This window comes from Varroa jacobsoni, unplaced genomic scaffold (genome assembly GCF_002532875.2).
Source record: "Varroa jacobsoni isolate VJ856 unplaced genomic scaffold, vjacob_1.0 scaffold_1302, whole genome shotgun sequence".
Lineage (NCBI taxonomy): Eukaryota > Metazoa > Arthropoda > Arachnida > Mesostigmata > Varroidae > Varroa > Varroa jacobsoni.
In genome coordinates this window covers 689,413-810,435 of record NW_019214204.1, presented here as the reverse complement: position 1 = coordinate 810,435, position 121,023 = coordinate 689,413, and the positions used below count along the sequence as shown (strand labels likewise).

Here is a 121,023-nt window from a genome sequence, read left to right as displayed (position 1 = left end):
TATTTATATATATATATATATATATATATATAGATCTTCTCACATCGCCTGGCATTTGCTTATTGGGAACAAGTTATGGGAGTCGGAGACGCTTGTAGCTAAAATTTTTCAATAAACGTTCCTTTTTCGAGACGCTAAAACGTCTTTTTATTAGCTCGGATAAAAAGTTAAATAGCAATAAATAGCGCCTACCTTGAGACATAGTTGCCTTAAAAGGCCAACTAAAACAACTGAACGAGAGGTTAAGCTGATTACTGGCCAAGAAACGTGTCCCACAGGTAAAATAACCGTGTCGAAAGATATCAGTACAGCGTATATGTACATAAAAGCGCAGACTTTAACGGGAGATATTACTGCGCGACGAGCTTGGTTGCCTTAGCGTCCGATCGTATCCGGCTGCTAATAGTAAAAAAAAAACCAGCCGCCAGCAAAAAACTAGCTAGTTAAATAGCCAGTTTAAAACTCTACAGGGCTGTTAAGTATGGACTGTGACCATGTAATGGCTTTCTACTACACAAAATTCACATGAACCAGAACTTTTATTATAGGGATCCTTCCGTTTTTAGTGTATTTATAGAAAACGCTAATTACTGAATTTTCAATTTATCAGTATCAATCCAAGGTACGCCAACTTTTACTAGAATATAAAAAAAGATCTTGCACAATCTAATCTAAGACCTCAGAAAATGGATCGACGTGTAGGCAAAAAAGTAGATAGACATTCTCCAGTGTCTTTGATTCAAATAAATTATCTTGAATCTTATTTATAACCATAAAATATTACTTAAATTATAAAATAAATAGGGTTTTGTAGTAATTTCACTACGTAACGTATTTACGATATAAAGATCACGTTAATTTCGAGAATGTGATTGAAAAATTAGGGACTAACTACTTCGACTCTTGCCAACGACGTTTAGATAATACACCGTTTGTCCATATTTATTTGCGTGCATCAAAAAAATTATTAAATGCAGGCTTCAGTTCCATGCTATAACGTCCTGCATCCCTTTTATATTTTTTGAACAACTAACGCTGCTACAAACCAGCGAGGCCCGAAATTTCCTTTAGTGTTTTAGCCTTTTTAACTCGGAAATTTAAATTAGCACGTCCGATTCGATTTTTAAGCTGGCACGGTCTCGATCCAGCTTGGTCACCGCTACTTATACGATAAAACTGGGCGACCATGGGATTGACTATAACGATTGCGTCATTGCCTATACTGTTTCTGTTCTTGTTTTGTAACGTTGTTAATCCCTTTTCGTTTTTTTAATGCCAGTAGTCGGCCGCTGCTCTACGTACTTCCAGACGGCGCGCTTTGTGCCCCCGCTCCCACCAGTATCCCTGTACCTTTTTTGCTCAACCTATAGATTTATTTCCGCCTCTCCGGGGTGTCAGGGAAAGGGTCGTCTGCCTTCACCGCCATACCTTAACGCGGAAAAAATGGGACACGGGTTAAGATGGGGATTTACGGCTGAGTAGCAGTGTGGCCCTATGGCACGGACGGACCTATTCTCTGAGGGGGCTCAGCTCAGTGGCGCCCTCTAGACCGCATCCGGCCCTTTAGTTAGGTCGGCTCTCCTCTCCCGATTCCTCTGCACTAATCTTGCTCGCTGTTGATGTTCCAAAGCGAAATCGACTATTGGGGCACTGAACGAGCTAAAACTAGAGAGCCAGTCTAGGAAACCACCGAACAGCCACCAGAAATTATCGAGGCTTCAATCTAAGCAGAACTACATTGCTGCAGACTTGGTTCCATCTTGAACTGTTTGAGTTAGAACTGCCAACGCTGCTGGATTGATTGCTACTACAACCATAAGAGAGCGCAGCAGCGGTGATAGACAACAACACTCAAAGGCGAGCGCGCGAAGGAAGCGTACATTTTGAAAGCGACGACGACAATAGCAGATAGAGGGTAGTAGTAGGCTAGGGAACAAGAGCAGAATCGGGAAACTCGGTAGCATTCGGGGGTAGGAGTACAAACACCACTAATAGTAGTGGTATTATCGCTGACATGAACAAAAAGCAGCTGTAACAGCAGAAACCGAATCAGTCTTTTTTCATAATTTTTAGTGCAACTAGGGTCTTTCTTGCAGAAGCCAACCTCAAACAGCAAAAGCTGTTTTTTTTTGATGTTGAGGTACTGGGTAGCGGGCAGGAACCACCAGGGTAAGAGACAACGAAGCCTCTGTCGGTCGAATGGACGCTCAACAGTAACGATCGTGCGTGTCGGCGATGATCAGATAATGGTGTGACACCAACGAAGTGTGACGACGTTTTGCGTCGCTCGCGACTGACGGTTGGCCGGTCGGTCGACCAGTCAGCCGTTCGCTTAGTGGGCCACCTGCTATCGTGAGCGTCAGCGGAGAGAAAAAGGCCAAGGTCCAGGGCAGCAGAACGTAGGTTGGCTGCTGTTGGTGGCGGCCATGGTCATGATGAACATGGCCAGGGGCGTCAGCGGCGGCGGCGGCGACGACGACAACGGTGACGAGTGAGAGACGGACGCCATAGACGCATGAAGAGGCTATGGGCAGCGGCGATCAGTGGTGGGCGGCCGTGGTGATGGTGTGCACATTGGATGGTGTTGTGTTCGAATGGACGAAAAACGCCGAAAAAAACGACGGGCCGAGGCCAGGGAAGACGTGCAGCCGCGTTGGCTGTGGCAGGGATAGCAAAGGCGTGACTTGTCAAAAAACGGACACAACGTCAGCTGCGGCGACCGATAACAAAACCTCGAAGAAAACGACAAAAAGAAATTTGTGTTTTCGTGTGCGCATTGGCCATCTTACTGTTTGTATCGTGCATGGTCGTGCAGTGGGCAGCGACGGTGAAACGCGAACGGAAAGCACGGTCGAGGAGACGAAAACGATAAAGTCTGGTGAGATCGGCGGCCCCGCTGTGATCCCTGTGGTGGCCTTTGTAGTAGCAACAGTGGCAGAAGGAGTCATGTGAAACGTGCACACAGACGAGACCGTGGTTAACTGAGCCCGTCACCCGCCATGGTGCATCCCTGCATACGATGTTTTTTTGGCCCGGCTTCCATCCCGCATTGCTGCGTCACTTGGCCAGGTGAGTAGATGAGATGAAAATTAGAAATAGTTCTTTTTTATACATTGCATATCTGTGAGAAAATTATATTTTCAGTGCGGATCGTTGGTTCATTCGATCGCGTTCCCTCGATCATATCATGCAAACTGTACTTCGATACGAAAAAAGATCTTAGACTATATCTTAAATATCGTTGTATACGTGTTTCCGTGCGTGCGAAACAGTATCCAGCATGTACAAGGCGATAGATAAAAGATTGTACAATATACTATTAAAACGCTATTTCTCTGTTGCACCCGTTCCACTTCGCACAGCTAATTTAATATGATCCAAAATTTCAGTTAATTAACTATTTCGTTCTCTTAGAAAAAGAAAATTATCTGAATAAACAATATTGACCATTATCGTCATACCAATGTTCCGTTATCTATCGAAAAGTTCTCTCAAAACAAACAATTTTTACTGTTAGTAACACTTCAATACTAACTGTAGCTTGTGACTCACTAGACTCAGAGTCTTTTCGGGTACTGTTTCGATTTAGCGCCCCTTAGCATTATTTCTGTAGCATGCTGCAAGCTGCAAGCCAGTTTTAATGGAAGTACAATATTACGCACATCCATGCTGTCTGTACGCGCCACCTTTCTATTCCGGGACGAGGACGTCGACGAAAGAAATTTGAGGTTTCCTTGAGAGAAGGAGCCATCAAGAAAAAGAGGAAATGGTAATACGGTAAAGAGAGAAAGGAGACGGTGTAGAACGAGAACTCAAAAAAAATACATGTCGTTAGCCCTGGACGACCGGTGCGCGATAGGACGATTCAATTTAGAGTGCGATAGGTGTGTACAAGAAAGACAGAACGAGAGCAAGAGAATAGATGTCAAGGGAGAGGGTAACAGTAAGCAGGAAACATGGGAAAGGAAATTCGGAGAGAGTGGGAAAGAGGTAGAAAGGTGAACGGAGAGAAGAAAGACGGAAGACGTCGGATCATGTGGGCCGGGACATGCGAGGTCACGAGGCATGGCGCACAAGGTCAGGGCAAGACTTTAATCGCCAAACTCCATTCGACCTACCCGATCTAATATAGTAGAAATTCATTGCCCATAAAAGCTATTGTTTGAAGTTAATGCTGCTTTTCCTTTTGCCGCGGCCGTCGCACAATTTTTTTTATGCAAACCATGATGACAAGCCAAGCGGTTGGCGACCAGATACCACTTCGCCAATAGACGTTCGTTGTCTAGGCCGATATAAGTCCGCTGTCTTCTAATGTTCTATAACTACAATGAGCGTTGAAGGCCTCAATAACATTGTTGCCATTAGTATGAGAAACAATATTGTCCAGTTACCAAGCTGTGTTTTCGCGTGGATCGCACAACCCTGGCTGCTTCTGTAGTCTACGGTTAGATATTTCATCTGTCGTCACAGACAATTACAGGAGACTCTCCAGACTTAAAGGTCATCGTGAGACTAACTCACTGATAAATTGAAACCATAAACGGTGATTACCGAAGTTGGTTATTGATGAAGGCGGCCAATTGCGATACAAGTCAGACTATGCCAATCTTTGAATTGGATCAAAAAATCATAGAACAGAAGATCTTTTGTTAACATGTTCAGACGGGAGGCCAACCAAACTAAGCAATAGCTGCTTAGTAATTTTTATAGAGGCGTGCAGTTTGACAATGGTCCGATGATCATTTGACCAAAAAAATTGATCGAAAATGGCTAACCCGAATCGCACATAATAATGAAGTACATGTTTTCACGCTGTAAGTGGAGGTCTAGATCTTCCATGCAGTAGTGTGCAGTCAATGGGGCACACATACCCTTCAAGATGCCTATACGCGACATACCTGTCTTCGGATTCTTAAACCGACAGGACGCAACGGCCTCATTTGCATACAACTCACTATACATGCACACACAGACACATTGACTTTGAAAAACATAAATCGCGAACCACAGGCTTCCAAATCCTTTCAACAAAATCTGCAGTTGCTGCAGGTATCGATAAAAGTTGTTACCTGGTTACGTAGAAGCTACCTTACTATCCAATGGTAAGGACTTGCAATTTGATACCAATGATAGTGACAGGGGTCCAGCTGACCTGCCATAACATCCATCGCGTTTACCCCCCACATCCTACCGCTCTTCCTAGAATATATAGAAAAGAATCCTTCTAGCCATCGATCTACCACACAGCGCCCTCCGAAGTCTTTTAGAATAGTCCTCTGCAGTAACTTTTGTGTTAAAAATATCTATTCACGGCACTGCACTGAAGAAAGAAGAAAAAGAAAAGGAAAGAAAAAATTGTTTAAGTGGGCATCATCTTTCCCGCTTAGGGCATCCTCGCCTACCAGTTTGCTTGTCTGTCCGTTTGCCTACGTGATGCTGTATAGCCCGGAATTGCTGAATGCATCTCGCAACATTATCGCAGTTTCAACATTGTTACAACATCAACCCAGCCGTTGCTTCTGCTGTGGGTTTCGGGAGCCTCAGGCCTGAAATAGGTTGCACCATTGTTCTTGCTGTCATCGCTATCAGATATACGAAAGAAAGATTCGAGTACTCCGTATAAGATGACGCTATCCTGGCGTCCTGCTGCCCTTGTCACGTCGCTTGACAGAAACTTTGTCACCAACAACAGGCTTATGATCGATAAGCAGGAAGTCGCAAGAGACTGTCACTATACCTGAGAAGAAGTATCTGTTTATAATAATAGAATAATAGAAAGAACAAAAAAATGCCAATCTAGAAAGGGAAAGAATAAAGTATTGTGTTAGCCTCTACCGACAATATATGAGTTGGCCGTCCCTTCGAATCTCGCCGACATGGGTTCACGTCATCCTTTATTTGAATAAGGAAAATGATTCAGTGTATATGCATAGTTATTCAAGCGACATTTTGGGGTCATCGCCAATCACTCTTGCAGTGACAAATCCCTGGGCGTAGCAAACATAGAGCCAAGCTGAGAAGGCTTCCTTCCCAAGTGCGTCATCGAAGAACTGACATTATATTTTGCAACCGAATGCGTCACGGCCGAATAGCTAATGCTTACCAGCCTGTAACATGTAACTACTTATCTCTCTCGGCGTGGCCTCCTTGGCAGAAGCCGGTCACACCTTACGGATACTAATGAAGGCCTCAGGTCTTCAACAGAGGAGTATAGGAAGCATATTGCATTCGAAGTCAATGTGTGTGTACGTGGATATACCAACAGCGCTACTAAAGAAGAGCGTTATATAGTAAGAAACGTACTGACCCCTCGGCCAGCATTGATGCTATAAAGATTACAACAGATGGTAAGTGATACCTGTTTTGCGCTGCTAACAATTCTTGATGTTGAGAGAAGCTTAGTGATAAGCATTTCCTTCTCGCAGAGGTGAGGGTGATGGAGTAAATGTCCTCTATAGATTTTCTAGCTAAAAATAGAGTATGGATATGTCATACACGATGATTTCATAGACGAACATTTTATCTTGATCGTGGGCTTTTCATTATAGTTGAATATATTTTATTGACAAATCTTCTAAAGCATAGATTAGAATATTTACTTTTATAGAGACGATAGATTCTTATCAAACAAGTTGTTAACACGCTTACATTGGCTCGTTAGTTAAGCCCATTGGTATACTAGGTAATGTCTACAAATTAAATAGTGGTCTCGAGATTTACATACAGCATGTTGAGATCGCAATGCAGCATAATGAAGGACAAACTTACCGTACAACTGTTCCACATTATCCGGATACAAAATGAGGACGTACGGTTATTTTACCTTCAACTTGCAACAAACTTTGGTTTGTTAGGTGTTGTTCTTCGCGCACTTTTTTCATAACTCTCTGGAAGTTCGACGCGATTTTCGTATTATCATAGTTTGATCCGCATAAAATATACTCTGTAATGGGGGGGGTCAATTTGCTAATGTCTTATATACATGGGCAGCAGATACATTGAGGGTACCAAAATCCTTCTTAGGCAAAATGCGCGTTCTTGTTATCAATATATAGCATTATACTTAGATCCAGGCACCATGCGCCCACAAAATGCTCATTTACCACGCGACCTTATTAACTAGAAGTGGACTTCGAAGTTGAAGCAGGTTGATCGAACTCATATATCAGGGCAATGTATTATTTTTCAGTGAAGCAAAGATCTTACGAAAATGGCAAATCGATAGTTGCAAGCATATTGGCCATTGAAATCACAACGCAAGACAAACCGAGCTATTCCGCCGATATAAAATTAGAGCGGTTATTTGAAAAGCCAGCATCGCCTACTCAATTGACTCTAATTTCTCTAATCATTTCTATTGATTGTTTATGGCCTTTGAAACGCCTACCTCGATGTCACCTGCAAGCACATGTTCTGCTGTGACGCAAGCCGAAGAGTCTGAGTTTGAAGCAAAAGCAGGACGCGCCTTTATCTGGAGCTGGGAGTGCATAGAAATATCAAATAGACAGATCTCATGTTATTTTGTCCGCATCTGTCTAGATCCGTGTTAAGTTCTTCACGGCTTCTCTCAAGCACGTATTCACGAACGGAAATCTAATAATTATCGTCCAACCTCATAAAAATCAAGTTTAGCGACAAATAATAAGGATTGGTTAGAGAGACGCTGCGCTTCATTAAAACGATAATTTTAGAAGACAGGCTTATTAGGAATTAAAAAAAGGGGTAACCTCGTATTAAATGGAAAGCTTTAAAATAGCATTACTTGCTTCTAGCCCTATGTTTAGCGTAATACCACATTTTACGAGGGAAAACATAGAAAGGGCAAAGAAAAATCAGAAAGAATACGACGCCATTGTTCGCTCAATTGAACCTCATTGTAATGGCATTTGAGCCGCTTAACAAATGTTCGCAATAGTATTCTCTGTTTTAATCGCCCGGCAGAGTAAAGGGTCTCTAGCAGGCTCTCTTATGGAGCAAACTTACGACGACAGCGCTGTTGCGTCATAAGTCTTGTTAGTTTGGTTAAATAAGGCGACCGCCTGTGCTATCGTTTCTAGTTCGGGAAATTCAAGATTTGCACCGGGCTTTCCGATACACAAAACTATCTGCCGTGTTCTGTAAAGTGGTGTGTTCGACCTCAATACAGATGAATTAGTGATTTGAAATAAATAACAAAATTCTCTGTTGCAAGTTCAGAGAGCTTTCCACAAAGTCTGCGTGTAGCATGTCGACCGCTTTGCACAAACTAGGTATAGCTTTACTAAGCAGAACACCTGTTTCCAACCACAATGACGGAAAATGTGTTGCATTCATTTTTATATTGTGTTGAATTTATCAAAGTCATGCTGCTAATAGACCTGAGTATAACTTTCCCTTCCTTTTTAGTGACATGTCTAACGGTAATGTACCTTTATTGTGTGCCTTGCAAGAAAGTCAAATATGCTTTCATCAACTAGAGCTTATATAAAATTCACTAGATATTTATTTGGTAACTTAATATTTAGTTTATTGCAGTCATGGCACATTAACTAGCAGCACGAAATTTTACAATACGCTATTCTTGGACTTGAAGATGGAAAATTCACGGTTTCCTTATTTTCCAAGAACGTTTCCTGTAGTTTTCTACTGTATCGAAATGCAAGGAGTCGTGAGAAAATGCTTTAAGAAAATTAAAAGTTACAGGTAAACGTTATTTCTAATCTAACTTAGAAAATCTGCTTTATATATATATCTACGAACTTATCATTGAGAAATTCTGAAGTAGGCAAAAATAGAGTCTCCTACTAGTTGAAAATACCCAGGTCAGTATGTCGACCACTGCACAGTGCAACGCTACGAGACCACATTCACCCCTATGCCGAAACTAGCTCAATGTTGCATTTGTTAATATTTTATACTGGTCTTTACTTCGGCGATACGTCATGGAACACCAGTGAGCACACGATAATTCGCCGAAGCTTTACTAAATTTTAATCATGACCTGAATAAGCAGTCCCTTTCGCTCTTACGGGGTTATTTCTGTAGATAATGTATCCTACATGTGCGGTCCGATGTCCGAGTGTCTTTACCACGAATCTTAAAGGGATCAGCACAACAGGCTTGCAAAGTTCGCGTGTTTAGGCTCACGTTGTAAAAACAAAATTAACCACGTCCAACTCGTATTATCGAACCATCGTGCTTCTGTCACGAAAGGCACAGTTTCGTTAGTAGCGTGTACGACGTAATTTATCCGCACGTGGTTATCTTAAGCTGTGGTGCTTGTCTTCCTGCTTTCTGCCTCACCAATTATCGCCGTATTACTTGCAGGGAGGCCTATTCCACATACAATATCCGCCATCAAAGCGCCATCGTGATTGCTATAAACGCACGTGAAAGTTTCCAAACCTTTTGCTGTTTATCCATGACATATCCAGATAGCAGCGTCTGTCCAACAGGCAAACTCGGCCTTTCTTCCAATCTCCCAAAAGAGTTCGCCTAAACTCAAAACTATACTATTTCTCACAGGTTGAGGATGTTTCCGCGGATCGAATCAGAAAGGTGCGCAGAGAGGCTAAGATAGAGTAAACATACGCATAATGCCATAATAATTACAAATATTTTGCACTTATTCATACTTGTGTTTATGTGTATATATGGTTAAAAAAGGACAAGGAGAGAAAGCCTGTCTTAGAAAGTATTTTTTGTAAATGGAATCACATTTCCAACAACGTGTAAGCTCCTCGTGCCAGACAGACTTTGCTGGCAAAAAAAATCGCAGCAGTCGACGCCAGCAGCTAACTAGGTCCACCCCAGCACCACTGCACGGTCCATTTGTAGAGTTTGATAGCTTGCGACGAATGACCACCATTTGTGAGACTTGCTTTCCACCCTAGGGGGTTCTTACCCGATAGATTATTCAGGTATATAGATAGATAGAATAAATATGTCCTATTTGAAGATGACGTCCCAAATATAAAAGCGACAGCAGCTGTGCACAAGCCGCTGGATAATTTTCCTGCGACACGAGTCCGATTCTAATTTCCTGCTGTAAAAGTCTTAAGATCCTCTATAAAGTCTATGATACTCCTGTGCATGTGAACTGCTGTCGCTTTTTAGCAATGAGCCAACTGTTAAAGATTTTACAGACTATAAAATTAGTTATTGAAACATAATAATGTTATTGAAATGTTAATTAGTTGATTTCAATGGGATGCTTGGACGTATTTCAGAGCCGTTCTGGTATTTTGATGTTAAAACTATGAAGTTCGCTCCACCTTCCCTGTGTGAAACGTTTTGTCGAGTTTGAGAACGCACTGCCAAGTCGTATCTAGCCAGAAAGACAACGAAAGCGGAAACGCCCCTATGTATCGACTGCCGTCGCTTTAGAGAGATCTCGTTGACAAGGTCTGGGATAAAAAGATCAGTAAAAGTTTCGATATCGTGTGATAAGGCCCTTTGCATGAGAAACTTATTCCATTATGTTCGCTCAGTGTGTCAATCACAACACTTATTATGTTCCCTTCCTGAGTTAAGATGACAACGATCAATGAATGGCTCTATTTTGATAATTTTTTGTGGCATTGTGCTTTAAATAATGCATATATATAGCTTTGTCAACAAATATGCCATCAGTATATCTATACTATATATGAATACGTATGCTGTGCTTGCCTAGAAGTGATATACTAGCTCTTTATGATGTATAGGTGAGCGTCTTGTTTGGTTGCCCGTACCGAAAGCGCGACCGTAATAGAATGCGCACTCGATCCAAACATATCCAGGGTCCTATCCGATTCAGGGCGACAATAAAACATATAGTTGGAAGCACACTGGCCGGTACAGATATGATTTTTTATTGGCGTGCCTCATAAGCCCTTTTTATCGAAATCGCGCCTTATTGCTATATTTACGTGAAGTAAAACTACTTCCTAGATTAAATAGGACCAAGTTAATTTTATAGCCAGCAATCGTTTTCTGCTTTTTCAGAACCCCAGTAGACACTGGCATAATATAGGCTCATACTAAGCACTGCTCCTTTGATCATACGGTAGGTTTCTAGTTAAAAAGTGCAATATGTCGTACGCTTTCCAGTATACTATACAGCAGTTGTTGCTGTTGTTAAATGTTCTCTTCGAACAATAGTGACAACGACAAAGAAATTTGCAGACCTTTGAGTAATATCTTTCGAGTTGATAGCTGGTGCTATGAGCTTAATACCGATAAGAAATACAAACAGTTCAATATGTCGCTGGTTGTAGTTAGCACCGAATCAAATAGACAGTCAACTATTACTTCAACATGATCACCAGTGCGAACCTGCAACCGAGGCAAGGACCTTGAGTGAATTGCTTCTATTGAGTACAGTCGGATTGTCTCAACTGCATGGCATGTACGAAAGAGTTCTCCAAAAGTCCATCTTCGCGAGAGGAACCGTCAGACGATCTATTTATTCGGTATTTGCGTTGTTCTTTCTGCTACAATTTTCGAAAATTTACCACTTTTATATATGTTTACATACATTGTATATTTATGCACGTCCGTAAGATAAGGTGCGCGGATTTCCGTTTGTTTGCTATCTCGACCAGCGCTGCGGCAATTTCACAACAGCTTCAGAAGATTAGCGGGCAGGCAATTTCTAGTCGATCCGCGCGCGACGCCGCTGCCCCGCCAGCGTGAAGGATCGCGTCCCAGTTATGGGTTGAGGGGCTGTTTCTTGTCCCTGAGCAATATCATCACCCGACTCCTGCGGAGGTGGTACTGCCCCTCCTGACGGCAACGTAGTCCTCCTGCGCGGCGGCTGCCTTCGACCACTACTTGGTGGGGATGCCACGTTCTCGGTGCTTCCATTTACCAGTTCGCGGACGAACTTGAATCGGGAAAGGAACACCTTCCACACTAACAACCAGCCTGAAATTTGTCAAAAACTCGTATATAGGTAACAAAGGACCTATGGTAATAAAATCTAAACTGTCGAGAAGGTCAGAAGCTATCCTTCACGATTACACGAACCGTAGCTGCAAATTTGGCATACCTACTGTTGAGGTAATCAAACAGATTACTAATACTTCTTATTTTGTTAGCCTTCCTCGAACTTGTTAAAATTAGCATAAATAGAGGTATCTTGAACTTTCTTGGGGGGATTGAATGACCAAATAGCTTGAGTAGTGCAAAGTTACAAAATTTGCGATAATAGCATCGACCGAGGTTCTTTATCGAACTGAAAACAAACTAAAAAGCTACATTAACCTGCTACAACAATTTTATCTGCAAGAATTATGCGATATTTTATTCAGTAACATATTATATGCGCGCGCTCTTTAATTGCTTATTTTAAATACAAATAATTTATTAATTATCAAAACAATAAAAGCAGGTGTTCAACCGGGCAAATAATAACATTGCTACCAGAGTCCACTTTACGATCTTCTAGTAAATTTGGGCAGTATTTTGGAAAGCTATATTTTTCTGTTAATTTCTGGCAAAATTGTCACTCTGCCATGTCCGCATTCCTAAAATAGAATCGTTCCTTCCTTGACACAGGCTTATTTTATTCGGATGATTCAGTGTTTTTGCGTTGGCGAAAAAATAAGACCTACGTGAAGATATACACAATTAATAATTGCTGAATTGGTACTTTTTTAATTCAATTACTACGCCTCCGCGGTTGAACAAGTTGCTTTTCTCATTGGTAATATATGTCAGTTCTGATAAACATGAATTTATACACGAAATTTATAAACTTTAAGCCCTAAAAACAGGCGGGTTAAATGCAGGTCTAGCCGTATACCTGTCTACCTGCGTAGCTCTCAAGGATTCATCTTAAATGTGAAAAGTGAACAGCAGGGAAGGATAGTTCGTACCTAAACGCACATATTACAAACATTCACATATAAAAACATCACGAAAACGATCTTATATCGATTTACATATACTGACTTGCATAAAGTTTATTAACCACTACAAATTTACGTTTTATAATAGAGGCAAGTCTTCTTCAAAACAGAGAAATACAAAAGCAAAGCTATTAGGAGCAAGAGAAGAAAGCTAAATTACTACGACGATAAATGAAACTGTTATTTCTGGTTGTGAACAACGTATTGACAGTGGTCTCCGAAGCTAATTGTTGGCAGGTTCATTAGGGTAGCACTCCGGTAACACTTGTTTCGGCGTTAGTAAATGACCTAAGAGGAGCGCAGCAACAGCCAGCGTCAAAATATTCATTGAGCCTAGGAACCTAATTCCCAATTCCGACGTGTTTGCTTGCCTCTGGCCGCCGCCAAGCTGTTCTTGTTGTTTACGCTGAGCCCAGAGTTCCACTCTAGACCATCCCCGAATAAAAGGACCCGCATCGGCTTTTCTCAGAGTAGCTGTAGACCCTCGCGACTTCCTAGCATGGGTTATCTTGCTACATTGAAGTAGAGTAGTTCTTATACGGAGTTCTTCTCAAGCAGCATCATTCACTATACTTTCAGCCCGACAGACACAAAAAAATAACTCACGATTACTTTGCCATATAGTAGAAAGGAGTCTACCTCATCCATTAAAGGCCCCGTAGACAACAATTTAGACACACAAATACGAATCGAACTGGCTGCTGCTGGTAGAATAATGTCGCAGTCTGTCGTCTGTTCTTCGTTGCCGGTTAGCTGTCATTGTCGGATTTATGTCAGCGGTCCGTTCGTGTATTAAAAGCTAGCAAAGCACCAAGCATACATTTTGACTTGGTGCAATATTAAAGTGCAAATGTTTGTTTTGATTAAAGGCAAAAAAAAACAGCTATGCAACTGCTTTTCTCTGCTCTCAGCGAGTACGGCTAGACCCAGGAAGTTGGAGCTCTTTCATTCTGAAGAGACATCTAGTTTCTATTCACATGCGCTATTTAGTGTTCTGTTGAGCGTTACGATAGAAAAACTGAATATAGTATTTTCTATTTGAGATCTCGCTCGGTTCGTTAATTCTTTTCGTTCAGGTTATAAACTATCGCTGTTTCAGTTCATACAGCGGTTCTTTCAGCAATTCGTTGAACGGCCTAATAAAGCATTTCTCGGGCCGCTGCCGTACATCGATACTGAAAGTGGCATTCGGTGCTCCCTTTTCTCATGTTTTCGTTCGTCGTTGCAATATCATGGCCTCCTTTTTTGCACGCAGCTACAGTATTGACCGACCCACTTTCCTATACGTCACACGATGGTTTAGGTCACTATTTAACGGAGAATCGAAGTCAACAGAAATGCCAACGTTAATTCCACCTGTTCTAGGCTCGTTTTTTATGTAAGCCATGTCCACTGACGGCAAGTCTAGGCACCAGCTTTGTTGCAAATCGAATTGCGACATGCAACGCCACTTATGTTTGATGCTGATTCTCCACATCGGTTATATGCGTTGAACAGGTTAAAACGGAGGTGGAACGGCTTATTCTAACGAAAACGAAATGCTTGGCCGAGCAAGAACCCCGGCGACCAGTAGTTACAGTCGCCTCATAGATACATTGGTAGTCCCTCGAATAAAGAATTTGGTTACCCTGGCCTTCAGTCTCAGGACTTTTGACCTTTCACGTAAACCAAGACAAGAAAATTACCGCCATCCTTGGTGCCGTCAAACCTCCTGTGAATGGGGCCATACACTCATTATGGAAGATCGAAGATAAGGTGAGCTGCAAGCATGCAGGACATTAACAGGACTAATCCCCAACTGCTCTTGGCGGTTCCTTAGGGTCCTGTTCATGGATGACATAGGGTGCATTTCAACATGAATGCTAAGGAAAAGCTAAGATCGAAACCGATCTAGGCTGAGCCTATGACTACTGTGATAATCTCAGCTTCTTTTTTTCTGTCCAAACAGGTAGACCTCTGTAGCATCGATCGTACGGCGGTAATTCAACGTAATTCTATTATTCGGAGGAACGAACTATGAATAATTTTGCATTTGAAAGACGAAAGTAGGAACGACATGACTCCTCGACATTGGCAAAGCTTTTGATTGACACCATGTGTAAAGATAACACTGCTCTCAATCTAACATAGGACAGATATATATTCTTTTGACGTACATAGCCAGAATGCTCATAGTTGAATTACTGAATCATTGTCTGGACTGAGGTTGAACATCTGCTATTAATGACTGAGACGTGGAAGTTTGCTTTATACGCACCTCCGTAAACGAGCCTTTTTATAACAATACGAACTAGCAGTTGCTGTTCATCCAATTACTGTTAAAATGTCAATGATAATTAAACTTTCTTCATTTAAGCATAAATGGTGGTTATCGTTAAAAAGAAGATGTTATTTATTTTTTGTAAATTGAATTGTTCTAGTATGATATATGACACGTTGGTTCGACTTTGTCTCGGGGCGAAGAATTACTGCAGAGATTATCACCATAACCCTTGTAAATCTTACTTTATTGCTTAAAAAAACGGAGTAGATAAGAATTATTATTCTTTTCTCCTTACCTTAAGAATGCAGTACTGTCAAATGTACTGCTTTGCATCTGCAATTTGTTTCATCATTAAGTGCAGCCTTTAGGCCTACGTCTTCAGTTCAGTTTTGCGTTGCAAATACGTCTCTTGTCACTTACATGAATTTTGCAGATTTCAGGTTGTTTATTCTGAGAAAGGTGTTCTTGTTTCAATTTAAGTTTCTTTGCAAACTAGTAAATAGTGCACCAGGCGGCACTCAAAAACAGTCTCTTCTCAGAAAGCCTTTCTAGTCATCAGAAGGAACAGTATCACCTCTTTAGATTTCAGGTGATAAGAATGTTCATGTAAAGGGAAATATGTTCCAGCCAAAAACTAGGGCAGAACCATCCAAAATGGCAGAGTAACAGCGTCGCGCGCGTCGACTAGAAGCTTCATACTCGCAAGTATTCGAAACAAAGCTGAACTCTGAGCGGCACTGCTTTGATCACAGGCGAACCTAGATTTGTGCACTTCATTACACAAGTGTACATGTATATGTAGCTGTGCAGTGAAATGATTCTTACCAATTACATGTGTGAATATGTCACGTGTTATCATGTAAATGAACTAACTGACCTTGTCGCCCATACAGATGGTTTTCTAAATTACCTTATATAGACTTCTCATTTGAGACGATGAGTATAATGATGTCAAATTGATATAAGAAGCGAAACATTAAATATACATGTATTAAAAGGTCCTTTTTTGCGAGGAGCACAACTAGTCGATATATTCATTCGGTGCTCACGTTTATTGCTTTATAGTTTATTTTTTGTTCTTCTTTAGCGCAATTTTTAGCCACTAACTTCACTACACCTTTTGGCAGGTCTACCTACTATGTATGTACACCGGTACGACGAGATGTGCGGATCTGAGTTCGTTGGGCATCACGACTAGCGCCGCCGGGAATTCAATACAACTTTAGAAAGTTGCGGATAGGTACTTTTTTGTCTACTCTACCTTGTCCAGACATTGCTTTATCAGCCTAGAAAGTCCTGTCATTACTGCTGCTATTGGTTGCAAAGTTATTTTTCTTCTTGGGCAGTGTCATTACCTGTTGCCTCAAGAGGCGATGCCGCCCCTGCTGACGACAGTGAAGGCTTTTTGCGCCGACGCTACTTTTAACCTCCATTTATTAGCGCCAACACGCTCTCGCTTCTTTCATTTATAAGTTCGCGGGAAAATATGAACCATAAAAGCATCGACAACTAGCCTGAATTACACAAAAGCACATGAATATTGGTCAAGAGATATCGAATACAAAAACCAAATTGGAGTTGAGAAACTTCAAAGTTGTACTTAAACTGTGATTAAAAAATTGCAGTTGCTCAGTAGCGCCTTTGAGCATTACGCATATACATTGCTGTTAAAAGAATAGAAGAACAGGATAATGATATTATTCTACTCAGGTAACATTTTTATAGGATTTGTATATATCTTGAAAAGATGAATGACCAAATAACGATGACGAATTTTTGTTGACAATAACACAACATCCGATTATACTACTCAACACTGTAGTTAAATAGTATAAAATTATCAATAATTGAAACTAATTGGACCAGTAACAATAACGTTCCTGCATAAAACTTTCTTCAAGCTGTCCTGTAATAAAGTTCTATCCTTAGCCATTCCAGTAAAATTCTTAAGGCGAACTCAGAAAATCATATAGTAAGATAACTATGGTTATATTTATTAATATACATCAATGGCCCGAATGCTACTGTAAGTTACATGAAAGGAAGTATCATATCGACCAATTGTCTGTAACTCTACAAATGCATGATTTTTATTTTCTCTTTTTCTTTATACACAAATATACACGACACACACACACACACACACACACATTATATATATATATATATGTCCAAACAAAAATGTCCAAACGCAAGAATGTGCGCGATTCAGCAGTTTGACATTGTTTATTTCCCCTGGTCTCATATAAGAGTTCTCAGTATGAAATCTCACACTAATTTTGAACGTCGCCCTAAAAGGTGCTATCATACGCAAAATGTGGTGGAGAGAGAAAATTGTATAGTTGTGACATATCGCCCTTTGATGCTTTCATAGCAGCAGGGCCTTCCTTCCGAACGACGTATAATCTTTTAATTCATTTCTCATCTAGTAGTAATGTTCCATATCCGGCGTCATCCCGGATGTCAGCCAGCGTTATCGTAAAACAATCTCTGCGACAAAAGATAGACTCGACCATAGCGACATATATTTGAAAGACAACACGTCAAGGAATATATGGTTTGTCTTTTCCTACACGCACATCCATATGGCCCCGACATGCTCTGGAATAAGTTTCGTTTTATTTCACAAACCGAGAACTGTGCTTCTTTCATTGACGCGTTGTCTTGCAGATCAGACAGAACAGGGTGCAGCTTTCCCGCATGGCAGTCGCACATCTTCTACAGACTCAATAGGGCCAGGGTCTGTAGGAGATGCTTAATGTCCGAGTGCCGCGTTCGTGGCAGTAGTTTCACTGTTGTTCATATTGCATCATTACTAGAACTGCGAGCCATCTCCTCGTAGGAAAAAACGAGTCACTTCCACTATTCAATGAGATCTTGTTAAAATCCTGTCTTGTGTCTACTGTTTGCTTAGTGAGTATGTGTAGCAGCATAAAGCAATGAGTTATTACGATAATAGCATGAGATGATTTAATAGAACATAGGACTGGAAAACTGGTTTAGAAAAGATTAATTGGAAATATAAGTCTTGGTATTCCTATTTTTACATCTCAACGGAGAGAGTATGATTTATGCTTCTTTCGACTATTTCGCCACTTTAACATTTAAATTAGCTTAAATACAAGCAGGGTTCACTGCTTAATGCCATATTACCTGATCGCTCTACGGCTTCTCGGGACTGCAAATGCGATACTTACAACGCGAAAAATAGTAGCACAAACTGGCTGCTCGAGCTAAACTAAACCCGTGCCACTACACCACTTCGTGCTTAAACATCGTCGTACATTATAACGTAATATATTACTTTAACCTAATAAAATACTACGTTATATGTAGAGAGAGAGGGAGAGAGGTAGCGAGAGAACAGCACTTAGAATACAAATGACAACAAATTATTGAGTTATCTTTGGAGGGTATGGTCTATTCCGAGTAACTTCTACTTCAGTTAGTGATCAAATGAGATGAGGACTTATACACTCAAGAGAAAATAGAAGAGGCGCTGATTATATAACAAATAACTATGCTGACATCCAATAATGAACCCTCATCGTCGAGAAGGCGATACCGCGGTATGCAGTCCAAGCAGCAAAAGCCATTCTTTCGCACCTGTTCTGAGAATCATTGCATCTATTTTTGATGCCTCGACAGATACATAGGTACGAATGCAATACTGTGTATAATCGAACTCCAACTGAGGCTGAAGGTATGTTGAAATCACCTACATTCATATGAAAACATCACAATGATGATGTTCAAGTGGCGATAGGCTTATGGAAAATGATGCATGGATCATCGATTAAATCCGGCTAAGTGCTGTCATGCTGGCAAAGAATGTTAAGCTGTATAAAAGGTCCCAATTTCTAAAAAATGCATCCTGCTATATGAAGGTAGGATTCTTGATATACACCCAGGGATGTTGGCTACATCAGTCCAATACTAAGCTAAGTTCACCATATTGCAATAAAAATAAGATACAAATTCGGTACTTTGTGACAAAGGAAAGCGGATCCCTTTAAATAAAGCTGATATCGATTACGCTTTTTATCATTAATATGTAGTAGAAAATATAATAAAATTGTATTCAGTCACCTACACTTGCATGTAACAAAAAATATGTAACGATAGAGAGCTTGATACGCTAATATTATTCCGCCCTGGCGCAAAGAAGTGCCCAGTCAAAACGCCTCAGTGTGCCGAGAGCACGTCTCTAGAAAATAAATATAACATCTTGTCATCTCCCAAATACGACATATAATGCACCGGTTCACGTTAAAACTAGAAATTCAATATGCTGAAATTTCATAGGTAAAGGTTTGATGCAAAAGTAACACGTCTGATATGGTCAGATTGTACCAAAGGACGCGTCTCTAAATTGAAATTTCCCACACAGCCTAAAGCGTTGTTGTACTGGCAAATTTGTGCATACACGTATAGCAGATCTGATGAGTAGAAGCTCGCAAAGCATAACCTCTAGGTATACCCACTAAAGAGAACAAATTGCTTAACGTAAAATAACGACACCGAAATCGTCCGAAGACCGACCATTACTGCTACACTATTGTGCTGTTAGGTAACTGAAACTGTCGATGCATGAATTATATCTCAAATAAATGGCGGTCGGAACTGATTTGATATTGAACGACAATCTAGAAAGAAAAACAAAGATGTAGGATATACAAAAAAGACGCTTTCGTTAATCCATCAAAATAGGAATAATAATGAAACTACGAATGGTGTGTGGCATATGTTGACATGTTCTGGAGGGCTCTTGGTCGCTAAAGCGAGTTTGCCAAATTGGTTGATCTGAATCTATATCTGCTTATGTCTTTATGAGCTTACCTGCTTAACGATAACTGGAAAGGATTGTAAATATCTACTATCACATTTCACTACGGCTCATACGTAGTGAAGCACAGTAAATAGAATGCTGAAAGCTTTATGGTGAAAAGGGGAATGATGCGACCTTTACATGAATCGGCGCGTATATCTTTGCGGGAATAGGTTGCATAAACATGCAATGCCCAATTCAAAACGAATGGGATAAAAAACATCAATTACTTAGCTATACAACGCCCTTTTACTACATGTTTGTTAATTACTGGGATTCATTAGATACGTGTTGTTACAATTCGTCATTGAATGAACGATGCTCAAACTGGATTTCGCCAGCTGAAAAACGAACGTAAGCAATCTACGTTAAACTTAAATTATGAATATAGGCTTCATAACCAGAATTGCGGTACATTAAGTTATAATATATATAATTATTTAATAACTTCGTAGGTAAGACAAAAGCATTTAGTCAACTATTGTGTGAAGTCACGTACTTACCAATTGCTATAAGGGTTATGAGCAATAGAATGGAGAACACAGCCGAGGCCGTGTAAATTGCGAACGATGTAAATTGTTCGAGCATGTTGGCTTCTTTCGCAAATGCTTCTTTAGGACTCCAAGTGTACTTCAAGCTACTTATATAAGTCGTCGGCACCTGGTTGAATATGCTTATTTTAACATGTTAGTACGGTACGTAATACTACTAGAAGCTGTTTTTGTTAATGGTATAAAAAAAAATCAGGTTCCATGTACAATAAGCGTTGCGGAAGGAGGAGGTACGCGTTTTTCCTCGTATACTGACCGACAACAATTGCTTCTGACACTGTTAGTTGACCAACAATTCAATCGCACACGATTCTGTTCTAATTTGATTAGGTCATGTGAAGTCCCTGGAACGGCATCCATGAATTTCTAGGTCCTATAGTCCTCGATGCGATAACTCGGTTCCTTCTCAACAATAGCAACACCGCACATTCTACTCAATCACACAAATTCTAATACACGTAACAATAGAGCAGCGTAACTGGGTCTAAACCGATAGCAATTTCTGCATGCGGCGGGTATCATCACACTACGATTGCTGTAGTAAAAGTGAAAAACCAATCATTTTTCTAACGTATTTAATCGTATCTCAAACAGATGTTTAACCGAAACGTCGAAATATAAAACGTAGTTAAAGATTCTCTTTTTATTATCATGACTCTATGAACATTTTTTTAACAAAAGCAAGTTACGCCCTTTTATCAAGCGGTTTCCGGATAAGGCCAATTGAAGCATCAATAATAACAGTTTTACTAATCCGTTTGTATATGCTCAACGGGCTTAAACCGTTCAACTGAGTTACATTACTTGATTAGGTTCAACACTCGCCCAAATAAGAATAACAGAAGCGCAAGCGATCTGACACCCCACAGTTTACACGCCACACACAATCACTCTCGATCCATATCTCGACGAAGCATCGGCGACTTGATATACAGTGTATTAATGCTGTCGCCGCTGTGAATTTTTTGCACATTTACAAACACTATCCAGTATCCCCTGTAAGCCAATTTACTACGAGCTGACTCGATCTAATAATAGATTATGTCAGCTGCGCCGCAATGTTGATATGCTTTAAGTAGTAGTAGTAGCAGTAGTAACGGTAAGTTGAAGCAATGCGAAAGCGATCGCAAGGCTTCATCCCCTAACCTAGTACCGATAACTCGGTTTGTTTTGCTCGATGTTCTCAAACCGCGCTGGCTGGTCGCGCAAGGGGAAAGGGAGCAAATCCTCTATTCTAGACACGCGTATAGGCACAGTGGCGCCGATCTGGGACTGATGAGACCACAAACATCTCCTAAACAACTCCCTGACAAGTGGTTCAGATGAACGGCGCGATAAACTAGGACGAACGAAACAGCTGTCAACGTACGCGCTACGAAAAAACCAGTGACAGAGTATCTTATAGCTGTATATCGGAACCGATATTCGAAAAAACTTTTTGTGTTTAATCGGGATTAATCTTTTTGTATAAGATCAACGGCAACGAAAACCACCGAGCTGTTGGTAAACAGGAGAGCTCTGATAGAAGAGCGCTAAGATGGCTTGACAAAATGTGAAGCCCGAGTAGGTCAAGAAACGACATTATGAGATTGATCCATTTATCATATATATATATAACACCTGCATTTAATAGCCGCTTCTATACTTACCTAAAAGTAATATAAGTTGGCTCGTTTATCTATTTGATTTTCTTTATCCTTTTTTTTATAATATCGATTTATTTTGTTCACTCGCTATTTTTTTTTAAATTATGTTCGTGGATCTTATTAGTACGACGGATTCCGACAAAATATTTAACACTTCGAGAATTTTCGCGCTTTCTAAAAGTATGTCGAATTTTAAATCTTGTTTAGGCTTTCACCTGATATCCTTGGGAGTGTTATAACATAGTTATTGCGCATATAAGCAATAGCTAAAGCTGAGCTATCAGAAACATACGTTTTTCATTTAAAAATTAATCACGGAGTTAATTACCAAATGTATTTGTATTAAAAGATCTACAATGAGTGCACTTCATAGTAATTGTGAGTAAGCGTTAGTCATCTTGTTTCTGTGAGCCTCGCTGTTGTGGATAGGAATAAAATTTAATTTTAAAAATTTGTTTTTCATATTGGTCTCGAGATAAAACATTTAACTACAAATACTATTACAACATTATTTATTGCTAATTTGAATGCACATCTACTGGCATAGTTACGTTTTCTAATTGCTACTGCTTTTGAAACTAGTTTTATCGCTGCAAATAAGAAACCTTAAACCTATTCCACCTGATTTTAAAGACCTTCCTTGAATTTAAAGACAGGAGGTGCTCAGATTTTCTCAATGCTGGTATTTTCGACAGGTTTGGTTTTTTGGCATCATTGCCGCTTGTTTGACCACACAGCGCTCTAATCGGATTTACTAAAGAACCTCTAATATAGCTCTCTTCGTTAGTTTCTGCTATAATTAAGCAAAATACAATGGCGAAATACGTCAAAATGTCCATCTATTTCAAAATATTCTTTGGCAAGCTACCATTATTGACCACGACATGCCCAGTCGAAGTCAGACGTTCACTATGTAATCTCAAAATCTAACTATCCGTATGTAGGAATACGTCTGAAGAGCACTTCGTCTGCTTGTTGGAACGAACGACAAGGTAACGGCAAGGCCATGCGTCACAGAGAACATGTTATTGCCATTTTTTTTCTTTTATCAACTAAGACCTAATATCGAATGGCTTTATAGCCTCCTCAGCAAAAGCGAAGTACACGCCTGTTTTTCAGGAAAAAAAAAGTTATCGTTTCTCTCACCAAGACATGTCTAAGCAAACCGAAACCTCTGTCGTTGCTATCGCCGCTTCGATTTTCTGATACCGCTTTAGCTTTCTTCCCCGTTCACTACGAGGCATTTACTCCATAATACTTTCAATTTGACTGGTCGATTGATGTTGCTGTTGTTGTTGTTGTTGGGTGCACCGGTTGCCTGCCGAAACCTAGGGTCGATCCTGCCAAAGCTAGCTTTGTGCAGATCTTGTAGCAATAATTGATTAGTGTGAGATCTCTTGGTGTCTGCGAACATTTGGCCGTATTTTGTCCTTTGTCTAACATGTCTGGCCATATTTTTACCGAAATTCTGCGCGGTTATTAACGACGATGAGCGGAAGACAGTCTAACTGTTGTGTCAGGATTTTACTGCTGAAATATATTTTACATATGTGCTGTTCGGCGGTATAATAATTGCTCAAATGAGTCTTTTTGCAATATTATTACGGTATAAAGAGCATGAACATGGCCGCAACATAAATGAAAATCGGCTTCGCGAAGTTTTAATTTTGTATTTCGTACTGCAGTCTGCTTCTACTCGAAATTAAAAAAAAAAAAAGTTAGCCCCTATATTGCGATCCCTTCAGAGGATTATTTACGTCAATCCTCACAAAAAAGCCGGCAACGTAATATTAGTTCGGTACACTTAAAGAATACACTAAGTAATTCTAACAAGGCCATTCTTTGGGCAATACGGCAAAATTCGACAAAAAATAGCGGTTAGGAAATGTGCTTCATCTTTTTTTAATATAAGGCCCCTAGGTATGGGGACCTATTCTTTGATCTAAGGGGATCAATCATTTTGCTTGCTCTTAAATAACGTTAGCAGAATAATAGAATATTTCATCGGATTTTGGCCAACGATCAATCCGGCAACTTTGGCATCAGTTACTTCTCTCTTATTTTGTTTATTGTTAGCCTGACTACCTGAAGCAGATGAATATCGTAAGCGTATAGAAACTGTAAGCTTATGCATTGCGCTGTTTACGAGACAAATATCAAAAGAATACTCGTACGCGCAACAGAATATTATGAGACAAGAGAATTGTACGCTCAAGTTATTACGAGCTCACACAATCTGCAGCACAATTTGGTCACAACCACATCTAAGCCCAGGAAGAGCCCAGGGTTGTTTGAATCAACTATGGCCAATACAAACAGCTACCCAGGAAACAGTTGTCGATAGCAAAAAATTCACAATACCTCTTTCTATTTTGTAAATAAATAGCCATTCTTTCTATTCAACTTTTATCATTATCTTGCTTTCGTATCCAAACAATTTTTTGCCCCTGATGTTCTTCTTCGTATTGTCTTCTAATTTCTGCCTTGCGCTGCCTAATTATTACGTGAACGGAGAGATATCACGAAACGTAATATATAAATTCAGTTATATAGAAAAAAATTGTCAACATCCATCTAAATTCTTCGGCAAATACCAAATATTAGATAAGGTGGTTTTAAAACATTTGAACACTTACGCACATTCTAAAATGCGTGAAACAAAAACAAAAACGTATATATACATATACACACATATGAACACAGTAAAGTCACGTAAGTGTGTAATGTATTTCCGCGTAGTAAGTGATAAGGTATATGACAATATACAAAGTTCGCGAGGTTACTTTAGCATGTATCTCATATCACGTCTGATAAGAGTCTTATGTAAACGAATTGCAATAATCTGTTTCACGCAAACATGTAAAATCATTTCGAATAATTTAAAGCAATATGTATCATTTTTCTATAAAAAAAAATGGTCGATAATTCAAAGAAATATAGTTAGCAAAAGAAAGCTTACTATATTTTAATGAAGAGATTCATCTTCAAAATAAGGTGTTGAAGGTAACGACGAAAACTTGATTCTGTTTCACCTTCACTCTTCAAAATCAATGAACGTCATGTGTCGCACATACCTACTTGCATTCGCCCATCGATTCAGGCACTCTAACGGCTTTAGACAGGGGACAGTTTCGCGCAAGCGATCCGCATGCCTCCCTGAAACTTGCCCGAAGCAATAACCACAACCGCTAAGCCTAAAGCTAAACGAAAAACAGGAAAGCGTCCTTCGAAGGCATCTAATAGAGCCACGACTTGCTCAAAAGTTCTCTTTGTTACACAAAACAAACAGGCCATAGTTTCGTAATCACAAAACAGTTTTATATGGCTCTGGTCGATTCGGAGCATATTTGTGAGCGGCGAGTGCCATCGTATGGCTATCATCACAAAGCCGTTCTGGTGAGCATCGAAATACCCAAAATACGCATGATGTCACTAATAGATATCTAAGTCTAATCAGTAAAGATGCTGGGAAACATGGTACATTTCTATATATATGTATATGATATTTCACATTGGCTTTCATCGTCTACTTTGACCTTTAACCTTGACAAAATCGCATCCAGTAAAATTTTTTAAATTATTTGATAGATTTTTATATTAATAATCTTTTATATTCCCTGTAGAAACAATGTTTATGAATGTTTAATGAACAATGAATTCGAGTGTATATCTCAGTAATGTGAGCTCCAAAAAGAGAAAACATATTTGAACAAACATAGTACGATCCCTTGTGACAAAAACACAGAGTCGATTGGGACTGAATGGGCAAAGCAAAGGTCACGAGCCAATGGTAATAAAAACGAGCGTTCAAACAATGGCGTTCAAATGAGTCGAACTAAGTATCCAGTAAATGAATTTATTCAATAATTAATAACTAATTGATTTGTTAATAACTAATTGAATTGTTTTATTTTATTCGATGATGCCAAGCGATTTCAATTGGATTTTTTTCTTCTATTTCAGCATGGAAGAGTTCGACATCGACGCGTCTAATGTACCTGCTTATCTTTACGGTGATCTCTTTTGTGTGCTGTGTCATGCTATCTAACAGGTTCGGATCGTTCTTTTACTTTAGAACGGGTTCTTCACTTATTTTACCTAAGCATAACAAATGTAATATCAGTTGCTTTTTCTTTTCCACAGTACATTAGAAGGAGAGAGCCCTCGAATAGGATCGGGAAATAGTATTCTAACGAGATAGAACAAAAATATACTAGGTGACAAGTATAGGGTGATGACCATAGGTGACACAATAAATCCGAGTTCGTTTACTGCTACCTCAATACGAGCTTTTCGCGCTTCAGCTCAGCTTACCGAAGACAGTTTCCATTATATAAACCCGCGTAGCATTTGTTACTAGCTGTATAGGTTTATCCGAATGATATATAGTCTTCAGTTAAAATGCTATTTGAAAGCGGACCTTAGATAAGACAAGCATATGTGACGTTCAGCCAAACGACAGATGACGAGTCTATAAATCGAGACTGTATGATTTCGCACACGTCCTATAGAATTGGTCTCGAGTACTGCATTGTCCCAAATCCGAGGCGTCGTCTCTATAATATAATCTAATAATTTGATCATTGAAGTGTCACAATTTTAGCGATATGCCTAGAAGACTCGAGCAGTTAGCATTACTACTATAACCTAATGGTATATAATGTGGAGAATAAACACATCTTCCTACGGGGTAGCATAAAGAAGAACAACAATAACTAAAAAAACAAATGTTCTATTTTTGCCTCATTTGTTTGTGCCGTAAATATACACGCACACGCAGCGTGGTGCGGTGGGCGGACCAAAAATTCGATATGTGCCGTCCATTAAGCTGCGGTTCAGATGCGGGTTACCTTCTTGTATATCGCACCTTGCTTTGTGTAGCGCTATTCCACCTCGCCATGGCGGTGCTTACCATTGGTGTCCAGAACTCCCGGGACATCGTATCCGGCGCACAGCAGGGCTTCTGGGCGTTTAAGGTACGTTTATGAGTTTCGTTTTCACTACGTACACAGTCGCGAGATCTTAAAACTAGTTGAGGCAGATATGCCGCTTTGAGGTGGTGTAACCTTTTAAAACAATTTTACTTTTTTTTTTTAACACACGCGCGTTACAGTATATTCTTATACGGATATCATAGCTGTAATAGTGCTTATGATAGCACATAAATCGCCTATTGCAAAACAGTTACGCAAAGACGTTTATGTTTATCGTCTACAAAGGTCATAATAGCATATACGACAATTCAGACACACAGTGTACTAATATTATTATAACTTGAGACAGGTAATAATTCTGGTAGGAATGGTGATGCTGTCTATCCGAGTGAGACTGCCCCCAGGTGTGTTCATCGGCATTGTCAAGTACGCCGGTCTCTGGGGAGGCTTCGGATTCATGGTCTTTGCTTATCTAGTCATGCTTGAGAGCGCCTATAAGTAAGTTACTGCAGCGTTACATCGCTCTGACATAAAAATGTGATAACTGATACACGGGGGCTACCCCCTCAAGATTAAGTTATGACTCTGGTACTAGCGTTAGCCTCGAGAATGTCTCTAAGTTGCTGTATCTATTTCTGTGCTTTTCATTAGACTAAACAAACTGAAAATGAGATTTGCGTATACTTTCCGTTATTGCACTGCGGCAGCTATCCAATTCCATAATGTAGTGATGGAATAATAAGTAAAAAAATAACTGAAAGTTTTTTGAGTCGTGCCAATTTCAAAGTTCACAGCGTTCACTAAGCGCTTTCTAAGTTCACGTAGACTACTGGTCAACATACGAACAGATCAGCTAGCGACACGGCCACCGATTTACCACCTTTGGTACAATAATGTTTATATTTTATAATTTTTGTGTGCTTTCTGTTTTTATTGTTTCCCACGTTCCCACGTTTCCGCCAACTCGCTTCAGATACGAAGACTGCTTGGCGCGCAATGGACAATTGGTTAAGGTGATTGTAATGGGGGTCTTGGCGATGCTGTGCTCAGGCGCTATTATGTGGACACGTTTCGAACGCGATGCGGACGGTACTGATTCGAAAAGTGGATCTGGTGGCGGTAACACGGATCAGGGGTCAAAGTGCGTGGCCAAACACTCGATGATGCGGCTCAATACGGCGCTCTACCTTATCGTATTGGCCATGACGTTGGTCGCCGGCTTTCCCGATGCACATAGTCGGCCATGTCGTAACTTGCTGCCAGGCGCGGTCACACTAAACTTTCTTGCCTTCCTCACACATCTCATCTCGCGCAGCAACGTATGCGGCGAGTTTGGTGACAAGAATACGTGGGACGGGCTTACGCTCATTCTAGGCTTGTATCTATGCTTCAGCACATTGCTCTACCTGCTTGTGAGGTTAGTGCCTAACCACAACTAACAATTATATCATATATATATATTTCGTTTCGTGATGGAGCATTCATTATACAATGTAATCTCCACGGATTGAAATGCAGCAGCATTTCTTGCGAATTACATTTTGTCCAGCCCCTTTTATTTCAAATAACCCTCTTATTACATATGTGTATGATGTTTTTTTTCTATCGGTGCAGACGCAACGACAAACACTCGCCCTGTTCGATGTCGACGGGCGCCCTGGGTCGCTTCTACCGGCGGATCTACCTCCGCGGGAGCGGCGTAACGGCTGGCGTCGGCGCACACCAGGTACACGGGGGCGGAATCATGACAGGAGACGTGGACCGAATTAAGTTCAGAAACTGCGATGACATCTTTGACGAAGTCGATCAGCTGCAGTATTCGTGGTGCGTCTTCCATCTGGTGCTCTGCGGGGCGGCGCTATTCGTCATGCTCACGCTAACTAATCTTTACTACCCCAAGAGGAGCACCAAAGTAAGTCAACTCAAAAACAAAGCCTACACAAGTGGGAAAACAGCGTACTGACTGCTGCGACATGTGTACATACCTATTTACAACCAACGGCATTTATTCTTCCCTAAGCACCCTATCAAATTAAAATGTTTTCGGGACTTTTGGGATTGCCTGTCTCTGACCAAGATCAACTATAGAATATGCAGATAAAACCCTTCTGTGCTTCATGTGTGTTGAGATAATATTTCACTAGTAAATAATTTGGTATAAGGTTAATGAATTCCTAGCAGATTTATGGGCCCTGGAAGGGTTCGACAATTGCTAGGAAATAACCTACATTTTAGTGTTTGTTGTTATTCTGTGTACTTTTTTCAGGCAAGCTGGTACGAGCTAATGGCAATACCCGAGCATTTGACTGACGCGAGATCGTCATCGTCGGCGGCGTCTCCGCTGCCAGCGGACCCGCATGCCACTCCTCTGCTGTGGATGCATGTCATAGCCTCGTGGGTATGCGCAGCGCTTTATCTCTGGTCGCTGCTGGAAACGACCACCTCGACAAAACAGCAATCTAAGGCCGAGCAATACTCATATTCGTACAATGCTAATGATAACAATAACACGAGCGACCATTGCGCGGTATAACGCAGAATGTTCGTTCTGTACATAAACCCGCGAAAGATGTCGAGGTTGAAATCCGGCACCAATATCTCTAAGATCGACATGAGAAAGAAATCAATGCCTAAAAGCCCAACTTGGCTTGCGTAAGATTGTGTTACTCATCCTATGCAGCCGGATCGTTTTGGATGTTGGTAGAATGATTTTATCATATCATAGTGACGAAAACCTTGACGGTGGATTTCAGTTCTATACATCTGCAAAAAAAATCATTCGGAGACAAAGAAGATAACGTTCGTCGCGTCTATTTCCATTGGTATGCCCGGAAACGAGATTGGGCGTTCGTGGGTATTTACAAACAAATAAAAAAAAGCTTCAGTCTATATTATAAAAGCCACGGTTGCTTTCACAAATAGAAATTAAACCACTTTTAGCTTTCGGCGAAACGGATGTTCATATGGAAAAAAAAACTATTATAATGCATATGCAGAGGCAAATGAACACATATCGACCTAGAAAGATTCTTCTAAAGAAGGCAGAATTTGAGAGGTTGCCGCACTTATCGTAGGAGGAGATTTGGACTGAACGAATAACTAAAATGCTATCGGGATATAGACGAATGGGTGTCGAGGAACGACCACAGATTGACCATGTGACTTATAGGCGGGTCTGCTTGTTGACACCCCATTTGCGCCTGGAGGAGACACGTTGCCGGCGGCTCCGTATATACTAGATAAACAAAAGTATATGCGTAATACTTGACATGCAAGAACCGCCAACGACCGATTGTATTTATCTCAATGTATTTCTGCGTATTCATTTCTCTGGAGACACTTGAAAGCATTAGGTGAATTGTAGAGGCACCGAAGTAGCGAAATGGAGTACGCGATTACTGAATGGACTGAAACGAACTTCAATCAAGATACGCAGATCAAATACGTGGCTAAATGAAGGAGCAACCGTCGTTAGTGGGACTGAAAAACCCAAAAACAACTGTTCCTGTGGCAGACAAAAAAAATTCAGACAGATCATGATCGTAGGTATAAATCGTTGTTGAAGAAATACGAACACAATAAAATGAGAAAAAAGTATGAAGTCTATCTGGTTCAAAAGAAAACTATAGTATTCTATATATGTAGATTATATGTGTGTGTTTTCATATAAATCTATTACTACTGGAGAAAAAGAAAACGAAACCGAGAAGAAATCAAGGTACGAAACGAGAGAGAAAGAAGTAAAACAAAAAATGGCGATATTCCTCAGAAAATACGGGCTAGGCATGATTTTGTTTACTGCAACCGACGAAAAAGCCCTCTAGCGGCTTATTGCGCGACCGCCACCATCATCGTCCACCAGTGATAGGCGACTACAATAGATACTAACTTCTATTTATAGAAAAAAAAGACAAATAAACAGAAACAGAAGTAAAAAAATTATGTTAATATATCAAAAGAAAACAAAAATGTTCATAAGTGACGTTATATCACAACAGATTACAATAAGGGACAGTTAAAGATGTATGAATTAAATTAGGATGCGTTGAGCGTTCAGCATTGACATTGACCGAGAACCATGGTCAATCTTTTATTCACGTTCATATATATATATATATATATATATATGCTACAAACACATACGCAACATGATCACACTGTCAACGCAGACGTATTAGTAATACAAAATACACATATTGTTATATCTATTGATTACGTAACTAGCCAAAGTAGAGCAAAAACAATCCGTGAACTGCTAAAATAGAGGCTCACAACAATATACAATATTGCTATTTCTTATACACATGTAATGTAATATGGTGGTTTGAGTGTTTGATATCACTGCTCTACATTATGCATGATATCAATCGTGCAAAAATTATATTATTGAAATGGATTGCAGACTATGTTATCATAATCACTCACCAAGAGCATCAAGGTCCGCTGGACACTCCGCAGGCTTCTCGTCATTCTAACGCCAGCCTTGCTGGTAATGCTAGTGCCGGTCCTTTTAGCGCTTTCGGTCCGACAACCTTTCATTATATATATATATATATATATATATATATATATATATATATATGAGTAAAATATGTACGAATACGAATCAAAAAAAACTGAGGACGATGCGGATGGAAGCGATGATAATAATGCCAATGAGGTGCAGGTGAGGCGGCACTCTTCGCGCCAATCATTGAAGGTTTTCTCGTGTCTTAGTCAAACAAGGTACAACAAGGCCGCGCGCGCCCGGTTTCGGTAAACCAAAGCCAAAAATATAAACTCGGACAACAGGCTCCTTCGTAAAAGAGACAGATAAGAATGTCGAACGTTGATTATATCTGAATCGATGTAGTACTAATGGGTGACGATAAATACGTGGAGCCCAAAAATACTGTGTGGACATTACTTTAAAGCTGAGTGCAGTCGTAAATGATGATACCAAATCAATATTAGCAATGTTCAGATACTGCAATACGTTACGTGTGAAGTCACTGGTTCTAGTTCCAGAAGTGACCACTTACAGATGCATCTCCTAAAACTAGGCAAATAGAGTAAAAGCCATGCGTATATATATAGTTGGTAATAATTATGATAACAGTTGATGACAATATTAATAAATATGAGATAGTAATAATCTATATATATATATATACGTACGCAGACCATAGTGTTGAGAGCAATTAATCCAATACAGCAAACTATTATAAGAAAGCAAGATATAATAACGTATGAATCGGGCCATTCTGGGTTGTTGGAGAACGGGGGTGTCGATAAGAAGGAAATTAAATAGAAGAAAAGCTACGAACGCTGCAGGCAGGCGTGTCATCCCTTACATGGAGGCTGGGTTGTTGTGAGGGACCGTGATTTTCTTCAAAGTTCTCGTCTTTTTGGAAATGTTCGTTTGGATACGATGACGTTGATCAGGGTGGCGACAGTAGAGTGCGACCGCAGCAAGTTAACTGGCCGAACGAACTGTCACTATTATTATATGTTTGCCATCACATGTCGCAACGAATAGTATAGCAACGCCTTAGGTGACATGTCCAACAGTAACAATGATGTTAGTAGAACAACCAAAGCTATAATAATCTTCCTATTAATAATGGTGTACAAGTGACAGAATCAGACAAAGAGACGTCAGTCGATTGAAAGAAAATAACAGAACAATGCTGCTCCAAACGTTTACTATTTAAGATATTTCGTGAATAATACAAAAGAGAAATAATCAAATAAAAACAATAATAATAGATATATGAAGAAAAATGTTACAATCATGTAGCATATCAGTTGATGGAGTTGATAAAGTTTATTCTACATAGTTACAAAAAATCTACGATGTAAATTCACTGTGTTTTTTATTGTAGTCAGTAGGCTCATGAACATATGATATAGCGAATTTCGTGATTTTTTCATTTAAACGAGAAGAGATGTCGATCTGCGTGATGTTTGGACTGCAGAATTTTCCGACAAAACTGACAGTGTTGGATACATATGCGCCTTCTACAATATGAATATAGAAATGCATGTGCCCGTATAATTTTCTCGTCTTTATCGAATGATTTGTGTAACCCGTAAGCGTTCTGTTCTTATTGTATTCTAAAAAGTAGATACTGGACGTAAGGTATACAACAGTACCTAGTTTGTTGGTGTGATCCCGGCAGCTTCGATAGCAGTCTTCTCAAAAAATAAGGCAGACTGTTGATTGCTTCAAATATTAGTACATCAGCTTTGGAATCGGCACAGCCGAAGCAACGATGTCATTGCTTTCCTATAGGTACCGAAGATTAAAGGTAGACTCTTAACAATCTAACTAATCAATTTGTTAGCGAGCATTTTTGTGCAGAGGTAACACAATATGGCTTATGCCATGTTCATCTACGTTGTCGTTTCGTTATATCCTACAGAGAAGTTTCTGATAAAGATAGGCTAAACTGTTGCTGTTGCGTATCTTTAGATCCCATAGACGATGGCATTCTACATAGATATCTAAATGCTTCAATCCTTTTTACTTTAATGATATAATTAATTCTCACACAACACAATTAAACAAAAAATTGTGATAGGTATAAAATGGCGAGAAATCAAATAGGCTGCTTAGCGTACAAATATATACAACAACAAACGTGTAGATTTTGATTCAGACGAAAAATAGATTATCGTACCCTAACGCAGAACTGTGCTTCTTACGATCATTTTCAGAAATATTGCTTATTAGTGAGGTTATGGCCCATCTTGCAACAAAATAAATTCAAAGCTGCGCACTTAAAATCGTGTTTTGGAAAATAATAAGTTATTGTCTGACGCACACAGGTTTCTGATCCGCTCGTACGACAGACGGTGCTGACTATCTACTAAGCGTTTATATCGATCATAATTCTAAATAATAGCAGCACATAAACTTGGCTGGCAATAGAGGATGCATAATTCGAATTTTAGTCTTAGATTGTAAGCTATTTTTAGCACCAGTGTTTTTCTAAATATATAAATACAAGAAAAACAACAATCACTTGTGTTTACTTGAAGCGGCATTAATTAAAAGAAGTAAATGGGAATAATTCAGACAAACCTTGGCAACTCAAAGGCATTCAAAGATCAGAAAAATTTGTTCACAACATGGATTTTTGACTTCTATTTGGAACGACCCTTTCGTCTTGGTCCTTTTCCATGTGAAATATATCCGATAACTCGTAGTCACAGCGGACTGATGCTAAGTGAAAAGGACTAAACATTTAGCTTGAATGAGATTGAAATTTTTAAACGGTAATAGCCTATTAGCGTCCTCGAAGTCTCAAAATTAAATGTGGGATAAACGTTACATACACACGGACATTAAGGTAGCAAATTTTTAGTTCGCGCAGTTGGCGAAAGTTCCCAAACCGAAGGTACCCTAATTTTGTCAAAAATTGGCTGTACTTTTATGCTTACGTTTTTCATGTTTATACCTTACAATGATATTTCATTCAAGTATTTGTGATAAAAGTAATGAACTTTCCTTTTCAATTTACCATGAAAAAGAGAGAGAAAGAGAGGGAAATAGTATCGAAGACTCAGGTAGAGTTTACCGTAATCGTGTAAATCGTATCCTTGCGAAGCAATGGCGTTTTGAGCTTTTTGTGAGCTACGTTCCGACAAAAAGACAAACAAAGATTTGCTTTTACTTTCCTTGCCGCTGAACAAATAGTAAAACATAAAAGCGCCTCAGACCCCCCTACAATAAATGTATATTTCGTAAATTATCACACTATAGTTGTTCCTGTATATACATTTTATTTGCCATTCATTACAGAATCTCAAATCAATGCCCTATATGAAATTTTTGCTGTACGTTTCAGCATTGCCCATAATGATTTCGCTTGACAAATGAAGCTACTCTTACTTCATTTCCCAGTGATCCCTGTAGATAACCATGGCAAATTGATGATATCTATTAATGCAAATGGAAACGCAGGTGTTTTGCAACTTCAGAATTCAGCGATTCCATGCGATTGACATTTATGACGAGGCCCGTTAGCTTGTGGTGCGTATACAAATAAACAAGATGCAGACGTATTGAATGTATAATCGCAGAGACACTTGTATATAGTGTACTGCACGTACGCATACCTGATTGAATAAGAATTGCCGTTAGTTGTATACGGCGATAACTCTCATCTACTGCCACCATTAATTATGTGGACACGTGAAAATAACATAAATTTTCGGGGCAGCGTCTGCTCAGCCTGTCAATTTCTGCTCAGTTTCACCGCAACAGTTAATACTGTGAGCCTACGTTTTAAGGCTGTCTTCTAAAATTTTCAGCATCGGTGCAAACAGATAACGGTTCAGTTGGTGACTGCGATCTCCGCGTTCATAAATATACACCTGTCTTGAAGCAGTTTCTTCGTATGATAGCGGGCAAGTTGTCGAAACGTGTGCTGGTCTACAGCGCACGCTCATTCATTGGTCGTCAACTTCAGCATAATCATATTCAATCAATAAATCATATGATATGTAATGAAAACTGCTTAAAGTATTCGGGATCCTCCGCGTTTCGAGATCCATCTTGAAGTACAACATTTTCGACTTGTTTTACATGACAAATATGAATAATAAATTTCTCACTTTCAAAACGAATGTCGGCTACAAATAATACTCAGCAATTATCCAAATACACACACAAAAAACATGTTTTTTTTATTATTTACACTAGAACTGAAGAACACATTAGTGGCGACACTGGTAAGAGCTCATTGTTGCTAGACACTTAGAGAAAAAAGTTCCCCGAACTTCGGGACTAAGTGTTTGGATGAACTTATCTGACACGATCAATTCAAGCACAGCCGTCAACTGTTCCGGGTGGGCGGACTTTATACATTCTACAATGTTGATTGACTCAGCAATTTTGTTAGTTTCAATAGGCAATGTATCCGCGGCATTCTCAATCCGTCTGACAAGCGACACTTCCTCAGAAACGGTGACCTTTGGCGTCGATGGTTTTAGTGTCATTGTGGCTTTTGATTCAACGATAGGCGGGTCCGAGGCAGGAGCTTTGGATTCGCCCTGACCCGGTATAGTGATGTCCGGCAGAACAATGCTTGACTCATCCAACTTACTGGGATCGTTTGCAAGGTCCGAGCTCATGGATTCGACGACTATTGATTCAGATGTGGGTGCGTCTACTACGGCTGCTGGCGCAACAGAACTTGTAGCTGAAATCGTTGTTGATTCCTCTTCCTTGGCAAGTTTATTGGTATCAGACACATGCATGCTTTGGTCAAGGTCAACCCCCTTGAGCGAATTGTGGCTGGTTTCGGTACTTGAATTTTGATCACTTTGCACCATGACTGGTGGGAATAGTGATTTCGCAGTACTTACCCGTGGATGTTTGTCGTAGGCACAGACTTCATTTGCGCGACTAAAAGACACTTTTTTGACCGAGGCACCTGTCGAAACCCGCTTAAGGATACTTCGGCCAACTGTTGGACTCACCGGTGTTGCAAATCCGCCGTTCGAGCTGGGTTGAGGACTGCCGCTATCCGCAGTCCTTTCTGTGGATGCAAACGCTACCGCTTTCTCTCGCCAGGGCGTTGAGCTTGTGAGAGCGTGACGACCCTCAGAATGAACGGTAGAGGATTGGACAACAGGACCGGCATTCATAGTATGCCGCGCTTGCGCAGCTTCGAGCATCATACGTGATCGCGATGAGGGTGAATTTATCATGAAATTACGCTGTTGTAGCTTTGCCGTGATTGGAGACTCGATCGGCTGACCTGCAACCATAGTTTAATTCAATCAGCATAATGTTACTTCAAAAGTGATAGCCTCAGGGGCAGAGACAAATTTTTAAGAAAACATTAGGCAGTATAGAATCATACGCACTATAAGGCATGACTTCGGCTGCTATAATTTTCCGCCCCACAGTGTTATTTTACCTGTAAGCTTTCTTTTACGAGCGCCCTGGGGTCTGAGCGGAGAGTTGACCGGTATCGTCTCTTCTTTCTCCCGTTCCTGCTGTTCATTTTGCATCATTTCAACCATTTTGCTTAGGGTTGATGGCTGGTTATCAATGACGACTACAGGCTCCGGCATATCATCAGTCTCGCTGTACGAAAACCGCTTTTTCTTCTTTACTAGAGGCTCCTCATTTTCGTTGTTGTTATCAGTAACTACGATTGGGGTTTCTGGCGATGTAGCTGGTATCACCTCTTGCGGTACGATAGCCGGAAGAGCCTGTTCTATCGGAGTTCTGTGGAGCTCTTTGATATCGATCGTGTCTCCGCTCTCAATTGGTTTGACGCCGTCAGCTTCGGTATCTTTGCCTGCTAGACTATGTTTAACTTTGGAAGCTCGCTTTGAGTCATCGTCTTCGATTGGAACCTTCTCCTGTTCCATTTCCTTAGGGGTAATATCTTCAAAGACAGCATCCTCGTCAATGACTGGAGCCACTACCCGAGTTTCCGTGATCAGCAGCTGATTATTACTATTGTTAGTAGGACCGTTTTGCTGCGATGAAATCTTATCGATACTTTGCGATAGATCCTGATACATGCTAGGAATGATTTTCGATTCAGATTGCTTTTCAAGTTGATGTTCGGTGAAAATTGACTTCTTTTTAGCTGTTTTTATCGGAGTAAACTCTTCGTCTTCTTTGGTTGCCTTACGCGAGCTTCGACGTTTAACAGTTGCGCCAGAGGTGGGTGTTGCGGCTTTGACCGGAGTCTTTGACTGAATTGTGACAGGCGACACATCATCAACGACAACATCCTGCGAAAAACTCTGCGATACCTGCTCAGGTTGCGAGAGAGGTACAGACAGAAACTTTGCGTACCTGACAAAGGGGTCCCGGATGTTACTCTTCCAGTGGCCGCTTCCATGTTCAATTGCGGATCGCGCCATCTGGAAGAACTTCTCATTTTCGCTGCTACTGCCAACTTTCTCTGCCCTGTCGACAAAGGCATCGGCAAACATGGCTAATGCGTGCAGCAGAGGCAATTCGACGAGAGTCAATGAAGTTTCCCGCACCGCTGCCTTATTTTTTGTATGCTCAAGAAGTGGTAAAATTTCAGGAACGATCGTAAGCAAAAGATGTCTACATAGAGACACATCGTTGGTGCGCTGGATCAGCGCGCTGCATATATGGACAATATTAATAAAGAACTGGCAGTTTGATTTCAGTTGTTTCTTACTTTGAATAAACTCGTGGCTACGATTAGCGAGCAGGGATACACACTTCACGAGGGAATGGAGGTTTCCCAATGGGATTTTTTTACCGATCGTGACGGTTTCTAAGCATGCTTGCTTCGTGACAGTTTCAAAAGCTTGACTGCAGAACATCAATCTATTGAGGTCAAATTCGGTTTTAGAGAGCTCATCCAAAAGGTGTGCGCATAGTTCTTCAATGTGTTGGTTTACCCCGACATCCTTTACGAGGGCCGCATCGATCGCAAATACTGTAAACAGGTCCGTCCATTTTTTTATTACATCACTTGTCAGACTCAGGTTCGGCCTGTAACTTATGGAAAGAAAATATGAACACAGCCGATAATTATTACAGACAGTTGCCTATGAGTGAATAGCTTTTGAGGCTTTTCGTAAGGCCTCTAGACAGGCTAGCAGAAACTATGAAAACGTTAAAAATATGCACTTAATATAAGAGAACACGCTGAAGAAGCAAATTAGTGCTCATAAAAGGTCATGTATATACTACTCGTGCACGCCATTGAACTAACCTGAATGGGTATTTAAGGGTATTAATTAGTGCGCTAAAATCATGTTCTAGGCTGCCGCCCTGATTCACTTCATGCGTGTGCTTGATGAAGCTGGACAAATGATCGGCTATTTCGAGCCAGGAGTCTGTCTGAAGAACACCCTCCGCTTGAGCTAGACTCTTGGAAGCATGATCGGCAAAATGTAGGAAGTTCATACCCGCGCTCCCGCATTCGAGCAACGCTTTAAGTAATTGACGGTAGGTACGCTTGTTTTTGGTAATCTTCAACGCCGGGGCATCGTGCCTCTCTTTTTCACACATAGTTGGTACGTGCTGGACGAAAAAGGCAGTCAGTGACATGATTGGGCATTCATGCATACTTGATGAACCATCTCGCAAGTTAAACTGTGATGACACCATTACCTTGTGAGGAACGCCATTAGCTAAATCGCTAAATACGCTTAGCATCTGCTCGGTGTCGAACAGTCTAGCTTGAACCAATTTGTAGATCATAGAGAGAAACGCACGCACCAAACCATAGTGTCCATTGTCATAGAGGGAGCTTATTCGAGAAAGCAGTATTTTCGCTAGCAGGTATGGGTAACCTTGAGGCGGAGGAGTAACGCCGTGAACAATATTGTTCAGTACAAGTGTGAACACCTCTGTCAGCAATGTTTGGTGTTTAACAAAACAGGCATCTTTTATAGTATGCTCATTTATGGGTAGATTGTCATTTAGTTTTGACATTTCTGTCATTATCTCAATAGTTCCCTTGTAGAGAATTAAAGCGAGGATGGCATATGCCTCCTGTGGGATTTCTCTTGTGGGACTAGCGAAAGCTGTGGGATTGACCTGCCTTGTTTTAGCCGATGGAATACTGAAGATTTTATTAATAAGCGGGAACACTACGTCGTCAAAATGTGCTTCAATATCATCCTCAAGCGAACGGACAACTTGCCACCATGCGCCAAACTTATGCGGGGTCGTTGCTGCATCTGTGTCCCGATACACACGGTTTAAAGGGTTGAGTAGAAGCTTTATGTATGCCGGCTTCTTTAACATATAACGGGGCAAACTCTCAACAAGGATTCGCCAAGAACTGAACGCGTCGGCATGTACGCTAGGATTAGTCTCCTTAAACGCAAGTGTGGCAATATGCAAAACGCCATTTGTTACTGCAGTCGGCACCTTTTCGAATCCAGTGAAACGAACCATTGCCCTCCACAGAGCTAAGGCATCTAGGAATTTCTTGTTATCAGCCAGCTCTTTCATTTTCGGTACAAGTTTCGTCTTAAACATATCAATTACTGATGCCAAAGTTGCCTCATCTTTGTAAACTGCCGTCCGCACACTTGAAAGTACATTTCCTGCTAGTATCGCAGTAGACTCGTCCTTCAACAAATGCACCATTATGGCTATGCCGACGTACGCTTTTCCAGCGTCACCCTTACAGCGATGTGAATTTCTTTTAAGATACTCAATAATTCGACGGCACGATACAAGCTCCATTGTGCCTGCGGCAAGCTCTCCCATAACACAAAGGATGTCTACATGCATCTGTTCCCATCTGCCGTCAAGCTTTTCGAGCCACTCGAAGGCCTCTACCACCCGCTCTGTGTCCAGTGAAGCAGCCCATTGTTCACGAAACTTTGTCAGGGCTTCTGTTGCTTCCGCCTGCGAACTCGGCTCTTTAAAATCCATCTCCGACTCACTGAAATAAAAATATAAGAAAATAATGGAACATCACGTTGGCTACATGTCACTGCACTGGTACGCGGATAAAAACTTAAGGAAGGTATTTTCATAGCATTTTACCCCCTGTATAGATTCAAAGTACCTTGGGAGCCACGAGAAGGATTTTCTGAGCGCGTTCCCAATGATTGCTGAAATAATACAAAAAAATCATGCAACCGACTTTAAGAAAATTAAGCTTGTTCGTATGCAGAAATACATTACCTCACATAACTAGTATATACAATATCATTACAGTATGAACTAAAACCCTCGCACCCGAAACTCTTCCATACAAAAGTGTCATTTGAACATTTCAATTTTCCTGTCCCCGCAGTTAACAAAATATGACAGAAACAAAGACTTGCCATCAGCATAGCAGATACCACGAGATTCCAAGTCAAATCTACGGGAAAATAGACTACAAAAATTTAACAAAATTGCACAAAACCATGTACGTGAGCAAAACTGCGCTTTATTTCGACGGGTACTTCGCACCATCGTAATTTTTACACATCAATAAGGTAACACAGTAAACGAATTAGATATGCGCATGAACCCAGATACTCAAGTCACTGAAAGAGAGGCCTCAGAAAATCTACGAGCGTATCTTTTTAATTCTTTTTAATGAAATTTGGTTTCACATTTAACTTTTTTTTTGTTCAGGGCAGCTACCGCGTTTGACCCGGTCCCGCGCTGTCATCTAAATCATCTTTGCTAGAAGGCTGATTCATTAACCCGATCCAGCGTAATATTGAAGCACGAAAAGCAATTTACCTTGATATTTTTTGCAGCTCATTGACATTTTGTCGTAAGTTACGCTTTAGATGCCCACTAACACCCCTTTTATCATATATGAAATCGTAATGGCAATTACTACTAACACATAGTTCTTCGAGTTTTGTTTAATGCGAGCTATCAATATATCGGGTTTTATGGCATCAGCAGTTAACAAATAAGCATCGAGCGGAGGTAATTCATCAACAGCTATTTAAATATCCACAAAATTTATTTGAAAAGAACTATACTGCAGTACCGAATTTCCTGAGGTAATAAAACAAACAGGCTCAGTTCATATCATATGTGAAACATCAATAACAGAGGGATAAGACCACACAGAATACGCGTTGAGCTTTGGAAGAAAAGCAATCACATTGCTCAGAAAGCACTGTTTTTTTTCAATTTCTTTGTCACCTCGTCTAGCTGTTATGTTTGAACAGGGCGAAAATATTTATACACGATCTGGTCATGTATTCAAAGTAGGTCCTAACTATGCTACTGGCAATATATTGGCAGTAAAAGATGCTTATTTAAATTTTATTTAAAGGTATTTGGGTTTTTTAGCCAATAGTTTTCGAGGCGCACGACTGGACAAAAGTAATGTCAGTGTGGCTCCATTATAAAGACGTAACAATACCTTCGGCATACGGGGAAAATTGAGTGCCCGTTGAAAATACTCTAATAAGTATACAAGTTCCAATCAATTTCAAAACTTCGTGTAGGTTGCTATGTCCGCCCAAATAATGGCAATTATGTTGTCGCTAAATGAGTCCGTCTGCCTGCCAGATTTTCACTATCTAACTGAATTTCGTCGGTTATGCAATCTTCACCGCGATAGTTGCTTTTCAAGCTTACGCTCAATTTGCATTTCCAGACTGATAGAGTAACAACGTGGCTATATAGAGTACGTATTAGGGATACTTAAAAGTGCATACGTATCATGCATTGAAGAATGGCTAAGCTAATGAATGTTTATTGTGCTTGAAATAAAACAACATATATAGTTTATTTAGAACAACACCAAAAAAGCATTTGTTATTATATGAATGCCTTCTTGATTTAAAAATCGATTTTCTTAAAATCCAAAATCCATCATTTGTCACTTCAGTTTAACTTGAAGGCTACTAACGACGGCAACAACTGCACGCCTTAGAAGTAACTGCACGCCTGAAAGTTATCAAAAACCAACTTACTGATGCACTTGCTAGATAATGTTTATATTACATTATAATTTTATATAGTTTTTATAAATAACACGATCGTAAGTTACGCGTAAACATAAACTGGTACGATGCATACAGATCAATGTGTTCAGTGTTTTTGTCTTAAGAAAAGACCCGAAAGAAGTAAACGATTTTTGTATTTGAAATTGGTCCGAGAAAGTTTCCTTGCCCACATTGCAATGTATCGGCCAATTTTCGGTGTCCATGGTTTTATTAGCACCACTTTTTGCAGGTTGTCCACTTCTGTACAATCGCGCTTTAAATACCATTGCGTAGACAAAGAATAACCACTATAATTAAGTAACATACTGGATAGTATAGCGGTTCTTCCTATTCAGGAAGAAACATGAGACTTTTGACTGAACTTTGTGCAGATGTTATGGATTCTGAGGAACTAAAATTCGAGGAGCCTGTCTCCCCTCTCTCCTTCTCTCTCTGTCTGTCTCTATTGACAAACTGCCGTCCTATGGTGTAATTACGGGACAATGCATTCGAATGCAAAGCACTGCATTTATTGTACTTCTGTCTCATGGTTACTGCGCAAAGAGCATTACCCAACTCGCGCCACACATATACACAGTCACAGCGTACAGTCAGAATTTACCAAAAACACCTGAATGGAGACCTTTATTTCATTTGTGGCAAACTGATTACGATTGTCGCGTATCCGGATAAACTCACAAGATTTATTTATCTAGAAATTTTGCGACTTTAGTTGCAATACTATGACAATTCGATTTGGCGCAATTAGCTGACGCTGACTTAAATTCACCGCTCAAAACTTCCTTTTTTAAACCGGCAGTACGATTCACTGAGAAAGTATCCTTGAGGTTTAAAGGGACGACACGTGATTTAGCAAAAATCGAACTCAGCTGAGAGGCTGTTTGTCTTTGTATTGTTGGCCGTTTGTACTCACATGCCTTGCAGTGACCGAACACAATTTAAATCAGAAGTTATCGGTATGAACGCGAAATTGGGTCGTTTCACGTCGTATTTTCAGTCAGTACGTGCCGTTGGATAGATGGCATAGCGAAATCCTAAGATTTACTGTCGGCGGCGATCGGCCTTCCAGTTGGCGCGCAAATCAGTTGATGCCCTCATGTTTTAAACGACCGCAGCGCCACCTCGGGCGCGAGCAGGTTGCAGATAAGGATGGTGCTTCCAATCGGACAGCGCACCCCCGATGTCACTAGCTTGTCTGTACATTTGTGCACATACTCAATTTCATTTTAAAAAGCTCAAACAAATTATAGACCTTCACGAAAATGAATACTTATGCATGAGTTAGCTACTGTGTGTGGTTTGTGTTGGGTGTTAACTAGATTTCTCGCGTGTTACAACGATTTGTAGCCTTGACAGCTAAACTGCATGCCCAACCTGTGTTGGCCTAAAAGCTGACTTGATCAGCAATATATACAATATATATTTAGCACATACAATTCGCCATATAGTTCTCTGACTATTTTCAACATCGGCTAGTCTAATTTTGAGGTCTATTGGCTTTTGAAAAACGGTCAAGTGCCTGGTCAGCTCGGATGGTACAACCGAAGCTAGCGTCAGACTCTGTAACCATCGCTACTCGATGAGGGAAAGAACGCTTGTTCCCTTGCCCTTTCTGTCGTTGAGCGCTGACCTTCTAATTTGTAATAGAGGGCGCTGTCGTACGTAAACATGGACTCAAACGTACATTAAATAGGCGAATGAGGAGCTAAGCGGATTCTGCACCTAGACAGTGCGGTGTTCCATTGATTCGTATTGTACTGTCATACATAAAAAAGCAATCTATGGTGCGCTTACCATAATATGTTATTCCGTCGTTCTTGGATACCGCAGATCAGCGGTTCATTCTGTCAAAATGTGGGTTTTCTTCTTTCTAGAGATGATTGAGTGCGCGACGTTTCCCAAACGGCAACACTGTCTCTAGAGAGGACTGCAGCGCAGGTCGGATTCTGCGGGCATGTCTTACACGAAGTCGAGCTGTCGTGGTTGGAGTTTATGGTCGAAATTTAGTATCGTGCTACTGATTGTCTGTGCGATTTGGATGTACTTGACGAGAAAACCCGACCACGATTACGATAAACGGTACGTAACAAATGGCCGATTTCAGGTACTAGTAAATACGCAGACTGAATGAAAGCGATCAAAACAAAATTCAATTAAAAATCCTGTATATGTTGATACTGCACACAATAGGCACATAATTTACCAGAGGAATCCTCTGACCGTCTTGTATTATGCCTAATATAAACTAGAGTTTATCGTATCTCTTCTGTAAAAGCATGTATGTTTTTACTGTCACCGGGTGCATCTATTGTTGATATAAGGAGGTGCTTAGCTCACTGTTTATGGGGATTTATGCAAAACTAATTTGTAATGAAATTATAAGATTAGTTTGATTGTGGTATACCTGAAACACACATCTCTGTTAAATATCACTCTTGCCATCCTAACATTAAGTTATCTTTAAAAGCATGATTTTTTTAAATATTCTACATTCAGCTTAGGTTTTCCCTCAGAATATCATGTAATAAGCTTATAAAACATAGGTACAGTCAATTCTAAACAATTTTTAGCAAAACCACTTAAGAACTTACCAGAATGTTTGTATAATGTGCAGTATTTACTATGGATGTATGTATCAATGTGTATAATATGTATTCGCAGTATTGTATTGTAATCCAAGGGCGTTATCTTTTACTCAGCTATAATATTTACTTGGAAGATCTACAGCATTAGGTGTGTTCTCCGGACATCACTCAAAAGTACTTCATAGGAGTTGACTACTACACTACTTGGGTACACAATTTCTTTGGTCACACGCTTAATATTTACAGTTCTATTAACCAGTATTGGACTCATCATGATGGATTTCATTCAAGTCAAATACATTCGAGGAATACTATCGAGGAAAAATGACCTTTAACAAAAATACCCCACCGCAGACACCTTGACTTGTATACTATAAACAAATATCTCATGTCCGTTACGTATAATTTATGAATTTTAAGATGGAAAGTTTCACGAGCATTATTTACATGTTGTTCATATTGAAACTACAGGATTTTTGAGCCGTTATTGGTTCGTGACACGGATCATGAAGAATATGTGACGACTGGCCTCGCAGTTAAAACTGAGCACTGTACTCACTGGAAATGTGTGGATGTATATAGATGCGGAAGACTCGGAGAAAAGGTGACGGTCTATATTTACCCAATCACAAGGTGAGCCGAAATAACTATGAAAAAAAAAACACAGACAAATGTACACATGGACCACTGAATTTTTTAATAGAAAATAAGAGTTGATTAAAACATGTAATACTACGTTTTTGGGATGTACTAGGTTTGTACTTTGGTGCAATTCTTGGTGTGTATATATATATATGGTAACCTGCCGAGGTTCTTGGTATACCATCTCGAAGATCCTACCGCACTCGATGATATGATTTAACACATAGTTAATAGAGGGACTAACACAGTGTACTAATTAATGAGCAGCTAAAAATATTACAACAGCATCGATTTTAAACGTTAAATTGAGTTAGAGGCGTATAGACATGTATTTATCTTAACCCTTTTCAACATGAAGATTGATTGTGTCGAAAGTTTTTTTCGCGGCTCACGAAATATTGATCTTGCTTTTGGGTTTGATCAGGTACGTGGACGAAGATGGAGGGCAGGTGGTACCAGAGACGAGCGTGGAATACATGCGGATGCTAGATTGGCTGCGACGCTCTCCGTATTTCGTAGCAGACCCACAGATGGCTTGTCTATTCGTTCCCAGTGTGGACACCCTTGGCGTGCAGCACGCGTTGGCACCGGAAGTGTTAGCTAATCTAGCATTGTACGTACGGATAGTCTTTTGCAGAATAGAGTTCCTATACACTGTATATATATATATATATTATATAGGCTTACAAAAAATCACAACCTAAATCTTAACGGTTTCAAGACCCGCGTTTTGAGAAAATCGCGGTTATGAAACTGTGCTCACTTCTTCGAAATCTTTCCACGTGTTACGACGCATTATTCCTATTTAATGCCAGTAAGATAGACTTTTAAATGGAGCGTCACTTGACGTATACTGATGACTGGGCAATAAAGTGTACTAATACGAATTTGGGTTTCAATGCAGTATGTTTCGTAAAAGTGGTTTATTAACTCTTGTGAAAAAATTTCTGAATAACGTCCAGATCGTCGATCATAACGATATAATACGCAAACGACGTATTTGCTCTCTAGAAACATACATAACAAACAATAATGAAGTGATTACCAGTAAGAGTTTTTCATATATTTCTGTTTATAATACCGCTGTTATTATATGTTTCAAATTGTAATCATGATCAGGTAGATGCAAACATGTTTTATCAATATGTTGCTTCTTAATATATATAATAATAAAGAAACACATTATGAACTTTCGTTAATTTGTAGTGTTATTTATTGCGTACGCTTTCATTTGTGATGTTCTAGCTGGGACGAAGGAACGAATCATCTCGTATTCAATCAACTACAAGCAACTCAACGGACGGGCTTTGCCATGCATGTGTCGGCAGCACTTTCTGATCGAACTTTTCGGCCGGGTTTTGATGTCGCAATACCAATGATGCCCTACGTTACTGGATACAGGATCACTGATAATAAAGAAAAGCTTAGGTGAGTTCTTCCGAAAATCGGCAAGAAAACAAAATCAACTTCCATGGATGATAAAATCCATAATGGTCTATTTGTTTTTCTAAAATCATTTTGATGCCCAAAGCGCTGCTTAACTAAGCTAGCATATTGCCCGCCGAGCTTTGGCCATTAACACTTACGTTATTACCAACCTAATGGATTGCCAGTCCCTTTAATAATTTGTTAAATTATTTAATTTGAGGTTTGAACGCTAGACTTGTTATGTGGGAGCCATACTGGCGTATCATTCGCAGAAGATTCACAACAGTCGCCACCTGCGCCTCTTACTTCTGAGATATATCTGATTAGTTTGTAACGCACGATTTCAGGGGGCAGTTCCTCACTAACTTCAGACAGAATATAGTCATGTTCCATTATCTTCATTGAGAAACGGCAAGAAAAGTAGCAAATATAGTAAGACCCCGCTCCGAACTGAACGGAAAAGCAATTAAATATATACAATTAAATACTGAAAATACTTTAAGACAGATTTAAAAACTAAATAGTTGGCAGTTCACATGTTCATGCACATTCAATTTATAAGCTCTACAAAGTCGTTCATTTTCCCCAGCATAAACGCCATCGCTTGTTTAAAACGTTCCATTTTTGACAAAGGTCTTTCTGTGTTTTCCTATTCTCTTCGATCAGGTTTAGTCGAGCGTGGCAACTCGTGTTTTCTCGATGGGCAGAGCTTCCGGAGTGGGCGGAAAAGGTTGTCCTGCAGCTAGCCAGATCCTCGGCAGGAGTCATACTCCTCGAACCGTGCACGAAACATCGCGGAAAACGCTGCGTTTATAGCAGCGGTCTGGCTCAACAACAACAACAACAGCAACAACAACAGCAGCAGCAGAAGAAACACAACATCGTGGAGTATCCGAAAGCGCTTGAAAATGCCGACTTCTGTCTCATACTGAGTGGGGTAGGCGTTGAGTCAGCGCTTGTATTTACCGAGGCCGTTAGTGCGGGATGCATTCCCGTTCTTGTGCATAATGAAGAGCGAATGATTTTACCATTTCCAGAACGAATCGACTGGCTTGAAGTAACAGTTCACTTTAATATTAAACGAAAACCTGACATCATTAGCCATTTAGAAAGTTTTAGCGCGGCTGAGATTCGCTTTCGCCGAGAAAAATTAGTCAGTATCTATGGCAAATACATGAGTTCACCAGTGACTATCATCTCGAATGTTATGGATATACTAAATGATCGGATTTTTGCCCAGCGTACTGCCGATACCTATGCGTTAGACCGTATCTCACAGGTATCGTTAAAACGAAGAGGTTTTTCTGCCGTCATTCTCACCTACAATCGGCCGGACTCATTGAGAAAGCTCATATCTCTTCTACAAAGTGTTCCGTCACTTGTAAAAATCATCGTTGTGTGGAACAATCCCAATCTTGATCCGCCGACACCATTGGCAAAATCCGTAAAGCCTGTTACAATCATTCGATCTCGAGAGAACAAGCTCACGAACCGGTTTTACCCATACAAAGAAATTGAAACTGAGGCCGTCCTCTCGTTAGATGACGATATTTTAATGCTGACCCCAGATGAGCTCGAATTCGGTTTTCAAGTATGGTGTGAAAACTCTAATAAGATTGTTGGGTTCCCATCACGTTTACATGTGTGGGACAATCAGACAAAAAGGTGGCGATATGAATCTGAGTGGCTTAATGATATTAGTATGGTATTGACTGGTGCTGCTTTCTACCACGTTGAGTATGGCCGACACTTTTTCAAAATGCCGAAGTATCTCCGAGACTATGTGGATTCCAAATTCAATTGTGAAGATATCCTGATGAATTTCCTTGTAGCGAACCTGACCAGCGGTGCACCTCCAGTGAAGGTGGCACCCCGCAAAAAATTCAAACCCGATACGGCGGCAACTGCCACGAATTCGCTATCAGCGAGCTTAGATCATATGCAGGCACGGTCGGAATGCATTAATGAATTTGTCAAAGCGTTCGATGGTATGCCGCTTGGTATATCGCAGTGTCGGGCGGACCCGGTATTGTTTAAAGACAATCTTCCGCTGAGATTGAAACGGTTTAATCAGGTCGGTATTCTCTAATCCCTATTCGACATTGTAACTATTGTAGGCAGTAGGAAGTTCAAATACGTACCGTATGCTTTTAAGTAATACTATTTAAAAACATAGCCTTATATTTTCTAATCTTGCGAATTAATGGTGGCTCTTGCAACCTGCGCGGCTTATACGGCATTTCGGTCGAGATGACGTAAAAGAAGAAAGGTTTAGTTCTCTTTGAATTATCCATAGAATGTTGATTATATTTTTATAATAATGAATGATAATTAGATCGAAAACTAGGAATGCTGAGGTATCGCTGAAATATTTGTAGCACTTCCTGTTGAAGCACTGTATGAGTTTGTGTTTGACGAAGTTTAGGCACAAAACCTTTGTATGACGTTAAAGTTTCAGCAACAACAACAACAATCAACCAAAGTGAACTTTTTTTAAGTTTTGAGTTTAAAAAAAGCTAGATAACTATAAAGTTAGTCGCATTTTTTCCACTGTAAAGCGCGAACATAGTATTATCACCTACAGTCTTTCATGCGTCTTTATTCAGGGGGTTTCAACTGTCGTTAACTCTCGTCCATACATAATTAGCACTGTGCCATGGCTAATACAAAATACGGCATTTTTAGTCTGAAAGAAGCATAAAGAAGATAATGTCAAAACCTAATTAAATGTACATATTTGCTGTTAATAAATTTCATTGTCAAACGTGAAAAGGCGTTTTCATTTGTATTCGATTTTTTTACCTTTTTTTTTTAAATCAGCTTTACATTTTTTTCAGAACTCCACGTGCATTTTCTCAGTGTGAGTAGTAATTCTAGAATAACTTTATTTAATGCGTCAATAGAAAATTTTTTTAATAATACTGTAATAACGCCTTGGAATAATCCAAGAATTGCTATAGTAATGAAATGTTTTTTTCAATATTCTATGATTCTCAGCGGCTAGTAATAGTGCTGGGGTTTAATAAAAAGACTGTACGCTATGGAGTTATTGAATTATATTAAAGAGGCACCTCCACATCGAAATATAAGGAGAACTTAGGAATAGATGGGTTTATTCTGAGAGATCATTAACGAAATACTTCGTAACTGAAATGACAACGTATTTTTGAAGTACTCGCGAACCGGGTTCTTGTTTTTAGAAAATGATAATTGTGAACCTTTATACAGCTAAACTTGAGGTATCCGGGGATGTAAAACGTGTATCGACAGAGAATTTTTAGCTAGAGAATACGAGATTCTGATGGAGTAAGAGATAAGCATGTCCCTAATCGTAGAAGACATAAAGAAAAACATTGAATTTGCTCAAAAGGAAACATCTCGTTCGGATCTATATATCAGATACTACGACCAGTCTTAGGTTATCATACAGTAAGAAATATAAGAAACAAAGCCAATCATCGTAGTGGCGGACGAATACATAGTGACATATTTATACGGGGTCTTTGACCGTAGCAAGAGCTTATTTAAGGCGAGAAATTTTGAAGTAATGAGGAGACATCAGGTGTGTTTGAAAAGGATGGCCACGGTTTTAACGGTAGAAATATAGAGTTTAAGTGTTCGTGAAAGTTACGCAGTCCTTGTGATAGCTTAATGGGTAACGTATATGCCTGCTAAATTTAGAGATAAGTTGTGGTCTATGTTTGAAACCGAGCACAAGTATGCTTTGTTTCATACAGGGAGCCAGCAGCCTGATAGAATATCTAGCAACTACACCGGATGTAAAACTCAAAACATAGAGAGACAATCAAAATTATGGAGGATAGGTAGGTAGTGTGAGGTCACTACCAATCGAGGTCGGGAGTTTTTCTAAGGTGAGAAAAACTAGACCGCGTCGAAAATCATCGCGTTATCACTGGGAACTCGCAGTTTGGTGTCGTTGATACTCGAAGAACATCCTCAGTGAAGTAGCCAAGATAAAATTAGAGAGAGAGTTGAAGCTGGGTGCGTATCCATCGTTCACAAGTTTTTGCAAGAAATGAGGTGATACCAAGAATTGGTAGCACTTGGATTCGTTCTTTGGGTTTTTGCTTGGGTGCATAGTAGTTACAGTAGATGTTTTAAATCCAGTGAGAAGTGTACAAATAAAAAGGAGAAATGAAAGATAAAAACTGGGATAAATGCTAGAGAATATATGTTAAACTTCACAACATCGAAGAGGTTGCTAAAGTTCTTCCTTTATGAAAAGCTCTATAGCTGGCTAAAATTCTTTATAGGTTTATGGGTAGGTGAATTGGAGGGAATAGATGATGAGTAACTGCTCAGATGGGAAGCCATATCAGAGTCTGTCAAATTTAGGCGTAGGAGAGCTATGGAGGGAAAAGAAACAAAAAAAGCTGTCTATAAAAAAACTCGTTTAATGGTTGGTTCTTTAATACTTTTCCAACAACAGACCTCAATATCGCAGCTTAGCATTGACTCGGGAACCTGCCAAAGTAAAAGGCCGAATGCGACTCATTTGGAGGAGCTATCCAAAAGAAACGACGAGAGAACGATGACCGACTACACAGGATCTAGTCAGACAACCTACTGTCTCTGCATAAGAGCAGAAAATGAGGCAAACGGTCAGTATGCTGTTACCAGGCCCTAACAAGCCGAAATGCTGTTTGAGGCGACCATCAACCGAATGCATTGGCGTTAGAATTGACCACACAATCGACAGGACTGTTACGCATTGACTGGATTGCTTAGTGTTATCGTCAACTCAATAGATATACCCGCGCTCGTTTTTGTGACACGAACATTAACTTACTAGTTTTAGGTGAGAAACGCGCCTAGATGACATATTTTTGCCATTTGGCATGCTTCTCGTTAAGGTCACTTAAACAGTCATTAGAATTTATGCCTTCTCTGACTATTGTCCTATTCTTGTGGCCATTAATTTTCTTACCATTTCTGACGCTGATTCGAGTAGTTCGAAAAGAATATTTAATACAAGCAATAGGGCCAATATATCAGTACTTTTCTCTTTGTTGATCGATCATCAAGATAATAAGTTCACAGATGTGGATTCCGTTGTTAACTTCTTAAGTGATACCCTATATACTATTTACAATGCTACGTCCCTATTGAAAAATTGTATACGTTGTATTTATGCTAAATCGCTGTGGGGCCTTATCAATAAATTCTGTGGCCGTACTGAAAAAAGCTATCCATCACGTACTATAATGGCACCACTTTCAAAGGCTACAACAAGGTAGCTGAATGACTTGTGGCTTTGTTTCTCAAAAGTGGATTCGAATACGACATTTTAGCTAGGCTCATTACTGCTGCATGCTGCAACGTTGCTTCCAGAACGTCCGTTCTAACTTCTTTTAAATTTTTTACCTATTACCGAGGGACTAGCTTTACCACTTGGTATCTCAATGGAAACCGATCTAAATGGCTTACTGTTATTCCATTTAAAATCTTCCAGCAAACATTGCATGTAATTGTCCTCCTGTTAACACGTATACGTAATCTATATCGTTTTTCCAAGATTTTCCAAAGTATTCCTTTGTTTAATGGTAAGGGTAGTTACGATAGTCCAGCAAACTATTAACCCATAGCTATAAGTCACTTGAATGCAAAACTCTTCGACATTATGTTTTTTCCGAATTTGCAATATGATTTTCTTCGGTTTCGCTGCTGTGATCTAGCTCTTTGTCATAGCTTATAGCTACATCACGATAGAGGAAACGTCTCCCTTGTACTCCTAATTGATGTCGAAAAGGCTTGTCATACCATTACCTTTAATGTTTTTTGTGGAGATAATTTCCTCTGCTGTGGTTTGTGATATGTTTAAATCTTATTTGACTTACCGTTTTTTAACTATACGCGTTGTTAGTGCGGCTAAAAACATAGAGTTACGTAAGGTTTAAGTTGGGCCAATTTATATGTATCCTTAATATGAAAACAGAGTTTATGCTCTCTGCTTTGCTAACAACGTCACCCTCATAGTACAAATTCAGAAACCCTCCGCAAACGCAGACATCTGTGTCTTTGAGAATTAAGTAGCTAGCTAATTCTACGTGTAACTATGACACACTCGGCTTCCTATAGACCTTTTTAGGCTAGAATGTGTCCTCTCGAAAACTTTTTAATGCTTCATCAACATAGCTAGCAACTCAATCAATTCGGATCGGACAATTATTCAATTAAATTAATTCAGAAAGTGGATAAAGATTAGGTCAGGCTAATCATTGCCTTAGACTACACATAAAATGCTATGCTATGTAGTCTTCCAGCCAAAAATTTCCCGCTAACCTTAGCTTTATAGATTCCTTCTGGAACCGACATTCTATTGTGACGCTATCGGGGTTCAGGGCGAGACATTTAAATATGGTATCAATGTCCTAACGTGATCCCATTTGGACAATCTTTAAATTATCAAGGTCCACTCGTACGTATAGTTTCTTTAATAAACGCCGAATTTTTATTGTTTCAACGTAACGCACGCTTCGACCTTGTTGTTTTATGTACAAATCAATGTACATACCTAGAGCGAATTGAATTACACTTTTAAAAATTATTATTATTATTATTATAGGACGTTGCTAGCTCAATCAAGTGAGCCCAGCAACTACGTAATGAATTCCCCTAATTGTTAATTAAACATAGATATATGTGGGACCCGTTACTACCCGTTGCATAGATGACCTTCAAGTATTCTGCTCAAAGATACTCATATTTATTGGGCATCGTTTGCAATATCTTGATGTCTACGCTGATTTTGGTTTTACTGTGTGCTAATTAAGTTTCATGAGATTGTCGTTTAATTATTGATTGATGTCAGTTGATACGGCTTTGTTAAAGTTTATTTGAATTAAATTGAAAAAATGAGTATGTTCTGTTCTTTTCCTATGGTTGAGACTTTCACTGGAGGATGAAAACGTGTTTACGCTTAAAGTCAAACCTAGATAACTTGTGTATGTTTAAAGTTACCAAACGAATGCGGTCTCATAATTAATTAGAGGAAATTTATGATTGTCCAACTCTCAGTTATCAAATCTCTTCAAACCTGTCGTGAAGAAAATTTATTTGAGGCTAGTACAAAAAGATAGTAAATGACATTTTGAAACCGTATTATAATAACAAAATGCTTCTTGGCTGCACGATCAAATACTAAGCCAAATTGAGGGGTCCACTACAAGATTTTATTATTATTATTTTATTATATTAATACGTTATTTTTTTAGTTATTTAACATGTGGACTAAGGGGGAGGGGAACTATTTAGTGGTCAGCAAGAGTAGGGTGCGAAATAACATCAGCTTTGTCGGTATCGACGGCCAACAGAAATTCCTTTCAGGACTCGATATTTATAGATTGGTGAACTTTGGCCTAATTAGTAGCGCTAAGGGCCTACGAACAGCCGAAAGATGAGCAGTTGGAACGATACTATGCTACTGGGTAAGTAAACGGCGAAAACAGCAAAAAGATAACAGTCCGGAAGGCTAAAGATGTTTAAAACTTCAAGTTTAGTTATTGTTATCAAGTATGACTGGATAGTCCAAACACGCTGCAACTGCAAAATTGCCGCTAGGAGTTAAAGGATAAAAAAAAAACAAGAGTAAAAAACAGCTCTAAGCGGCTCCGATAACAAGTTTTTCTAACAAAAATTTGGGGTAGCCGGTAGCGTAGGGTACTTGGTTGGAACAAGCAAAAAGATTGTCATCTGAATATGCGATCACACATCGTGCGAAGACCTGGATTTGATTGTTACTGGATTGACGCTCAACGGAAGGGAACTTGTGATCAACAATAGAAGGCTATCGTGCAATAAATTTAATTTAAGTGATCTATAAAGCTGTACCATAGTTGTTAGTTTTTCATGAACAGCGGTGTATAAACATGATTGGCCAGCCACGTCTTGGTGGCACGATATACATCGAGCTTGCAAATCCGAAGCAGTTCTATAAGGTTTCAATTTGTCCTTATCCCGTTAGTGTTAACGTGAAATAAATTGATTTTTATCCTTTATTTGTTTGATTACTCGTCCTAAATGATTTTATTATGACGTCTGTCCAAAGCTTGGTAAATCTGCGACAAATGAATAAGTGCATAAGGCATATTAGACGAGTTAGCTTAGAGATACATTGGTTAGATACCCGGATAGTGCTAGCCTCGCAGAGTCCGTAGACCCAACTTTATGGCAACATCTTAAATGTTCTGGTTATGTTGAAAGCCGCGCCAGGCAAATAACAATAGTCGACTTTGGTTTACTTAGTGTTACGTTATTAGTTATCAGTTTAAAGTGCAAGTGCATAAAGGACTGCGAAATAATTTTATCGAAATCTTCTTACCCTAAATAGATAAACATAGGCCCGACAAAAGCCAGTAAGATTTTATGCTTAGAGTCTTATTGTCATCAAGTCTTAATATTCTGCCAAAAACATTACAAGTCAATGAAATTCGGTTCTGGCCTAAATGAACTGATATATAACTAATATAGCTTACATACAATAATATTTGAGATATATCGGATGAATTGTAGTTTATGAAATTACTTAGAATTCCGGCAAAGCGCGCGCTGTTTTATTTATGCACATTAGCATTTATTATGTTCGTTATACCAAAGCCGCCCTTCTTCTTTAACAGACTTCCGTAATACCTGCTTAGCGCTTTAACGCGTTGGAAGTAATCTATTTAGGCCTTGTACCTAAATAAATTGCCTATAGTTTCTTTAGGCAGAAGGTTCATGCGCTCTTCGATGAGTATGACCGCTGAATCAGTATCAATGGAAAATCAAGGCAACCTTATAACAGAACCGATTTGATTTTTCATTAGAGTAGTTTTAAGGTCTACACCTGATGTTTTCTAGAGGTTTATTCTGACGCTCAAAAGGTCACGTAACGTGCTACCGTTTCTAAAACAGTGCATCGAATGACTCGGGGAGAAGGAAGGGGTGGCTGTTCGCGGTGAAAAAGATGTGCTTACTCTAGTATCGATATTAAGTAGGAAGCCCGCGAAAATGTGTCCATCGTTTCCTATGAGACATGTTCTGCGCTTTTGTTTCTACATGCAGCAGCAGTAGCAAACGAGATCACCCGTTGAACGTTGAACAGGACAGCGTTTATTTAGTGTGTATAAACTGCAATTGAGCTTCTTTGCCGTGCCACGTTTGTTTTGGGCACCATACTACTGGATCATTCTGCTACGATAGCAGTAACTTTCGATTTGTCGTTCATTTAGTGCTCGTGATTTGGGTGCTGTTTCATGCGGTCTTTGCATCGCGATTCACAACTTTTCTCTCCCAAGCTCGCTTCAGCAAACATTATCATTAGGTAACCTCTGCTTGCGGTATTTAACGTGGTGAGTAGTTCAGGGGTAAAACAATCAACTAATACTAGCATGGAATCGACGAAGCATCAAACACAGACCGATTTTTCTGCGCTACTTCTTTTTTTTCCAATACTCTCTTTTATACCTCTCCGCTTTGCCACTGTCGTCGGCGGCTGACGTCAATGTGTTATGTACACATGTGAAAAAAACATTCTGGACAAACAACGTGAACGCCAGCAGAACGGACGAAGCCAACGACGCTCCTGCTGCACGTACCGGCGATGACTCGTTTCCGTCTGGTAGAAGTGCTTCACTTAGCGCCTCAGCCACTACAGGCCATTCCATCTCCTGCCATCTTATCCGGCTCGTCCGTTTGTCAGTGCGAACGTCGCTTGCTGCAGTTCCCCATCGAACGGCTTCTCTAACTCACGGTCTGCTCGCCAGCGGCAGCAACGACCCAGTGACGAGAGACAGGCGGCAAGTGCCGAAGGCAAAGGCTCCAAAATCAGAAGCCGCGGCGACTGCATGCACTATTTTGTAGTTCTACGAATCGTCGCGCTGCTAGCGACACTGGTTGAGTCGTCGCCACAGGCGCGTTGTTCCGTTGTTGTGGCAACCGACCCAACGTATCGAAGTAGCACCAGCAACGACAACAGAAATAACAACAGAAGCGTCAGTTACTATTAACGTGCCAATGGCGTTGTAACCACTACAGAAACGATACCGATGAGTCTCTGTGAGACTATTTGAATGTGGATATAAGCACAAACTCAGCTAGGAGCACTTAGGAGAGTACATTTACGCCGCCAAAGTTTTCGCTGGCGAGCGACTACGACAACAATGTAATGGACGGAGCGTAAAAAGCAAATGGCTGCGGTGCTCGTCTCAGAGCTACATCGTCGGTGTTCATAGCTACGAAGCTGGAAAATGTTTTAGTCGATATTATAAAGGTAATTGAATTAACGGGTGCAAGGCGCGTAGAAGAATGACTTGATAATTAACGAAGTGTGAATATTGACTGGTAGTGTGGGCGCCGAGCATGACTTCGTGAGTCGTGCACGAATGAAAAATTGCAGTTAGCGGTACCGTGAATAGTTTTCTGGGTTTAAGTTTTCCTAAGGCGGTAGGTACTGGTGCTGATTGAATCACTCTCGGTTACATTTGTGCGAAGATGAAGTCGGCCGCACCCCGGATAGCACGCTCTATGAGGCTCGCATATATGTTCCTGTTTATTGTTTCAGGTAAGAAAAGAGAGAACTTTCCTGTTGTTTGGTCAAGCGCTTAAAAAGTTATTACGTCTGTACAGTTGCTTGTGCAATAGACAGTGCATACGCAAACCGAACTTGTTAGATATAGATTTCTCATCTCAGCTTTTAGTCGGGTATGATGGTACCGCGAGTTACCCGAATGAGCCAGGTGATTACTAGTTTGTCGCAAAAGTCGTAGAAATAATAGCTATGAGTGACTTAAGATCGTACATTAAGCAACCGTTACCGTTGAGAGCAAATGTTTGATGACTGTATTACATGTAATGTAAACATTTTTTTTTCTGCATAAATACCTGAATGTGTTTTTTAGGTTAGAGAAGAAAACATGTTTACAAGCTGGCCGGGTAACGTCGGCATCGTCTTTTGACGTACGCCTCAGTGATAAACCAACCGGTTTGCACACAACTACGAGGAGAGCACAACTTTGTTAACATACAAAAGCGCCTCATGCGTAAATTAATCTTGTTTGCGAATGAGGCCATTCAGGCACGTGTCTATTGAACAGATTGGATCGCACGAGGCCAACAGCTTCTGCTTCTGGTTTACATGATTGGGTTTCCAAGGATAGATTGCCTTTCTAATTAAATATCTTCTTCACAGTCTTGAAAGATGACTTCACAGATGCTTCAAGTCTTTTAGCCTATTACCCAAAATTTCACTGTTTATAGAGCAGTCTGATTTTATGAACATTTTCCTTATTTGTCATAAGTGCAAATCTAAGCTTTCGATCCGTAATCAAACCTAATAGATAAGGTATAATTAACGAATTGATACATAACGGTTCGTCTTGTCAGCGGATTCATGTCTCAAAGGAAATACCGCCATCCTTTGGCAAGTGCGAATTGTCTCATCTGAAAGGAACTCATCTTATTTCGTTTACAGAACCTTTATAAGGAAAATTTATAAGATAGGTTTACGTTTATGCGACGCATTTTAATCTAAAAGACACTAGACACTCTGAAACTTACTATGAAAAGTATAATTTTCCTACGATTATTTAGAGAGTAATTGTGGTTTTTGATTAGTTTGGTTTTCGTTTTTTGATAGTCGTGGTGTCGCTTTGTATATTTACAAAATGCAATCTCGCCTTTGGACTTGAAAAATTTGCAAATTCAGTGTAAAAATTGCACCGGACATGTGTGATGCGTACGAGAGGGACTTGAAGGGTGAGAACGCTATCCAAAAGCGACTTGTATTTTTGATACACCCTTCGTCGAGCACACCTCTGCCGTAAGCCATTTATGAAAAAGGATAATCTTCAGATGAAGTCCTCACCGCACGCTAAACAAGTCGCAATTTGTTTTGCATCCACGACGAATCAATGCTGATATATTACTTCGCTTTTATTCAACAAGCCACAGTTAAAGTCCGCACTAGATTTTGGATTTCTGGTAATACAACGACGACGACGACGACGACTACGCTATGAAAGAGGTTTTTAACAGTGCAGTACACTTGAGCATCGGTAAATGAGAAATTACGAGCAACCCAATAACTCATGTCCGAGGGTATCAGAAAGGAGCTCTTTGGGAAAAGAAGCCAAACTAATAGAGTTGGGATGAAGACCATCTGGGTGGCTGTCAACAGGTGAAAGTAACGTACAGCCATGGCGTATTTAATATTTTTAACTATTTGCCATTAACTGTTTGGCCTATTTGCTGGTGATTATGTCTCTTTTCGTGTTCTATGTGGCGACATTGTATTCATTTTTCAATTTATTTTAATAATACCAGTATTGCTGAACTCGGAGGGGCACACGCAATCCGACAGAAATTTTACTGGCTGCCACTAATACCTGTGCCGATCGTTTTTCTTGTGCAGAGTCGGTGTTTCGGAAATCGAAGGAATACATTGTACTTCTGTGGAAAATTAGATTTCTAATCTGACTTTTTCAGATATCTCTCTATTGAACTGGTATTAGGGTGACCTTAAAACTACCGTATTATGTCTGTCGTGTTAGATTGTGCGTCCCCGTCCATGCTGCATTGATAAATTATTTCCAACGTTCGTACGTCGTTGTGTATTCTCGCTATAGAAGAAATCGCGTTGTAGCATTGGTATTCTAGGTAAATTTTCATCATAAATCAGTCCGTTACTCAAATTAAATAAAAACGAGTATATTTATAGACCGAAATAGATACCAGGAAAGGCAGCCCTAAGTACTGAACAGCTCGGACAATACAATGTAGGATATTTTGGATGTTGGCTTCCGACAGGGATGTCATCGACAATTCATGTCGGGAACACCGATCGGTGACAACGGTCACCTTTTAGGTCTAAGGATACTAGCGAACTAGCCAATTTTTAGCCGGAAGCAGCATACTTAATAACTGACGGTGCTTATGTTGCTGTGACGGTTCCCATCGCTTTAAAAATATTCGTCTTAAGTCGTAATGCGAACTGGACCTTAAGGGCATTTACTAGATTAGAATACCGTGTTTTCGGAACTTACATAATGATCTAAATTATCTACTTAGAAGTTCAGTCGTTCTAGTTTGTAGGGCCTGATTTTCTTCTGAATATTAAAAAATATCGTTGGCTTTCTAGATTTATGTATGTAGTGTTCGATTAGGCTAGTTATATTTTTATTAGAAAACACTGTCTCTTTTATTAGTAGGACATTTTTTACTATTTTAATTTAAGCAATTTTAGTGAATAATAAAATAGTTCGTCCTGAGTTGAACCGTTTTCCTCATTTCCTAGAAATGCTCAGCAGCATATGTTCGCCTTTGAGCGCTTCGATTAAAGCTTCGATTTTATATTAGACTACAACAGGATAACAGGCTGTCTTAAACTAGGTGATAGCTTTGTCTTCGCATTTACAACCGCATCGAGGTGTTTCTTCTGATCTATGCGACGCGAACTTCGCAGGCGTCGGATAGCAGACGTTCGTTCTAGCGATCGTAAATAGCCTTTGAAACCCTCTAGTTATGACCTTCAACAAATGTCTTCGCTGTTCCCAGATATCGACATAGGTCCCTTGACACCAATAGCAGTGATCGTAAGGGGCCCGTTAGTTCGAGCGTCCACCAATAGTACGTAATATGTGATAGAACATCGCAGCGACAACAAAATAAACCCTGTGACTATAGAGTAACAATTGCTATTTATTAGTTAGCATCGTAGCTTCCCGTGCTAGTCCATGCAGGTACGACCTACCGCTTGTCGCTTGTAATGTAGAGAGAGTATGTAAAGGTCGCGCAGCTAATTATTCATCTCGACTGAATATGGAGATAAGATAAAAAAGCATGTTTAAAGTACAGCTGATCTGAGACTATTAACCGGCTCAAAACGCCTACATGGGACGCTGTACGGAGACAGTCCCACCTTCGTTTTAGCGATCGAATACTATATATAGTCACTATAAGTCCATAGTGTGACCTGCTGAACTGGCGCCGGCTGCTGCCGGCGCATATATAATTACCTGATGTCGCCATTGAATACGCACACGAATAAGAGTATTGCTTAGCAGACAAAACGACCGCACGATGTGCATGCGCGATTATGAAGGTACCGCAACTGACTGTTGTTAGGCTCAGGTGCCGCCGATAGCAACACCAACTATTACTGCTACTTCTGCAACAGTACCAATATCGACATGGGCTCACCGCAGAATTGGGCTGGAGTTTTTGAGCAAGAGTTCCCACAAAGCTTTGGAGAGGGCTTTTCTATGTGGATAGTGAGAGTTTCACGCAGACGATCATCCGCACGTGGGGATTGATTGCCAGTGTAAAAGGGCTCTTGGAAATTGGCTATCAGATATTGGCTCTTATTCGGAAACTAAACGAAATACAGGTGCTACGATTGTTTTGCAAACCAAATTAGAATCGACTGCATTTTTTAACGGTCTGACTTAACAAAACCGTACGTATGGCTTCGAGTATTTTCATACTTATTGTCAGATAAAAGATTATGCTTGCCTTAGTTGACTAAGCAGGATTTAAGCCGGAGCTTAGATCCGAGTCTACCATAATGCAGATCTGACATCTCTCAAGGACATACGTACAGAAGCCTGCGAATAGAAAATCCCCTGTAGCATAGAGAACAGCGTCTAAGCAATGCGGAAACCCAAAGGGCCGTCAATTGAAGCTCAAAATTCTGAGTCTGGATATGGAAATAGATACATCTCGTAATGGCGGCATGATAATGACGAGACTCAACGCTACTGATGTGTACAATCATTGGTTTTGTTTTCAGTGGCACACGCCGCTCCCCTAGGTAACATTACCTGGTGTTCCGTAAGCGATGCTGAACAACTGAAATGCACAGAATTTGCTGAAGCGGTGAGAACTTCGCGCCAATTTAGCGTTGATATGTACTGCGTCCAGGCTCCATCAAAAGATCAGTGTATGAACTTCCTTGACAACCAGAAGGTCGACGTTGTTGAGCTCGATCCCGGCGAAATGTACCAGGGTGGCGGACATCATTCTGTAATCCCGATACTTAGTGAACTTTATGGACCAGGTAAACTGAACGAATACCGTAGGCTCAACTTTCGCAATCATCATTAATCGAGCTAATTTTTCCAGATTGGTTGTAATAGAAGTTTTTGTGTCACGTTCAAAGCACTTCCGAGACATGATGCCATCTATTACTATATTAAGCCACAGAACGGGCTAGAAGAGCCCGTATGTATGAGTAAAACATACGTGCTTGAAGTTGTTCTGACCATTTCATCTTAGAGTGTAGGATACATATTTCCAAATTCGACTATTAGGGTTCTTGTGTTTTTATGATCGTTAAACGCCGCGATATAGATAAATGCCTATGCTTTGCTCTGTTTGTGTTTTAAATTATTTTAGACTCACTTCTGAGCAGCCCATAAAAGCGCCAGTTTTTCATCGTTTTGTCGAAACATATTATTAACTTCAATACGACTAATTATTTTGATAAAGTATATTTTGTGCGTTCTTTCTTCCTTAGGGCACGCTTATAGGGATATTAAATATTAATTATATTCAATCTTCTATAGAAAAGATATTGTATATGTGATAATTCGGTTGTTCATTGTGTGTGCGTTTTGTTTCCGCTCCTTAGAGGAACAGCCGGGATTCTATTCGGTAGCTGCAATCCATCAATTTGCTAATATTTCGGATCTACTTCATTTGCGAGGTCGCAGAGCATGTTTCTCGTCAGTGGGAGACATGGCCGGATGGGTGGTGCCAATGGCACATCTAATTGAAAATCGTGTCCTTGAGGTAAGCAGTAACGAAATAAGCATATTACTCCACCATCACTTTTCCAAATCGATAAGAGTTTTAACATTTCTTTCAGCTTTTGTAAAAGACAAGTTCATAATTGGTCTCTGTGTAGAAGCTACACTCCGGTAATAAGTTTATTGTGTTTATCATGTAGTTTCAATTGGCTTTAATTACCCTTGTGCATTATTAATTTAAAATATTCGCTCTCGCTTCAGGTTCTAGACTGCAACAATCTCGTCAAAAGTGCTTCGTACTTTTTCGGGGCAAGTTGTGCACCCAACTCCCTTCTGGACAAGCATAACCCGACGGGTAAGTGACTCATATTGTTATGAGCTAGACAGGCAAAGACGTGAATCCGCCTGGTCTTCGATATGTTTTAAACAGACAAAAAAAGTGCATATTTACCGTTCTCGTTTTGGCAAAACAAATCGGTAATGATTCTTTCCGTTTAGAAGATGTGATTTAGTTCTCGATACCTCTGTTGTCTGTGACTCGAAGCACATGATCTTCTCTGCAGTTATGGTGCAGTTAGATAAAAATATGTAATATATGGCTTTAGCTGATGACGCTTTACGTAATAATTCCGACGGATCAATAGTCGCAAACAATTTGACGGAGGTTATTCCCCTCTAATTATTAAACAGCGATGATTTGACACATTTACTAGTATATCCAAAATCTTGGATTAACTTAGTACTGAACAAACAAACACGTTCTGAAGCGAAAAAGGACAACCAATATTTTTTTATTTTATATCGTAAGAAATAATACGTTCCAGTACCAACACGCTCACACTGAGCGAAGTAACAACTCTTGACACGCGACAGACACACACCTTAAATGAGTATTTCATTATTGTATATAGCAAAAGATGATGTAGGATTTTTTATCAAGGGTGATTTCTATGATTGTTATAAATCTCAGTTCAACAGGAACCATCGGGACGTTCTGGTTGAATTTATTCAGAAACGAGCTTCTGAATGTTGCCGACTCAAACTCCCTATAGTCAGCTTTTCATTCGATAGTCGTTAGAAGGGCCAGTTTCGCCGGTGTACACAAAAAAAAAATGCCACAAATTGGAAAGGACCTAATGTGCCTGCGCGGATAAAATGGACGCTTTCTAACAGCCCCCTTCGTCTCTTTTTCCTTAAGCTGCTTCTTGGTTTTTTGCACAGATCTGTAAGTAATGATAGGCCGTTCGCTCCGGTAGCGGCAGTCACCTTCTGCCACTTCAAGCGTCGTCGACTGAGTGAACTCGCATTGTCAAAATGTGACCTTTTTTTTTGTCGGTGTCTTTGTTTGTTTTGTCTGATCACTGTTTACATAACCTATTAATACGTTCCCGTGTGTTTCGAGAAAAATGTTCATACATAGAGCATCCTTAGAGGTGGAAAAAGAAATCGCTTTGCTAAGCCCTAACGAAGCCTTGGCGAACGGTAAGATTCTATACTATCGTCAAATCGATACAACTTTTCCAAACTTCAGTTACGTTAAAAGAGGGAGCTACTGCCGAGAATAGTTGAGCTGCTAATCGAAACCTGTACTACTTGACCGCTCGCTGGTTTAACTTAGCAACTCCTAATGGTAGTAGTAGTAGCAGTGAGACTATTCCGTGATACAGGAAACTATGCTGTTTAGAAGAAAGGTTCAAATAGCTAAGCCTTAATGATTCGTGTGGTACGATTGTTAAATAGGCGACAACCCGCAGAAAATGTGTGAGATCTGTGCGGGTCGGGGCGGAGACCGATGTTCAGGGAATGACCCGTATGCTAATTACGATGGAGCTTTTCGCTGTCTTGAAAAAGACGGTGAAATTGCTTTCCTTAAACACACGACGATTCATGAGGCTACCCTTGACAATCCTGCACTGAAATCAAGGCAAGTACCTGTTTTACACGTAAATAAGCGTGACACTTGTATTAGGAAGGGCAATCTGCGTCGGATTGAGTGGGTTGTCAAGGCCGTCAATGATCAGAATGACGAACTAGATGCTATAGACGGAAAACAGGCACGCACGTGCTGTTTCAGTCTAATGTGACTATTTAGCATTCGGGTATTTGCTTTCGCTAATGGCACGGAACAGCTGAGTCTGTTACTTTGTCTCAGGGCTTCGCATTTAGAATACGTCCTGCTGCTATAATCTGACGAGGGCTCTGTTCGCGTTTAGGCATTGGAATTTAGTGAGCAAGTTAACCCTATTAAAAGAACGACTGCTTTGTTATCGCATGATGTAAACACAATCATTTGTAAGAACGAGTTTTTTCGAGCGCAGTAACTATGATAAACTGCACTCGAACGTCTTACTAACATAGACTTATTTAGCGAAAAACAACAAGTAGGTAATCGGCGCTCAGATATAGGTGTGTACAATGCACCACATAAAAATCGTGTATTTGTCTATTTTTTGCTTGGTCTTTGCCTTTAGGTATCGCTTGCTCTGTCCTGATGGCCGCGTAGAGATGATAGATCGTCACGACAACTGCAACTGGGGCTTTGTCCAGCCGAATGTTATTGCTACGACGTCGGAGACGTCGAGTGATCGGCGAAAAATTATACAGGATTTTATGATCGTAAGCAGCTATCAAGAGACTAGTATTCATTTCAACTTCTTACATTACTTTAGCTTATATGTAGCACGGAGGAAAAGTGGAAAGCTGTGTTTTTTAGCGTAAAATATTGCCAATCATTCAGTTACGTAGGATCTCGTTAGCTAAATGTTTAGGATGGTTAAAAAGGGTCTCAGACCGACGGGATTTACCGCTGCACATAGACAGAAAGCATGAGAGTATGAGAAAAAAGAAGCACCCTTCAACGATTATTTTTGCGCTCTGTTTCAATAGTAAAGCAGTTGTACATAATGACAGGTTTTGCAATTTGAAATATGTACTTTACTTTATGAAAAAGCATTGCATGCTCTCAGCGGCTAAGTTTAACTAAAAAGTAAGTTAATTTGTCTTTGACCGATACAATTCCAGCAAGCTTTGCGGTTGTTCGGGAAACCTTTGCCGAACGCCTTTAACTCGCAGTCAGGTTTCAACCCTGGTGATTTCAACGGTAGTCCGAATAGAGACTCCAGCTTCGACAGTATTACTTCGTATACAAATACAGAAAACCAGCTCAACAACAACCTTTACCAATCGATAAATTCGTACGTATAAAATCTAGTGAGATAGAATGTCTTGTACCTTTCGCCTGCTCTAATAATAACGTTGACTTTTCAAGTGGATTTTAGGACACAATGGTATCGTTTGTCTAAAGCAGAACGTAATTAAATATAGCTACCAGTAATGTTTATATATATAATAGTATAATAAAAAAAAAAAAAACACATTAGGAAATGATATTGCTCTTACAAACATCAGTTGAAAAAAACTTGCCTCATAGATCGAATAGCTATCGGCAATAAATCCCGTGTTTCTTTTTAAGCTTACGGAATCGCCAAATTCGGCGAGCGCCACACCACCGGTATACACTGTTCAATGTTTTAATATATATAGCAAATATCATTCTATACGTTAGGTATAAAGACATCATTTTGTAGTCATTGCAATTTGCAAGTAAAGGTTCAACTCCCCAATAAGATCTGACCTGATTGTAGAGACAGAAACGCGAGCGTCGCGCATGGTTGGCAACGACGTGAGAGTCATTAGGGAAATAATGGTCAGTTGGAAGGTTTCTGCAATAGCAGGTCCAGTGGCAACCCGTGAACCTACGTTTTTGGATTGTGACCTTACGTCCTACCTTAGTAGACAAATGTTTGTAGTTGAGCCCATTCGACTACTTTGTTCTGATGTTGCTTCCAGACCTATTTTGACCAAAACTTTATCTGTTTTGTACTTTTAATAAGTTGAATAGAGAAAAAGATATTTATATGTTGTGCTCTGCTGCTTCTATGTAGCGCTAAAACGCTGTGATATATATATATATATATATATATATATATATATTGAAGTCATCTAAAAAAACCGCATCACGTTATGCATGGATTTTGTTAACTTTAGTATCCGGCAGCTATTATTTCAATCCTGTTAACGATTAGTATTCAATTTTACCTTGACGATCCTCAAATGAAAGAAAACCGAGACAACAAAATGAAAACAACTTTATGAGAGTACACATTAAGCAAGGATTTTCCTTTTTGAGCTTTTCTTCGTCCGAATGGTTGTTGATGACTGTTGTTATAGTCCACGCCAATGTCAAGATACGCAAGCATGCCTATGAATTATGTCACGTTAGTTTACATGACCCTACCAGAGTGATGTGCTCATTTGGTCTGTGTTTATAACTTGATTCCAACACTCACATCGTACATTCTATATTTGTTGTTTTTCTATTCAACTGGTACCGTACGATGGCCTGTTTCCCATCTGGTTGAAAATTTACAATCGTCCTGCCAATATCAAACTGTTACTCCTTATTGTTTCCCTGTCATGAGTAGATCTGAATTCCGACCTCCCTGGGAGTCACGCCTGCCAAAAACACAGTTTAATCTGTTCCGGAAGTATGGGAACGGATCGAATCTACTACTGCAGGATCGTACGACTCGTTTTATACGTCTCGATGGTCAGAGGCAGACCTACGCAGGCTTTTTAGGCGCTCACATCGAGGTGTTCCAGCAGCTGGGGAAATGTCCCGTACCATCCGCCGGATTTTGTGTCGTGTCTTCTCAGGAGTACGACAAATGCCAACGGATGCGAGTGAGTAGGCTCAATAAAAACTGCAGTGAAAGTCGCGGATGCTTTCTCCTAAAGAGAGAAACGGTGTCAACTGTGCGCAGAACATTAGCTATATGTACACTATAGATATGTTCGAAGATGATTTGTAGCGAAACCCTGGAAAGCTAAAGGCAGTGTTGGTGCTCAGGATTTAGGCCAGTTGATAATAAAAGCTACGGCCGCTAATGATGTCTTTGAAAGCTGTAACCATTTTCATTCGAAGCAATCTTAAGTGAATTAATAGCGAAATTATAGTATCTCGTCGTACAGATCCGTGTATTAATTTTTTTCGTTTAGACCTTATTGCAAGCAACCTAATCTTCTAGTACAGTCAACTATTATTTGATCTCGAGGTGAACCTTGCAGATAGATTCTTGAGGTCAGGCTGAGAGCAATAATAATTAGGGCGTCGTTGCACAAAATAGGCAACTGGAAAATTTTTCTTAGCTATTAATTATTACTTGACCAACAACTACTCTGCGTTATAAAAAAAAAAGGAAAAAGCAAATGCAAATGTGAAATTATGGTACATAACCAGCCGAACACGTGTTTAAATGCTACGATTTTGACATCTCACAAAAAAGAAACTTATTCCAAGCAGACTTCAGCGTATCCAAAGTATTTAATTATATTAATCATTATGTCACTCGCTTTGGGTTTGTTCAATGACCCCCAATAACTATCCAAGTTCGACTATTTGATTTCTGCTGAAAATCGGTTGCAAAATCTAAACATTATGGGCTTCGATGAGCCTTTATCATTTTGTATGTTTTATATGTAAAACCAGATTTTGTCGCCAGTCTCGGCCTGTACTCATTGATCTTCCTATGGTAGAGTAAGTGTAGTTTATGAAATCTACAACAAAGTCTATTTGTAACGTCCATGTTGGACAATATGAGCGTTGAAACAAACTTTTTATAGACCTTGGATTACTGCAATAGATAGGTCGATAAATTTATCAATCCTTGTATGCTATGTGATGACATTGTTTTTATTATGCATTCATTTTATAAGTGTACGCATAATTCGATAGATTGTTTTATACATTGTGTACATTTCTACGTAACTCAATCGGTTTCTATCTGTCGTGCTGATTATTAACCCGTTTCTAGTCGGCTTTCAAGGCGCAGAACCTTAAGCCGGACATCCACTGTGTCCTGGCACCTACCCAACTGGTCTGTATGCACATGATACATCAGGTAGGTACCATTGAGCTTCTTTGATTTGTGCAAGGACACCCATACTAGTCATTATTGTATACGAGAATGTTTTTGTCCTATATTTCTCTATGGACTTTTTTTGCAGACACGCAGTTCAAGGCGTATATTGGTGTACGTGTTACGGCCTTTCCCCATGCATTTACTATTCTTTGTTTGTAGCGAACAACAAAAAATTACGATCACGCTTATTTTTGTTTATCTCATGGCACTTTGTTCGTTCGAAATGACACACCGTAAAAAAGCACTTATGTAAAAATAATAAGAGAATGCGTTGACGCTCTTGACGCGTTAGAGCTACCAGCCCCTATTTACGAAAACTTCCTAAACCCAATTAATAATTATGAGGGCTGTGTTTTTGCTTAAAAAAAATAATAGGGTAATGCTGATTTGGCCATGTTCGAAGCCGGAGACATCTATCGTGCTGGTTCTCGTTTTGGTCTCGTGCCTATCCTTGCTGAACAGTATAACCTAGATGAGCCTTATTATTACGCTGTTGGCGTTGCTCAGCAGAAGGACAAAGACACAGATCTGCTTTACCTTAAAGGTAAGAAAGAATCGCATTACGATGTGTGATGATGATGATGTGTGAGTAAAGCTTTTGTCTAAGTAATAACGCGTATTCAAATCTCGTCGTATACGGGTAATCGCTTTGTGAACATGGCTTTACTGGCGAGTCCTTGATAGAGTGACCTGAACATAGTTTTATTGGTTAATATAAAATGACGAGCTTATTCTCCGTGCACCTTATGGCTCTGTTGTTGTTAACGGCAGGCCGTCTGGCGGTCACATGTGAATTCTGAAGCATATTAAATGATAAAGCTGATAATAAACAAATAAATATATACAATACGTTAGGAGAACAGACATCCAGGACTTCTGTTCTCGGTATTATTATCGAATGGTTCCGCTTATATTGTTCTCAATGTTGTAATTGTCTGACTCTGCGTCTTGATTGAATTAGTTGGCTTCTTTGGAATGAACCAGGATTGCGTTTGATCTAAGACTACCAGTTTTTATTTACTGATACTTTCTAAGCGTTTCTAGTTATTAACCTTTGCCTGTGTTGTTTGTGCAATATAAACGTCCAATGGTGTTCGTACCGTTATGACCATCGGCTGTCGTCAATCGCTGTTCTCCCGCCTACGTCTATTATAACAAAGGTAAACGAGTCTGTAGTGGGGGAATGTTTACTGCAGTTGGTTACGTGATCCCGTTGGCGTTCTTGCTTACCAACGACCGCATGAGGTCTTACGGCTGCGACTCCGCCCGGGCAATGTCTGAGTTCTTCGCTAAAGGATGCGTACCAGGCGCGCTTAACAAGGTATGGGTCTCGCTGTGCGAACGTTGGGATTATGAAGGGATTGCCTGTGTGTACAAGGAGTAATCGTATACAGGATCGAGGTAGAAGGTCAGAACTATCAGAAAATCTGATACTGCTATAGACAGACACAAAGGCCTTTGCGTGATTTGTTTTATATGTGGCAACCACCTCTAAAAAGGCTTTCAGTGATATTTGTATCTCTGTTAGGATGTAAGTCTCTGCTGATAGAAAAACGCTGTGGAGAATTAGGCCTGTCAAACGAAGTCTATTTCTGTTGAAAGTAGAAGCACGTCTTTGTTACCTCTGTCAGCTTGAGTCAAGTTAAAAAAACATTTGCTTCGATAATTATCGCAGCAATAGTTGAGAATTTGTAGAATATTTTTACAGACTATAAACATTGGATTTTCAAAAAAAAAGAACTACATTTTTTAATGCGTATTGAGCTTGTCTAAGGGAAAAGATTAAGAATTTCTGAAAAATATTTCTGCGTCCACGTTGTTTACTTCTTCGTGTCTCATATATATATATATATATATATATATATTTTCGTAAAATTTCCCAGATCAAATTCACCTTTATATCAAGCAATTTGGACCTGCAATAGTGACATAGTTGACGCCGTGGCTTTGAATACCTGCTACATGATAATTATAACATGGTAGAGGAATACGTTCGCTAGGGAAGTGAAATAATGGAAAGTTTACAAAATTACTAATATAGCTAGACTAAATAACTGAAACGGGGTAATGAGCTGACACACCAAATGGACGGAACGGCTTACGTGAGTTACGGGCAGAATACGTGAGTTTGTCCATCGATCTTGCTGTTCATGAAAAAGCAACATGCAGTCTATTTTCAAGTAACGAACTGCCTACAAATAATGGAACTATATTTGTTTTGTGCATTTGTTGATATCTTCATTTTTACATGTGTATTACAGCCGCAAGCTAATCCGGATAGAATACTCTTTTATAGAATCCCGTGTCTAAATTGAATCTCGAGACAAACAACATCGTATGAAACCGTACCTCGAAACGCGTATCATACAAGCATAATATATCAATCATACTCTTTGCGAAGATTTCGTATTTCCTCTGCTTTTATTTCTGTAGGAGTTTGCCGCGCCGCATTCAAATGAGTACAAAAGCTATCGTAACCTATGTGATCTTTGCCATGGCGAGAGTCGAAACTATTGTAGCCGTGACGCGTCTGAACAATTCTATGGACACTCCGGGGCATTCCGCTGCCTGGTCGAGGGCGGTGGGGAGGTCGCTTTCGTAAAGCATACAACCATCTTTGAGAATACTGCCGGACGCAATCCATTGCCCTGGGCTAGAAACGTGGCTCCGGAGGACTTTGAGTTGCTGTGCCGGGACGGAAGTCGTCAAACATTCGACAAGTACAAAGAGTGAGTAGCATTTTTGTAGACACACTTCAGTCTAACTAGTTACTATCTATAGATAGTCACTTACCAAATGGCCAATAGTCCAGACGCAAGTGAAATCATCGGTGCGCGGATAAACTCGGAAAAATGAATCAAGTGTTGCGCAGGCAAACTTTTGAGTTCATGACGTTTGATGAATCTAGCATATTCGAGGAACCTGTGCCCTGACAATTAACGTATTACCTACTAACGTTGTTGTTATTCAACATAGTACTTTAAAGAGAAAGATCGTTGAGATCAACGTCGAGCAGTGCGTATACTAATGTGTCCTGTATACTGCTACCGGGCCTGCTCATTAAACGTGCCGTCCGCCAGTGTGACGCCTTTACTAACTCTAACGTAAAGCACAATTTATCGTTGAAAATGCTTTTAGTAAGGTGCTTTTGATTCTAATTGGCCGTACGGCCAGCAGTGGTCATTCATGTGATCAGTTCAAGTCTTTCATGAACGAGTGGCTTTGTTCTGACTACGGCTTTCATCAATAGAAAAGGCGTTATCATTCTATGAGTTGGGTGACACGAAAATGGATACCTTCGGATTTCTGTCCAGAGTACAGTCGGCCTGAGACGTGACCGAAACGCGTACCGTGTCAGAACCTGGCGCAGAATCACCTATAAGGCTACGAAAAGGAGGCAAAACAAACAACACCGCCACCATGGGCGCATCACGCGATGCCGTTGGCTATTGTTTTTTCGAATCGTCGTCTCGCTTTTCCCGTATGCAAACATCCATTAGAGGTCGAAAATGTATGGCTTACTAAACGTGCCGCTTGTGAAACACCAGCGCGCTGAACCCGCCATGGCGACGTGCATTGTCATGATCTATTACGTTTAGCTGACAACGATTTTTTCTGTCTGAGGATTGCAAAAAGAAAAAACTGAAACATCTTATATAAGTAGCGTTCACACAAACTGTGTAGCATGTGGGATCATTTCTATTGTAGTTTATTTATCTGGTCCAATAATAACGTAATGGATAGTATTAAGTAAATCGCCAGATGAAGCTTAAATTTATACAAGAAGAAATAGCTGAGTTTTCATGTTAAGCTTTACAAATCCAATATTCAACAGATTAAAAATGAGTAGGTTTAAAAGCATTTGTACGCGGATCCGTTTTGAAATACTGCTCTGATACAGTAGTGAGATAGCCTATGCATGACAAGGACGGTAGTGCGCGTCTGTTGTTTACAATGCAAACATCATCCAACATGTCACTGCTAATAGAAAAAAAAAAAAAAAAAAAAAAGAGACGTCAATATCGCCAAAGCCTAAGATCATGAGTTTTCTGTAATTATTTTTTATAGTGATACACCTGCTTTGTTATGCTTCAAGTGTACGCATTAAATACTTTCAGCTGTAACCTCGGAAAAGTCGCTGCCAACGCTATGATGACGTCCAAACACAAACTCACTCAGGAGATCGAAGCCTATATCGCGTTGTTTGTTTACGCACAACAACATTACGGGTCGAAATATAGTGAAGAATTTACTTTCAAGATGTTCGTCTCGGAGTACAATCATCGTGACCTTATATTTCAGGTAGAACTTTCATGAATCATATCCTTGTCAGATTCCCTTGAATCCGATACAAACGCTGTAGACCTATCAGTATACCTAAATGTTGTATTGTTTTCCAGTTTGGTTTGTTACGAAATATCTATATGTAGAGCTCGTAAACAAGCTATTACCGTTAAATACTGCGAGTAAGAAATCGTGCTTATACTAAGCTTTTGTCCTTGTTTGTTAATAATACCCCGGGCATGACAGTGATATTTATGATATATTAATCATATTTTCAAAAACCTCTTCCGTTTTTGTCATAGGACTCAACACAACAGCTTCTCCCGATAGTTGAGCAAAAGCGCAACTACAGAAGATATCTTGGCCTTGACTTCCTTAGCGCCATTCGAGTTGTCGATTGCAACGTTATAATTAACGGGGCTTTCCCGCTTTACAAGGGAACTTCGGCCTACTTGATCACGGCGCTGTTGATCCTCGTACAATTGTTACTGCTCACAGTGGGACGGATAGCATAATTACACCGTCCATCTATAGGCGCCTCTATAGGAAAACTACGCAGAAGGACAATCACCTCTCCATTTCAATATAACGTTGCTACCAGTGCTGTAGAAATACACACCCATCGTAACGTGTACGTGTAAAGTTATACAGTAAGTTGAGAGCATTTGCTTAGCTGATCTTTCATAGGGATGAAATGGAAAGAATTAAAGAAAGGAAAATTGTTTGTGTGAATGTACCGCTATGAAGAGTGTATAAAAAAACGTGATTGATTAACACTTTCATCGGGTAATCTAACGTCTAATGCTACTGTATTTATTGGAAAGGCAAATGCAGAACTCTACGCATGTTCCCCATCAGCAGACAAATCAACTCAGCCAGAACCATGAGTTTTTCTAGAACACGTTCTCTCTATATCGCTGTGATCTTTTTGAGAGCAACCGTAACACTGCACGAAACCGTAGCGGCGTTTGAAACTGTTTTTCTAGTACAGACGCGGCGCTCGATACCGAATACGGAACACGCTTAGAATGAAAAGTCTGAACAAAACGATATACCGCCATACTTTTTTGATTGCCATTAATTTTTAGTATTTTTGTAGAACGCAGTTGCACGTACATTGTTTCTTTAACGCGCAAGCGTAAGATGTAGACGTAACTGTCAAATACGTAAGCACTGGTCCTGCAAGGTGAACTTGGTTAACTTTAAGTAGAAAAATGGTTAACTTGTTCATCAGCTCTGTGCTTACAGTGAGCCAGTAAACACCGTATAAAATATCATCGTCCTATTTTTAAATCGGAACTAAGTTAATGACGCATCCATTGATTTTTTCGCAATCGTCGATGTTTTTTGTGCTTGATTTTTCATTCTATTTGTTTAGTTGCTATTCGTTCGAAACGACGATTGGAAATTTTCCAACTGTCGGGCTGAACTAGAGAACACAGAATATACATTTGCGGGGACTCGCAAGAGCGGCAAAGCTATAACAAAGAACGTTTTGCAATTAATTATCCTACTACATTAGAGTCTAGCGATAATCCCTGTTTTTTTTTTTCTTTCTTTCTTGCTGCGTCTCTTACGTAAGAAAAGGATAATACATGAATGTTATTATCTTATCATAAGCGTTATGTCCAGCACTGTCGCGCTTGAGAACTTTGGCCTCAGTCTAAGCTAAGAAAAACATTACGAGACTCTGTTATATAATTATTATCACTGGAAAAAGATTCAAGGTAAATTGTGTTTCATCCATGTGTTTATTTTATCAAAAATATTTTTTTAGAAATGTTATTATGATACCGTGTTGATGAGATTGCTATGACACTACAAATATTTTTCAAATGTAAAAACTAACCTTCGACGTACCACTGTTTCATTAGAATCAGGTAGTAATATCTGGAATCATCTCAACGTAGCGATACTAGGTGACACTGAAAGAGCAGATGGATTAGTGCGGATGGTGAGAGATGATTGAAGATCATTTAGAAGATAAACTCTGGCAAAGCTAAAATAATTCGGTACGATTTTTTTAAATTTAGGTATTGATACATAATTGGATCTTAAATGTAAATAAACGAACCGTCGTACCAAGTCAGTTGCCTTATGATACATTTTTCACCTCATAATACGCTACCGTAGTTAATGATTATTGAATTTCATATTAGTACGGTATAATAAATATTCATTTGATGTTTAGAGGACTTTTGTCGAGTACTCTTCAGCGTTCAGCAATATTATTAGTAATAGCAGCTAGAAAAAACTTGCAGACATCATGAAACGAGCGACAATTCCAATAAACCTAAAATCAGAGCACTTTTAGCCAATTGGACACATGCAAAAAAGAAACTGAACTGTCCGTGGTGTCGTTACATGTAGGAGCAACGAAACGTTGGTGCTCACCTTGGTAGCTCTTGTAGAAGCAACGCGATACTTTTCAGAAGTTGCGCGTTATAGAAGTTTGTAGATAACTCTTGAGAACTTATAACAAGCGAAAACCATTGAATTCAGCTATTCTTTTTTAATTGTCGAAACAAACAATAAAGGATATCAACTAGGCTCGGCAGGGATCTACCTGTGTAGATTGATTACAATGTCAAAATCACCTAAGTGATATACGAGCTTGATTTTCGATTAAAATATATAGTATGCCTAACTGTATAAAAAAAGTTAGTCTAAATAAACATTTCTAAGGATTACCCGCTAGCCTTTAAACTTACGTTAGGTCGTTATTACAGTTAGGTTAAGCATAACTTCTTTGAGCAAAAACACAATGCTATTTCAAAGGAACAACCTCACATGCCATCACGGGACGTTATTACTGTTTAACGTTAAAGCGCCTGAAAGAGGTGCCGATCAAAAAATCCCTTATGTATGTATGTATGTATGTATATAGCACAAAGCAGAGGTAATTTGATCAAATATAGTTTTTATGTATATCCAGCGTTGTGATGTACTTCTGCTTAGACAAAGACGCCAACGACCGCATGAACGAACTCAAGTTCCTACTCCAGTCTAAATCAGAATCTAAAAGCCTCCAAGTTTAACCACACAGGCACAGGTCACTGATCCTCGAGCCAGCGACAACACGGCGGACTCTCGCGGGCGGCTTAAGGATGAGATGATATACTTTCGCAATCTTGACATCTTTGAACGGCAAATATTTTTTTTAAGAATATAGAGTGCCGTCCGAAATGTCTTTTTGCTAAATAAACTTGGGGCGATATAGCAACGGTGGTTTCTTGGTCTCTCCATAAAAATATATGATTTATTTGTAAGATCTGAAATCTTCTCCATTCCTAAATATTCTCGGTGGTCACGAATTATTGTACAGCTTGATATTCTGTGGTTATGATCTTTGCAGCGAATGCACATTTGTTTTGAAATGTTTACGGTGAGTTACGTGCATAGTCAAGGTCTCGGTACAGAAGGTATACATAGTTATTTCAGCTACCGAATCGCTAAAATTGTAGCTAACGGATGCCAAACCTCAAGGGGTGCTCATATTGCGCAGAGTCAGTGGAACCTGCTTTCTCGTTTGTGGCTCTACCTACGCTTTCAGAAAACCTAGGTGTCGAAGTTAAATTAACCGAAATGCGTCGCATCTGTTCGATTGGCCAAAGGTCCAAATCATCACAGAGAAGGCCTGTAAGCGTAAAAAGGATCCTGTGGTCAGGCACAACAGCGAAACGAAGCCGCCTACTACGTGCCCCTAGTTTACCAATTCAGAAAGCTAAGCAAGTGATCATATGGTATGTAGAGTTTTACCGCCATACTTTGTCCAGCCGGACTTTTTCGCTGTCTTCGAGGCCAATTTTATTAACGCACTAAATTGTTAGTGTAACGCCTAGGGTTCGCCATATTGACTCTCGTTGTGAACAAGGACACACAAAAATGTGCCCTTATCAAGGACCTAGTACACCGTATAGTAGTGTGAGTCTGAAATATTTTCAGGCATATTGAATGTGTACTATACATGTTCTGTGACAAACATTTTCGGAGCTATTTTATTTCTTAAAAAAGATTGTATTGGAAATCTGATAAAATCTACAGCAAGATCATTGAAAGGTATAACATTACATTGAAGCTAAAATTTATTTATCCATTAACCTACGGTTGATCTTTATTCTAGCGAGATGTTACGAAAACGAACTTTTACGGCGGAACCTATTTGCATTCCTTTTTTGGCCACCCTCAGCAGCTGTTTGGGTAAAAGATAATAAAGATAATTATATTTGGCAACGGTGATTTTCGCCTTGGCCTTTTAGCGTCTCATTTCGCTGTGCTTTGCGGGATTAATTCTAGCACAATTTAGATAATTACGTAATTACAGTCAAGACATGGCATCTCTGTGGGACGAAGAGCCTTTTAAAGCAATTGTTGCAACGAGATAGATGTTGATTGTTTTGTCAGTTTGCCGCGAAAGATCGCTACCAGCTGATTCATTTGATTATTTTCAGACTCTGTTGTTCAAACGCTGACTCGCTGAGCCCCTTAAACTATTCTCCTGTATGTTAACACGTCGACAACTTTTCAGTGTGTAAGTGGTATTTGGTTGCAAAACAGAAATTCTGGGGCAACCTTACGGCCCATATCCCATCTAATCTGCATCGATGACAATATAGCTAGTACGCTGTTTACGGCGCAGCCGGGTATGTGGATTGTCTGTTAGTTTATAACTTCCTTTACATATGTAATTTTACGTGTTTCGTACATAGATGTTCGATTAGTTTTGATCATCTTTACAATTGATGCCCACATTAATATAAGTTGCACATTGATGAAAAACATGGTACTAGTACGGGGCGTTCAGAATCTGTGCACACGTATTTGGCTTCGCACCCCTCAATCAGATCGTTTCGACGGATTTGTACTTGGTTAATTAAGCGAGGATGGTCTGAACTAGCCGCCAAACGGTTAGGTTTAACTTGCTGCTTCGTTAAAGCCCTCTAACCAGTTGCAGCACTGGTTAATTTCACATTGTTTGCACCTCATGTAACTTTTCGGTATCGTGTAGATAAACTAACTTGAGGCTCGAATATCTGCGGCCGCGTCTGCACAATGCTTACGCATTTACAATTAGTGACGTGTTCAGTGGCCCCGCAAGTAGGATCCAGAAGGCTGAAAATAATTTGCACGGTAAATAAGCCTTGTTTTTCTATTTAACAAGGATGTCTGGTCAACTTAACCACCATGAAATGTTCTAGGGCCAAAGTCCCGTCGAAGCTTGTGGAGAAAGGTCAAGGTCATCCTGTTAAAACAATTTCGTATCGCTGATAAGGATTCGAGGAGATAATGTGCGTCGAGACATATGGCTATTGCGATAAGGAAAAGCGTCGATTATTACCGCTCCTAATTTGAGCCGTCACAACCTGATCATTTGCATCAAATGTTTCATTGTGAAATTTTGGGTTTGTATCTCCGATCGCAATCAGGCATTATATTTCAACTAAGAACCTTACTGCTTATTTATATGGCTTACAGCTTGAGCTTTAACCCGACTACTGAACTGGCTTATCGATAATTAACAGACGAAATGCAACACGGCTAGACAAGCCTCAGCTGTTGTAGGATGTGTCTCCTGCAGGTCGCCCAATTGAAAAGACGTCACCTATACTATAATCAAATTAGCATTGACTAAATAATGTTTTTTAGGCCATTATTTTTAGGCCTTCAGCATTACGCAAATATCTTATCACTAAGAAGGGTACGTTCTAACACGATATATAAAATGAATCGAAGCAAGCCTACTTTTTGTTCTGCTTGTAAAACGGCCGAACTCTTAAAGGCATTAATTGCTAAGGAGTAACTGATACATTTCTTATGATATAATACCTGTAATAGCAACACGCTGCAACAAAAGTATATGGCTGCTAAATCAGAGAGATATGTCTTTAACCGCCAGGCTATAACGTGAAATCTCTGAAGTTTGTAACCGTTTGTACGAAAACGACACGACCTCCACGCATTGTGAATTTCATGCGTATCACGTAATGAGCGTGTCGTCGATAGGCGGGGGCCCCTGGTGGGCCTTACGTTATCACGGTTGGTACCTATTGTGAAAAACTAACGGCACTGCTGCGGCCATAGGGAGAAGATCCCAGAGAAAAGAATTACATTAGGAGTTGTCCTAAGGTGTTAAAGTCTTCTTTTTTTTTTCTGTCTGTTTTTGACCATTTGTGCTATGTCAGTAATTAACAGCATCTTATTAGACCTGCATACGCGGACAATCAACCAAAAAGCTCAGCCAGTAAAATTGTGTTGTACTTTTTTTTATATGTAGTGATTCGGTGGTCATTGTTTGTATATGTATAGCGTTAATAACGACTGTGCGAAGCATTTTTTTCGCCAGCTGAAGCTGCCAACAAACCCGACGGAATGACAATAATGAAAACGTCGGACGAAGATACCTTTAATCATAGAACGAACATCCTAAAATCTTAATTGCTCAGTATTGACAAGAGCAATGTTCGACCCGCTGACAGAGTTTGGAGATGTTCTAACGGCAATTTTGATTTTTTCTTTAAAAAGAATTGCGCTTTACAATGTACAAAGCCCAAAGTATTTTCTGTGGGGATTCAGTTAGATCTTTTTACATAACATGTTTATTTTTTAGACACCAACAACTGTGGGGAAGCAAACAAAACCTCAAAACTTCTCTCCCTTTGCCTCTCTCTCTCTCTCTCTCAAATTTTTCAAACTCCCAATTCTTTCCCAAACTCAAACCGGATTGGTGTAATACTTAGTAAACGTGTTGTTAGTAGGCATCAATATAGAATCAACGAGCGCTTATAGTCTTTCAATCAGACGCCCATTTCCTTTTCGTATTTTCATTATATTCCATAATATAAAATAGATGGAGTAGTAGTATCAGCAGCTGGACTTCTCTATCTTCCAAAGTGACCGACTAGCCATTTCCGCCGCGTGTGATAACCTTGTTCAGCGCAATGTGAAAGTTAACATTAGTAACTTCATTCGAGTTGAATCTTACGTACTGCCAAGGGCCTCAAGGTGGTCTTGGCTGGCCACGCAAATGATCATAGAAAGCGAACGACTGCCTTTATGCATTCTGCGGCCCGAGTTAATAAGTCTTATTAGTTCGACTTGCCGTGGACGTCACAGTGAAACGTCGTGTTTTTGTTGGTCCAAACAGTAATTATCTCGTTGCGAAAGGTGGCGGCAAATCTAAGGAGCATCGCTGTACAAAGGAATAATTTTATTTGATGTAAAAAATTACCGTCGTCATTTTATGTTAACTGGCAGTAGGGAAAAATGAAAGCATATGTAAGAACAACGTATGCGGTTGAACTGCAACCAGAGCTAGCAGCACAATCAAACTTGTAGCTCAGAGAGCACTGTTTAACTATCTTGCATAACTGGATGGGTTCTATGGATGCATAGAACATTAGTGTTTTTTTTTTGATTTTTGAGCTATGTCGGTTAGTTATTTATTGGCCACCTTTTATCCGTATAAGGAAACTAAGAGAAATCTGAGGAAACTAAGAGACAATACGCGATTGATCAACTCAACACCAAAGCTGACGGTACGCTAAAACTGCTTAACGTTATATATATATATATATATATTTGTGTTTCAAAAGCTTTGATTAGTTCCTGTCAATTCAGTAAAACAGCTGTCTAGCAGGTGAGCCTTCGTAACCATTTAAGCCTGGCAAATGCATAGGGTAACGATGTGCTTTGGGCCAGTTTTTTTTTGCTGGTAATGGTTACCCTTTAATTGCATCAAACATGGTTCAATCTGTATTGGATCTCACTGTTCGTAACACATGCTTCATAAAGACAGCCAACACGTGCTCTACTTTGTTCAGAAGCTTTCTTGCACGAGCATTTTTGGGCACTAAACGATATAGTTTTCCTAAATTTAATATTCTCTTGTAATACTCAGACTTTAAAGAGGCACCAGTAGTGGCTTACGGAATAACTATAGTTTATAAATGTAAGCGTAAGGCCTCAATGCAGGGAATCTTACACTGCTTAACGAATATCTCTTTTTTAAAGCATACCCTGGGCCTTCACCAGATCAAGAAATCGACTAGTTTACCTCCTTGTTGATACTTCACTGCTTATCGAGGATCTTACATCTTGTTTTAGAACTCAGGCAAGGTAGGCGTTTTGGCAGGAAGGAGCAGGAAGTCGCCAAATTAGCCAGTGCGGAAGTGACACAAGACCATGACTGGTGGAAGCGAAGCAAACAAACCCTCGTGTAATCACTCATTTTGTAATCTACGCTTTCCACTATAAGTTATGTAGTTCCATCAACTGATCGAAAGGTGCGCTTGCAATAGATGCGGGGGAAACCGTGATAAATACTATGCAACGGTGCCCTTGCCTAGGAGGCTAACGCACTGTTGCTATCGTACATTGAGCAACTATACCGTAAACTTCCATTTTTTTTTTTAGATTTCTGTCTATCGATGTGATAACTTAGGTGCCATACGAAGAAATTATCATCATCACAAACGTGTTCTCGACGAGCAGCTTGTAGTCGCCGATAGACATATTATAAGCACTTACGAACTTGTGTCTCCTAACGATACGTAGATTTGAAAGCTTTACGATTTCTTCAAGTCGTTAAGTAACTCTAGACAGATTAATATTTTTCGTCACAAGGTAAAGCAAACACAGTTTGAGAATCTTCAGCTCACATTTGGTAAAATATCAGGAGTACAAATCATACGACCAGCTGTAAATTGACATAAAGGCACCTAAAATATATACAGAGTGGGACAGAACCGACTCTGCATTCTGTCCAAGTCAAAAGCTGTCGACGTAGCCTGGGATATTTGACGCATCAAGGATTCTTCCTTGCTTAAAAAGATTTTCCATGATCAAAGATGAAATCTTCGACCAGAACGCTGCATTCGTTATTTGGCGAAAAACAGCTTGAGCATATGGAATTTTATCTAAAAGCGAAAATCTATAAACTAGGCAAAGGAAATACGGAACGAATCAGTACCCAGTTTAGTTTTATCGATCGAACAAGATAAGACCCAAATAGATGGCGTAAAGTTATCTTGCTCCACAACAATGCCAAATTGCGCATGCAAAAATGATGAAAGTCCCATTGTGAGAACTCAAGCGTAAGATTCTTTCGCACCAGCCATATTCTCCGCACTTTGCACGTACGGATTACCTTTTTCCGGTGGCACGCCAATGGAATGAATCATTATGTATTCAGCCGTAAAATGGGTGTCATAATTTGGCTGAAAGGGTTTTTCGAAACAAGACCTCAGCGTTCTCGGCGCACAGAATCAAATGAAGATTAATTGAAAGAAACGCATTTCCCGAACGCCGAAAATGTTAGCAGCGTTCGATTTCGATACTTAATACAGTGTATCTCACCTAATCCGTCGCCAATACTTAATGAGAAAATAAAATTTTTCGAGGTGGCGCGTCTTGTTACTCGAACGTATTCAGAGCCTCCTTACATCTCGAGAATCCTTCGATAGTTTTTTCAAATCGAGCTCTTCGTTTCGAACTAAGAAACATTGCTACAACGTTATTTTATCTCTACATAGAATATAAACAGTGTTCCAATAGATTCAAATAAAGCTGGACTGGACACAGTGCAGGAACGATGCTGTTGTTGAGTTATAAAGAAAGTATGTCTTGGTTGCTTATCTTTCTGTTGTGTGTGAAAGACAGTAACGTTTAAGCTACAGATATATGTAGTTTATGACTGAAATTTGAGAGTATAACGAAATTATCTGTGAAAAGGCTCTATAAAAACGCTAACGTCTTTTGGTTCACTTTCGATCACAGAAAGGCACAGAAGTATATTTGGCTAAACTAAGGTGTTAGTGAAGAACAAGGACGACCTTTCCGGGACGCTAGACGATATTTCTGAGATGTTTACGGTTAGTCCTTGTAGATTTTTTTGCCATTCTCTAGGCAATATTTAGGCGAAGGCCTCTAGGGGGCTGTCTTATAGTTGAAACAGTGCTGCCCGATCAAGTTGCTTCTATACAATTGTTGTTAGCGTCGATTTCTCGAGCTTACTCGGGCCCGTTCTCGTGTATTTGGATGGCCTTGCCCCTATTTTACGCTCTTTTTTTTGGCACGCTGAGTTCTTCGATACAGCATGCAGTATTTATCTGTACTACTATGCTACCTACACAATTTAAAACAGTAAAGAGCAAAAAGAAGGATCTGCATAACAATTTGTACTAAGCATGTTTCTCAATGTGTATACCTAAACAAATAGGTTACGAATTATTCATTTTGTTTTTTTATTAAACAGTTGTTTTCAGGCACGTTACAAAAGTCTATATGCATACTATATCTGTAACCTTATCGAAGTGCAAAAAATATGTGGGCTAATTAAGCCTGTAAATGATTCAACGTCATGGTAATAGACATAGTCTAGCTTATTCCGTTCTTTGACCATGCGAAGCATTGTGTACTTCGCAATACTATTATAAACTAAATATGGAGGAGGATTTTATCGTGACTGTGTTATAATATGCTAAATAAATATTTGTTTCAGCTGTTTACTAACCTGGGAGGTTATAAGCGAGGAACTGTATACAGATGCCCAAGATTAGAACCTGAATACAATAACATGAGAATGCAAATAGCCGCTAAATGGATGCTTCTTAGAAAAGCGTCAGATAAAGACAAAAAAAACGTAGTACTGTCATACCTAAGGCAGAAACATTGTATTTTCTCTAGGCTCCGAAAACAGGCTCTGGAATCCCCATGTCGGAATCACCGAAAACCAGTTGTTAGCTTCTTGGTCAGCCAAAGCTAATGTTTATGTGTTAACCGCTTGTTATTGGACTCCGCATAATTTAAGGAAGAGAGATTTAACACTGGGTGTCCACTCAAAAGACCCGGAAGTCTATCAGACTCGAAAACAATGCCATTGCTTTGAACCGCTGGTGCAGGTATTAGTGGCTATTTTGGTTGATCATTATGGTTACGGAGGACACGCGGATTCGGCGTTTTTTTCGTTCGTCGATTGCCTAGACACGCCCTAGCAGCTTACCTGTCTAAACCTTTCGAACGCTTTGCTTTTTTTGAACGTCAGACCTTTGCAAGCTTGGCTTGTTGGTAAGCTTAATTGATAAGTAACAAACAAGTTTTATAGATTTACGTTTGTGCTGTTTAGACAACGGCAATACTTGTAGGATAGGTCTCTCGCTGACTTTTTTTGCCAATACTCAGATTCCCCTTTAGTGCTGCATTATATTCGAAAATATCAGAAAGTTAACATGGATAGGAAGGAAGGAAGGATTCCGTAGAAAGCTATGTATGGAAATTTTTTGGACTAGAGCTCTTTGGCAGGTTAATCACAATTTATAATCCACTGTTAACATGCTCCCGCTACTGATTTCACCAAAATAAACTGGCTAATTGCAGAAAAACAAGGGATTTTAAAAGTAAGAAATAACCTAAATCTGAAAAAATCTTCACAGAATCTTTATACAGAAGCACTACATATCATTTCGTGATCTTCCTTACTTTTATCTAGGCACGGACAGCAAAGCCATCGAAAAGGTAGTTAGTTCATTGATAGTTTATGTAGGAACAACCTTGTATGCTATCGACTACATAACAACTTCAAAGTACATGAGGTGCTCGAAATGTTTTTCTCTCTTTGTTGACTTTCATGAGAAGAAAATTAGAGATAAGCCAAAACATAAAAAAGAATTTCCTTACTTCGAGAAATGCCTCGAAAAGAAATAAAATAGCACCATCAAAATATTCATTGATTAGGTCGAACCTCAAGTAATCGCTAACTGTTGGTGAAACCTCACCGTGTATCTTGCATAATGCACTCGACCTAGTTCTAAATTCGTTAAGTATTTCATGTCCGTCTCGCACATTGCGTTAGGTTAAATAGAGTAGGACTGGCATAGTGACCTGTCTCAAATTAGACTCTAAAAAATACCTTCAAGATGCCTCCCTTACCGATACGCGGCCTGTCTGCGATAATTGTTTTGTGACCTGTGTTGAAAATGTAAATTTAACATTCTCGGTATCATCAGTACGTTTCCTTTCTAGTTATTATGACTCCGTCTGGAGCCAGTTCATCGCCAAATTGTTTTTTGCAATCTAGCTCTTCATACAATTGCTATGTATACATACAAGCGAGATTTCTGTTTGTCTGTGCAGCTTTTACTTTCCTACAGATGTGGTCTTAGATGTAGATCATGCCTCCGTATGGCTTATTTAGTGTCTTAAATAGTAATAAACAAAAGCAGCTTGATAACTGTAGCTATGATCTTTGCACTGTGTACGTAATATGGAAAAAGCAGTTAAAAAATATGTGAGTCGTTTTCGTGGACTGATGCCTATAAAACGGTATACATAGCATATAGTGCGCTATCGCTTACAGGTACGTAGCTTACTACTGGTTTGTGTGGATGATACATGATTATATATAGCTTCGTCTGCGTCAGGAACTTTCAACAAGAATACAAAGGAAGGAAAAAAAGAGAAGTAAAATCCTGATAGCATGGCCAGGAGTTGCTAGGGCAGGCAAAAAGGCAAATGTTTCCTAGGAATAAGGAGACAGAGGTTAGCTAATTAATTTGAACTGGAATTTGATTTCTCGGGCGACGGCGGCGACGACAGTGAGATGCTACTCTGCCCAAACCGGACGAAGGACACCGGGGTGAATCAATGAATCAGTGAAAAGGGTCTAGACGCAAGGCTGAGTAGGATCAAAATTTTCCACTTGGCTAGTTACAGCATTATTAATGTTTAAAATGTAAGTGAAGACAAGGAAGGGTTGCCTTCCTCCCCTTGCCCGCAACTCTGTTCGGCCCTTAGATGCTTCACAGAACTCTGGCTGCAGAAAACCAAATGAGTTTGCTTGGCGTGTGAGATTGCTTGTGAATTCTGGAAGGAAAAAAGCATCCGTCGAGGTAGGGATTACCGTGAGAGGGCCAGAGGAAAGTTGCTTAGCCATATAGAGTGGCACATAAATATTTACGCGCGTGAATTACCTGTTTGGCAGGAAGTGAAGCGTCGATAGGGAAAAACAAACAGGATTCTATTGCTATCACTGACTTTTTGGCAGAATTAATGGTTGAGTATCGTTTTATTGTTTCAGTACATTCGTATAAATATTTTGAAGAATATAGTATAAAACTGCAGGAGATTTTAAACCCAAAGAAATATGCGAAAGTTAGCAGGCCGAATCGAAGTTGCGAACGTCCTCATACCATGTCCTTACCGTTAACAGCTTCTTAGCTATTAATGTCGAACCAAAGCAATGTATTTATTTTTGGATTTAGTTGGTACTAACAGCCCGAGTAGGAAAATCAAAGTCGCTTGAGGTTGGAAATGAACCAATCTCTAACTGATGCAATGGCCTAGACAGTAAAGCGTCTAACTGGAGGAAAGGGTTACAATCTTGAATTTTGCTATCGATATTTAAGTATAATATAATTTGTACAGGGAAGTGAATCAATTGATTCATTTGTTGTTTCTTTAGAATATTTTTCCGACATAAACTATCTTGCTTATTGTTTTGACTACATAGTTACTCCGTAAACGCGGATAGGTCTGTGGTTTTTAAAACGTGCGGTCTTTTAGAAACTTGTGCTACTTTACACGTCTAACTTTACGAAACGAACAAGCGGCACTATATCTTGGCACTAATTTAGTATTTCAAATTTTACGCTATTTATTAATATTATTGAAAAGCATTTTTTGCTTGTTCCATTTTGTCGACCAAAAAAATATCAACACGAGCAGTACTCGGGCCTAAAGGTCGGTGATTCAAATACCGTAAAAGACATATAAAGATGCAATTTCTAAGAACAAATCATGTGCTTTTCGTCAAACAGGAGTCGCCATTTATTCTACCATCTATCATATTGTATTAACACTCTGTAGCAGAATGGTGTTGCTAATTTTGACATTAAAACGTCCTATTGGCGGTGTTTAGTTTTCCAAAGACCATTGAACTTAGTTATTGATTATCAAAAAATGATTTTTGTTCAAGATGCATAGCGCGGGAACTTTGACGATAATCTATCTACAATCGTTTGCTTTCGCTTGACCGATATAAAAATATGGCCCACGTACGCGAAAGGCCCTCTCACGAATTCTGCTCACTGACGAAATAAAACTGGGGCTATACAGGACAATAACAAAGTGAATTTAAGTTCATCACAACAACTGTGGGGGTTGTATTTGCTCAACTGCTGTTAGTAGCATCAAACGACGAAACTATGGACGCAATGGGCGATCAACGGCCTTGTCGAAATCTGTCGCCTGAAATTGATCAAACGAAACGAGGTCGACTCGACCCTATACCAGAAGAGGTTGACGATCGTCCGGTGATACCATCCGTACACACGCGTTTACCAAAAAAGTTCAAAAATTTCACCATCAGCTCGATGCTGGATCCGGAGTGTTTGAGCAAAATAACGAAATGTACAATGAACGAAACAAACATTGATTCGCCGTTATGTTGAACCAGGGACAACTTTTCTAGGCATATCATTTATCCCGAAAAGTGAGCGAAATATAGACCATACTGAAATCCTCTCGCCCCATTCATTCTATGCGCCCCGTAGGACCTTGCGCCATCGAGTCCCTGACATGCATTTGAGTACAATAAGTAAAATCTATGTGAATTATCGCAATGAGTTAGTACTGAGCAACATATCGACACAGAATTATGAGCAAGTATGTGTATATATGGTAGTGGAACAGCCTTTTTTCCAAATGATATAGCCTGACTTAAGTTGTAAGTTCCTACTCAATTGTCTGTCGGACCGTCGTTTCCAAAATATAACACACTGATCAAAGTCAGGGTTATCAGGTATTCGAAATAATTGCCCGGTACAATTAAGCCTATTTTAAACGTTGGCAAAATCATTTGTTCTCTGACTATTGCCGTCAGCTATCGTATCTCAATAGGCAAAAGTTGTGCAACTGTGACTAAGTTAATCAGGCCAAGCAGTTGTGGTTTCCGCACTCACCGAATCCCACTCCAGCAGGTATTTCATTTAGATATTTGTAAAGCACGAGGTTTTCTTCGACGAGATCAACTCGCACTATATATTACAAATGCATGTAGGAGGATTAATAGCAATAGAAATTTATGTACGTTTGAGTGTTGACAGCTGGTTAACAGGATGTGCGAGGTGAGGATGGCCGCTTGCAGTATCTACGCGTCCGAGTTTTCGGTACTACAACGGAAAATCATAATAATTTTTTTTTTTTAATATAAATAACTCTTAGCCTAATTATCCCCACCTCTGATACGTTGTACAAATACAGGGTGGGGTTTGAAGAAGGTCTGGTGACGATCACGGCCTTTGTTCAGATGATTAGAGCAAAAGCGAATCCAATTATATCACGCATTTGTCACAGAAGTATCCTAACACTATTTCTATGTTACTGTAGCTCTATGTTATCATTCTGCAGCGTTAGCATATGTCTAAAATGCGACAATTAACAGTGACTGCTGTGATTGTTTAGATGGTCTTATTGATTAAATCATAATATAACATGGTATTAGGGGAATTGAACGCTCTGATATTTGTAGTGCTGAACCAATATTTTTCTTTTTAACGTAACGTACAGCTTCCGTCGACCGAAATGCGTTAAGCCGATACCGTAACAGTTAATCAAATACATAGCCACGCTGGTCCTGCTGCTGGTTTACTACAGCAATTGCTTCGTGCTTCGCACTTCGAGAAAACTTTTGCGGCTCCGTGTTTCATGGCTAATTTTTTAGGAAAATTGATAAACGCATCATTGCTATGATTGTTGTTACTGTTGCAATTAGCTAGGTGTTGCAACGATAGCCGATAACGACTCGATGTAACCTAGTCAGATTAGCTGGTTTTAACGCAATTGCCACCTGATCTGCTCTCTGGGAAGCAAAGCATTGTATTTCACTGGCAAAGCCCACACTGAGTTAGGCAGACCCCTAATACATAGCCATCGAGGAATGCCAGATGTAGCAAGGTCGCTTTCGGCATCGTTCCTCATCCATCATGGACTCGTTATGGGACACAGCATTCGGACCAGTAACCCTAACGTGCAGTCACGGGGTCGTTCAGCATTAGCCAACCTTCTAAAAGTGGTCCTCTGTTATCTGCAGTACCGGCATTAATAAGCGTCAGGCAATAGGACATTCAGCATTGTCGGTACGGGCTGCCTTTACAGTAGCCGTTACCCAAGGGGAAATAAGCACAGATTTAATTGAATCTAATCTAACGATACGTAGTTGCTGTATATAGATTATTCAATGATATTGAAATACTTGTTATATAACTACCCCAATCTCTGCTGGATGCACAATCAAAGGTACGCTTAATTCTAGATAATACATTGAATAATGTGAACACACGGCACAAAACTCACTTCATAAAACAGTGCATTGAGATTACGAAGTTAGCCTTATCCGTAACGATGCTGTCCTGGTAGAAATAACTTCGAAAGCGTTCTAAGGAAAATGTATAAAGCAAAAATTATTACTTGTGTATTCGTGAAAAAAATGTATCGTTCTATATTTCAGAATAGTGTAAACGTTTAAACTGTATGTATATACTTGGCGTAAAATTAATGTGGCTTAAAAATTGGATAAAGAAGCCAGTCGTCTGATGGAAAAGCGATACTGGACCCGAAACTCGGATCGGAGTGCCTAGATGGTTACATCTGTACCCCTAAACGAAGTATTGCTCTTTCATTAACGGGAGCTAGGAGGCGTTCTGAAGAGTAGAATTCTTTTACTTCTTTCGGATTTATGCAACGGGATGGGTAACATGTAATTACAATTTTTTTTCCATCTCGTTCAAGTCAAAGCGTCCCGTAAAAAAGCAAATATTTCTTAAATAATCAAGAAAATAATGACATAAAAGTTCCACTTTCGAAGTACTTCTTACGTAACTTAACAAGAAGACGCGATATTAGCGAGGAATCAATGCGCATCTCGAATGCTGAAGTGCGTCCATACAGATCGAGTGGTCATTAACGGCGTAGACTTGCTAGCTAGAAATTATATGGGCTCCTGAGTGTCCTGTCTCGCCCTGTTTCTAACGGCATAACGAAGGTCTTTAGCGCGCTATCCGTCGTGGGAGAGGCTCACCTTTGAGACGCACTCAGGTGGTCCGTTACGCAGACGGAGCGACATGCTAGATCTTAGAAGTTTGAATGAACAAAGTTTGCATAATGCTGTTTTTTTACTCTGATTACAAGCATCTGAGAATCGGAGTCATTAGTCCAATTCTCCTATGCGCACTGCATTGAAATATTCGATGGCTTCAGGACTAACCATGTAGCGACCCATGTTTCTAAAAAGATCATACTTCAGTTCTGCCTAATTATTTATAGATTATATTCCTAACTTTGTAAACCATCACAATAACACTTAATAAGGTATATTTATCGAATAAAATCGCTATATTCCTCAAACAGATATGGAGTTTGCTCGCATTATACGTATCAGGGCAAGGCACGCCGCCGTCGTCGACGTCGTCCTTCATACCGACGGAGTCGATCCTACTCGGGCTGTGTGCGTTCTTAGTGTGAAATGACGGTTGGATACCGTAAAGTATCAACAGTCTTGTCTTGTTCGGTTGAGGCAACACACATTTCTCACTGAACGGACGATAAGGTCACCAGCGAGACAGCAATAGTTGCCGGACATTGAATCGCTGAAGTAAACACTGAATTGGTCAGAGATTCTGGGATACGATAGTTTCCGTACTAATGCTACTGCTACTTCTTCTATCGGTAGCAAACATTGCCAGATCGATGCGTTTCCAATCAAAAATTGTTTGTGCCAATATGCCAAACTCTAGAAGTGTGGTTCTTGGTCAGATGCTTACACATCCATCCTTCATCGCTGGTGGATAGAGGTTGTACACATCGACGTCAGGCTAAGCCACCCGTGACCTGAACCCTGTAGCAGCCTTTAATATGTATCTAGCACCCATGTGTTTGTGTGTTTATAAGTGAATGTCGAGTTATGAGGACCAGAATTCCATAAATAAGGCTGATTCCTAAGGATGTGTAGAGGGCTATAGAAAATCAGGTCGAGCGTCTAATCTACGTTGTATTTCAGACAACGTATAAATCAAATTTCGCTTTTTCAGTTTAGATACTTATTAGATCTAAGAAATTTTAGGCCTAAGGTCATTGAAAACGTTTTCCATAATTGGCTATCAATTGTTCCTTCTGCAAAAGACGTTAGTACGGTTATTTCGTATTGCTTCAGGGACCTGTTAAGACAGAAGCCTCATTAAGAGAAACTTGGAGAAACTGGGTAAGTGTGGGGATTATTATCTCTCTTGCCTTTCCTATTTCTACTAAACGATTAACATAGGTCCGACCTCGGATTCGGCTATAGATCACCTCGGTGTTCCTATTGTTAGTAAGCAAACATGTTGCAACTGTGCAACCGAAAACATGTATCATCGGAGATCTTTATATATATAAAGATCTCCGATAATGCATATATATATATATATATATATATATATAGAACTTGACAAAAATGTATCTCCTATTTCAAGATGACACTATTTTACGATACAACGTTTAGCAATATTTTGTTTCTGTATTCGAGATGTTTTTGTACACTTTGAAATTTGAGGCTACTTACACAGATATTATAACTCGGATTTCTAGCAGGCATAATGTAGCGATATAATGTAATTATTTATGGGAAATTCGAAAATGGAAAAAGTTCAAAAAAATAACTTTTACATTGTGACTGCAGCGGTGAGGATGGTCTGCGGGATAAATTTCATGTTTCGCCTATCATGTACACTATAGACACCGTAGGCTGTTGTAAAAAATTAAGAATTAAGAAGAAGAAGAAGAAGAAGAAAGGAGATTTTTAACGTGAACGTGGACTTCGCTGAATACCCTTCACAAAAGCGATGCGTTGAAAGTCAAAGCCGATCAATTTCAGAGTGCGCAAGCGTTAGCACCCAGGTCTGATGTATGTCAGTCAGATTAATAAAGTAGACAACTGAGCAAACGCATGTCCCGTCGTTTTAACGAAAATCAAAGAGAGAGAGCTTGTCCTATTTGTTCACACGTCACAGCTGCAAACCCCTAAAGCAATCGTAAAGCTTCGGAAGCTTGTGGTGTTTCTTCGGTAATTCAATGCAGGTGTTGTTTACTACAGCTGCATAAATACTAATTTGTTAATCAGGGCTGTTATCAATTGAAGGGGACTATGAAAAACTCTGTATTGAACAGCCAGTTAAGTTTAGGGAGGTAAACTATTGTTACATGACAACACTCGAAAGACAACGTGCCGCAAGCATCACGATAGAAAAAAGATACTAAAGTTTTTGTTGGAGGCTTTCTGTCGTCCATCCTTATATCATACATACATATATTTTATATGTATTGTGTTATGAGTGAAATTTCAACCCTATCCAGGAAGAGCTATTCGAAGATGGGTGCTCCAGGTGGAGAAAATGCATTTTTGGCACCTTGCGTAGCATTCATTTCGTTGATACGCTGCTGAAACATTACATGGCATTTTCCTTGTACACCCTAGTGACGCTATCGCTAAAAGGTAGTTTGCTAAATTTACAAATGACAGTCAGTGCCTAGAAAAGGCCTCCTGCTTTGATCGACCATTTGACCTTTCTGATGAACATTTTAAAGCACTTTTGAAAAAAGATGGCCGACAAACGGTAGGGGAATCTGCCGAAAAGATGGGCTGCGACCATCCAACCATTGTTAACCGCTTTGAATCCTTTGGATCTACACAAAAACTTGGGGCTTGGGTACCTTAAATTTTTTGCACCCCACAAAAAATCATCGCTTGATGCTGTATCTCGCTCGGTATCAAGCGTCGCGCGGCCGCAATAACCAATTTTGACACAAGATTGTTACAGATCGGAATGGGTCGTTCCGCAAAAGGAGCCAAGGTCTTGGTTCAAGAAGGGCTATATCTTACGTTTGCTGACACTGCAAGGGCCTGATTCGCTCAGGTTTACTTCTCGCGAACCAAATAATTGGTCCGAACAGTCACTCGGCCCAGCTGTATCGAACCTGCCAGGCTGTTCAAGAGGGCAGATTCGATAAATGAGGTCTGATCCTCCTGCTATAGGAGAACGCAAGGCCACACACGGCAAATGTCGTCAAAGCTGACTTCCAATAAGTAGTTTACTGCTTTCATATTCTCCAGATCTCACGCTAACGGAGTTTCGCCTTTTCCGTTTATTCGAAAAATCATCTTCATGTCGCTATCTTCGACGCGGGCCAACAACTCAAAACGTGGTAGAACATTCTGGCGAGACAGCATATAGTTTAGTAGAAAAATGTAAGACAATCGTGAACAATAATGGAACATACGTAGCGTAATAATCTTTTGATGGCGGATTAAAAATGTGGTATTAAATAAAACAACCGCAAAAGCTTCATTTTCAACTTTGTACACATATATAGACATAAATATGCATATATGTTCAAAAATAACTTTTAGTCCCGGGTAGCAGGCTGTTAGGACATATCCTGACAACCCTGCATGCGTTCATTCGATATTCTTATTGCACTATCTTTGGCTCTTTGTAGTTGTTTGTAGAAAAAAAAAACTATTACAGAAACTCGCCATGGCGTATGTTGGAAGTTCATTTTTGGGACATCTGCTATAATCAGCCATTGCCCAATATTTCCAGGAAAGTCCAAAGGATACTAACATATGTCAGCGAAAAAGATTTAAAGGAGCCAACAGCATGTCTAAATGACGACAAAAATGCAGATTCAACGATCATCTAAAAACGACGAAAAAAACACGCCGCTTGAACAAAAGAGTGACTATGTAACGTTACGCAGATACTCTCAGAAGGGACAAAAACCAAGAAACAAACTTGTTGCATAACTCCTCAAAGCAAGTTTAAGTACAAACAACCCGGCCGTCTTCGATTGCTTTCCGACGAGAAAACTTTTACTGCAGATGCAGAACTCTAAGGACGATAGAACCGACAGAAAAACAATGTCGTTTTTGCAAGAACTAACCTTTTTAACCATAGTCCTAGTCGAAGGCACGTACACTCTGACGGTAACACTTAATGGTCGCGTCTTTTCCGAGAAGGCGAAACCAAGGGAGGTATAATGGGGCGTTGTACAAACATATGCTGAATAGAGCACCATCGGTTTTTAGGCTAATCGTATAGAATGAAACGCCGTCAATTCTTAAGCCTGTATTCATTACAAACGTAACTTTAAATCTGAGCATTACTCTAAGCAGCGCTTTTAAACGATAAAAAAAATAAATATGGCTCAGCTTTTTGTCAAAAATATCTTATTATAGCTTAAATTTAGCGCGGTTCAGAGTAGCGTTTTAAGGATAAAACGAACTTTACAAAGCAGCATGCCGTTATTAAACCTACTAGAAGTACGCCTTTATCGAGACTGCTCCTTTGAATAGTTTAATAGACAAAATTTGAACCTAGTGGATCTGATTTGGTAGAGACGAATTCTTTGATAATAATTTGTGATTTTTTTTTTTTCGAATAGTGAGCAGTTTTGCCGCAACAGCAGATCAAAGTCTTTATAAGCGGGTGTTCGTTTCACATCTGCTAACGTAGCAGAAAATAAAAAATTGACTATAAAAATCTGTGGGTTAAACTGAACATCAAATTTGTAACAGAGACACCCTAGTGCTATTTTTAAACATAATACAAATTTTAGGTGGTATTAGGACTTCTCCCTAGGTATTAGGAGGTGTGTAGTTTTTATTAGGGTAAACAAATTAGTCAGAAGAACCTTACAACTAACAAAAGTTTTAGCCAGTTTTGTGTACACATATATAGAAATACGTGCAGCTACTGCAACGTGACTGTGGAAGAAAAGCTATCCTTCAAAAATGAAAAACGTCAGTTACGGAAATAAGTAATAGACTGGTACAAAGTCGACACAGAGTGACCGGCACCTTTTGACTTCCGCGTTGCCTAATTTGTAAAAACCTACCAAGTAAAATTCCATTAATTGAACCGTTCATTGTTAGGAAGATCGAACGGAGCTCGCATTTTTAACAGTAGTAACAGAAGTTGACTTGCACGGTCTACCCGTAACACAGTTTATGAGAATGAAGCTTCTAGCTATCTTACGTAACTTTGTAGAGCAATTCTTCTTAACTTAATTAACTAACTTTACATATATATATATATATATATATATATATATATATATATATAACGGTATGCAATCCAACTACTGGAAAATCGCGTGATCTTCAACGGAAGTCGTGATTATAAGATCTGATTGGACACCAATCCACTAATAGAAGAATGCAATCGAATGGGCTTTTCACTAACCCCATTTATCGCTCGTTCTCAGACTGGCTGACTTATGAACCAGCGTCTATTATTTAAAGTTTTTTGGATAAGGAAAACACAGTTGTATTTATTTCATAACAGAAGTTGGTCCTGAACGCGAAGACTATTAGCGCTATTGCTTTTGTAAGGCCTGAGACCTAATAACACGATTTGTTTGTGATAGGCGACATCCACCCATTGCCCGTAAAGTGACTACTTCGGAATACATGTTGATAAGTATGTGTAACGCGATTTTCTATCCCGCCAAACGTTATTGCATAATAACCTAATACGCTCGTGAATCGAATCATGTTTTTCTTAGCCGGGCAGTGAGTCTGAAATGCTTCTAAGCTCAACGTTCAGTCACTCCATTATAGCTGCAGTTTTTTGACGATATCGATTTTCGGTGATCTCGGACTTCCATCAAATCATTCTTCTGTCGGCAACAACGATGGGAAGTTTCAGTTCGACGCGGTCACGCGGTCAGGGTATCGAACATTTTTGTCGTAATGACACGCCGAGTAGATCATGCTCACGCACTGGATTCAAAAGAAGCGACCGAAAACAGTCTGTAAAATACAAAAAAATTCTTACCAATAAAGTTACGAATCTGCGCAACAGCTTAAAAAATGTACGGATACAGACGACAAGTTTCAGCGACTTTATCGTGGTCGGATATTTGGGCGGGGGGGCCTTCGGTCAAGTTCTGAAGGTACAGCACAAAATTAGCAGGGTAAGCTATGCTTTGAAGGTGCAGTCAAAGGAACACATCATAAAATCTCGAAATCAGCTCGAGCGACTAATGAATGAGAAACACATTCTGGCCGCGACGGATTACGTGTTTATTGTAAGGTTGTTTTCCACCTTCAAGGATAACGCGTGTGTCTATCTCGTGTTGGAGTTGGTACCCTGTGGCGACTTCTTCGATCTAAAGGAAAAATACCGTCACTTCAATGAGGACATGACCCGATTTTACTCGGGGCAGGTTCTGCTTTCGTTTGAATACCTTCACGCTGGCGGAATCATTTACCGGGATCTGAAACCGGAGAACCTCCTCGTTGCTGCTGACGGCTACCTCAAACTGACCGATTTCGGCTATGCAAAACCTTTAAAGAACGTTACCTACACATTCTGCGGCACCCCCGAGTATATGGCACCGGAAGTGTTCACGAAACGAGGATATACGCAATCCGTCGATTACTGGACCTTAGGAATTCTTCTTTATGAAATCCTCTATCAAACTACACCTTTTTACGCTCGTTCAACGGAAGCTATCTACGACCGCATTCAGAACGAAACTGCAGTGTTCCCTTTGGATTCTAGGGTCACCACAGACGCACATTGTGTCATAACACGACTGCTTCAAAAGGACCTTACCAAGAGATTAGGCGTGTTACGTAATGGCGCTGACGATGTCAAGGATCATCCGTGGTTTAGTGGGATGAACTGGATGGCCTTATATGAACGACGATACCCAGCGCCGCTGGAGCCCGCGATGTATTCGCCCAAATCTTTTGATCTAAAAAAACTGCCTCACTCACCAGTAGTACTGTATGAACAAGAGTTTAAAAAATTTTAACCAAATGTCGTAACAATTCCAATCACGTGGTGCTCGATATAATAAGAAGCTTGACTGTATACGACTAGATCAGCGATATGACATGACACACAGAGTGCATATCTATCGAGGTTAGATAAACGACACGCTTGGTCATAATCCTGCACGGATTAAGCCCCGTCCCATTTTTGTAGCCCGGAACAAATTTCCTGAAAACGAATTTCACATAGCTACGTTCGGTGATGAAACCATTCATCGTTAGATTTCTTTCGCTGTGCTTTTAATGAAAAATGCTCTACGTCATACGAGTTATTTGTTATGAGTGATAAACACGTGCTTTACTGCAGTGACCCGCATCGGTTAGAAGGGATGTGTCAATCTTACCACAACATCCGTTTCCGAGGACGGATTCCAGTCGGATTTGCGAAGCAGGCAATAAATGGCTAGAGTTCCTATTGAAAGTATTTCTGTTCATGATCTCTCATGTATTAAGCAAAACCTATTATGTAACACTTTCGGGTATCAACGAAGTTGACGTGCTTTGCTTTGGCTTCAGTCGCGCTCGCCAGTATGAACTTCTTGAAGTTTATACTTGAAGTTTATAGGAAAAGCTAGAGTAATAAATGTAAGCATCGTTGTTTCAAGGTAATCCTAACCCTCATCAATGCAACATGTTCAACACATTGCCTTTATATATAAGTGCTCTGCATTAGTCGGAGGGCGTACGTAGTAAAAACGCTTGGCAAAGTTTGTTCCTGAACAAAGCTCTAGATGTGAACCGTTCGATTTAACAATAATGTACGTTTCGAATATAGCGCCTGAAAGAAATTTATTTGGAAAAAAGCACTCGTGAGCAAATTACGCGACGTATCTCTATTGCTATACTACGCGGACTGCTTGACTGATTTTTGGATCCTCTAATATCATTGTTATAACATAACACTGCGCGCCTCTCGTATGTGTCGACCCCAGACCAGCTGAAACGCGTAACATTTCACAGACAATTATCCGCACTATTTGCAAACGAAACCCATCGTGACAAGCGGGCAACACATTTTTATTTATTCTATATATTCGAGGTATTCAGTTGTATGACCCTGCCATAAGTTTTCAACGAGAGCGGATTAGGCTTTACTATGCCATGCCTACCATATGGAACATACATTTGAGTGGCAGATTATAATTCGCGCATGGCGGTTAGAGCGGAAAAGTAAACCTGTTCAGTCCACATCCTTATTTTGACTCAAATAAGCTATTTTTTTTTTTTATTTACATATAATAATTTGAGCTACTTGCGACGTTACTGTATAACATTATTCCGAGATTTAACTTTACATTAGACTTCGAATACCCTGGAGAAGGGTTCCGTAGTAAGCTCGCTTGTCGATATATACACCAGACGCTGATAATATACATTAGCCGAGGAAAAAACGTATCCAGAGGTTAGTACGATTCGAATTTCTTTATACCCCATCATCGGAGCAGTGAGTTTCGTTGATTTAACTGTGCAAGTCGGTAACTGTTGGCTAGAGTATATTTGCAGGCACTACTTGCGGAACCCCATATGTATATATGGATGTGCACGAATTATGGATAAGGAAAACTGCTATTCATGGATGATACTAGCAGTTGATTTTCAAAGACTTTCCATTAATCAGTTGACCAGCTTCGCGTTTTCCTATTGCAGTTCCTCCGGATCATACGAAACGTGAAGACCCTAGAATTGCCGTATTTTTCCCACTTGTCATATAAGTGAAGACTATTTCCGTCTGCGAAACGTTAATACTGCTACTTCTACTAGAATTTTTCAAATTCTTTTTCGTACATGACCTTCTTCGCCCGAGGCCACTTACTCATATCGGCATACCTGGCCTCGTAAGGTTCCGGCGTGTGCGGGACCTCGCATCTTTGCTGGTATAATGCCAACCAGTTTATACCACGAAACCAATCGTGGTGCTTGACATCGTCTGTTCCGCCAAATAGTACCCCCAATCGTTCTGACGTATCTTTTTCTAAGAGACGCAACATAAAGTCCTGTACGGGTAAACTTAAGGTGACTCCCACAGGAAAGCTGACTCGATCATTTTTAATGCGATAATAAAGTCGTTCGGGAACGTCACTGTAAAATGGTGAATACTTAAGCATGAGTTCGTACGTAAGTATTCCAACCGCCCACCAATCGGGACTTCGGTCGTATCCTCGTTTCGTGAGCACCTCTGGCGCCATGTACTCATCAGTCCCACAGAAAGTGTATGTTAGCCCTGTGACGCGCTTCGCAAAACCAAAATCAGCAACTTTTAAAAAACCTTTTTTGTCCATTAGTAAGTTCTCCGGTTTCAAATCGCGATAAATCAGATTTGAGCGGTGAAGATACTCGAGAGCTAGTACGACTTGGGCAACAAAAAATCTTGTTTTATCTTCACAGAACTGTCCGTGTCGTATTTTCGCTTGAAAGAGATTACCACAAGAGACATATTCCAGACCAAAGTACACGCAGGCATTATCCTTAAAACTGTAATACAACTTTACGATAAAAGTGTGATCAAGCACACCCTGGATATTTTTCTCGTTGAGCAAGCGTCTGATCTGTCTCCGATTTTTCATAATTTTTTCTTTTGATTGCACCTTCAACGCGAAGAGGTCCATCGACATTTTATGTTGCACCTGCCAGACCTGACCGTAGCCGCCTTCGCCGAGAAAGCCCAGGATCTCGAAGTCATCGAGATGTGCCCCAGGAACTTTTGGCTCGTCGAGACAATGTTGTAGAATGTTGACCTTCATACGAAGGATAGACTCGTAGATTGAGTCAGGACGACGCTCACTCTGCCTTACCTGAACCGTTTCCTCCAAGGTTTTTGATGAGAGGCAGACGACATGCATTCGGTGACTGCATTCATCTTCACTTTTGCTTTTTTCCTTCAAATGCTTAATACTTGCCATCGTTATTTTTCAGTTTAAAACTACTTCGGTGAAGGTAGATGGCTGATGCTGCCATGAGAAAATATAACACTATGGAAAGCGATAGCCTATTGGTCGATTGACGACAGAAAAATTTTCTTTGTCCGAATATCAACCCATAAAATTCAACCTGCAATTAAAGAGGTCAAGTTTGTGTTTCAAAATAACTTTTTTTCTAATTGTATCTAATGACGGACCGTGTACAATGATGCTTCGTTACGTACACCACATCGTTCATTGTGATCAGTCGATTATTGTCGTTTTAGCCAATATACATATACGACTATGAAAATACCAAAAAATACGCTTGATTGACCATCGTCGATCGCTCACACGTGTTTGAATAGAATCGGATTGTTTATTTCATTATTATTATTATTTAGTAATATTGTCTAGTATAGCTCACTAGCAAAAACACACCTAGAGCAGGCGTTCGCAAGTTCCTCGTAAACTATAGCTGTTCGCTGTCGCTTAGACACACTTTATTTTACGAACCGCTTCAGGCGTTTGCAAAATAATGTGGCTCCATCTATTGCAAAACTGCAAAATAATAGAAAACAAACGCCATCAAAGCTGCCTTTAACAACAAGCGCGCACCGGCTAACAAATAGTGTATGTGACATGTAGTCATATGGGCAGGCGGTATACGATCTGAAATGTATGCTCCGTTGCGTCTCTTCTACCGAGATGCTTGTCCCATACATTCCGTAGCTTAGTTCCTCTTCATAGATACAGCATTTCTTCTCCAGGTCTTGCATGAAAGTCACAGAGGATTGGTTGGTCACAGAGGAGTTCTGCTATAGATCATGTCGCAAGAGCCTACGGGCCCTGCTGGTCACCACATCTGTGTTTCTTACGCGAGAACGCTAATGACCAATCTGCTATATGAAAGCCTTAAGAGGCCGGCGGCTTCATTCTGCAAAATATGGCGAAATTGGGCGCAAACAATGCTGGGACCCTTCCTAGATTTCTGTCTGGTAGTCAAAGCGACTGAATTGATTCACCGTATGAGATTACTCTCTTATAGCTATTTATGCAATTGCATAGAAGCACGCCCTTTAGGTTGTTCAAAATGGCGGCTGTGACAATGGAATATAGGCCCACCAATGCGGGTCGACAGCAAATTTGGAGAATAGATTCGTGTTCTAGCTTCGTTATATTGGGCAGGTATGTTGCTGGCGATATTTTACCGTAGTTCGCATACATCGAAGAACCGAAAAAGAGCGAAGCCTTTTTCTTTTCGTACCGTTCGCTTTTATAGCACGCTTTTATCTACATATATGGAGGCTTTCGAGCGGTAACCCGCTTTTTTAGCTAGTTGTTTCGTTAACTGTGGCACAATAGGCATAAGTAATAGAGTTGCAGCATCGTGACAGGCTGGGGACGACTAGCCAGTCAGTCCAGTTTCAAATGAAAGCTCCGTTTTGTGCAATATAATTATTCAGCATAGGGCTATGCGCTGTTTTCCACCGTGCTGCGCCAATCTTAACATACCTGAATAGATTTCCAGGTGAAAATGCCCGTGTTGGACAATATATAAATGGATACTATAACCGTACTTAGCATGAGCTGGACGAAGAATTAGTCATCATCCACGTCTTGAGGTAGTTCTAGTTTTATTGAGTTGAAAACTGTCCTTCATTGAAAGTTCAGCCTAACTCAGACACACCTTTTTTAAACAAGGAACCTCAGTAGTAGGCTCAGGGATGGCTAGAAGCTATTTATCTTTAACCCTTAAAACACTGCGTTTGAGTGATAACCACAAGGGCCGTTTTCGTTCGTCCATCTTGATATCTCTCATGCAGAATGATTACTTACTGAGTAATTCTTGATCTATTCATTTTTCTATAATACTTCTTACAAAGCCGATACGAAATTAGCAACACTGATTATATCAGTTCGTGGCCGACTTTTTCTCTGAGCACTTCATCTAATAAATGGCGCTTATCAGTGAAAAGTCTTGCTTGCATGAAAAGATAACGTGTTACTAAAAACTAAGATATTTTAGCTGGTAGGTTTCTCTACTAATGTGATTACAATGAGCCCACAAATTACTGGGTACACTTCAAGACGAGCGCCAACGACAGAAATTAATTAACGTTTACATACAGCTGCCGTATTGGGCAGCCATATGTTTTTGGGGAGTTCATTATAACCCAACAGTCATAGTTCAAAATACGCTATATACAAACGCTTATACTGCTAAAATAGCTATATAAGTTAAATATTACTAAGAATAGGGCTATACAAAGGATTAGGGGTGTCGGCTTTGAGCAGCTGCACAAACTAACTAATGGGTACTCATAATGGGTTTGATAGATAATGGGCTGAGAATTCGTCACGAGAAAGCAGTCAAGTAAGGTAAGTGCTTTGCAAGGATCGATAATAATAATGATAGACAAACATTTGATATAAACTAGCACGTTTTTCCATAATAGACGAAGCATAAAATTACTGTATACATATACGAGACGATACATTTGTATATATATATATATATATATATTGTACTCAGTATTGAAACTATTTTTTTTTCGTGGGCCCTTCCTCTATTTAGCTTTTCTTGCGAATACTGCACTGTACTTCTTAGGTCTATCGCTTTTTGTAACTGCATCGCTCTGCTCTGGAGCCTTAAATATCACATATATGAAGTCGCAGGCGGACCAGGCCTCGTTTTCGATAGCCCCTAACATTACGTACAGGTAGCCGGAACTACTTTTGTGCCGCCAAATGGAAAACGCACGTTAGCGAACAATCTGCAAACATCCAGGAAGGAAACCAATTGTCTAGTATTTTCTTTTGATTTTAACTAGAAGCCTACAAAATAACTTGCCTCGTATGAAGAATATTCAAAAGAACGAGTAATTACGCTCACCGCCAATTCAAGGAGCAGGGAGCAAACACTTAGAAAATTGTTATTTTTCTTTCCCTATTTCAACTTGAGCCTAAATTACTCACTCGTTGCTTAGATATTTAGCGGTTAGCTGGATTTAGATGTCTTAGCCGGTTTTTTAAGCTTTCTAGACGACGACGACGACGACGACGGTCCTTTGAGTACCCAAGTTCTATCATTTCAACAAGCACCTCATTTGCCCAGACGCTTTAGCAACAATCCGTTAACAAAATAATAGCATGCAAATAATAATAAAAATGCGCTCTTTCGGGCATAACGTTTCAGTGTTGTCTCTGATCTTACATACTGGTCAGTGTAAATTAAACGATGGGATGGTCTATTTGATTATTTCCCAAGTGAACACCTATTGAGCTTAAGATACTCTCATGTATTTGGGTGGTGAGCAACCAAGGTTGCTGAGGAACTTAAGCATAGCCCTGAAAACGAGTCGAAACGCGTGACCATTCTAATACCTTGTCCGTAATGCCCACTATCACTGTACAACATTCAACAACGATGACAATTGAGACAGCGACCTTTGGCTTCCATTAATCAAACACGTAAGAGTTTTTACCTGTTATGATCTATAATTGTATTTTTTGTCCTTAGTTATTCTAAGTGAAGCGCTGTTTTTAATCCCTTGTGCACTTCGTTGTTCGTTAGCCTTACAAGCAGTGAAAACGCTTCGAGACGGAAGCCTATAGGCCGCAGTGTAACGTGTGTAGTGTGGGCAGATTAAACTGGCTGGGATGATCGACGTTCATCAACGCAGGCAAAAGCAGGCATATGCGCATTTCATTAATGGAAGGAAAAGGAATATAATACAGGTACAATTCTTATATGGCGTTCTACTTGTTAGATAGGTTTTACCAGAGATCTGTTAGAATCGGCCCTTGAACACTATGCCACATGGCTAGTGCATTACGTACGCCTCCGATGGCTCTTTATAGTCTGATACGTTGTCACTGTTGTAGTTATGCTTGTCCACTGAACAAAATCGCTTCATCTTCCACGTCCGTAATCGCGATGCGCATGTTGGTCTTGTTGTGTCAGGGTTATCCACCCATTGAGGTGGAATTGCTTAAGAGCAGCACTAACGTGACATTACGCCATCTTCTCATAGGCCTGGAGAAGAACGGACGTATGGATGCACCCGAGCTATTGGCTCGCTCTCCACAAGAACCCTACGAGATAACCGGACTAATCATGGAGCTAGTGAGAGTTTCTCCGCGTTGTCTGTTCGGATCCCGTTATTTATTACGTATGTATTCGAACACATTGATATATGTACTTTAGCAGAAGTGTTCAATCTGTATTTGTTAGTTGCCATCGTTTTGAGGCGGCTTTGATGCCCTACAAAAACCACTATTTTATTGTATTAAAATATTGTTATGCATGCAATCCAGGGTACTTTATTAGAACTGACATTTTTGAACCTTTCGAAAAACAATGAATGGAGGATTACGACTCATCGAAATTATTACCCTAACTGAACGGAATATGCATGAACTCGTAGATTCGACAGCCAGCTGGGACTTAGTCAATAATAGTAACAAACCTCTGATGCGCCACGGTGCTCACTAGACGCCCAGGGCACCAGCACTTTGATTTGAATATCACTACACTATCTGACCGAAATCGAGCGCCGCTATGATATACGGGAAACTGGTCTTGGTGGGAAAAGAAAAGGAGGCAATCTGGATTTTTTTTGTGGAGTCAATTTCGTTGTTTACACGACCATCTCTGGCACGCAATAAATATAGATACGACCTTTCTGTTGAAAAAATAAAGACATTTTGGATAGACAAGAACTATTTTTGGAGAATGAGTTCTTTGTAGTATTACTGCTTACAATGGGAACTTTTTTCCGGCGAGCTAGAGGGGCTGGGCAATGGCTGACGGCCCAAGGTCAAGCTCATTTTTCCTACTAAGTTTATACCGCGATTCTGACGATTTGGATACCTTTACCGAACAGGGTGTTTAAACCTTTTACAAGTATTACCATACGTCGATCTTGTGGCTGCCAGAATATAGGTTCCTTACCTCGATCTGAGAGAGCACGTAGAGCTTAATTTCGCAGCGAAGGGCTGTTTCTTACGAGCACCGGGTTAGCTGTGAAGTTCTCATCAAAGCGATACATAGCACAAAAACAAATTACCTACAATAAGAGAGATCTCAGTGCTGCAATGAATCACCAATTCAGTACAAAGCTTCTTTACTGTTTCTGAATCCAGAGGTACAATTTGACGGTACATGCCAAGTAACTGTTTGTATAATATTCCGCATAAATACAAAGAGTTGATGAACGAATTGGCGGCTTTGTTCTTTCTTGCATAGGTAGCGTTTGTGTTCGACTAACTTTGAACGCGTGTCTTCCACACGGCGACCTCAAGCCTGAAAATATATTGATAGACGCAAGTGAGTGCTTTAAGCCGGCCGATTTTGGAACTCAGGAATTTGTGTCGTACACACGACCATGTGGCAGCGGAGATGCTGCAATAGGTCGAATACAAACAACGTATTAACGTATGGTCATTCGATTACGTTGCGTATGATGTACTCATATCTTGAATCAATGTCTAAAGAAATTGAATTTGGGGAGGGTACCTGCGTGAATTTAAGCACATTGCATCGATTTTTTTTTTAAGAAAAGGCCAGATATAAGTAATGGCGAACAAAATTCCGTTATTGATGATGAGGCCTAGAATGCGTTGCAGGAAGAAAAGTGTAAAGAGAAAAAGACTCGATACTATGAATTTTAAGTTAGGCGTGCTTACCCTATCAGATCCATTACTGCTCGGTAGTCTCCTCTGCATAGAAACCAACCGCTCACAGGAACTATGAAACGTTAGACCTATTGCCATATCATCGTCAGGTCAGCAGGTTTAAAGTTCAGTTAGGTCGGAGAAACTGCCATTGGGTCCCACTTCGCTTTGGTGTCTTTGTTCCAAAGAGTGAATACTTTGCTCGTTATACCGATCTTATGGCATATCCGATCTGCATTACCAAAAAGAAATGTAAGAAAGCACGTCAGTGTCAGTTCTTAAAACAGTCTTATCTTACAAAGGAATTCCCACAACTGCTGAAAGCAATGCTATCTACCTATCTATTTCTAGTACTGGGCTCCAGAAGCCCAGTGCTTCTATAACTCACGTAGTTTGCTTTTACCACTCTGATTTTCTCGTTTGAAGCGCGACTCTCGCTGTTTTCACTTCAGTTGTTCGTCTGATCTAAACAGATTCAAGAGAAGTAGTCTGCTCAGTTGGACAGATCTTCAACAACATTTAGCAGAGTCTTTGTCGAGGACTAGGTACCGTCCTCTTAGTGACTAACTACCAGGCCGCTCGCGCCGCGACGACCGGTGCACGCGCGCTAGCGCAACTAGAATCATCCCCTTTGACTAATGGCCTTGTAATGGTCCACGTATATGTTAGCAGGTGAAAAATAAGAATGCGTCTGCACGTTCCACGAGTGAGCAGTACGAGAGAAGTTCTAAGATCCCAGAACTGTTCTGCATTCACGGTAAAAGAGGGGACAACATTAATGATTTGATAAAACCAGCTGTCCAATACTTCAAAGATAATGTCCATAAGCTCAATCAGCCCAAACACGCTCTTAACCTATATTTGTCCGAGTATATTGGGCCTATTTCACAGCGGGAGCCAGCTGCAGCATCGTACAGCAAATACTCACGCAAAAACAGCTGGCAGTAAAATTACAGTCAAAATTATTTATTGTACACGCAAATGCAATAAAGTGTATGTGTTTTAAAAGCATACCATCGATTTCAGGCTCCTTTACGAAGGCACTACTAAGCAGCACACTCAAATGGCACTTGATTACGTGGCCAGTGCCTTTTCGTGGTGTACGTTCTCCTTATAAACCTCTGATAGGGAAAGAGGCGATCCAATGCTTTCTTGCACAGAATATTTGACTATCTCGCATGTATCAAAGTAACTCTCACTCAACGCAAGTGAATACCTTTAGGCGACAGAAAAAACCGATTATTCCGAATCGATGCAAATGAGTCAGAACATGTGGGTCTAGACGGCGCCAATAATGTTACTGAAATATGGATACAGACAGGGTATCGATACGTGGTCTTTCGGCTGAATTGTTTACTTCACATTTTATTATACTGCGCCTCCCGAGAACAAAGAGGCAAAAGATGTACTCGTTTAGCGGCAGATGAGACGCTTGAGTTATTTATATTGGAAGAAGGTGTTACTGACAGTGCTCATCATCTTGTTAAGGCTTTATTGGAAAAAAATCATCACAAACGTTGTCTTGACCGTAATAAAAAAAAGCGTAGAAGAGGTTTTCAAATTGCGCAAACAGCCAGCCTGGGTACATCTGTATAGCCAAAAAGATCTGCGTCCAATAGCCATTTTGAAGTCGAAGTCAGCCCTAAACACGGTCGGCGAGAAAACTGGCCACACAATCCTGAAATTAGTAATTTCTAGATTTGAGTTCAAACGAATGAAAAAGGTTCTTTTCGTGCGATCTGTTTTATCCTGATATAGATATATAATATGTAAACAAGTGTTCTGGCTTCACGGGTACAACCGATTTCATTGCAAACAAGATTTACAATAAGAAAATTCAAAAGACTTGAAATGATATGGCCCTCTTAAGTAACGTATTACTGAATAGGCAGCATAAATAGATATATATATATATATATATATATAGAAGCCTTAGTGTGCAATACGAAACTCAGGTTTCCTCTCGGTCCTCGTCAACATTTGTGTCCGCTTTTATACCTTTGTGACCTTAGTTGCCCGACGAAAGCCCGCCTTTTGCAAGGTTCAAAGGTGTATTGGTAGCGCTGGCATATCACAAATCTGTTAGACACTGGTGTGGTTCAGAAATACGAATCGGACTATTTTGTAGCGCATATCTGTGTACCCCGTTTCGTTTTGGCGGTCTTCTAAGCGGTCCCATTTTTATTGACAGAAAAAAGACGGGCACAGAATGTCGACAGCAAGAGAGAAAGAAAGGGAAAATTCTGCCTAAATTATCAAAACGGGTGCGCGCCTGAAAGGCTACAAAAAGGTTCATTCAGCTTATTACAAACGAATAATGCATTTTAACATTTGACATTATCGTCAATTTGTTGATGTCACTTAGTCAGAAGATGCTCTTCGAAGATAACAAAGACTACATCTCAACGAGTCTTCAGTCTGCGTTTCAGAGACGTTATAATTTCGCGTTAATCACTTAGAACGATTGTTTGAAAACTACAATGGTTCCCCCGTGATTACTCACCAAATCTACCATTCGATTGCTCTGATTTCCGTCACATTTTTATGTTATACATTCTTGATTTCCGTTTTTTTTCGTTAACTCTCTTTTCTCGTCATCTAAAATAAGCGCCATCTACTTGTACAGCTGCCTTTATTTAGAGGTCTCCTGTAAGAACGGTATAGAAACGGAACTTAGTGAGCCTATACAGTAGTGTAGGCCGGTTCGGTGCCTGCGTAGTTTATGAAAGCCCACCATTGGCTATTTTTTGACGCTTATTCAACCTGACTCCTGTTTACACAAATTTGAGGAGGAATAAGGAAAAAATCTTAGTAGAAAGGTCAGTAACATCGGAAAGGTCCTACGATACTCTATAGGTATCAGGGGCGCCCCATTAAAGCGTAGTCTTAACTTTCGCACAAATTCGTTTTGCTAACAAGATTAATTGACTAACCCCATGGTCATAATTCAGCGTACGGTTTCAAGGGACCATAGGGGAACCTGGGCAGAGAAATTCGGCTGGTTCCGAGCACATTCCAAGGCTTTCTTTTAACGAGGAAAACGACTTCGGAGGACTTATCGTTCAAAAGTTGGGAATAGCCAATTAGTATCAAGTATCGCACGTAAAGACTAGCAATTCAATCCTCGACGTGCTTCAAACTCGTGTCTACTAAGTATGGACAAGGTGGCTATTACAGCATTCTCGGCCTAGCTATAGTTTGCACAGCATCCGATTGTGGAACCATCAGTTCCGTGGCGCTACCTGGAAGAAAATGGCGGTAAGAGTTAAACAGATCAATTGATTTCGCCTACAAAGGACAACACGTCTCCATTCAACTGCCTCCGTAACCGTTATTAGAATGCTTTGATTGCTTAACAACGATATCGTAAGTTGACATTCGCGTAAATGAACGCGAATCGCCCTTGCGTGATGCAGAGTTATTAAGAACCTGCACACATAGCTCGCCTAGTTTATATTTCAACGGTAACCAGAAAAATACCCGAGCTCGAACGTTGAAGATGCAACGACAAACCAAACAGAGTAGAATATTTTATCAGTTCTTTTGCACTGTCTCAAAAACACTGAAAAAAAAACTCGGTAGTCTTTGTCGTCTAACACCTTTTTTTCAAACGATTCAACTAACAGTGTCCTGGCGTTCGAATCAAAGGTTCACTCTAGATGATATATATATATGACCTGACTCTCCCCCCGTACTCGAGTCAGTATGAAATTTACTAACGCATATTGCTATGTATACTAGAGCGGCAGAAAACCTCAAGCGTATTTATTGCACGTTAGGATATACTCGTGCGTAATGAAATTAAAACGTACATGGGTAAACGTGGTTTATTTGATACTTTTAAAAAAAAAAACACATTTGAGCAAGACGGGACTATTTATTCTATTGTAAGAGACTGTTCGAGCTATTATTTATTTATTATATTAAAGTGCACACTTGCTAATTACTTCTGTCTACATATAGATATTTACGTATTAACGTCACTAACTCCTTAGTTCTGCTCTAACCGTATGTCTGTCTAGAGGGAGTCTGCAATCGCTATCATCGGCAGCAAAACATGAATTACTTTAGGTACTTTAATGGGCCGTGGCTCTCCTATTTAGGTGTAGAAAATGAACCTTGCAGGCCGTCTTTTAAATTGCTAATTTTGACTCCATTACGTTACAGTGTCACTTTAGCTGAATCAAAATATGAATCACAATCGTTTTTTCTAATACGCCTTCTAAAGGGTTAGGCCAAAGGCAGCCATTAATTCTTCAAGCAACACTTCTTATTGATATTTACTTGCATTACTGTCCTATTTAGTAAATGCGCTATGCGACAAGAAGCCATTTTGTAAATATTCTTTGTCGCAATATCGCGTAATCCTTCCATGAACGAACAACTCCTGAAAAATCAGAGCCCTAAGCGGACCCAGAGCTGTGGAATAAGAAGCAAGAAGTTATATCAAGCTTTCAAATTTTGTTTACTATCATTTTTATTGTAAATCCTCAATAGCTGTGTTCTAGACAAAAACATTATGCCTGTACGACTATGGCTGCATTCCCTTTTCGATGTTCGAGACATTTTTTAGGCCCACAGGGGCTGACCCAAAAGAATTGCAAAAACTGCAAGAGTCTACGAACTGTTTTTGGATAGAACTATATTTAACGATGGCCCGCGAACGCCTTTCAAATATTTTCGTTAACTTATGTGAAAGTTTGTCAGGGCATTTTATTGGTTGGAGAAAAATAAAACTGGGTTTCAGTTCCACTTTTTTCGGCCTGTCTTTCTTCGAGTTCCCTCATATCGGTTGTACGTCCGCTGAACTTTGTTCACACAAGTGATCTGATGGGCGCCCTGCTGCTATGAAGCCGTATGGCTCGGGCATCGTATTTCGAGCGGAGAAAGTATTACGTTTCGCCGTATCTGATACTTGAGAAGGGCAGTGGCGAACCTCTCGGATCGCGCAGATTACAAGCGTGTGCCAAGAGGCAATGGTCATCAATGGCAGCAACACGGTTATTATGGGCGACCTTAGCTAACGAAAAAACAATGAAATCATGATATTAGCGTTGCGTAGACATGAAATAGACAGCGTAATTGCAGACAAACGCTGCTTCTCAATGACCCATTTAAAGGTCTAGAGTGCAAGTTCCTAGTTGGTTCATGTGTCTCTCTGTTGCTGTATGAGTATTGTTCGCGACATGTGACAACCTTCCCCAAACAAATTCCCAATATGTACAGTACAATTGCCGATGTACGATTAAACTAATTTCCTCAAAAGCCCATATAAATCAACTGATTATTACTGCAGCCCATTAGTAAAACAACATCGGTTGCTCCTGGCGAAGGCAACAATGGCGCTTGCAAACTGATAAAATGTACAACCTGGAAATAAAGCAGAGTACTCGCGCTGGTACTCATAAATTAACAAACTAGGGTTCTATATAGCTATCACAAGCTACAAACTTCAGTTTGTCCTAGCCAGATAATATCCAGATAATGGTCAATAATGTCAATTTAAAAAATAGGTTCGTTCGACGATGAATGAGTCAGCCAATGCGGTAAGCAATAGCAGCGCATGTATCTGACGTTACGAATACATTCTAGAGAAGTATTATTAAAGTTCATCAGAACCTCATCACCATCAAACTCGGGTTCTGGCTAACCTTGAATTACTGCTTGTATAAGTATTACATTTTGAGTTAAATATTAGATGAAGATCACTCTATATTTCTATCTAGCTGTCACGGATTTATATTATAGATGTTTCACGGAATTCTTCGTAGAAAACATTAGATACGAATCCTAAAGAGTATTCTTTCAAAAAAAGTAAAAAGAGTTTCAATAAATAAATCGATAATTGTGTTAGGTTTATACCTACCTTACGATTTTCAAATAAAAGTGATCTTCGTTTAATATTTACACATTAATTCCAACCTATAAAAGACCTTTTTCTTATACGCATAACATCGAGAATATGTGTCGACTTATTAAATGGATCTTTAAAAACAATGCGGAAGATTACTTAATTAATTAATCTCACAAATATGAAATGCCCTGGCCAATGTGACTGTCGACTAAAACCTGACGACAGATCCTGTTTCTCCAAGTCTTAGCGTTAAAAACGCTGTACTGCTAATCCAAGGTGTGGATGAAAGGGCTTCATAGAACAGACTCTCTTTACTGGCCACCTGTGCCTTGTGATTTACTATCGCTGCTTTCATTGCTACCTGGCTTTCTATAGACCTGAACGATAATTTTGATAGAGCCGTCCACTTTCGACTAAACAGGTCTTATTACAGTCTTCAACTTAGAAACACTAAAGTATTTTGCCGATCTGGTGCTGTTAGATGCGCCGCGACAAGCGAACAGATTCTGCAATGGCTACTCGGGACGAGATCCGAGACAGCCACCATCGGCACCTTTTGAGGCTAGCCTCGAGTCGACCCAAGCATGGCTTCGAAACTGTGAGAGGCCCAGTTAACAAAGCAAAGCGAGACAAAGGCCTTTACGGAACCTCAACTACGCGGCCATAGCTTAAGGTTGACCTGTTCGAAAGATTTCCGCAGAAAAGTGCCCCCAGGATAGTGCAAGTAATCGTACGTTAGGTAGTAGTAAAAGTATTCCTATACATTTAGACGAAAGTAAATATCTCAATGTACGTAGTACACTGCTACACTCCAGCATCTGGTCTTTTTCCAGACAACGACAAAACGAGCGATGAGAAAGCATTTATTTCATCGGGGTTGACATCCACAAAATAGATACTTGCTAACCTATTCATATGGCATAAACACATACTCAAAACTTCTAGCCATATTGAAGCTTCAAATCCTACTCTGATTAGTCAGGACGTCCTTTGACTAACACTTAGCGTTCTTGCATTCTCTCGAGCGTTGGCTAATGGGACCGCAGGCCCACATATTGCAGGGAATTGGGATTTTCATATCATTATTTCTTTCCCTCATTATAAATCTAGGTTTAATTGCATCGTAAGTCGCAGCGCTCGTAAGTTATTTGTGAGCCCTAAACATGCTAAAGGTATGCTTTATTTTTTAGGACGAGAGATTTTCAAATAATAAGCACCTGACAAGGTAAACCTTGAAAAGCGTATAGGTCCCACCTGTTGAAGCGCCTAGTCTTGCCTTGGTACTAACTTAACGATGTTCGGGCCGTTCGGGCCGCATGGAAAACATCCATGCGGCCCGAATGGGAAGTACTTGGTATTCCCTTACTGTTTTATGGCCAAATCTCAGCTGTTTTTTTTACGAGAGACTTTGCTAGCATTGCTTAGAGGGTTATCAAAATTATAGAGGTTTTGCTGTGAGTAATCCGACCGAGAAGGAAAACATACAATATGTAACTGCTTCTTCTATAGCTTGAACCTTTACTTGAACATCAAAAGGTAGCGAGGCCCAAATTCAGGCCTAGATAATCTCGAAATAATCGAAAACCATTACCACAGCGCCATCACACGGGTAACTCTAAACGTGACCATGAGACTTAGCCTCGACATAAACATTGCCCGTGTTCTTATCTGTGCCTATTTTGTTGATACGCGATTTTTGCAAACAGAGGCTTCCTTACCAGTGTTCTCGAATTCATTAATGAGCCTATGGGACGAGGGCGATATGCGTCAATTGTTATGTTTTGCTAGATAATTGCTTTCTAACGTACTGGTGCACAATAACTGAATGTAGCTTACTTACCATTCGCTCAATAGTTGTTAACGATGAGGCTGACTGTTGGCCATAGCTAGCTTGTTGAAAAATAAACGGATCTCATTAATTTTTACCGTCAATAGACGTCTAAGTGCACTTAACAACCGTGTTTATCGCTGTACGTTTTCTATATTGTCATAGGATTTCTGCTGAACCCTAACTCTTTAGGGAAAGTGATGAATATTTGTCACTGTGCAAGTGACCTCGCACCTACGTTGAGCAAATACAAAAACCAGAAATGAAACATGTCTCTCCCTTTATGCCCTGGACTAAATACAAAATTGTTTTCTTTTTTTTTTGATACAGTAAATTGAAGCAAGAGTAGACAATTCGTTAGGGGGTCATTTTTATCTTGTAGATAGAATAAAGATGAGGAAAGGTACACTGAAGCTCGGTAAACGCTCGAACAGACGAACGCACTACAGGTAATCCTGAGGTCAACCATCTCTTGGGCTACGAAATACAACGCTCTTTTGTGAACTAGTTGAAGATCCAATTGTTAGTTCTGAACATGAAAAAATGCGTTTAGGAGTGTGCTTTTAAAAGCAAGAAAGCTCTGGTGCAATTGTGAATTTATTTGTCGAGGGCTTTCGAGACTCTGTACAATACGTGCGCAGACTTAAGGCTTTAAGCAATTAACGACGATATAGCTTGCGTCATACTTCCCGACACGCCTGACAAAAATACGACAAAATGTTCAGTGATAAAGTGTGCAACGTGGCCGTGATTGTGAGGAAAAATTCATAGATCTCTGGACAACGAGAAATTTCAGCTCGAACTATAGATCCAACCAGCTAAATAAATCAAATCTCCGAGAAACGACCTTACTAGGTTTAACGAATCAAACGAAGATGATGCCGTTATTTGGATTATGGTTCCTGTGGATATTTAAATGGCATTTATTATCGACCGCTGACTGAACTAGAGGCTTATCTACTAACTTCTTGAACAGGAGTAAATTCAAAAGTTATGGAATCGAAGAAATCGAATGTATTCAACGTCCAACAGCTTTCGATCCCGACATACACTATTGGCGTCCCTGTGCTTGAAGAAGAGAACCATTACAATTATATTATCTGGAATAGACGAACGTTTCCGTCGCTTGGTGTGCATTTGGAGTATGCCACATCTCTAACCAAAGGTATCAACCGTTGGCTTGGCACAGAATCTGATGGTGAAGCGGAAGCCATTCCTCATAGAAAATGACAGGCGATCGTGAGCAGAAAATGCACCATTGAAGAAAAACTGTGCGAAAAATAAAAGTCAGGACGAAAATTCGCCTCTAATCCACACGTACTTTCGGAGGCGTCCTAGAGCGGCAGGTAGTTCTAGTAGACTATAGACCGCGAATCGTTTTTGGCCATGTTCTGCGCGTATTACATACAGTATTTAACACTATATGTGTTAGCGTCTATACAGGCGACATGGAACAGTAAAAAAATAGCTCATTCATGTCATTTCTCCTCTGCTCATACATGTTTAAGTCGTCCAGAACGCCTGCCAGGTCTGTGGTCGATGTTTGTGATACGATAGACCTATTTTCAAGTTGCACTAACAAGTACAATAACTTGTTTGCTCTTGTTATAAGATGCCGAGCACTACGATATACACGTCGTTTAGTTGGATGAATTAATGTGAACTATAAATAGATGAAAAAAACATGGTTGAGTGTCTCAATCGGATGCTTAAAGCGGCGCAAATGTACAAGTTAAGCTAATTACTGCAGACGCTTAGCAGTTTGCTTGACAATAGTCGCTTTGTTGTTACGTGTCGACTTCTACGTTCGTCAGTGATTTTAGGCCTTGCTTCAGGTGGCTAAACCCCTGCATGAAACGAAGGGGGTCTACGATCGCTTTTGAACCTTGGTCCATTAGTAAGAATAACAGTTACCATTAGTGCACTGCCACGGCAAGTACAAGTTTTATTACGAAATACAATGTGTTACTGCAGTTGTTCCCAGCCTCTTCCTTACATATTTAAAAATGTATTTAGCTAAAAATTTTAATTTAATTAAAAATTATTCAATGTAAGAAGGCTGTGTAATACACGCAGCACAATTTGCTATTGCCACCTGTGACTCTTTCAAAAACAGATTATGCACCGTCCGAGACTCTAAGTATTTATTAACATCAATAATAACAAAAATGCTTTGATATGTGAGGCAGTTAGAACGCATGTGCCTATAACCCAGAACGTATTTCTTAGGACGTTGCTCGTGTGTTGCGCATCGACATTAATGTAGTTTGTCTTCTTATGATTTGGGGCTAGAACACTGCAAGCTCCAGGCGGTTCTTATCCTGGGTACAGTTACGAAATTCGAACGTTCCGTCATGTCACTCTCGTACCGTGTCCTGACATCTGACATTCCCGTCGACAATCCATGCAAGACTGAGTGTGTTGTCAGAAAAGGTGTCATATAGTTCCATTACGGTTTGAAATGTTCATCTGTGTAGCTCTAAGCGGCAATAACAATGGTTTCGACTTACATGCGCCGCAAAAAATAAGAACAGCCAGTAGCTCTAATAGCCATCGTGTCAAGATACAAGGCCCTGTTGCCTATCCGCTTACCCGATCTATACTCTATTTTATTATTAAAAAAAGTTATTTCGCATGGTCAATAATGTTGCTTCTTTAAGGATATTAGGAAAAACGAGCCTTTTCCTGGCGCTATATGGCTGTCTTTGGAAAAAACTAGTTTTTGCAGCACCCCCGAAGGCTAATTTCTACAGTAGCCGGGACGAAGTGTGCACGCATAAATTGCATAGGAGTGAATTGAAGACCTTACGTGCATTTTTGAGCACTGGAACCTATATGTTTATATATGTGTATGTGTGTTGCATATCTATGTATCAATAATAATAAATAACACCTATGCAGCAAGCTCTTCGAGCTTCATATTTAGATAAAACCGCCTAAGTTCTCAGCAGAGAGAAATTTTTAGTGCCCAAATAATCTTTTTGTCCTTCGTGCTGTTGCCTGCCTTTTGTATCCTCGCTCTCACGTCCGGCTTCACATTGTAGCCTTTAACGAATCAGTTCATGTGGAAACACCATAAAGGCGAGGCTGAGAGGTAATGTTAGATCAGAATCCTTTCGATGTTTGTCTGTCAAGTTCCTCATTAATTATTCACTCGAAACGGATAAATTCGCAAGAAATTTCCACGCTCGCACATTAAATCTGAGACGTCCTTATCATGAATTGTTGCTCTATCGCCACCCACTTTTTCGTTCGGTGCTTGCTTTTCCTTCTTCTGGGCATATCTGCTGACTTCTGTGCAGGCGTTAGCACAGATTGGAAATGAGCAGAACTAAGAGAAAAAACATGCAAGGATCAGCATGGGCCGGTAGCTTTAACAGATAAACGAGCGGAAAAACACAATGGGGACCTAAAACGAGAGCTGAGCAGAGGTCGATTTACGATTCGCACTTTACCACGACCTTTGCGACCTTGTTCTTTTTCTTCTTTCACCAGATTGTCAAGCTACCGTTAACAACGCCGCTCTGTTACTATCTTGGGCTGCCCCTGTCATTCTGCCCGAACGGTGCTTTTTTAAAAGCCCCGGGCGATTTTACTCCGCTAGTGTACTGTTGATTCCTGGTCTCTAGGTTTTTCTCTTCGTGATTCCCATCACCTTACCATTTTCAGTTCATCCATGAACCCTGTCGACCCTAAGCGGGTGCTGAGCACAGCCGATCAGATTCCAACACTACGCAACACCTACAAGGTGAGGTGAAACTCAACAGCAAAGTTCGCTCTTCTATTTTTAGTGCACCACCTCGTGCTCATAGCGTCACCTCACATGTTTCAGCCCTCTCGAAGTAAATTCCCACCCTGCAATCTGCTGCCTGCTTTTGGTCTATTTACTGCTATTTTTCTTGCCATAATTTCATTAGAAGCAAACAATCGACATGGAGGTGGGTAGACGACACGAGATCCTCTTATCGTTACGTTTTTATTCATTCGTGCAAGAATAGCATTTTCGTCAGATCAAGATAGAGATATTTCTATTTCTGCGCGGTCTCCTTAAGCCCGAATCTCCGTCGTAGCGACTAAACAAACCCTGTCGCTGCCGTTTCAACTCCGACACTCTCACACAAGCGCGAACCTGCACAACATAATCACGCTGTTAGCACTCGTGATCAATGTCTCCCTTCCTTTCTTTAACGCTGGGGCGCTGGGCTCTAGTTTGGCAGCCCTGTTGATCTCCGTCGACAAGTCTGGGCACGTCGAAAAGCGAGAACTTCAAACCTGCTACCATTAAATAAAATGACGCCGTGGCCAAATATAGAAAAGACAAGAAGAGATTCTATCCCGTATTTTCTACTCGTCCACTGAGCTAGCAGTAGCCGAAACACAAGTTGGTAGGATTCGTACATGGAACACTCCCACAGATATGGTGATCGAAACCATATGTGGCAAATAAATTGCTTAAGAACTTGACTCTTCATAGCGATGAGTGCTAATTAAATTTCATATCTAGATACAAAAAATTAACTACTACTTGTTAAAATTAACTACTTACCAATGTACAAGAAATCATACGTACAAGTTTAGGTCTGTTTGATAAAAATAGTGTTGGCGATTAGGGAACACAGCCTTTACATTTGAGGTCAGACGTGCCACTGTTGCCGAATTACGTATTAAGCTTGTCTGCTTGCAAAAATCATTTGATTTCTTAGAAGTTGCTATCCGTTTGTTGTCATAGAGAACAATCAGGGAAAATTAATCTGCAGTTTACCCATTATCATAACACCTACGGCCAAAATAGGTATGTGACAAAGTGATGATTACTAAGTGTGCTTGTAATCGTATACTATGTTACGTAATTACAGTCATTCTTCTACGTTTTTTAAAGTCTGATATTATTTGGCATTAAGCGAAAGCCTCCTGAGACTCAGAGGACGCGTTTTGAAACAATGTATTGCATAGTAGAAGGTATAAGCTACGCACTGTGCATTTCGTTACAGATAGTAATACCCATGATTAGTCCTACCAGACTGAATGGCTAGCTCAACCATCCTCCCTTGTGATGACCTTGGGCCTAACAATATTCTAACTTTCTCCCAACTTCTGTGAGTCCTTTCTGTGTCCTATACTGCGCGAACACAAAGGAGTCAGAGCCAACAGGCCAAAAATAAACACAGATCGTTATGTCTGACAACTAGCACAAGTTCGACTTTTTTCGCTAGAACCCATTACGGCACTCCAGTGTAAAACAAAACATCAGAGGAAAGCCACAAATCCCAAACAAGCTAGCGCGAACGGCATTACCTGCAGCTCCATTTCCATCAGGCCTAAACCACACGTATGGGAAAAGGAGACAGACTGAAGGGTGGTGTTCTAATCAGAAATTATATCCTATTACAAAGTGAATATATCCTATTACAGAGCGAGGCGGAGCAAGTAAGCGCGGGTGACATTAGTTTAAGAAAATTAGAAGTCCCGCAAGCATTTCACTGGCAGCATGCATATCTTGCAAGAAAGTAAGTCGTTGAGGGGTGGCTGTAACTGGATAGTGGACGTGTCACTTCGTACCCTTTACGTCTATAAATGATACGATGGTTTTAGATTGTTTGTGGCTTTGTTTAGCGTATCGTTTGTCTTAACTTTCAAAAAACTTCCTCTCCTCTAAGTTCGAGGCGCTCAACCAAATGTTGCCGTAAGTTGCTGGTTTTAGGTGCTTCCACAACGCCAATGGCGTTGACCATTTCCTATTCTATTTTAGCAACTGTGACCGTTGTTGGGTCGAGCTATTTTAATAGACCTGAGGGTTTGTATCGATGTCGAACGAATATGAAGCCGGCATATGTCGTACGTCAGAGGTTCAAAATCCGCGCACCTTTGACATTTGCTCACGAGATAGAGTTCACACTGTGTAGGTTAGCAGTAACGTTCTACGGTGCTTGCTTCTATACTATTGCGTACTTACTCATTTACATCATGTAAGGTATGCCTCCTAGCAACCCATCTTGTGTGGTTATACTTCGAACATAACACTATCGAAAACGAATCCGTCTTAAAAAGATGGCAGTTGCCTTAGAGGCAAAAAGACGATTACGTAGTACTATATACGATTGTAGCAAAGATCCTTCTGGGCGAAACTAAAGTGGGACGGGAGTGATGGAAGAAGTCCAATGAACAGACTGGGAACAATTACGCCAATAGGAAAAGAAATCATTGAACTCTTCGTCCACTGATCCGACTCAGTTCGCACCATCTGCGCCAGAACTAGCTAACACAGCAAGTGTATCTGGTTCACTGTTAACGAACGTCCGCTAGTGACAGTAGCAACGACGACGGCGTTACCTGCTAGAGGCTTCAGTTGGATGCGTTTTTACGCCTATTTACGCCGTAATTCAAGAAAGAGGATAATTAGTTATCTAAATATTTTCTTAACCTAAAATAATACGTAAAATTGTGTGACTCTACAGGTAGTACAATAAAGGGGTTAATCGTTGTACAGGATTTCACGTCTGATCTTTACCGTTAATCGTTCAATTGAAAAGTTAAGTAAGTTATTTATATTGAACATCGGTGCACGTTTTCAGGTCGTGTAATATCAATTTGTGCCATATCAAGTAGCAATAGAGAAGCGTACTAGGCTTAAAAGTAAACGACGTTTTCTCAACATGGTATCAGGCACTTGACCAAATCGCAAGCTGATAGATACTCATTTACATATGTCTGATGTGAAATTAGCCTGTTGTTAATCGTCCGATCATAAACGCCAATGACACAGCTACGTCTATGAAGAAGATATTGCTTTGTTCGATGTTTTTAAGTGAATGTTTAGTTACGTAAGTAAAGCAACAGCATTGGGTGGGTTTAGAAGGGGTAATATCCTTGGCCTGAGACAACGCTAAGCATTTTATCAGATGCTGAGCTGCGATATACAGAAATTATAGATCGCACCAAATAAAGCTCTTTGTATTTTATATATATCTTTAGTATTTTAGCAACAATTTCGAAAAACGTCCGCCGTCGAGAACTCAGTCGACAAGTTCGAAAAAAGTATATATACCATGATCTTATACATCACTAACAATTTGCATTACGTAGTTGTTTATGAAGCATGCCAAAGCATCACAATGCGCCGATGTCTAGGGCGAAAATAACTTTAAAGGACAGTAAAATGGCAGTGATTCCTTTCGGGAAAAGGCCATCATTCAATCAAAAACTCGCTTTCGGTTGTTTTGTGCTACAAATGCAATTTCTAGCTTGTATGTAGACGTCAGTGAACTAGGACACTAATACAGACAAACGCAATTTATCAATAGCTATTTCTGGACCTGTAGTAAGAATGTTTTCTTATCTGAATCTGCGACGTACCGCGTTACAAACGGAAACTTTCTGCTGGTTGCCTAGAACGCAGAAAGCATTCTAAGAGGCACTTCGCTAAGAGGAAGAAAATACTTTCTCATATAATTCTTAGATGAAACAGCAGTCGCGTGAGGGTCGAATTCATTTTCTTCGTGTAGCAACTACGAGGAAAAGCGGTCAAGGTGGGTTGAAAAGACTGCCTTCTATACTGCCCACTCTAGGCATTATGGCAAGAGAATTAGTAAGGAAATAATTAGACTCATCTCCGTTAGGGAATAGCGTCATTTCTAAGCTTTTCACTTTCGCATTACTACCAGTAAGTCATAGGGGACTACCGGGGGAAAGCTGAGGAGATCTCTACCGGACACGTAATTT

At 40.1% G+C, this 121,023-nt stretch overlaps 7 protein-coding genes and 3 long non-coding RNA genes across 15 annotated transcripts; 5 read left to right on the top strand and 5 right to left on the bottom strand.

Moving 5' to 3' along the window:
- Positions 1 to 2,458: 2,458 nt before the first annotated feature.
- LOC111268575 (putative serine incorporator) lies at positions 2,459 to 32,936 on the top strand (the record flags this gene model as incomplete). Its single annotated transcript, XM_022847639.1, is given in 7 exon segments — positions 2,459 to 3,069; positions 26,124 to 26,211; positions 26,941 to 27,136; positions 27,444 to 27,592; positions 28,068 to 28,511; positions 28,709 to 29,006; positions 29,361 to 32,936. Coding segments are annotated over 7 exon segments (1,512 nt in total). The 3' UTR covers positions 29,628 to 32,936.
- LOC111268576 (uncharacterized) lies at positions 11,391 to 21,679 on the bottom strand. Of its 2 annotated transcripts, XM_022847641.2 has the most exons (3): positions 20,771 to 21,679; positions 20,467 to 20,623; positions 11,391 to 11,886 (listed from the first exon to the last, which is right to left on the bottom strand). In XM_022847641.2, the coding sequence occupies exons 2-3, from the start codon at positions 20,549 to 20,551 to the stop codon at positions 11,615 to 11,617; spliced, it is 357 nt and encodes a 118-aa protein (XP_022703376.1). In that variant the 5' UTR covers positions 20,552 to 20,623; positions 20,771 to 21,679; the 3' UTR covers positions 11,391 to 11,614. The 2 variants fall into 2 exon arrangements, with proteins under 2 accessions (XP_022703376.1, XP_022703375.1); XM_022847640.2 differs by having other exon boundaries at positions 20,467 to 21,679.
- A 1,905-nt stretch (positions 32,937 to 34,841) lies between the features above and the next one.
- Rif1 (Rap1 interacting factor 1) lies at positions 34,842 to 43,585 on the bottom strand. 2 transcript variants are annotated; one of them, XM_086971740.1, is made up of 4 exons: positions 43,431 to 43,585; positions 38,803 to 40,491; positions 37,006 to 38,585; positions 34,842 to 36,843 (listed from the first exon to the last, which is right to left on the bottom strand). In XM_086971740.1, exons 2-4 carry the CDS (start codon positions 40,479 to 40,481, stop codon positions 35,798 to 35,800), a joined length of 4,305 nt encoding a protein of 1,434 aa, XP_086827866.1. In that variant the 5' UTR covers positions 40,482 to 40,491; positions 43,431 to 43,585; the 3' UTR covers positions 34,842 to 35,797. The 2 variants fall into 2 exon arrangements, with proteins under 2 accessions (XP_086827866.1, XP_086827867.1); XM_086971741.1 differs by having other exon boundaries at positions 37,006 to 38,579.
- A 970-nt stretch (positions 43,586 to 44,555) lies between these two features.
- On the top strand, positions 44,556 to 49,944 carry sotv (exostosin glycosyltransferase sotv). Its single transcript, XM_022847674.2, has 5 exons — positions 44,556 to 44,596; positions 45,574 to 45,735; positions 46,169 to 46,357; positions 46,990 to 47,172; positions 47,839 to 49,944. The coding sequence occupies exons 1-5, from the start codon at positions 44,556 to 44,558 to the stop codon at positions 49,259 to 49,261; spliced, it is 1,998 nt and encodes a 665-aa protein (XP_022703409.2). The 3' UTR covers positions 49,262 to 49,944.
- A 5,745-nt stretch (positions 49,945 to 55,689) lies between these two features.
- On the bottom strand, positions 55,690 to 58,205 carry LOC147752355 (uncharacterized). Its single transcript, XR_015314296.1, has 2 exons — positions 58,054 to 58,205; positions 55,690 to 57,062 (listed from the first exon to the last, which is right to left on the bottom strand). It is a non-coding gene; the product is annotated as an uncharacterized LOC147752355 (long non-coding RNA).
- On the top strand, positions 57,062 to 75,370 carry Tsf2 (transferrin 2). Of its 2 annotated transcripts, XM_022847672.2 has the most exons (14): positions 57,062 to 57,733; positions 61,958 to 62,224; positions 62,798 to 62,958; positions 63,177 to 63,270; positions 64,656 to 64,839; positions 65,387 to 65,531; positions 65,937 to 66,109; positions 67,400 to 67,658; positions 68,789 to 68,875; positions 69,272 to 69,440; positions 70,057 to 70,217; positions 71,330 to 71,625; positions 73,015 to 73,198; positions 73,483 to 75,370. In XM_022847672.2, exons 1-14 carry the CDS (start codon positions 57,664 to 57,666, stop codon positions 73,693 to 73,695), a joined length of 2,463 nt encoding a protein of 820 aa, XP_022703407.1. In that variant the 5' UTR covers positions 57,062 to 57,663; the 3' UTR covers positions 73,696 to 75,370. The 2 variants fall into 2 exon arrangements, with proteins under 2 accessions (XP_022703407.1, XP_022703408.1); XM_022847673.2 differs by lacking the exon at positions 61,958 to 62,224.
- Positions 75,371 to 76,739: 1,369 nt separating this feature from the next.
- On the top strand, positions 76,740 to 104,215 carry LOC111268600 (uncharacterized). Its single transcript, XR_002685308.1, has 3 exons — positions 76,740 to 76,923; positions 103,521 to 103,684; positions 103,981 to 104,215. It is a non-coding gene; the product is annotated as an uncharacterized LOC111268600 (long non-coding RNA).
- Positions 95,610 to 97,467, top strand: LOC111268598 (cAMP-dependent protein kinase catalytic subunit alpha). Its single transcript, XM_022847670.2, has one exon. The coding sequence runs from the start codon at positions 95,900 to 95,902 to the stop codon at positions 97,025 to 97,027; it is 1,128 nt and encodes a 375-aa protein (XP_022703405.1). The 5' UTR covers positions 95,610 to 95,899; the 3' UTR covers positions 97,028 to 97,467.
- Positions 98,043 to 99,995, bottom strand: LOC111268597 (cAMP-dependent protein kinase catalytic subunit alpha-like). Its single transcript, XM_086971751.1, has one exon. It carries the CDS (start codon positions 99,944 to 99,946, stop codon positions 98,804 to 98,806), a length of 1,143 nt encoding a protein of 380 aa, XP_086827877.1. The 5' UTR covers positions 99,947 to 99,995; the 3' UTR covers positions 98,043 to 98,803.
- A 615-nt stretch (positions 104,216 to 104,830) lies between the features above and the next one.
- Positions 104,831 to 106,702, bottom strand: LOC111268599 (uncharacterized). 3 transcript variants are annotated; one of them, XR_002685306.2, is made up of 3 exons: positions 106,637 to 106,702; positions 105,635 to 105,854; positions 104,831 to 105,251 (listed from the first exon to the last, which is right to left on the bottom strand). It is a non-coding gene; the product is annotated as an uncharacterized LOC111268599 (long non-coding RNA). The 3 variants fall into 3 exon arrangements; XR_002685307.2 differs by lacking the exon at positions 106,637 to 106,702 and adding an exon at positions 106,026 to 106,093; XR_002685305.2 differs by lacking the exon at positions 106,637 to 106,702 and adding an exon at positions 106,011 to 106,074.
- Between the last annotated feature and the right edge of the window lie 14,321 nt (positions 106,703 to 121,023).

Bases quoted from the DNA above. Each gene is read 5' to 3' on its own strand.
- LOC111268576 (XM_022847640.2), bottom strand. From the start codon at position 20,551: ATGCTCGAACAATTTACATCGTTCGCAATTTACACGGCCTCGGCTGTG. The intron at 11,887-20,466 runs GTAAGTACGTGA...GACAAATTTCAG, and splicing joins CATAACCCTTATAGCAATTG to GCTGGTTGTTAGTGTGGAAG.
- Rif1 (XM_086971740.1), bottom strand. From the start codon at position 40,481: ATGGATTTTAAAGAGCCGAGTTCGCAGGCGGAAGCAACAGAAGCCCTG. The intron at 38,586-38,802 runs GTTAGTTCAATG...TCTTTCCATAAG, and splicing joins ACCCTTAAATACCCATTCAG to TTACAGGCCGAACCTGAGTC. The intron at 36,844-37,005 runs GTAAAATAACAC...CTATGGTTGCAG, and splicing joins TCGTAAAAGAAAGCTTACAG to GTCAGCCGATCGAGTCTCCA.
- sotv (XM_022847674.2), top strand. From the start codon at position 44,556: ATGTACTTGACGAGAAAACCCGACCACGATTACGATAAACG. The intron at 44,597-45,573 runs GTACGTAACAAA...TTGAAACTACAG, and splicing joins GACCACGATTACGATAAACG to GATTTTTGAGCCGTTATTGG. The intron at 45,736-46,168 runs GTGAGCCGAAAT...GGGTTTGATCAG, and splicing joins TATATTTACCCAATCACAAG to GTACGTGGACGAAGATGGAG.
- Tsf2 (XM_022847672.2), top strand. From the start codon at position 57,664: ATGAAGTCGGCCGCACCCCGGATAGCACGCTCTATGAGGCTCGCATAT. The intron at 57,734-61,957 runs GTAAGAAAAGAG...TTTTGTTTTCAG, and splicing joins GTTCCTGTTTATTGTTTCAG to TGGCACACGCCGCTCCCCTA. The intron at 67,659-68,788 runs GTGAGTAGGCTC...ACCCGTTTCTAG, and splicing joins ACAAATGCCAACGGATGCGA to TCGGCTTTCAAGGCGCAGAA.
- LOC111268598 (XM_022847670.2), top strand. From the start codon at position 95,900: ATGGGAAGTTTCAGTTCGACGCGGTCACGCGGTCAGGGTATCGAACAT.
- LOC111268597 (XM_086971751.1), bottom strand. From the start codon at position 99,946: ATGGCAAGTATTAAGCATTTGAAGGAAAAAAGCAAAAGTGAAGATGAA.